Consider the following 144,179-nt stretch of genomic DNA (forward strand, 5'->3'; position numbering starts at 1 on the left):
CCAGACAAGCCTTAACACTATACGATTTATCAAGGGGGTCCCCATAACAACCCCTAACATGTTAGGAGCGCTCAGTTATGGAATAAAACACTGGCAGCCGAATCTAAGGCGACAACAACAGAACAAATTACCCGGCAAAAGGCTAGGCGTTATGTTATTTACCAAGTATATAGGTGCATTAATTAAATAGCAGTTAAACATAATGATATCAAAGTGCCCATGTTATCACATGGACCAGCTGGCACCTGCAACTAGCAAAGCTATCCATTAGTGGTTGAGCAAGCCTACTTAGCCAAAAAATATTTTCTAGGACAGGGAAGTGTTTGGGGTTTCATGGAAAAGACAGGATGGCATATATATCATGTCGTAGGCAACGGGTATGTTACGATGGAAACATGATTCTAAGCATAACAAAGCTGGAAACATGATTTCTCCAGCATGGAACTGCTCTTGTTCTTCCTGCACGAACTCTCCAGAATCCACGTACTCACTCTACGTTCCCGATGCTACCCAAGATTAAATAACATAAAAATAAACACTAGCAAAACATAATGCAACAACCAATATGATGCATGTGCGAACAAGAAAGCATGCACCACTATTCTAGTCACTTTCACATGCATTAGTTGAGTTGTTTATATTCTGGACAGGACCTCATGTTAATTTTTCTTGACATGCATGAACATGGCATAATCACGTGCATCACGAGAAAACGATGCAAAAGCATATGAAGAACATCGTGAACGGAGTCATGGATCAACCAAAAACTACAAAATAAGTTACGAAGGTCTATGGGTTCAAAACTGCCACAAACTCACTTAAATGGGCACTCACTGGTGTAACCAGGATGCCAAGTGATCAAGAATCAAAATATAAGTGGAATGGTGCTTGAGAACAGAACACACCACCAACCATAGCTCACACAAGCTCAAAAACCATCTACACACATAATCTGTTTTTAACAACAACATAGTACTTTGTCTACAAGATCTACTGCAGCTACATCCCTATAAATAATTCAAACATGACATGAAACTGAAGCCATCTAACTGCATTACAACCTCTAGCAAAAATCTAAGGCAAAGGAATCACCCATGAGCAGATATACAGCCTCTAACTTGGACAAAATATCACGGATTGGAACTTAGTGAAAACTACAGATTTTCACCAGCTGCTTATGCTCTGAAGCATTTTGGCAGCCTTCAAAATGATATCTATAGGTGATATCTGGACATGAAATTTGACAGGGAGCTAGACAAACATAATAGGAAACAAACATTAGTTTGTTTCTTGGGCTAATTCCCAACAGAGGAGCAAATATACACAAAACAACAGGGGAAGAAAATAACTCTAGATTCCCAGACTTAGTGAAATTCTCAGGTTTTCACAAATCTGTCATATCAGTCAAGTGCCCACTTTGACAAGGTGTAATAAGCAGATGCAAAATCCTAAGAACAAAATGAATGCCCCATGCTATAGAGGGGTTCTCCCACTACCACTCCATCAAGGAATCATCAACAATGGATCAAAGCTCCACCTGATCTGAAGCTCTAAACAGGGCATGAAAATACACAATGCAACACTTAGGAAACATAAATAAACATGGAGAGGGGTCCACTTGGCAAGGGCTCTCTCTTAGGATGACATGTGGGTCCTGTGGGCCCACTGTCATGCACACACAATAACCTACATCTGCTACAACCACACACACCTACGCACATACACATTCACACATACACATGAAAAAACAAGAAAATGAAGAAAAATAAAAGGGTGCAAGAGGGGGGGGGGGTCGAACCCACCACCTCGTGCTAGCAATTCACATCAGCTACCACTAGGCTAGCATCTCTTTGCTGCTCTAAGGGGAGCAACAAAGGAGGTAAACAACCTCTGCTAATGCTGCACAGGAAAAAAAATCGAACAAATAAAAAGGGGCGCTAGGGGGAATCGAACCCAAGACCATAGGAGAAATAGCACAGTGCTCAACCAGTCGGGCTAGGAGGGGGAACCTGACCCAGGAGGGGGTTTAGCCTCTCTGAACCTGTCGCCACTTCTACCCCAACAGGGCAGCTCGTCGTCGGAACAGGGGACGGCGGCTTCTCACTCTCCAGCGACGAATCAGGCCTCCTATCCTATGCACGAGGGAGATGGAGCCACGGGGGATCCATTCCCGGGGCCAGCTCTCTAGGAGGAGACCCACAACAGCGGCTCGACGACGCGGCTACTTACTACTACGGCGACGACATTAGCAGCTTCTACCGGCGACTACGACGGTGACTAAACGCGGGACACTATGCACGGAGACGAGGGAAGGCTCACTAAAGGAGCCAGAGAGACGATGGGGGCGAGGAGGAGGAAGAATATGGCGCTGCTGCTGGGCTCGGGTGCTTCGGGTGCTCGCCGTAGACGAGGTCGAGGTCGTCGCTGTGGACGCGCTCCGGCCTCACCAGTGACGGGAATGGAATGTCGGAATCTCCGGGGGCGTCGCGGACACCCATGCCCAAGTAGGAGGCATCAACGTTGACGAGGACGACGGCGACGTTGGAGCAACACTTCCTGCTCCCTCTCTGAACTCACCTTTCTCTCCCTCGGATCTAACTTCAGAGAAGAACACGGGAAGAAGGAAAGTTACGGCGGCGAGGAGGGAGGAAGACGGAACCCTAGGAGGCGGAAGGCACGGCTGATGAGGTTAAATAGGGCCCCTCGACGTCCGTGAACTTCACGGCGTCGACGTGGACGATCCCTCTCACGCGCTCTCGCGTCCCTCTGTTGATGGAAAGAAGAAAAAGGAACGGCGTGAGGAGGAGGAAGAAAGGAAAGGAGATGGGCTCCTGCGCGCCAGAGGAGCAATGGGCCAACGCCCATTCAACTGCCTGTTCCTCTCTTTAAAACAAAACAGGGTTCTCTCTTTACAAATAATTCAAATCAGAATTTGGAAAAATAAGAGAGAAGTTAAAAACAGAATAAAATAAGAAAAGGAAAATAATTATAAGTCTCTAAAATGTTGCTCCTATTTATAAAAATAGAGGAGGCATTTTAGAGCAAAGTAAATTAATTGTTTTGTTATAAATCAGCCCCTATTTTAAATAAAACAAAAAAAATTCAAATCAGTAAGGTTTTTCATCCACCAATATTTGAAAGAATTTCCAAAGAAGAGGAACATTTTTAAAACCCCAAAACAACAACATAATTATGCCTCAAAGAAATATAATAAGAGAGGGGGTTTGGGCTATGGTGCAACTTAATGTTTGAGGTCATTGTTGCACCCACACCACACTCCACAATACCACACAAGCCACAAGAAACCACCACACCAAAGTAGATAAGAAGAAGGCTAACACAAACTTAATGATATGATGCATGAGATGCACATGAAATGATAAGCACCTCATCACTCCCATAACATAAGTTCAACAGGGTTCCACAATTGGAAAGGGGTAGAAATAAGGAAAGAAAGCATGTGGGTTGTTACAACTCTCCCACACTACAAGAGGATCTCGACCTGAGATCTAGGACTAGAAGAACTCTAGAAATTCGGAACAGAGGTGATCCTCGCGCTCCCAAGTGGCCTCTTTGTCAGAATGATGTGACCATTGCACTTTGAGAAACTTGATTGACTTATTGCGGGTCTTGCGCTGAGTCACTTCAAGAACTGCAATTGGATGCTCACGGTAGGATAGGTCAGGCTGGAGGTCGATATCCTGGAGATCAACTGTGCGCTCGGGAGTCTTGAAGCATCTTCGGAGCTGAGAGACATGAAACACGTCATGCACATTTGAGAAGTTGGAAGGGAGCTCTAACTGATATGCAAGGTCGCCTCTCTTGCCAACAATTCTGAAAGACCCAACAAAACGAGGAGCAAGCTTTCCTTTGATGCCGAAGTGTCGAGTGCCCTTCATGGGAGACACTTTGAGATACATGAAATCATCGAGCTGAAAAGTCATGTCACGATGCTTGCTATCGTAGTAACTCTTCTAACGGGACTGCGCTGCTGTGAGATTATCCCGAATGACACGACACATTTCTTCAGCTTCAGCAATCATGTCATTCCCAAGAATATGACGCTCACCAGTCTCTCAGCAAATGAGCGGGGTACGTCACTTCTTACCATAAAGAATCTCGAATGGAGCCTTGCCTGAGCTTGCCTCATAGTTGTTGTTGTATGAAAACTCAGCAAAAGGTAGGTAGTCTTCCCACTTCATGGCAAACGAAATCACACATGCTCTTAGCATATCCTCGTGGACCTGACTGACTCTCTCAACTTGCCCACTAGTCTGAGGATGGAAGGCTGTACTGAATCGAATCTTAGTACCCATCGCAGACTGAAAAGAATCCCAGAACTTGGAAGTAAAGATGCTTCCACGATCCTAAGATACCAGCATTGGAACACCATGCAAAGAGACTATCCTTGACGTATACAAATCTGCAAGCTGAGATACCGAGATAGACTCCTTGACTGGAAAGAAATGAGCGACTTTGCTCAACTTGTCGATGACGACGAATATGGCGTCGTTGCCTTTCTTGGACTTCGGAAACCCAGTGACGAAATCCATCTCAACATGATCGAATTTCCACTCGGGAATGGGCAAGGGATGCAAAAGACCTGCTGGACATTGATGCTCTGCTTTCACTCTGCGACAGACATCACATTCATTCACGAAGTGAGCAATTTCACGCTTCATGCGAGTCCACCAGAAGGTCTGCTTCAAATCCTGATACATTTTGGAGCTTCCTGGATGTATCGAGAGAATGGAATTATGGGCTTCTTCCATGATAACCTTCCTGAGATCCCCTTTCGGAACGACAAGGCGATCCTCGAAGAACAAGGTATCTCTACCATCAAAGCTGAAGCACTTATATTTGGGAATGCTCCTTGCCAAGCCAATCTTAACTTTCTTCACGATTGCATCAAGAAGTTGAGCTTGCCGGACTTGATCTTCCAAGGTAGGAGAAATCCGAAGATTAGCAAGAAATCCCTGAGGTACTAACTGAAGGTTGAGCTTTGTGAAAGAATCACAAAGATCAGGCCGGGGACGCTTCAGAATGAGACTATTGTAGTAAGCCTTTCTGCTCAAAGCATCTGCAATGACGAGTCAACGCTCGGATTTTAATCTTGGAGAATTTCCACCCAACGAGTTTGCTGAAGATTGAGGTTAGTCTGGGTGAAGATGTATTTGAGACTCTTGTGATCGGTGTAGACCTCAACTCGTCTGCCCAGCAAGAGATGTCTCCAAGTCATCAGAGCATATACCACTGCCGCCAACTAAAGATCACGAGTGGGGTAATTCTTCTCACTTGGCTTGAACTGCCTCGAGGTATAAGCTACCAATTTCTTCTCTTGCATCAAAACTACACCAAGACCTTGAAGAGAGGCATCACAGAACACTTGATAAGACTTGGAATCATCAGGAGGAATCAAGACTAGAGTAGAAGTGAGCTTCTCTTTGAGTGTGTCGAAGGCCAACTGACACTCTCGAGACCAGACATACTTCACACCCTTCTCAAGAAGACTTGAGAGAGGCTTAGAAATCTTGGAGAAATTCTCAACGAATCTTCTGCAGTAGTTTGCAAGCCCGAGAAAGCTTCGAAGCTGCTTCACATTGTGCGGAGGTTCCCACTCAACAATGGCCGACACCTTTGATGGATCAACTTTGATGCCCTCGGCAAAGATGATGTGCCCAAGATACACAACTTCCTTCAACCAGAACTCGCATTTGGAAAACTTAGCATAGAACTTATGTTATCTTAGCTTATCAAGCACAAGCCTGAGATGTTCTTCATGCTCTTCCTCGGTTTCCAAGAATACCAGAATGTCATCAAGATACAACAAGAAAAATTCATTCTTGAATGGGGAGAAGATATAATTCATCACCCGACAGAAGGTCGGTGGAGCATTGGCCATACCGGAAGACATCACCGTGTACTCATACGAGCCAAAGCTTGTCCTGAAGGCAGTCTTGGGTATGTCCTCTTCACGAATGCGAATCTGATGATAGCCCATCCCGAGATCAAGCTTCGAGAAGATCTTAGCCCCTTTCAATTGCTCGAACAACTCATTGATGTTGGGAAGTGGATACTTGTTTTTGATCGTCTTCTTATTCAATGGATGGTAATCGACACAGAGTCGGTCCATGCCATCCTTCTTCTTGACGAAAAGAACTCCACAACCCCAAGGAGATGAGCTTGGTCTGATCAGACCCAGACGCTCTTGCTCATCAAGTTGTTTCTTCAGCTCCTTCAGCTCTTCTGGACCTAGCTTGTACAGCCGCTTGCATACTGGTTCAGTACCCGGTTCAAGCTCAATTACAAACTCAACTGCCCGGTGCGGAGGCATTCCTGGCAGCTCTTCGGTAAAGACATCTTCATACTCGCAGACCACTGGGACTTGAGAAATTGGAGAGATCTCACCCTTCTCATTCAAGGAAAACAGACGGACCGTGTCATCACGCGCCGCGAAGATAATCACGTCCTCCGAAGGATGAGTTAGCTTCACTTCTTTAGCTTCACAATCAATAGACACCTTGTTCATAGCCAACTAATCCATCCGAAGGATCAAATCAATATCGGAGTTGCCAAGGACAATAGGAGAAGCTAGGAAGGCATAATCACCCATCTTGACAGAGACATCCGGAACCATCATATCATAACTCATTAGCATTCCCGGAGAAACCACACGGAAAGGACTATCCAAGTGAATTGCGGGAATGTCATGCTTAGCAATAGAATGCCTTGAAATGAATGAATGCGATGCACCAGAATCAAATAAAACCTTTACAAGAATATCATTAACTGAGAGATTACCCATTATCACGTTTGAGGAGTTTTCTGCTTCGGCTGCATTCACCATATTGACTCTCGCAGACCTGGGATTGAAATTCACCATAGCATTGCCTCAAGGCTTCCCTGGAGGAGGGGGCGGAAGATCCTGCTGAGAGGTGCACTTGTTGGAGTAGTGCCCCTTCTGTCCACACTTGTGACAAGTGACATCTGACAGTGGACGGAATTGCACTTGAGGATTCCCTTGCTTCTGCTGCCGAAACCTCTGCTGGAAAGCTGGGTTGGGTGGGTGGGAAGAACCATGACCACCTGACTGCTTGAACTATTGAGTCTGCCGAGGAGGAGGAGGAGACACCCAATATTTCTGCTGCTTTTGGACCACCTGAGTTGAGGGCGAGGAGCTGGAGTCTCTGAAACGCTTCCTCGAATTCTCCACTTTGAGCAAAGCTGCTTCAGCCCTGAGAGCCAAGTTATAGAACTTATCAAACTCATCGGTATCGTGCAAGGCAAGGGCCAACTGCAAGTCCTCTCTCAGGGCACCTATGAACTGATAGATCTTGCTCTTCTGATCTAGAATGTCCTGCAAGGCATATCGAGCCAACTCGTGGAACTCGACGTTGTACTTGTACACAGAGGATCCTCCTTGCTTCAAGCATATGAACTTCTCACGCATCTCTTCCACAAAGCTAGACGGGATATAGTGAGACCTGAAATCTTTGCAGAAATCGTCCCAGCTGATCATTCTGCCTCCCCTGGAGTCCTTCAACTGCTGCCACCACACTGCTGCCTACCCCTTGAGCTGAAACGTTGCAAACTTGACGAAGTCCTGTGGACGGACATTGCTGCACTCAAAGTGTTTGTTCATGTCCGGAATCCAGTCCTCAACGTCGAATGGCTGGTCACAAGACGTGAAGGACTTCGGCTGGTTCACCAGGAATTGATTCAGAGAAGTAGATTGATGACCACCATGGTTGAAATTGCCCTACTGCTGATTGTTCCTCTCTTGCAACAACTGAGTTAACATCTGGGTGTTAGCATTTGTTGCAGCCATCACAGCTTGCCATGCCTCTAGAGGAGGAGGCGGCGGTGGTGGAGGAGGCGGTGGCGGAGCATCAACACCCTCGCAACCCGGATTCTGGCGAGTTGGTGGACCCATCCCGAAGACGGACAACACGTTAGACCAGAGAATAATATTCAAGGTAAAGCTGAATCAATAGGCAGAAGTATCTGAACAAGAATACTTAGCAATTGCATTCGAACAAAAATTAGTAAGAATGGTTCCTCAAAGTGACCGTCGACAACATCTAATTAAAGACCACTCACAACCAAGTATGAGCTAGAACTTCTCGGAACAAACGTAAGACAGAGATTCCATCCGTTATCTTCGTGGATATGTTCGCACAGGCTCGAGCTTACAGTAGCCATCCTATGCAAGGCAGTGCACACGACATACGAAGCGTCCCCGAGTCGTAGGAAGCTACCAGGACTCATAAGACACAACGAGAACTGTTGTAAGACGACCGTGAACAAACGGACCCACTGAATGTCGAACCCCAAACTCACATCATGCATCTGTAGGAAGATTGCCCTATAAGTCACTACCTGATATCCCACCTATGAACTCCCGAAATATCTGGTCATGCAATCTGGTCCACGGATACAAGGAGTAATAAATCACTCAACTCCTATACTAACATGTCCAGTGTATCACATCCGTCAACACATAACCAGACTCTCGGAACTTCATCTATCACAGACCCTTGTAATCACAATGATACTAAGTGTGGCGATACATCCGGAACGCTCTGCACCAGTACTAGGGAAGCCGGAATCCTCTCGTCACTAATAGTATTGAAGAAATTACGAACATCCTCCGACCTGAGATACTAAGAAATCCGAATGATAGCGATGTGCTCAAGAATCCCCTGGAGCTCAACTCCCCAGAAGAAATCACGACAAACAGGAGGCACCAAGACAGAACACCGTAAAATAAACATCATATAGATTCCAAAAATATCCGCGTGATCCTAAAATTTTTTCTGAGCGAGAAGAGGAGTAGAATTAAGATTTTCTAAGTCGTGAACCTCACCAGAGCATAGAAGAGGAGAAAAAAGAAACCTACTCTCCAATATAACTAAGACTCAAATAGTTTTACTAGACTCGACTCGGCCAAGTTCGATCACACAAAGGCTCCTATGGTCGTAAGGCTCTGATTACCAACTTGTAACGACTAAGATGCGGCCCTTTCCTTATTTAGGGGCGAGGCCTCAAAAGGGAAAGGGGCGCATCTACACGTTTTGCAAGCGAGACAATCATAACATTACATAGTTGAAAGAGTGACAAGTAGGGCATACACTTGCCATCTGATAAGAACGTAATCATATAGTCATACAAGCACAATTATTCAGAACATGGTTTAGTCCAGCTACGGACAAGATGAAACAAATAAAGCTATGAAATCCCGCATGCTAGCCCCACGATCACGACCACGGCCTCTAATCCTTCGGATAAGTCACGTACAGTCTGCCAGAGTCCGCATCGAACTCCCACTTCAACTGGCTGTCATCAGGATCTCCTGCATCAGGTGTACCTGTACCTGTGGGTGTTTGTAGTAAACCGTGAGCCACGAGGACTCAGCAATCGAATGACCTTGGTATCAAATATAGCTGAGTTAATGGGTGAGGAAGGTTAAGTGTATGGGTTTGCAGCAACCTAAGCATATATGGTGGCTACCTTACGATGATCAGGGTAAATATATGGTGGTCTACGCAAGTCGGTCGAATACTAAATTGATCACTAAGTGATCCTGAACACCTACTTACGTCAGACATAACTCCACCGTGTTCTCGATCAGAGAAGGATATCTGAAAGAGACAGTCACGGTTACACACTCAGTTGGCAGTTTTATTAGAATTACTTTAAGTTGTCTAAAACCGGATGTTAACAAAATATCCATATTTGCCACATAACCGTGGGCACGACTTTCCGAAAGATTAAAACCTACAGGGGTGCTCCAACTAGTCCATTACAAATTCCCACATGCCGCATAGTAATCCTCTATCACGAAACTCGTGATCTCGTCGGATTCCTTGGAGGAAAACCTCAACTTTGAGGAGACCTAAAGTTTCACCGGAATCCTAATGCGCAAGATATATCGCTAAGGTAAGACAAATCTGGCAAGACCTCCCGACGTGTCGACGAACCCGGTAGGAGCCGCGTATCTCGTTCTCAGGACACGACGGATGAGCGATGGTTACCACGCCAAAATACCGAGTTGCCCCGGGGAGCCTTAATAAGCTGCTCTGGGTTGGACCAACACTCATGAGGAGCACTGGCCCGGGTTGTTGATTAAATCCTCGGGGTAGCTATTCCCTATGCATTTTTATTATTAAATGATTAGAAAGTAAACATCAAAGTTGGGTCCTGCCAGACAAGCCTTAACACCATACGATTTATCGAGGGGGTCCCCATAACAACCCCGAACGTGTTAGGAACGCTCAGTTATGGAATAGAACACCGGTAGCTGAATCTAAGGCGGCAACAACGGAACAAATCACCCGGCAAAAGGCTAGGCCTTTCGTTATTTACCAAGTATATAGGTGCATTAATTAAATAGCAGTTAAACATAATGATATCAAAGTGCCCATGTTATCATATGGAAGAGCTGTCACCTGCAACTAGCAAAGCTATCCATCAGTGGTTGAGCAAGCCTACTTAGCCAAACAATATTTGCTAGGACAGGGAAGTGTTTGAGGTTTCATGGCAAAGACAGATGGCATATATATCATGTGGTAGGCAGTGGGTATGTTACGATGGAAACGTGATTCTAAGCATAACAAAGCTAGAAACGGTGTCAAGGTCACGGTCATCTTGCCTGTAATTTCTTCAGCCTGGAACTGCTCTTGTTCTTCCTACACGAACTCTCAAGAATCCACCTACTCGCTCTCTGTTCCCGACGCTACCCAAAATAAAATAACAGCAAATAAACACCAGCAAAACATAATGCAACAACCAATATGATGCATGTGTGAAGAAGAAAGCATGCACCACTATTCTATTCACTTTCACATGCATTAGTTGAGTTGTTTATATTCTGGATATGACCTGATGTTAATTTATCTTGACATGCATGAACATGGCATAATCACGTGCATCACGAGAAAACGATGCAAAAGCATATGAAGAATGTCGTGAACGGAGTCTCGGATCAATCGTAAACTACAAATAAGTTACGAAGGTCTATGGGTTCAAAACAGCCACAAACTCACTTAAATGGGAACTCACTGGTGTAACCAGGATGCCAAGTGATCAAGAATCAAAATATAAGTGGAATGGTTCTTTAGAACACACCACACCACCAACCATAGCTCACACAAGCTCAAAAACCATCTAGACACACAATCTGTTTTTAACAGCAACATGGCACTTTGTCTATAAGATCTACATCAGCTACAACCCTCTAAATAATTCAAACATGACAAGAAACTAAAGCCATCTAACTGCATTAGAATCTCTAGAAAAAATCTAAGGCAAATGAATCACCCATGAGCAGATATACAACCTCTAACTTGGACAAAATATCACATATTCAGACTTAGTGAAAATTACAGATTTTCACCAGCTGCTTATGTTCTGAAGCATTTTGGCAGCCTTCAAAATGATATCTACAGGAGGTATCTGGACATGAAATTTGACAGGGAGCTAGACAAACATAACAGGAAACAAACATTTCTTTGTTGCTTGGGCTAATTCCCAACAGAGGAGCAAATATGCACAAAACAACCGGGGAAGAAAATAACTCCAGATTCCCAGACTTGGTGAAATTCTCAGGTTTTCACAAATCTGTCATATCAGTCAAGATCCCACTTTGACAACATGTAATAAGCACATGCAAAATCCTAAGAACAAAATGAATGCCCCATGCTGTAAAGGGGTTCTCGCACTACCATTCCATCAAGGAATCATCAACAATGGATCAAAGCTCCACCTAATATGAAGCTCTAAACAGGGCATGAAAATACACAATGCAACACTTCAGAAACATAAATAAACATCGAGAGGGGTCCACTTGGCAATGGCTCTCTCTTAGGATGACATGTGGGTCCTCTGGGCCCACTGTCATGCACACACAATAACCTACATCTGCTACAGCCACACACACCTACGCACATACACAATCACACATACACACATACACATGGAAAAACAAGAAGATGAAGAAAAGTAAAAGGGTGCAAGAGGGGGGGTTGAACCCACCACCTCCTGCTAGCAATTCACATCAGCTACCACTAGGCTAGCATCTCTTTGCTGCTCTAAGGGGAGCAACAGAGGAGGTAAACAACCTCTGCTGATGTTGCACATGAAAACAAATCGAACAAATAAAAAGGGGCACTAGGGGGAATCGAACCCGAGACCACAGGCGAAATAGCACAGCGCTCAACCAGTCGGTCTAGGAGGGGGAACCTGACCCATGAGGGGGTTCAACCTCTCTGAACCTATCGCCATTGCTACCCCAACAGGGCAGCTCGTTGCCGGAACAGGGGACGGCGACATCTCACTCTCCGGCGATGAATTGGGCCTCCTATCCTATGCGCGAGGGAGATGGAGCCACGGGGGATCCATTCTCAGGGTCAGCTCTTTGGGAGGAGACCCACGACAGGGGCTCGACAGCGTGTCTACCTACTGCTACGGCGGCGACAACAGCAACTTCTACCGGTGACTACGACGGCGACTAAATGCGGGACACTACGCATGGAGACGGGGGAAGGCTCATCGAAGGAACCGGAGAGACGATCGGGGCGAGGAGGAGGAAGAAGATGGCGTTGCTGCAGGGGCTCGGGTGCTTCGGGTGCTCGTCGAAGACGAGGTCGAGGTCGTCGTTGTGGACGCGCTCCGGCCTCACCAGCGACGGGAATGGAACACCGGAATCTCCGGGGGCGTCGTGGACACCCTTGCCCAAGAGGGAGGCATCGGTGTTGACGAGGACGACCGCGACGTTAGAGCAGCACCTCAAGCTCCCTCTCTGAACTCATCTCTCTCTTCTTTGGATCTAACTTAAGAGAAGAACAGGGGAAGAAGGAAAGTGGCGGCGGCGAGAAGGGAGGAAGACGGAACCCTAGGAGGAGGAAGGCACGACTGACGAGGTTAAATAGGGTCCCTTGACGTCCGTGAACTTCACATCGTCGACGTGGACGAGCCCTCTCACGCGCTCTCGCGTCCCTCTGCTGACGGAAAGAAGAAAAAGGAATGGCGTGAGGAGGAGGAAGAAAGGAAAGGAGATGGGCTCCTGCACACCAGAGGAGCAATGGGCCAAAGCCCATTCAACTGCGTGCTCCTCTCTTTAAAACAAAACAGGGTTTTCTCTTTACAAATAATTCAAATCAGACTTTGGAAAAATAAGAGAGAAGTTAAAAACAGAATAAAAGAAGAAAAGGAAAATAATTATAAGTCTCTAAAATGCTGCTCCTATTTATAAAAATAGAGGAGGCATTTTAGAGCAAAGTAAATTAATTGTTTTGTTATAAATCTGCCCCTGTTTTAAATAAAACAAAAAAGAAAAAATAATTTCAAATCAGTAAGGTTTGTCATCCACCAATATTTGAAAGAATTTCCAAAGAAGAGCAACATTTTTAAAACCCCAAAACAACAACATAATTATGCCTCAAAGAAATATAATAAGAGAGGGGTTTTGGGGTATGGTGCAACTTAATGTTTGAGGTCATTGTTGCACCCACACCACACTCCACAATACCACACAAGCCACATGAAACCACCACACCAAAGTAGACAAGAAGGCTAACACAAACATAATGATATGATGCATGAGATGCACATGAAATGACAACACATGAAATGACAAACACCTCATCACTCCCATAACATAAGTTCAACAGGGTTCCACAATTGGAAAGGGGTACAAATAAGGAAAGAAAGCATCTGGGCTGTTACACGTGGTGACTATATAAATCGGGGGTACTTGTACATGTAGGGAGGTTGTCTCCTCTAGGGTTTAGCTTATACGATATCGAGGTAGATCAACTCTATAATCATCATCCACATAAATATAATCAAGTAGGACATAGGGTTTTACCTCCTCGAGAGGGCCCGCACCTTGGTAAATACTGTCTCTCCCTTCTTCCTGCAACCTCTCGATCCAAGATCCACAATACGGGACCCCCTACCCGAGATCTTCCGGTTTTGACACCGACATTGGTGCTTTCATTGAGAGTTCCATTGATTGGATCACCGGAAGGATCGATGGCACGCTTAGTCATTAGCGAGCAGGTCCTCAACAAGGATATTTACGTCCATGGACAAATCTTTGCATTTGGAAGCATCGTTCTGCATGCCAATTCGGCCAGCCGCCTCGGCCAGGTCGGGAATTTTACCCCCGGTCAGGAAGTCAGGTTCGGGAACCTAGAGTTCACCACTGACCCGTGGGGAGACCTTGTGTTAACAAGACCTTTAGCTCCTTTCAAGGAACTCACAGGTCCCAAGGCTTCGGGTTTCAAAACCATGGATCTTGCCGCTGGAACGACCTTCACCCTTAGTCCGACCTTAGAGCCCGACGTGTTCAACACGACAGAACCCGTCTCAGCCGGTCAAACCTTAGAGGCGATCGTGAGTGCCGCTAGAGCACCAGTGACATGGGTTAACCCCGAACTAATAGACGACACGAACTCTGCCAAAATCCCGATACTACATGGACTACTCGACGAGATCCAGGCCATGGGCATGACAAACAATCCGGCTACGATCTACGATCAGATTAGGCTTAGACCCGATGACAGGGAAATTCGCGTCCCGCCCATCATGCATATGATCAACATTGTCGAGTGCCCGGTCAAGGACTCCCTCTACCGGCTATTGGAATTAAAAACGGTATACATCCCGGTCATTGATCATCCAAACTTACCCGATGATCCATAGTATCTATCTTGCACCGGTAATGCTTTGAGGCGAGTGGTTGACCCTGTGCGCGACCCGACAAGGTACACGACCACCGAGATCTCGAACCTACAACTCACGGAAACCTAAAATATTTTTCTACCCACCACTCTATTCGAGCATAAAGCAAAAGAGTTCGGTTTATCAGTCCCACATGAAGTCACGCAGCGGCGAGGAGAATAAGTACACCACTTCTGGGCTACATTCCTTCTCAATAATAGGGCTGAGGGCCACGATGAACATGATCTTATTAGCACCTTCTAGCATCATTGCCGCGACAAGGGCATCCCCAACGCCCTCTCCCGTCACCGGATTCAAACCCTCGCCGAGTTATCAAGCCTACTGCTCAAATACTGTGCCATGGAAAGTACTTGGCAAATACAATGAATGTGCAATGATCCTTGTGACATCCTCGACTTTTGCTACAGTGATGATTGTAATTAAGCGACATTGATCCCGCGCTAATGATGCAACGTCATCGTGGATTATATCAATGTTGTCATCTTGGTTGAAACCGAATCAAAATTCGAGCTTTGAGATTAAGTCAAACGAGAAAAGAATTCGTTTGTTGAAATAATAACTTGGGGAGTTATAAAAATTCCCTCGCGGATTATAATATCAAATCGGGTACTTTAGGAATTATCGGTAAACGCTATATATTTAAAAGTGGAGCTTTGAATAAAATAAATAAAAGAAATATAGTAAATAGAAAAGAAAGAAATAAAAGAAAGTGTTAAAAAAATATATACAAAATTGTAAAAGAAAGTAAATAAAAAGAATGATGAAAAGAAATGGTAATAATAAAAAAGGAAAGTATTAAAAAAAAGGAACCCCCTGGCCTAACTGGGCCTAGAGGCCCAGCCGGCCAGGCCACAGCCCCGCAGGGCAAACCCTAGCGCACCCCTGCATCCCCCCGCTTCCCAGCGCCGCCGCCAGCCTCATCCCCTCGAGGGGGCCCCTCCCCACGAACTCCTGCCCCCCCACCACGATCCCTTCCCTCTCACCTCTCGGTCCTATCCTCCCCACCGAGAGGCTCCCACCTCCTCCTCTTGTTCTCTCCCTCCACCGACACCTCCTCTCTCTCGTAACCCCCCACCCACCGAGAGGCTTCTCCCACCTCTCGTTCTCTCCCTCCCGTCTCACCTACCCAGCCTGATCCACCCACCCCACTCAGAGACACGTGATCCCCCCTACACCTCCCTCGCCCCGGGTTCCCAGCCCGAGCCCTTCCCCATCCCTCGGCCAGCCCTCCACTCAGCTGCACCAGGAACCCGCCGACCGCCCTACCGGATCCTTCCGCCGGCCGAGCCCTCTCGGATCCCCCCTCGGCCTCCTATGGCGACACTGCTCCCTGGTCGACCGAGCCCAGACCAGGGGCCTTCCCCCCGTCGCGCCGCCCCTTTCCTCCCACTCGGTCCAGGAGGGACCAGGCAGGGAGAACCCTCCTCCTTTGTCACGCCGGTTGACCACCTTCGGGAGGTCTCTCCGGCGACCGTCCTCACCGGCATCACCACCACCGCGCCACCACTGTCACCGCCTCGTCTTCTGCTCGCCGTCACCTCCGCCTCACGAGAACTCCGGCTTCACCGGGCCCTCTCGTCAACGTCGGTGAGCCCCTCCTCGGGCTCCTCCCACCATCGTCTTCCTCGCGCCGTCCCGGTTCCGTTCCGACAGACGGCACTCCGATCCGACGTCGTTAGGTACGCGTAGGTGTTGATGGAGATGCTTCCTTTCTCTGTTGCAAGAGAGTCTCTGTTGTTAGCACACAGAGTTGGGAGATGAGTTGAGAAAAAGGAAATAAAAATAAACGTTGTATTTGCGTATGTATTTTGTATGTATGAGATGCACATATGTATGTATTTCGGTATATGGCGGTATACGTTAAATGTTTGGTTATGTATGTGTGAGTAAAAATGCGTATTTGGCCTAAAGCCACTTACCGGTGGGGCCAACGCACCTCGCTGTCTATGACAGGGAGGCCCCACACCCCCTTTTAAAGAAAAGTGAAATTAAAATATAAAAATAATGTTTTTATTAAATAAATAAATAAATAAATAGATATATCAGTTAATTAGTTAATTGGATAATTAGAATAATTAGAGTATGTCACGTGAGTCCCCCATTAAATTAATCTGATTAATCAATATTTAATCTATATTAAAACTTGTGCCTATGACGTTCGGGACCTCCTAGTCAGTTGACCAGTCAAATGTTGATGTTAGCATGACATCATGCTGATGTCATAATAGCTTTTTATTAAATAATTTAAATCGGTTTTTAATTCCTAATTATTGAATAAAACTTTAAAAATTAATATTAAATAATGCGTAAGTGAGATCAAAATATTTTCAACATGAAAGTTGATCAGCAGAACGAGACGAACCCGGATACACGGTCCTTTCGTCTCTCACACGTCCCTAGCATAGAAAACATGGAACATTTCCATTGTTTCCAGTATGACCGGTAGTAGCCCGAGACCCGGAAAATATCGTCAGATATTCTTCCGACCCGTCTATGACAGATGTTGCTGCCTTAGCTCATGTCTAGCCTACATCTTGCCATGTCATGCTTTGTGTTGCACCGTTGCTATTATTTATTGTTTCTTCCCCTCTTCTTACCGGTAGACCCCGAGACTGACGCTGCTGCCGAGTACATCTACGACCCTGCCGATCAGTCCTTTGCCGCAGAGCATCAAGGCAAGCAAACCCCCCCTTGATCATTCCTATATCGCCTATGTCTTTCTTTCTACTGCTTGCATTAGTATTTTGCTACCGTTGTAGTTAGCTCCTATATCTGATGCATAGCCTATTTTTGATGAACTGCTACTTTCAGTCCTGTACTTTAAATCTGCTTAGTATAGGTGGAGCAGTCATCCCCTCTGACCCCGTAGTCCAGTTGCCCCGCTTGTTTTCAAATCTCGATCTCTGATCGACGAGCCAGACCCGACACATCACATACACCCCCTTCGTTGTACGAGGCAACAGAGATACTATCGCGTACTGAGGGTGACACCTCGCTAAGTACTCCTGATGATATCTCTGTAGTATAGCTAGTCGGTCGTGGTTATCGAGGGTGATTCCTCTTTCACCATTCCCGATGACGCCTCTGTCGTGCAACCCCTCAAGTGTGGGACCCCCGAGGGTGATTCCTCTAAGCCCACCTTGACGGGTACATCGTTCGTAATCCAACGAGGGTGATACCTCGGATTCCCCCCGATGTTACAACCACACAGTTACTCGACCATGTTACTGGGATCTTTGGTGATTAGTTGTAAGACGGGTCGATTCCTGTGAGACTGTGTTGTTGGCCTAATTAAAATGTTAATGGATTTGGGTATTTGATCTGGGTTGGTCGGAGACCTTTTCGCACTAACCGGCTACGTGGGAAGAATTATGGGTACTCGGCGTCGCGGTATCAGCCGAAGCTTTTCAGATGCCAGCAATGTAGCGGCGCGCGCCCGAGTGGTCCCGAGATGCATCGCTCTTGTGATTAAGGGATGCTAGGACTGACGTCAGCCGCCCACGCCATGTGCAGGAGCGCGAAGGGGAACTGGGACCATGAACCCTTTGTGCTTAGGAGTTAGACCGGCGGGCTGGCCCCTCTGATTAGTCTTAGGTGGGGCTGCGACGTGTCGATATTCCGAGGCCGGGCAGGACCCAGAAAAGTATGTCCGGCCAGAGTGTTATCGAGCGTGCCGGGACATGTGGTGCACCCCTGCAAGGATGAAAATTAACTATTCGGATAGCCGTGTCCACGGTTACAGGACGACTTGGAGTTGTGCCCCGATCTTATACAACTACAATTTTCACTTAACTGGAATTAGTTTGCCTCGGGATTGCTTCCTCGCAGGGAGTTGAGGGAGGATCTCTAGGCGTGACCTCACTTCAATATTCCTGCAACAATATGTCTATTAATGTTTTACCCCCTGTTCTACTCTCGTCTATTGCTGCAAGACCCTGAAGATGCTAGTCTTCGATAGGACTAGGCCTTCTCTCTCTATTCTCGCATTGCTGTAGTCAGTCCACATATAACACCCCGTTCTTGATACTGATACATATTTAGCTTAGTTCTGATGTAAGACTTGCGAATACTTTGGATGAGTACTCACCGCTGCTTTGCTCCCCCCTTGTCCCCTTGATCTGTTGCTGCGACCAGATGATGGAGCCCAGGAGTGGAGTTTCCTGCCGATGTCTGTCATCTCGATGGTGTCATCTTCGTGGAAGCCGTTGAAGCTTAGGAGTAGTTAGGAGGTTCCCAGGCAGGAGGCCTCGCCTCGTTCGATCGTGTTTTCTTTTGTGCTAGCCTTCTCTAAGGCACTCCATGTTTTATGTTTGTACTCAGATATTGTTGCTTCCGCTGACTCGTGTGTTTATCGAGCTTCCGTATTCTAGCCCTCGAGGCCCCTGGCTTGTAATATGAAGCTGATGTTATTTTATTTGTGTCTAGAGTTGTGTTGTGATATCTTCCCGTGAGTCCTTGGGTTTGATTGTACGCATTTGCGTGTATGATTAGCGTACGATTAAACCGAGGGTGTCACAATCCTAGCCTTACAAAGCAAATAAGCCAAATCCGGACAAAATGCACACCCCCGCTCACGGGGCCAGTCATGTCCGGACACTCAATGAAGAGAACACAGACGAGGACCAGGTCGGTCCTCGACACACTACTGGACAAGCCATGCCCATACACTCTGCCCTGCCTGAATCAAGCTCCACCCATAGCCTTTGAGCATGCTGGGTCGCCAGGCGGGTCACAAAAAGTGGGGAGAGCATCCTCAAGGCAACACCCGCGAAGGGTCGGTCAGTAGCACTATCGGATTACTGTGTAGAAATATTAACGATCTACGAGCCATTTACCTCAAAGAATCAGAGAAAGAGAGCGTTTCAGGAGCTCCATTAAATCCACCATGTTGTGGCGGCTAACCCATGGTCGAACGCACCCATTACTTTCGACCAGGGCGATGAGTCGAGGACGAGCATAGGTCGGACCCCTGCCGTCTTAGTCCTGAACCCCATAGTCGATGGTTTCAGACTCAACAAGGTGGTAATGGATGGGGGCATCAACCTCAACCTCATCTACGAGGACATACTTGAAAAAATGTAGTTCGACCGGTCTTGAATTAAGCTAAGCACAACAACCTTCCGGGGTATTGTCCCGGGGAAAGAGGCCCACTTCACCGGACGAGTTACGCCCAATGTAGTATTTGGTACGCCCGAGAACTACCAATCTGAGGAGCTCCTCTTTCATATTGTCCCATTTCACAGTGGTTACCACGCCCAGTTGGGACATGAAGCCTTTATAAGATTCCAACCCTTAACACTATGGATACATGAAGCTCAAAATGCTAGGGCTAAATGGCATGATCACGGTGATCCCTCTGAGCTGGAAACAAAATGGTATCCCTTTCCTTGGAGGTACTAGCCGATACCCTCGCTCTAGAGGAACTCACAGCACTAGGCGCCATGGTGGACAAAGACAACGTGATCCTCGGCAAGCGGCCCAAGTCCACATCCTTCAAACCTACGGAGGAGATCTCAAGTTCCAGGTACACCCAATGGACCCTAATAAGACCGCATCCATCAGAGCACAACTGGAGCTCGCTATCGACAAAGCACTACGTACCTTCTTGTGCGAAAATTGGGACATATTTTCCTGGCACCACTCAGAATCCGAGCAATCCCTCTGGGCTAGCGGAGCACAACCTGAACATAAATGAAGGCTTCAAGCCCGTCATGAAGGCCCTGCGTCGATTTTCCGAACGAAAGGGTCAAGCTATGGGTGAAGAACTTGTCAAGCTCCTGGAAGCCGGGTTCATCAGAGACATTAAACATCCTGACTAGTTGGCAAACCTGGTCATGGTACCAAAGAAGGACAAATCTTGGCAGCTATGTGTCGAATTCAAAGACTTAAACAAAGCCTTCCCTAAGGATCCTTTTCCGCTACCTCGGATAGATCAAATCATAGAAGCGACAGCCAGACACGACTCCTTGTGTTTCCTCGACGCCTATTCCGGTACCATCACATCAAAATGAAGGAATCCTATCAGGCCGCAACTGCCTTTATAACACCCTATGGGCCATTCTTCTTCAACACAATGTCGTTCGGGTTAAAAAATGCGAGCGCCACTTACCAGTGCATGATCCAAACATGCTTGTGTAAACCGATCGGCAAAACTATGGAGGCATACATGGACGACATGGTATTTAAGACCAGGCACGTTAGCCAGCTGGTAGACAACCTCAGGGAAACCTTCCCGAACCACCGGGCATATGATATACGGCTTAATCGAGATAAGTGTGTTTTCGGAGTCCCAGCCGGCAAACTCCTCAGATTCATAGTATGCAAAGAGGAATCGAGGCCAATCCGGCCAAAATTTGAGCATTGTCACAACTCGCCATTCCAACAGAGCTACAACACGTCCATAAGCTGGTTGGCTGCATGGCGGCCTTAAGCCAATTTATATCTCGCCTCAGCGAGAAGGCCCTCCCACTCTATAGGTTGCCGAAGAAAATTAAGAACTTCAAATGGACTGATGAGGCCACAATAGCTCTCGAGGACATCAAGGCGATACTGGCAAGCAACCCCATCCTAGCGGCACCCTTCACAGGGTAGCCGATGTTGCTATATATCTCAGCCACCAATCAAGTGGTCATCGTGGTACTCGTCATAGAGCGAGAAGATGAGGGTCAACAACTACGAATACAAAGGCCGGTATATTATGTATCCGAGGTGCTCACCCAATGCAAAACCAGATACCCGCACTACCAAAAGATTGCTTACATAGTGTTCATGGCATCACACACATTTCAACACTATTTCCACGAATGTGCGGTCACTATGACTTCGGAAGTACCATTGAATGATATCATTAACAATAAGGATGCCACCGGCTGAATTGCTAAATGGGCCATCAAGCTCCTACCATTTGAGATTACCTACAAACCACGACGAGCTATCAAACCTCAAGTCTTGGCCGACTTCGTCGCTGAATGGACTGAGGCCGAACTCCCTAGGGAGTATAACACTTGTGCTCATTGGACCATGTATTTCGACGGGTCCAAAACTCTCACCAGTCTAGGGACCAGAGTGATTCTCACATCCCCTACCGGGGATAATGTTTTGTACATGCTACAGATCATGTATGCCCACTCGAATAATGTAGCAGAGTACGAGGCATTGTTACACGGTCTCCGGATGGGCAACCTTAATGGGCATACAACGACTCGAGGTATGAGGAGACTCTAACCTCGCCATCTCACAAATCAATGGTGAATTTAATGCAAAAAAATCCGAAGATGGCAGCATACAGAAATGCCGTCCTCAAGATATCAACACGATTTGAGGGGTTGGAATTCCACCACCTCTCAAGAGACAACAACCAAGTTGCGGACATTCTCGCCCGCCTAGGCGCAAAGCACGACCCCGTCCCCATCAGCATATTCCTAGAACGGATGTTCAAGCCATCCATAGCATGGAAGGACAAAATGGGTAGCACATGAGACGATGGTGAATAGCAGGTTATACCGCCTACAGCAGAGCAGGATGATCAAATCATCGATGGAACTTCAATTGAAGAAACACCCTTGGCCCATGAGGTCATGGCATTAATTGCACCATGGACCAAATCGTTTCTTGCTTATCTCCCGTGCAAGGAACTCCCCAATGACCAGACCGGGGCGCAACATATCATCTATCGATCAAAGGCTTACAAGGTCCACGAGGGAGAACTATATAAAAAGATCACCACATGAGTCCTCGAGCGGTGCATATCTCAGGAGGAGGGAAGGCACCTTCTAGCCGAAGTACACACCGATATGGGTGGTCACCATGCACCAGCTCGGGCCCTAGCCAGCAAGGCTTTCCGAGACGGTTTCTTCTGGTTGACACCCCGAGAGGACAACCACGCGCTTGTTCAGCGTTGTGCGGGGTGCCAGCTCTTTGCGAATCAAGGCTCATGATGAGAAGATCATGATGAGAAGAGCTACCACCACCTGGAACCCACGACATAGAGCAAGGGAAAAGCAGGTGTAAATATAATGCATAAGGCAAAAGGAAAAGGGGTGTAAACCTGTCATTGAATCAAAAAAATACGCGACTTTGCTAGCACATGTGGTAGTACTGCCTAACATAAGTGATAGTACCGCTCAAAAGTGGTAGTACCACTCGAGGAGGAGCGGTAGTACCGCTCGGCGCAAAGGTCTCTTGGGAAACCACCACCACAGATAAGATCCGATACTACCGGTCATGCCAAATGCACATATTTTCGAATAGAACTTTAAAATCTACTCACTAGCATCCTTCACATCCCACTCATGCCTCGATTTGACTAAAAATTGGAGAATGCATCTCACATTTACCTAAATCCTAGATTCTAGAAATAGAACCAAAGGAGAGGAAACCAAAGACAATACCAGCATCCATGGCAAGAGCAGAGGGTGGGGATCAATACCATCGATTGGAATCGTGGAAGAATGGACGGAAACGAAGGTCCGACGATAGCCTCTAGAGCACTTGGGACACCCGGAGAGGGACACCATGAGGGGAGGATATGGATGGGTATGGGGAGTGGGAACTCCCCCTACCTGTCTCATAACCCCCATCGTGGGTTCACATGTGGTAGTACCGCTCATGGAGCGGTAGTACCACCCCGGTACTATAGCACGACAGAGGCATAGGTAGTATCGCTCCAGTGGTAGTGCTGCATGACGTGGTGGTAGTACCGCTTACATAGCAAGCGGTAGTACCACCTAGGATGATAACAAATCCAGTATACCTACAAATGGTGGCCTATGCAATAAAAGAGGTTTGTAGATGAGAGAGGGCTTGGGTTGGAGACACAAAAACCAAAAAAGGGAAGACACTCCAATCAAGATTTCAAATAGAATAAAAGTAAACTTGGAGTGACACAAAACACACACAAGCTCTCAAAAGCAAATAGATCACTAGGAGGGGGATGGTGGCCGAAGCCACCAATGTTTGAGAAATTGGCATGGCATCTTGAAGATTTTAACCTTGGGCCCATGACCAAAACTCGTCTTTGAAGCACAAGTACCATCAAAAATGGATAATGTGAATGACTTGATTGATTTATGCATAATGGGGGGAGGGAGAGTTCATTGAGAGAACAACGCCCCCTATATCCATGCCTACATCAAAACAAGACACAATGATGAGTGTTGTGGGTGTGCAATACTTCAAGCCACATTTCTCGAATCAATGATATTTAGCTCATGCCTTAAACCACAAAATCTTACTTCATCCAATGGATTCGTGAAAATATATGCAAGTTTCTCATGAGTGTTGAGATAAATAAGATCAATCTGCCCATGCTTTGTGTGGTCCTGGATGAAGTGATGGCGAATCTCAATATCCTTCGTCTTGCAATGTTGAACCGGGTTGTGGGAGATCTCGATAGAACTTCCATTGTCACAGTAAAGATGCACTTTGTCACAATTGACATCTTAATCCTTTTAAATTTTGCCTCATTGATAGAAACCGTGCACAACAACTTGCGACGGCAACATACCCGGACTTGGTGATAGAGAGAGATACAGAGATCTGTTTCTTTGAAGACCAACTTACCAAAGAGAAACCAAGTAATTGGCACCCTTTGTAGGTTGACTTCCTATCCACACGGTCTCCCGCCCGATCCGAGTCCGTTTATCCCATGAGACCAAATGAAGCACCTTTGGGGTACCATAAGCCAAAGTTTTGGGTATGAGCCAAATATCGAAAGATTCGCTTGAGAGCCACATAGTGACTTTCCTTATGTGTAGCTTGAAATCTTGCACACATTCCCACACTCAGCATAATATTCGATCTAGATGCACAAAGGTAAAGCAGAGATCCAATCATGGAGCAATATACCTTTTGATCCACAACTTTACCATTGGGATCAATGTCAAGTTGTTACTTGAGAGGCATCGGTGTCTTTGTCAGCTTGGCATCATCCAACTTGAACCTCTTGAGCATGTCTTGAGTGTATTTTGCTTGGTTGATGAAGGTTCCTTCGCTTCGTGTATTGACTTTGAATCCAAGGAAGAACTTCAACTTCCCATCATAGACATCTCAAACTCCTTGGTCATGAGCGCAACAAACTCATCACTGACATATTTGATAGGAGAACCAAAGATAATATCATAAATGCATAGTTGGCATATGAATAGATCCACTTAAACCATCTTAGTAAAAAGAGTAGGATCAATTTCCCCAATTACAAACCCATGATATTCTAGCAACTCGGTGATGTGCTCATACCATGCACGTGGGGCATGTTTAAGTCCATAGAGCGTCTTATCTAGTTTATAGACCTGATTGGGGAACTTGGGATCCTCGAACCCCGTGGGTTCTTTGGCATATACCAACTCATTAAGAAGACCATGTAAAAAGGCACTTTTCACATCCATTTGTTGTAGTTTGAAATTATGATGGGAAGCACATGCAAGCAACATGCGAATAGATTCAAGACGGGCAAGGGGACGAAAGGTTTCACCATAGTCAATACCAAGCATGGGAGTAGCCTTGATCCACCAATCTTGCCTTGTTTCGAATGACAACACCATTTGCATCTTGTTTGTTGTTGAAGATCCATTTGGTCCCAATGACATTATGATTCTCCTTTGGTCTTGGAACTAATTGACACACCTTGTTGTGCTCAAAGTTGTTGACTTCAACATGCATGGCTTCAAGCCAATCTGTGTCATCGAGCCCCTTTTGTACATTTAGGGGTTCAATACAAGAAAAAATGTGTGATGCTCACAAAAGTTTGTGAATTGTTTACGAGTGGTTACTCCTTTACTCAAGATTCCGTAGAAATTCTCCAAAATATGTTGAATATGTTTGAATTTGGAGGCTACTTTGGCGGCACGACTCTCCAAAATCTCCTCCAAGGAAGGTTTGAGAGCCACATGACCTCTTGAGCTTCCTCTTGATCTCGAACTTTTTCTTGATCTTGAGCCTCCTCGGAGTCATGAACTTGATCTTGAGCATCACTTGTCGAGGAATTATCATCGTGAGGTTGATCGTGCCCTTGATCTTGTTCATTAGGTTGAGGGCCTTCACTTTGTTCCTCGGAAGCTTGTGGGTCAAGTTATGGTGAGAATTCCACTTGCGTAGAACATTGTCCTTCTTCTTCGACCACAAGGGGTTCCGCAATGGGTAGGAAATGTCCTACACCCATTCTTATTATGGCTTGGGGCGGAATTTCATCGCCTATATCACAAAGACCACTTTGCTCCACATGGGAGCCATTATTTCCGTCAAACTCCATGTTACATGTCTCCTCAATGAGTCCAGTGAACTTGTTGAGGACACAATAAGCGCAAGAGTTTGTAGCATTACCAACAAATATGCCCTGATGAGATCAAAAATCAAATTTAGCTAAACGAACTCCCTTTTTGAGAATGAAACACTTACACTCGAACAACCAAAAGTACATGAGGTTAGGCTAATTACCAGTAAAAATTTCATATGGAGTTTTGTTAAGGCTTTTGCGGAGGTAGTGCCAATTGGCTGCATGACATGCGGTGTTCATGGCTTTAGCCCAAAATTTGTACGGAGATTTGAATTCCGCCATCATGGTCCTCGCCGCGTCATCAACGTCCGGTTCTTCCTTTCTGCTACACCATTTTGTTGAGGGGTATAAGGTGTGGAGTATTGGTGCTTGATCCCCTCATCACTCAAGAACTTTCTTGAAGTCGGAGCCGTTGTCACTTCTAGTCATCAAAATCTTTGCATCATGTTGGTGTTGAGTTTGATTTGCAAAGTCGATGATGGTTTGTTGGGTCTCACTCTTCCTCTTGAAGAAATATAGCCATGTATATCTTGAATAATCATCCACAATCAGCAAGCAATACTCCCCCTACACTATCAAGAGATGGAGGACCAAAGATATCCCTGTGCAGGATCTCTAGGGGCCTCTTCGAGTAGATAGGAGTCGTGGTGCGGTGAGACATCTAAGGTAGATTTCCTTTGATATAAGCACTGCAAGCATGATTTTTGGCAAAACTAACATTTGTTAGTCCACAAACATGGTCCCCTTTTAGGAGACTATGCAAAGATCTCATAATGACATGGGATAGATGGCGATTCCAAAGCCATCCCACATCAACTTTAACCATTAGACATGTTGCGGTCTTAGTGGGCTTTGATACGTCCATTTTGCATCATGTTTTCATGTTGATATTTATCGCTTCTTGGGCTGTTATTTCACTTCACGGTACACTACTTATGCCTTTTCTCTCTTATTTTGCAAGGTTTACATGAAGAGGGAGAATGCCGACAGCTGGAATTCTGGCCTGAAAGAGGAGCAAAGTTGAGATACCTACTCTGCGCAACTCCAAACGCCGTACAAATCAACGAGCATTTTTTTCCGGATTTTTGAAAAATACTGGGCTGAAGAAGTGCCAGAGGGGCGCCAGCAGGTGGCCACAAGCCTGCTTGGCGCGGCCACCCCCCTGGCCGCACCAAGGGGACTTGTGGGCAGCCTGCTGTCCCACTGTCCCCCCTCTTCTGCTATATGAAGGGTTTTGTCCAGAAAAAAAAATTAGAGATGGGCTTTTTCGTGGATTCGCCGCCGCCACGAGGCGGAACTTGAGCAGAACCAATCTTGAGCTCCGGTAGGATGATCCTGCAGGGGAAACTTCCCTCCCGGAGGGGGAAATCATCGCCATCGTCATCACCAACACTCCTCTCATCGGAGGGGAATCGTCACCATCAATATCTTCATCAGCACCATCTCATCTCCAAACCCTAGTTCATCACTTGTAACCAATCTCCGTCTCGTGACCCCGATTGGTACTTGTAAGGTTGCTAGTAGTGTTGATTACTCTTTGTCGTTGATGCTAGTTGGATTATTTGGTGGAAGAGTTTATGTTCAGATCCTTGATGCTACTCATTACCTCTCTGGTCATGAATATGATTATGCTTTGTGAGTAGTTACTTTTATTCCCGAGGACATGTGATAAGTCATGCTAATAGTAGTCATGTGAATTTGGTATTCGTTCGGTAATTTGATGTGTTGTATGTTGTTTTTCCTCTAGCGGTGTTATGTGAACGTCGACTACATAACACTTCACCATTATTTGGGCCTAGAGGAAGGCATTGGGAAGTAGTAAGTAGAAGATGGGTTGCTAGAGTGACAGAAGCTTAAACCCTAGTTTATGCGTTGCTTCGTAAGGGGCTCATTTGGATCCACTAGTTTAATGCTATGGTTAGACTTTGTCTTAATTCTTCTTTCGTAGTTGCGGATGCTTGCGAGAGGGGTTAAAAATAAGTGGGATGCTTGTCCAGGTAAGGGCAGTACCCAAGCGCCGGTCCACCCACATATCAAACTATCAAAGTAACGAACGCGAATCATATGAACATGACGAAACTAGCATGACAGAAATTCCCGTGTGTCCTCGGGAGCGATTTTCCTCCTATAAGACTTTGTCCAGGCTTGTACCTTGCTACACAAGGGATTGTGCCACCTTGATGCACCATTGCTACTTTTGTTACTTGTTGCTCGCTATGAATCATCTCACCACACAATCACTTGTTACCGATAATTTCAGTGCTTGCAGATATTTCCTTGCCGAAAACCACTTGTCAGATCCTTCTGCTCCTCGTTGGGTTCGACACTCTTACTTATCGAAAGGACTACCATTGATCCCCTATACTTGTGGGTCATCAAGACTCTTTTCTGGCGTCGTTTCCGGGGAGTGAAGCGCCTTCGGTAAGTGGAACTTGGTAAGGAAACATTCATATAGTGAGCTGAAATTTATTGTCACTTGTCACTATGGATACTAATCCTTTGAGGGGCTTGTTCGGGGTGTCTTGACCTCGAACGGAAGCACAAATAGTTGCTCCTCAACCTGCTGCACCTACTGAAAATATTTTCTTTGAATTTCCTTCGGGTATGCTTGAGAAACTGCTGGCTAATCCTTTTACAGGAGATGGAACATCACATGCAGACTTGCATCTAATCTATGTAGATGAAGCTTGTGGTTTATTTAAGCTTGCAAGTTTGCCTGAGGATGAGGTCAAGAAGAAGGTCTTTCCTTTATCTTTGAAGGATAAGGCGTTGACATGGTATAGGCTATGTGATGATACTGGATCATGGGACTACAATCGGTTGAAATTGGAATTTCATCAAAAGTTTTATCCTATGCATTTAGTACATCGTGATCAGAATTATATTTATAATTTTTGGCCTCGTGACAGAGAAAGCATCGCTCAAGCTTGGGGGAGGCTTAAATCAATGTTATATTCATGCCCCAATCATGAGATCTCGAGAGAAATTATCATTCAGAACTTCTATGCTCGGCTTTCTCATGATGATCGCACCATGCTTGACACTTCTTGTACCGGTTCTTTTATGAAGAGAGATATTGACTTCAAATGGAATTTATAGGAGAGAATTAAATGCAACTCTGAAGATTGGGAGCTTGAATAAGGTAAGGAGTCAGGTATGAATTTCCTGTTTGATTGCGTTAAATCCTTTGTTGATTCAAATACTTTTTGTGACTTTAGCGCTAAGTATGGACTTGACTCTGAGATAGTAGCTTCATTGTGTGAATCATTTGCTGCTCATATTGATCTCCCCAAAGAGAAGTGGTTTAAATATCATCCTCCTTCAGAAGTCAATGTAGTTAAACCCAATCCAGTTGAAGAGAAATTCATTGCCTCTAATGATCCTATTGTTCCCAGTGCTTACATTGAGAAACCACCTTTCCCTGCTTGAATAAAGGATCATTCTAAAGCTTCAACTGTGATACGTAGAAGCTACATTAGAACACCTACACCCCGTGAGCAAATTAGAGTTGAACCTAGCATCTCTATTATCAAAGATATTCTGTCCGACGATGTTGAGGGACATAATATTCACTTCTGTGAAGATGCTGCTAGAATTGCTAAACCTCAAGTTAGAGACAAACATAGGCATGTTGTTGGCATGCCTGTTGTTTCTGTTAAGATAGGAGATCATTGTTATCATGGCTTATGTGACGTGGGTGCTAGTGTTAGCACAATACCTCAATCCTTATATGATGAAATCAAAGACGAGATTGCACCTGTTGAGATAGAGCCTATTGATGTCACTATTCAGCTTGCCAATAGAGATACTATCTGCCTTGTGGGAATTGTTAAGGATGTTGAAGTCTTGTGTGGTAAAACGAAGTATCCTGCTGATTTCCTCATTCTTGCTACCGCACAAGATAGCTTTTTTCATATTTGGTAGACCTTTTCTCAATACTGTCAATGCTCATATTGATTGTGAGAAGCAAACTGTCACTATTGGCTTTGAAGGTGTGTCACATGAGTTCAATTTCTCTAAGTTTGGTAGACAACCTCATGAAAAGGAGTTACCTAGTAGGGATGAAACTATTGCCTTAGCCTCTATTGCCGTGCCTCCTACTGATCCCTTAGAGTAATACTTGCTTGAGCATGAAAATGATATGCATATGGATGAAAGGGATGAGATAGATAGAGTTGTCTTAGAACAATATCCTATCCTTAAGAATAACTTCCCTGTTGAACTGCTTGGGGATCCACCCCCACCAAAGGGTGATCCTGTGTTCGAGCTTAAACAGTTGCTAGATACTCTTAAGTATGCTTATCTTGATGAAAAATAGATATATCCTGTTATTATTAGTGCTAGCCTCTCAGAGCATGAAGAAAAGAAGTTACTAAAAACTCCGAGGAAGCACCGTGCTGCTATTGGATATACTCTTGATGATCTTAAGGGCATTAGTCGTACTCTATGCCAACACAAGATTAAAACTGATCCTGACTTCAAACCATTTGTTGATCATCAAAGGAGATTGAATCCTAAGTTGAAAGTGGTAGTAAGAAAAGAAATACTAAAGCTCCTGGAAGCAGGTATTATCTATCCTGTTGCTCATAGCGATTGGGTGAGTCTGGTGCATTGTGTCCCTAAGAAGGGAGGCATTACCGTTGTCCCTAATGATAAGGATGAATTGATCCCTCAGAGGATTATTACTGGCTATAGGATGGTGATCGATTTTAGGAAATTTAATAATGCCACAAGGAAAGATCATTACCCTTTGCCTTTTATTGATCAAATGCTAGAAATACTGTCTAAACACACACACTTCTGCTTTCTAGACGGTTATTCTGGTTTCTCCCAAATACCAGTTGCACAATCTGATCAGGAGAGAACCACTTTCACCTGCCCTTTCGGTACCTTTGTTTATAGACGTATGCCTTTTGGCTTATGTAGTGCACCTGCCACCTTTCAAAGAGGTGTGATGGCTATATTCTCTGACTTCTGTGAGAAGATTGTTGAGGTTTTCATGGATGACTTCTCCGTTTATGAGTCTTCCTTTGATGATTGCCTCAACAACCTTGATCGAGTCTTGCAGAGATGTAAAGCCACCAATCTTGTCTTGAATTGAGAGAAGTGCCACTTCATGGTTAATGAAGGCATCATCTTAGGACATAAAATTTCTGAAAGAGGTATTGAAGTCGATAAGGCTAAGGTTGATGCAATCGAGAAAATGCCATACCCCACAGATATCAAAGGTATAAGAAGTTTCCTTGGTCATGTTGGTTTATATGGAAGGTTCATTAAAGACTTCTCAAAGATTTCTAGGCCTCTTACCAATCTCTTGCAAAAGTATATTCCTTTTGTCTTTGACGATGATTGTGAGGAAGCCTTCGAAATAATTAAGAGGGCTTTGATAACTGCACCTATTGTTCAACCACCTGATTGGAACTTGCCTTTTGAGATCATGTGTGATGCTAGTGATTATCCTATTGGTGTTGTTCTAGGGAAAAGAGTCGATAAGAAGTTGAATGTTATTCACTACGCTAGTAAAACTCTAGACAATGCCCAGAGAAACTATGCTACTACGGAGAAGGAATTTTTACCAGTCTTGTTTGCATGTAAAAATTTCAGGTCTTACATAGTTGATTCCAAAGTCACTATTCACACTGATCATGGTGCTATTAAGTACCTCATGGAGAAGAAAGACGCTAAACCTAGACTTATCAGATGGGTTCTCTTGCTACAAGAATTTGATTTGCACGTTGTTGACATGAAGGGTGCTGATAACCCAGTAGCAGATACCTTGTCTAGGTTGGAGAACGTTCTTGATGACCCACAACCTATTGATGATAGCTTTCCCGATGAGAAATTGAATGTCATCAATGCTTCACGTAGTGCACCGTGGTATGCTGATTGTGCAAACATACGTTGCCAAATATATACCACCAAGTTTCACATACCAGCAAAAGAAGAAATTCTTCTTTGACTTGAGACATTACTTTTGGGATGATCCTCACCTTTATAAGGAAGGAGTAGATGGTGTTATTAGATGTTGTGTACCTGAACATGAACAGGGACAGATCCTACAGAAGTGTCACTCCGAGGCCTACGGAGGACACCATGCGGGAGATAGAACTGCACACAAGGTATTGCAATCAGGTTTCTATTGGCCCACTCTCTTTAAGGATGCCCGTACGTTTGTCTTGTCTTGTGACGAATGTCAAATAGTAGGTAATATCGGTAAACGTCAGGAAATGCCTATGAACTATTCACTTGTCATTGAACCATTTGATGTTTGGGGCTTTGATTATATGGGACCTTTTCCAAAATCCAATGGGTATACTCACATCTTAGTTGCTGTTGATTACGTCACTAAGTGGGTAGAAGCTATCCCCACTAGTAGTGCTGATCACAACACTTCTATCAGGATGCTTAAAGAAGTTATCTTTCCTTGATTTGGAGTCCCTAGATATCTAATGACCGATGGTGGTTCACATTTCATTCATGGTGCTTTCCGTAAAACGCTTGCAAAGTACGATGTCAACCATAGAATTGCGTCTCCCTATCACCCTCAGTCTAGTGGTCAAGTAGAGCTAAGCAATAGAGAGATTAAACTGATTCTGGAAAAGACTGTCAACAGGTCTAGAAAGAATTGGTCTAAGAAGCTCGATGATGCACTGTGGGCTTATAGAACTGCCTATAAGAATCCCATGGGCATGTCTTCGTACAAAATGGTGTACGGTAAAGCCTGCCATTTACCTCTTGAGTTAGAGCATAAAGCTTATTGCGCAATCAAAGAGCTCAACTTTGATTTCAAACTTGCCGGTGAGAAGAGGTTATTTGACATTAGCTCGCTTGATGAATGGAGAACTCAGGCATATGAGAATGCCAAGTTGTTCAAAGAAAAGGTTAAGAGGTGGCATGATAAGAGGATACGAAAGCGTGAGTTCAATGTAGGAGATTATGTCTTGCTATATAACTCTCGTTTAAGATTCTTTGGAGGCAAGCTTCTCTTTAAATGGGAAGGTCCCTATGTTGTCGAGGAAGTATATCGTTCCGGTACTATCAAGATCAACAACACGGAAGGTAATTGTCCGAGAGTTGTAAATGGGCAGAGAATCAAGCATTATATCTCAGGTACTCCCATAAATGTTGAAAGGAATATCATCAATACTATAACTCCGGAAGAATACCTAAGGGACATTTATCAGCGTGTTTCAAACTCTGAAAACGAAGAGGTATGTGATTCGGTAAGAAAAAAGATTCCAAAACTTCTCCAATAGGTATTTTTCTCCGTTTTGGAATATTTGAAAAAATAAAAAAATTGGAAGTAGTCCGGAAAGTGCACGAGGAGGCGACAGGCCTGGCCGGCACGGGCGCACCCCCTGGCTGCGCCGGGAAGGGCTTGTGGCCACCTCATGCGCCTCCCGGACTCCATTTTCGTGCGGAGTACTCCTTATGGTCTGAAAAAAAAATCAATATATATTCCCCCTTTTGGTCTGACCCTCGTATCACGCGGATTTCCTTTGTTTTTCGTTTCGAGCCTATTTTCGGTTGCCGATCTAGATCGCTATGGCTTCCCCAAAAGCTCCGAAGGACAAGATCTTCGAGAAGGTCATCAATCCCTACCTCACGAGAGTGCTGCAACACCCTCAATCTATCGAGATGCGTGAGGGGATGTTGCACATCCGTGATGTTGAGGGGCCCAAGAAGACCGGAAGCATGGAGACGAGGCTCGAAGCAATGGAGCAACAAGTCTTCAAGTGCCAAGGGATGGTGGAGCATGGACTCAATGCCAAGCACATGATGATCACGGAGTTCACCAACAAGCACCAGATTGATGCCAATGACATTGGGAAGCACCTCTCCAGGCTCTATAACAGGATCGATCAACTCCAGGCCTAGATCTATGACCTACAGAACCAAAACTGTGAGTATGAGTATAGATTTAAATCAATATGGTTGGCTGCAGATTTGAGGATTCCGGAGACTCGTTCATCTTTCCATGATGGAGCACCTATGCCTTGGAATACGGAGGATCAAGCCCATGTTGCAACAACTCCACCACCATCACCACCAAAGGAAGACAACTAAACATGGGTATGGGCAATCCCCTTGGCTTGTGCCAAGCTTGGGGGAGTTGCCCCGGTATCGTATCACCATCACATCTTTTGCCTTTACCTTTGTTTTAGTTTGTTCCTTTTCAGTTTTCTTTTTCTCTAGTAGATTAGAAGTCTTAGTGTTTTAGTCTTGAGTATGGATTTGTGTCACCCCCGTTGTATTCGAGCTCGTGAGCCATATAATAAAGAGTGTCTTAGTTGAAGGGCTTTGCCTCTTGCCATGATCAATAGATTGAGAAAAGAACAAAAGCATGAAAGATCATGTAATGATCTTATGGGAAGTGATGGCTTCACATATAAAGGGATGGTGATTGAAACTTGTTGAGGGTAGACAAACGTAGACCTTGGTCATTGTTGCAATTAAAGGAGAGGTTCACATATAAATATATCATCTCTGACACCATCTATGATTGTGAACACTCACTAAACTATTACATGCCTAGAAGTAGATGTTGGACAAGGAAGACAACATAATAAATTGTGTTTGCTTGGTTCCGAACAATGTTATATGACTATAGATCCCTTAGCATGTGACGATTGCTTCCACCTCATATTAGCCAAAACTCCCGCACCAAGTAGAGATACTACTTGTGCATCCATAAACCTTCAACCCAGTTTTGCCATGTGAGTCCATCATACCTACCTATGGATTGAATAAGATCTCTCAAGTAAGTTGTAATCGGTGCAAGCAATAAAAATTTCTCTCTAATATGTATGATCTATTAGTGTGTGGAAAATAAGCTTTGTACGAACCTGTGATGAGGAAGACATAAAAGCGACAGACTACATAATAGAGTTCTTTACCACATGAGGCAATATAAAGTGACGTTCCTCTACACTAAGAGGACACGCATCCAAACCTCAAAAGCGCATAGCAACCTCTGCTTCCCTCTGCGAAGGGCCTATCTTGTACCTTTACTTTTTGCCCTTGAAAGAGTCACGGTGATCTTCACCAATTCCTTATTTCGCCTTTATCTTGGATAACGTCATATGCTTGGGAAAGATCTATATTCATATGTCAACTTGGAAGTAAGTATTCATGAATTATTATTGTTGACATTACCCTTAAGGTAAGCAGTTGGGAGGCAAAACTGTAAGCCCCTATCTTTCTTTGTTTCGAGCTGAAACTTTGATCTCATGAGTAGCACGTGAGTTGTAGCAATTGTAGAGAACGAAAGAATGATTGAGTATGTGGATTTGCATTACAATATCTTATTTGACTCTTTCTGATGTTGTGATAAATTGCAATTGCTTCAATGAGTAAAGGCTATCGATTGTTACTTCTCGGTAAGGTCCTTGATCCATGCTTTACTTTGTGAAGTAATTATTACTTTAGCATGAGAGATTATATGTTGGTATGGCTGTTCTAATCATGATCATGATGCATGCATGTTCGTATCTTGTTTTGTCGACACCTCGCTCCCTAAACATGTGGACATATTTATTGAGCTAGGCTTTCGCTTGAGGACAAGCGAGGTCTAAGCTTGGGGGAGTTGATACGTCCATTTTGCATCATGTTTTCATGTTGATATTTATCGCTTCTTGGGATGTTATTTCACTTCACGGTACAATACTTATGCCTTTTCTCTCTTATTTTGCAAGGTTTACATGAAGAGGGAGAATGCCGGCAGCTGGAATTCTGGCCTGAAAGAGGAGCAAACTTCAGATACCTATTCTGCGCAAGTCCAAACGCCGTAAAAATCAACGAGAATTTTTTTTCCGGATTTATAAAAAATACTGGGCCGAAGAAGCGCCAGAGGGGCGCCAGCAGGTGGCCACAAGCCTGCTTGGCGCGGCCACCCCCTGGCCGTGCCAAGGGGGCTCGTGGGCAGCCTGCTGGCCCACCTCTTCTGCTATATGAAGGGTTTCATCTAGAAAAAAAAAATCAGAGAGGAGCTTTTTCGTGGATTCGCCGCTGCCACGAGGTGGAACTTGAGCAGAACCAATCTAGAGCTCCGGTAGGACGATCCTGCCGAGGAAACTTCCCTCCCGGAGGGGGAAATCGTCGCCATCGTCATCACCAACACTCCTCTCATCGGAGGGGAATCATCATGATCAACATCTTCATCAGCACCATGTCATCTCCAAACCCTAGTTCATCACTTGTAACCAATCTCCGTCTCGAGACTCCAATTGGTACCTGTAAGGTTGCTAGTAGTGTTGATTACTCTTTGTAGTTGATGCTAGTTGGATTATTTGGTGGAAGAGTTTATGTTCAGATCCTTGATGCTACTCATTACCTCTCTGGTCATGAATATGATTATGCTTTGTGAGTAGTTACTTTTGTTCCTGAGGACATGGGATAAGTCATGCTAATAGTAGCCAGGTGAATTTTGTATTCGTTCAGTAATTTGATGTGTTGTATGTTGTTTTTCCTCTAGTGGTGTTATGTGAACATCGACTACATAACACTTCACCATTATTTGGGCCTAGAGGAAGGCATTGGGAAGTAGTAAGTAGATGATGGGTTGCTAGAGTGACAGAAGCTTAAACCCTAGTTTATGCGTTGCTTCGTAAGGGGCTGATTTGGATCCACTAGTTTAATGCTATGGTTAGACTTTGTCTTAATTCTTCTTTCGTAGTTGCAGATGCTTGCAAGAGGGGTTAATCATAAGTGGGATGCTTGTCCAAGTAAGGGCAGTACCCAAGCGTCGGTCCACCCACATATCAAACTATCAAAGTAACGAGCGCGAATCATATGAACATGACGAAACTAGCATGACAGAAATTCCCGTGTGTCCTCGGGAGCGTTTTTCCTCCTATAAGACTTTGTCCAGGCTTGTCCCTTGCTACACAAGGGATTGTGCCACCTTGATGCACCATTGCTACTTTTGTTACTTGTTGCTCGCTATGAATCATCTCACCACACAATCACTTGTTACCGATAATTTCAGTGCTTGCAGATATTTCCTTGCTGAAAACCACTTGTCAAATCCTTCTGCTCCTCGTTGGGTTCGACACTCTTACTTATCGAAAGGACTACGATTGATCCCCTATACTTGTGGGTCATCAGGCTTCCCTGAGAAGTTGACCACATAGAGACCATTCTCAAAATATCCAACAAAGGCTACTTTAAGAGTCTTGCTCCACATCAGGGCCACGGTATCAATATCAAAGAAAGTTGAAAACCCAATGAGTGCAAGTTGATGAATGGAAATTAAATTAAATGCAAGGGACTCAACAAGCATGACTTACTCAATGGTTAAGTCCAAAGAGATCACCACCTTGACAAGACATAATACCTTTGAAATCGACGCATCACCAAAGTGAACTTGAGTGGCCATAGTTGAGTTAGTCTGAATGTCCACCACCAAGTCCTTGCTTTTGGGCATATGATTTGTTACTCCACTATTGAGCAACCATTATCCGCCTCCGGAAGCAAACTCCTACATAAGATTAATGCTTGATTTTAGGTACCCATTCTTGAATGGGTCTTTTGAGGTTAGTAACAAGGGTCTTAGGAACCCAAATAGACCATTCAATGTACTCATAAGGACAACCAACAAATTTAGCATAAACATGCCCATCACTAGCATGACACAAAACATATGAAGGGTTTAAGTCACCGGTCTTGTTGGGATGAGTGGCATTGCCCCTTTTGCCCTTACCACCCATCACCTTTTTCTTCTTATCCTTAGGATCACCCTCTCCCTCTTTGACAAATGTTTCATTAAGAGGGGAGATTGCTTAGTCTTGTCTTTGTTCTTGGATCACTTCTTCTTTGACTTGGGTACAAACCCAAGTCCCTCCTTGGACATAACTTCCTTTTGATTGCTCAAAACATCGTTGAGATTCTTCTTGCTTTGGATGCAAGTCACAAGGCCCTTCTTGAGTTGCTCTTTCAACTTACCATTTTCCTCCACAAGGTGCACCTGCTCACAATAAGTGTTAGAAGTACGAGCATTATCAATTAACACAAAGGGTGGAGATGTAGAAATCTCCTTCACTTGGAGATGATCATAAAAAGCTTTGAGGTTAGAATGAGTACTTTTCAAGTTCTTATGAGCCTTGTCAAGCAACCCAAACTCCTCATTGAGTTTCTCATGGCCAGCTGTGATGCCCCGAGCTTAATCGTACGCTAATCATACACGCAAATGCGTACGATCAAGATTAGGGACTCACGGGAAGATATCACAACACCACTCTAGACACAAATTAAAGTCATGCAAGCTTCATATTACAAGACACGGGCCTCGAGGGCTCAAATACATAAGCTCAGAACACACGAGTCAGCGGAAGCAAATAATATGTGAGTACACACATAAGTCAACAAGTTTTGCCTTAAGAAGGCTAGCACAAGCATAATAGGGATCGAAAGAGGCGAGGCCTCCTGCCTAGGAACCTCCTAACTACTCTTGGTCGTGAGTGACCTCCATGTAATAGTAGGCTCCGTCGGGGTAGTATTCATCGAAGGGATCAAACATCTCCTTGGCTCCATCATATGGCCACGACAATTGTATCAAGTGGAAAAGGGGGAGCAAAGCAACGGTGAGTACTCATCCAAAGTACCCGTAAGACTGACATCGGAACTATGCTAAGTATGCATCAGTATCAAAGGAATGGGGCTATATCTTTGGACTGACTATAGAAATGTCAGAATAGAGAGAAGGCCTAGTCCTATCGAAGACTAACATCTTCAGTGTCTTGCAACATTAGAAGAGTACAGATCAGTAGCACATATGTAGTCATATTGTTGAAGCAAATTTATTAATTCACGCCGAGAGATCCTTTCTTAACTCCGTGTAAGAAATCAATCTTGGAGCCAATCATTCAAGTTAAGTCATAGTTCTAGTTGAATTATATCGGGATACAACTCCAAGTCGTCCAGTTATCATGAACACAACTATTCAGTAGTTAATTCATCCCTGCAGGGCCGCACCACATTTCCCAACACGCTCGAACAACTCTAGTCGGGCACACTTTCCTGGGCCATGCTCGACCTTGGGATATCAACATGTCGTATCCCTACCTAGGCTCAACAAAGAGGCTAGCCCACCGGTCTAAATCCTAAGTGCGTAGGGTTCTTGGGTCCATCGCCCTTTGCACTCCTAAATGTTACATGGGTGGCAGAGATCAGTCTTGGCACTCTTATACAAGATCAATGCTTACACGGACCACTCGGGCGCGCCCTGCTCTAATGCTGATGTCCAAAGAGCTTCGGCTGATACAACAACGTTGAGTGCCCATAACTGTCCCCGCGTGATGGTTAGTGCGAAAAGGTCAATTGACCAACTCAGATCAAATACCCAATCCAATTAATGTTTTGTTAACTGTGGCAACGATCATGATCCACGATACGCGGTCTCGTCGCCCTCTCTCGAGGATGTGTGGCAAGGGCCAAGAATGCCCGACCACGCCTTGTCATAATCACGCGGGAATCCACCCGGACCACACATTTCATCATGGCCCATTAGTAAGTGAAGGTAACACTGTGTCTATAACATCATAGGAATCCGAGGTATCACCCTCGACGGATTCCAATCAATGTAACCGTCAAGGTGATCAGGGAGGAATCACCCTCGATGGTTCATGCTTGAGGGGTTGCATGACAGATTCGTTATCGGATGTGGTGAAGAAATAATCAACCTATGCAATCCACCTCCGATTAACTACACTACAAAGTTAACATCAGGAGTACATAATCAGTTGATCAGGTTTTCGGGTCTCCGAGTCATCGAGTCTTCGATGATGAAGCAGGGGAAACTTGGACTAAGTGGGGTCACTCGAGATCACTAATCCACATATACTAAGCATTTGATATGCATTAGGGTACAACAACAGCTTAACAAACACAGACTATGCATCAGAATAGGAACTGTCTACAACCATAGCAAAATCTAATGCAAGCATGAGGGGGAAAGAACGGGCGATATAGGGAGGATCAAGGGGGGTTTGCTTGCCTTCTTGCTGTGCTGCAAAAGGCTGGTCATCAAGGGGGTAATCGTACCAGGTAGCAACGTCATCTTCGTCTTCTACCAGAGAGAAGAGGGGAAGAAACAATAAATAAAAGCAAGCACGTGCATCATGATGCATGACATGTCAATATGAAGATCTAGGGATGAGCTGACACAGTACTAGTCGTCATGGATGGAGCGGGAAAATATTTGACAATATTTCCCGGGTATGTGGCTACTACATGATAGGTGATCTTGACGCCAAAATGCCCATGTTCATCTTGGTAGGGGCATGTGACAAATGAACAGACAATGTATTTGGATTCGTAGGATTTTTATGATCAACTTTCATATATAAATTGTTTTCATCTGACTTATAGATTATTTTATATGATATTTCAAAGTTTGCACTCACTGTGACATCAGCAGTCAACAGTCTTTGTTGACTCGTCAAACTGATAGCTCGTCCCCATGTGTCATAGACACTAGGGTTAACATGTTTAATTTAATAAAAATATCTAATTAAACTAAAAGGCCCCATGTGTCATTGCCTAACTAATTCAAATTAATTATTTAATTGATCTAAATAGGCAAATTAGGGGCTAATCGCCCTGGGCCCACATGCAGTCGCCCAAGGGGGCGTGGACCACGAGTCACCCACTAGCGTCAGCAGCTGACAGGGGTCAACCCATCCAATCGGGGGCCCAGGGCCCATTGCAGTGACCCAGGGGTGACCCCGGTCCGACCTCGTCGGCGAGCGGCGTTGGAGTTGTTGCGGTGAGCCAAACAACACGATGGAGGCACGTGAGGGGGTAAAAAATCGGCCACTGGGGGCCATTTTGCGCACGCAGGGGCGGGAACGATTGAGGGCGACGAGCCATGTTGATCTGCGATGGTGGCACAAGCTAGGGTGGCCGGAGGAGAGCACAGCGTCAACAACAGCGGCGGTGACACTCGGGCGTCGACCGGTATGGCGCTGCGGCGCGCTAGCGAGCTAGCTAAGCGGCCATGGAGGACCAACACGGTGTGGGGAAGCCAACGACAACGAGCGCAGGATCAATTGGTCATCGGAGCCTCACCGACGTCGAGGTCAAAGAGAGGGGGAAGGAAGTCGAAGCTCACGGGGGTCTTGTAGGTGAGCAAAATGGGCTCGGGGGATTCTTGATGTCACCGGATTTGTAGACGAAGCTCGTCAGAGCCAAAGAGGAAGAAGAGGTTGACAGCGAGATGTGGTGGTGTTGGGCTTGTTCTCGTGGACGAGGAGGAAGTAGCGGATGACGGGGGAGCTTCTAGCACGGTCCTATGCGATGGGGAGACCGGAGAGCGTGCGGCCGGCGGCGGCCATGGCAATGGCGGTGCGGGTCCGAGCGTGGGGAGGAGTAGGGGGCGCAAGGGGATGATTGGAGGGTGGCCTAGGGTTTGGGGGCATCGGGGAGGGCTTTGTAGCCACCGGGGAGCTGCGGGATGCGCGCCACGGCGACAGGGGCGGCTGGTGGCGGCCATCGGGCATGGCCATGTCCCCACACTGAGCAGGAAAAGGGAGAAGGGGGTAGGTGGGATGGGCCTATGGCTCGGCCAACATTGTGGACTTAGGCACAGTCCATAGTGGCCTTTGTTCTTTTTTCTTTTATTTCTTTTGTTTTAGTTTTTCAATTTTATTTGTTTTTGTTTTAATTTATTTTAGTAACATAATTCATTTGCGAAACTATGACACAAGGTCCATAATTCATCTTGCAATTGATGGCATAGCCACCAAAAGTTTGGTGCCCGTTTGGAAGTGTGGGAATTTTCATATTTCAAAAAGGTACTATTCAATTCATTGTTTTGGCCTCTCTTATAATTGTTTTGAGGCACCAAAATACTTGATAAAATGTGGTTTCATATTGTATAATTACCTCAGGAATATTTCAAACCCAAACAAGATTTTTGTTTTCATGTTTGGAAAAATATTTAATCCACTTATTATTTGGATTTTGAATTTCAAAAGGGAATTTGAAATGAGATGTGATCCAAAGGTTGATCAAGCACTATTTAGCGAAAGCATTTATCTTAATCTTGGCCATCACTATAGCATAATTACAATGATCATTGTAGCTTAATCCAGGGGTGTCACAACTCTCCCCTACTAAAAGAAATTCTCGTCCCGAGAATTAAGAGCTAGAAGGAAAGAGCTCGGGGTACTCATCACGAAGATGATCCCCGCGTTACCAAGTGGCTTCATCTTCAGAATGATTTAACCATTGCAATCTGGAGAACCTGGTAACCTTTAGACGAGTCCGACGTTCAGTTTGATCAAGAATATGGACCAGGTGCTCTTTATAAGAAGGTCTTGTTGCAGCTCAAGCATATCATGATCTACTGCTCGAACATGTTCCTTGAAGCAGCGGCGGAGGTGTGACACATGGAAGACATCGTGAACCTACGAAAGGTTCGATGATAGCTCCAATTGATACCACCTTTCCACACCTTTTGAGAATAGAGAATGGACCAATATAGCAAGGAGCTCGCTTGCCCTTGATCCCAAAGTGGTGTGCATCCCTCATTGGTGTGACTCTAAGATAAGCCTTTTTGCTAGGTTGATAGACCATATATTGGTGATGACGGTCATACTAACTCTACTGACGAGACTGAGCAGCCTTCAGATTATCATGAATAACATGGACTTGATCTTCGACATGTTGGATAATATCGGGACCGAAGACTGATCGTTCCCCAGTTTCTGACCAATTCTGAGGAGTTCGACACTTTCGTCCATAAAACACCTAAAAGGGGGACATCTTCAGACTGGCTTGATAGCTATTGTTGTAGGAGAACTCGACATACGGGAGAGATTTCTCCCATTTATTGCTGAAAGAAATGACACAAGCTCAAAGCATGTCTTCGAGAATCTGATTGACTCGTTCAACTTATCCCTGGGATTGAGGATGAAAAGCGGTGCTAAAGGACAGATGAGTTCCCATAGATTTCTAGAAACTTTCCCAAAATCTTGAAGTGAATAAGCTACCACGGTCTAAGCTAATTACCAATGGAATACCGTGGAGTGCAACAAATCTCGACATATATAGATCTGTCAGCTGACTAGCAGTGATTGTTTCCATGACGGCTAGAAGTGTGCAAATTTGGACAGTCGTTCAATGATGACAAGAATAGCATAATTACTATTCTGTGATATGGGAAAACTAGTAACAAAGTACATTTTGACATAATCCCATTTCCATTCAGGAATAGAGATAGATTGCAGAGTTCCAGTAGGCCTTTGATGTTCTTCTTTGATTCGATGACAAATATCACATTCTGCAACATAGCATGCAATGTCTTACTTCATGTTTGACAACCAGAATCTTTGACGGATGTCTTGGTACATCTTGGTAATACCCGGATGATTAGATAGAGGTGTATCATGAGCTTCTTTCATCATCCTTTCATTCATATTCATATTTTTCCTCTGACTTGGAATGAATAGGCGAGCCTTGAAGTACAAGGCACCATCATCAACAAAAGTGAAGAAAGAGGGTTTACGCTCTACAAGATAACCTTTAATCTTTTCAACTTCATTGCCATAGTTTTGAATAGTTTTGATGTTGCCCACGAGATCTTGTTCAACAAACAGGTTATTAAGGGAACCTTGGTTAACAACACGGAGGCTCATCTTCCAGAACTCTTTAGGGGGGAGCAAGATATCCCTGGAGAATAATATGAAGGTTCATCTTGCTGAGTTCTTATTGAAGACGAGCCTGAACCTTATGAACCGGGAGATGGTTGCAGTATGACTCGAGGCTCAAGGCACCATCCATTACATTAGCTTTGCTAGGACTATAAGAAATTCCCAAGTTGAAATCTGCTATACTCTGCATCCATCTCTATTGACGAAGGTTCAGGTCACGCTGAGTAAACATGTACTTCAGACTTTCGTGATCTGTGTAGATCTCACAACGATTACCGAGAAGGTAATTTTGCCATAGAAATAGCTCATACGTAAATGCAACAAGTTCAAGGTTGTGATCTGGATAGTTCTTTTCATGAACACACAATTTTTGTGAGCCATAGGCAATCACTCTGCACTCTTGCATTAGGACACAACCCAATCCTTTACGAGAAGCGTCACAATAAATGACAAAGTCCTTGCCAGTATCCGGAAGAGCAAGCACTGGGGTAGATGTCAGTTTGTCCTTGAGTGCCTGGAAACTTTCTTGACATTTATCCTTCCACTCATATTTAACACCTTTATGAAGCAGATTGGTCAAGGGTTTGGCGATCTTGGAGAAGTTCTCGACAAAAACATGGCAATAGCTCGTGAGTCCAAGAAAAATTCTGACTTGCTTGACATTCTTCGCGGGAGTCCACTCAAGAATAGTATGAACTTGTTCAGATTTGAGCGCAATACCATCCTTGGAGATCACATGACCAAGGTAGGTCACTTCGTCCAACCAGAATACAAACTTGGAATACTTAGCATAAAGTTGATGCTCCTGAAGCTTTTGCAGTACAAGACGAAGATGTTCAGAATACTCTTCTTTATTCTTGTAGTATATCAGGATATCATCTAGATAAACAACGACAAATTTTTCGAGGTAGTACATGAAGATATAGTTCATCAACAGAGAGAAGGTTGTCGGGGCATTGGTGAAGACGAAGGACAAGATGGTGTACTCGTACGGACCATATCGAGTAAGGAAGGTGGTTTTTGGGATATACTCTTCACAAACATGGATCTTGTGCTATCCTAACCTCAAGTTGAGTTTAGAGAAGACCGAGGAACCAGCAAGATAACCATACATATCATTTATCCGAGGAAGAGGATACTTCTTATAAATAGTTGCCTGGTTAATAGGAGAGTAATCTTGAACCAAACAATTTGTTCCATCCTTCTTCTTAACAAAGAGAGAAGGTGCTCCTCAAGCAGAGGAACTTGGACGAATGAATCCACAACAAAGAGATTTGTCGATTTCTTACTTAAGTTCAAGGAGTTCATGTGATGACATTTTTAGGGTCGTTTGGCGATAGGAGTGGTGCCTAGTACTAAGTCATTGAAAAACTCGACATCTCTCATAGGGGGAATTCCAGGGAGTTCGTCTGGAAAGACATCTTGGAATTAATGGACAACTGGAATGCTTTTAATCCCCACAAGAGGTGATGCATTCAATGCATTTAAGGCATACAACCGAGCTTTAGCATAGTGGACAAGATGAGCATGGTAGCTTACTATCTCTTTTGAAGGATCCACGAGATGGACGGTTTTAGTGGCACAAACAATTGAAGCCGCCTGAGCTTTCAACCAGTGCATTCCCACAATGAGGTCAATATTGGAAGACTTCAGCATTACGGGAGCGGCAAGGAATTCCAATCCTTCAATTCCAATAGGAATATTGGGGCTAACCATGGAGGTTTGACATTGGCCCATGGGGGTGTTTACCACTATTTGAACGTTCATCTCTTCAAATTTAATGTCATGCATGTATGCAAAATCTTCTAACGGGAAAGAATGAGATGCTCCTGTATCAAACAACCCAGAAGTTGGTACTGAGTTAACAAGAAGTGTACTCATCACAGTAGAAGGTTGGTCGTGAGCTTGACTCAATTTAATGTTGTTAGCCTGACCACGACCATAAGAAGGCCTAGCATTGTTGTTGCGGTTCTGATTGTTACCACTGCCAGTTGAAGGCAGTGCCAGTGATACGTCTCCAACATATCTATAATTTTTGTGGTTTCACGCTGTTATCTTGTCAACTTTGGATGTTTTGTTTACCTTTTATATCTTTTTTGGGACTAACATATTAACTCAGTGCCAAGTGCCAGTTCCTGTTTTTTGTGTGTTTTTGACTCTTTTCAAATCTGATTTTGGAACGGAGTCCAAACGGAATAAAATCCCCAAAATGAATTTTTCCAGAACGGAAGAAGATTGGGAGGCTTGAGGGCCAAGAAAGTGGGCCCACAGGGGGCCCACAAGCCGTGTTGCCGCGGCCAGGGGAGGCCGCGGCAACCAAGCTTGTGGCCCCCAGGCGCTCCCCTGCCATAGGTCTTTGGCCTATAAATTCCCTAAAAATCCAGAAAATATTAGGGCATCCACGAAATCACTTTTCCGCCGCCGCAAGCTTCCGTTTCCGTGTGGATCTCATGTGGAGACCCTTCCCGGTGCCCTGCCGGAGGGGACTTTGGAGTTGGAGGGCTTCTTCATCAACATCATCGCCCCTCCAATGACTCGTGAGTAGTTCACTTCAGATCTACGGGTCCGTAGTTAGTAGCTAGATGCCTTCTTCTCTCTCTTGGATCTTCAATACAAAGTTCTACATGATCTTCATGGAGATCTATCCGATGTAATCCTCTTTGGCGGTGTGTTTGTCGAGATCCGATGAATTGTGGATTTGTGATCAGATTATCTATGATATATATTTGAGTCTTTGCTGATTTCTTATATGCATGATTTGATATCCTTGTAAGTCTCTCCGAGTCTTGGGTTTTGTTTGGCCAACTAGATCTATGATTCTTGCAATGGGAGAAGTGCTTGGTTTTGGGTTCATACCGTGTGGTGACCTTTCCATGTGACAGAAGGGGCAGCAAGGCACGCATCGTGTTGTTGCGATCAAGGGTAACAAGATGAGATTTTATCGTAGATATGAGATTGTCCATCTACATCATGTCATCTTGCTTAAGGCGTTACTCTGTTCTTTTGGACTTAATACACTAGCTGCATGCTGGATAGCGGTCGACATGTGGAGTAATAGTAGTAGATGCAGAGAGTATCGGTCTACTTGTTTTGGACGTGATGCCTATATATATATAATCATTGCCTTAGATAACTCCACGACTTTGCGCGGTTCTATCAATTGCTCGACAATAATTCGTTCACCCACCGTCTACTTTCTTTCATGAGAGAAGCCACTAGTGAACACTACGGCCCCCGTGTCTATTCACACCTATCGTTTCCACTTTTGCTTTTACTTTGCTTTGTTTATTTGTTGCTTTCAGTTCTCACTTGGCAAACAATCTATAAGGGATTGACAACCCCTTCATAGCATTGGGTGCAAGCTCTTTGTGTTTGTGCAGGTACTTGTGATATTCCTTCACTGGATCGATACCTTGATTCTCAAAACCGAGGGAAATACTTACCGCCGCTGTGCTACATTACCCTTTCCGCTTCGAGGGAACACCAACGCAAGGCTCCAAGGCCACGGGGGAATCCTTTGCATATTTTCGAAGGAAGTCCCTAATGGCGTAGCCGTAGCAGAAGGATTCCCGGTGCCGTTGCTGAGGAGTATCAAGACAAGAATAGTCTCCCGTCAGCACACTTGTTTCTCGCTCCGTTGGAAGGTCTTTTGTTGCAGTAGCAGAAGTATTTCTGGCGCCGCTGCTGGGGAGGAGAGATCTATCCAAGTAGGACTCACAAGCTCATCTCTTGCATTTACCTGTTTTGCGAGTTGCCTCTCGTTTTCCTCTCCCCCACTTCACATTTGCCATTTTCATTTGCCTTTCTCCCTTGCCGTTTTCTTTTGCCTTTTTCCGTTCGCCCTACTTCCGCTCGCTTTCTGTTTGCTTGTGTTACCATGTGCCTTCTTTTAGATTGCATCTTTGCTTGCTAAAAATCCATTGATATGGATCCTCACCCACTTGCTAATCTCTTCAAGAGATCCACTTATGTGGAACCAATTTCTAGTGAGTTGAGTGCACTTGACTTTCTTTATGGAGTTTTGCTTGAGATGCGTGAATCTAAAAATTGTGAGGAAGAAATTTATGAAGTGATTCATGAGGGCTCCTTGGATGAAAAGCATGATTGCAATGGTTTCACTATAAATTCTATTAGTGACAATCATGCCAAAAATATGCAAAACCCTAAGCTTGGGGATGCTAGCTTTGCTATGTCCCCTACTTGTTGCAATGATCATGATTGGGGTAATGATTTTTCTTATGATCTTGAAAATTTGTTTAAGCCTCATGATGAATATGATGTTTGCAATATTATTGAAAGTGGGTTTGGAGACGTCATGACTTCAGTTGATGATAATCCCACTATTTTTGAAGAGCGTCAACTTTGCATGCGTGTGGATCATGAAAGGAATATCCTTTGTGATAACTATTTTGTTGAATTTGATTATGATCCCACATGTAATTGCTATGAGAGAGGAAAATATTGTGGTAGAAACTTTCATGTTACCAAATCACCTGTCGTTATGTTGAGATTGCTCTTGTATCTTTCTTCTTCCTTGCATTTGGTAACTATTGGTTGTCTTGCCAATTTGTTTTCCTATAAAATGCCTATGCATAGGAAGTATGTTAGACTTAGACGTGATCCCATCACCTTATTCCTAGCTAAGGGCGTTAAACAATAGCGCTTGTTGGGAGGCAACCCAACGAATCTATCCTTTTTATTTCTGTTTTGTGTTTTCCACACTTTCATAATTCTGTTATGATTGTGTTTTTTGTGTTTCTTTTTGCGTTTGTGCCTAGCAAAACCGTTATGATTAGTCTTGGGGATGATCGTTTGGTCATGCTGGAAAAGACAGAAACTTCCTTCTCACGAAAAGAATTTTCATTTTTTTTCTGTAAAAGATTTTGAGTTGATTCTTTTTGCTGCTGATCTCTACGCAAATTCTTCAGACTTTATTAATTGTTCAGAATTTTGGAAGTCCCATAAGTATACTAAGTATACAGATTGCTACAGACTGGTCTGCTGTCAACAGATTCTGTTTTTGTTGAGTTGGTTGCTTATGTTGATGAAACTATGGATAGTATCGGGGGGTATTAGCCATGGAAGATTGAAAATACAGTAACCCAACATCAACATAAGTAGAATTTTAGTTTGCTACAGTTCCTAAGGAAGTGGTGGTTTGCTTTCTTATACTAATGTTATCACAAGTTTCTGTTTAAGTTTCCTGTTGTGAAGTTTTCAAGTTTTGGGTGAAGTTCTTATGGGCAAAAAGATAAAGAGTGACAAGAGGTCAAGCTTGGGGATGCCCAAGGCACCGCAAGTTGATTCAAGGATGCCATAAAAGCCTAAGCTTGGGGATGCCCCGGGAAGGCATCCCCTCTTTCGTGTTCAATCCATCGGTAACGTTACTTGGGGCTATATTTTTATTCACCACATGTTATGTGTTTTGCTTGGAGCGTCTTGTATCGTAGAAGTCTTTTATTTTTGTTGTGTCACAATCATCCTGGCTGCACCCCTAGAGAGAGAGACATGCACTCATCGTGATTTTGTCGAGCTTCACTTATATCCTTTGGTTAGACAATTCAGCTCACATGTGCTTCACTTATATCTTTTGAGCTAGTTGATTTTGCTCTATGTGCTTCACTTATATCTTTTAGAGCACAACGGTGCGTGGCTTGGTAGTTGATCTATGCTTTGATAGTAGTATCAAAAAGGGTAGTTATCCAAAGGGATATGAAAACTTCCACCTTCATGTGCATTGAGTAGTTGGAGAAGTTTGATTCATCTTAATTAGTTTTGAGTTGTGGTTATGGTAATATTGAAGTTATATTAGTGAGGTGTTGTGGATCTAGAAGTACTTGTTCTGAAGTTAGTGATCCCCGTAGCATGCACGTATGGTGAACCGCTATGTGATGAAGTCTGAGCATGATTAGTCTATTGATTGTCATCCTTTGTGTGGCGGTCGGGATCGCGCGATGGTTTATACCTACCAACCCTTCCCCTAGGAGTATGCGTTGAATGCTTTGTTTCGATCACTACTAAAACTTTTGCAACAAGTATATGAGTTCTTCATAACTAATGTTGAGTCCATGGTTTAGATGCACTTTCACCTTCCACCATCACTATCTTCTGTAGTACCGTGCAACTTTCGCCGGTGCACAAAACCCACCAATAGCCTCCATCAAAACAGCCACCATACCTACCTACTATGGCTTTTTCAAAGCCATTCCGAGATATATTTCCATACGACTACCACCATGACATGTGCCACCACTTATTCATTTCCATTGCATGATCTTAAGATAGCTAGCATGACGTTTCCATTGATGTCTATGCCATGCTAGATCATTGTCACGGTACACTACCGAAGGCATTCCATATAGAGTCATCGTTGCTCTAAGTTTTGAGTTGTAAGTGTGATGATCATCATTTATGGAGCATTGTCGCATGTGAGGAAATAAAAGAGGCCAAAGATGCCAACCAAAAAAAAGAGGCCAAAGAGCCCATCCAAAAAAATGAGAGAAAAAGAGAGAAGGGACAATGCTACCACCTTTCCACACTTGTGCATATTAAGCACCATGATCTTCATGATTGAGAGTCTCTTGTTTTGTCACCACCATATAGCTAGTGCGAAATTTTCATTATATAACTTGGCTTGTATATTCCAATGATAGGCTTCCTCAAAATTGCATTAGGTCTTCGTGAGCAAGCAAGTTGGATGCACACCCACTAGTTTTCTTTAAGAGCTTTCACATACTCTTAGCTCTAGTGCATCATTTGTATGGCAATCCCTACTCATTCACATTGATATCTATTGATGAGCATCTCCACAGCTCATTGATATGCCTAGTTAATGTGACCATCTTCTCCTTGTTTTTCTTGCAACCTCCACCACACTCCACACCACTTATAGTGCTAAAACCATGACTCACGCTCATGTATTGCGTGAGAGTTGAAAAAGTTTGAGAAAGTAAAGGTGTGAAAACAATTACTTGGCCAATACCGGGGTTGTGCATGATTTAAATTCGTTGTGCAATGATGATAGAGCATAGCCAGACTATATGATTTTGTAGGGATAACTTTCTTTTGGCCTTGTTATTTTGAAAGTTCATGATTACCTTGCTAGTTTTCTTGAATTATTATTGTCTCCACACCAATAGCAAACTATTGTTTTGAATCTAATGGATCTGAACATTCACGTCACATAAGAGGAGTTACAAAGGACATCTATGCTAGGTAGCATGAAAGCATCAAAAATTCATTCTTTATCACTTCCCTACTCGAGGGCGAGCATGAGTTAAGCTTGGGGATGCTTGATACGTCTCCAATGTATCTATAATTTTTGATGGCTTCACGCTATTATCTTGTCAACTTTGGATGTTTTGTTTACCTTTTATATCTTTTTTGTGACTAACTTATTAACTGAGTGCCAAGTGCCAGTTCCCGTTTTTTTCTGTGTTTTTGACTCTTTTCAGATCTGATTTTGGAACGGAATCCAAACGGAATAAAATCCCCGAAATGAATTTTTCCAGAACGGAAGAAGATCGGGAGGTTTGAGGGCCAAGCAAGTGGGCCCACAAGCCGTGTTGCCGCGGCCAGGGGGAGGCCGCGGCAACCAAGCTTGTGGCCGCCCTGGCGCTCCCCTGCCCTAGGTCTTTGGCCTATAAATTCCCTAATAATCCAGAAAAAATAAGGGCATCCACGAAAACACTTTTCCGTCGCCGCAAGCTTCCGTTTCCGCAAGATCTCATGTGGAGACCCTTCCCGGTGCCTTGCCCGATGGGACTTTGGAGTTGGAGGGCTTCTTCATCAACATCATCGCCCCTCCAATGACTCGTGAGTAGTTCACTTCAGACCTACGGGTCCGTAGTTAGTAGCTAGATGCCTTCTTCTCTCTCTTGGATCTTCAATAAAAAATTCTCCATGATCTTCATGGAGATCTATCCGATGTAATCCTCTTTGGCGGTGTGTTTGTCGAGATCCAATGAATTGTGGATTTGTGATCAGATTATCTATGACATATATTTGAGTCTTTACTGATTTCTTATATGCATGATTTTATATCCTTGTAAGTCTCTCCGAGTCTTGGGTTTTGTTTGGCCAACTAGATCTATGATTCTTGCAATGGGAGAAGTGCTTGGTTTTGGGTTCATACCGTGTGGTGACCTTTCCCAGTGACAGAAGGGGCAGCAAGGCACGCATCATGTTGTTGCCATCAAGGGTAACAAGATGGTCCATCTACATCATGTCCTCTTGCTTAAGGTGTTACTCTGTTCTTTTGGACTTAATACACTAGATGCATGCTGGATAGTGGTCGACGTGTGGAGTAATAGTAGTAGATGCAGAAAGTATCGGTCTACTTGTTTTGGACGTGATGCCTATAGATATAATCATTTCCTTAGATAACGTCATGACTTTGCGCGGTTCTATCAATTGCTCGACAGTATTTCGTTCACCCACCGTCTACTTTCTTTCATGAGAGAAGCCACTAGTGAACACTACGGCCCCCGGGTCTATTCACACCTATCATTTCCACTTTCGCTTTAATTTGCTTTTTTTCTTTGTTGCTTTCAGTTCTCACTTGGCAAACAATCTATAAGGGATTGACAACCCCTTCATAGCGTTGGGTGCAAGCTCTTTGTGTTTGTGCACGTACTTGTGATATTCCCTCACTGGATCGATACCTTGGTTCTCAAAACTGAGGGAAGTACTTACCGCCGCTGTGCTACATCACCCTTGCCGCTTCGAGGGAACACCAACGCAAGGCTCCAAGGCCACGGGGGAATCCTTTGCATATCTGCCAAGGAAGTCCCTAAAGGTGTAGCCATAGCAGAAGGATTCTTGGTGCCGTTGCTGAGGAGTATCAAGACAAGAATAGTCTCCCGTCAGCACACTTGTTTCTGGCGTCGTTGGAAGGTCTTTTGTTGCAGTAGCAGCCAACTGATTCTTCTACTGCTTGCAATCTCTAGCTCGGTGACCTGGACGACCACACTTGAAGCATAGGTCGTCCTTAGGATGGGAAGGAGGAACTCAGGGTGGTGGAGCTAGGAGCCTCGGGTGCTTAGGTGGTTGGGGAGGCAGACGAGGTGCATCATAAGACGACCTTGGAGTAGGAGCAGGTGCATGGTACATGTTGTGGGGAATCCAGATTTTCTTCTTCTATGCAGATGAGCCCGAAGATGAGCCCATGCCATTGTTGCACTTGCTACCATCCTTGTAATCTTGCATACCTGTTTCAAGCTGGATGACCTTGTTCACCAAGGTGGCCAAATCAGGATAGTCCTGAACAAGGAGCGCGAGCTTGATGTAAGGGTGAAGGCTGCTACTTCTCAAACAATAGTGCCAGAAATTGACACGTTGACGGAGACTTGCTTGCGTTGGTTTTTCCCTTGAAGAGGAAAGGGTGATGCAGCACAGGAGCAGTAAGTATTTCCCTCAGTTTGAGAACCAAGGTATCAATCCAGTAGGAGAATCTCGTCAAGTCCAGAGTACCTGCGCAAACACAAAAGAGCTTGCACCCAACGTTATAAAGGGGTTGTCAATCCCTTCAAGATTGATTGCAAAGTGAGATTTGAAGGCGTAAAGTGCAACGAAGTAAAAAAGAAGAAGGCTGAAAATATGGTGTGAAGTGACCCGGGGGCCATAGTGTTCACTAGAGGCTTCTCTCAAAATAGCAAATATTACGGTGGATGAACAAATTACTGTCGAGCAATTGATAGAACCGTGCAAAGTCATGACGAGATCTAAGGCAATGACCATACATATAGGCATCACGTCCGAGACAAGTAGAATGATACTTTCTGCATCTACTACTATTACTCCACACATCGACCGCTATCCAGCATGCATCTAGTGTATTGATTTCATGACGAACAGAGTAACACCTTAAGCAAGATGACATGATGTAGAGGGATAAACTCAAACCAATGATGAAAACCCCATCTTTTTACCCTTGATGGAAACAACACAATGCGTGCCTTGCTACCCCTTCTGCCACTGGGTGAGGTCACCGCATGGTATGAACCCAAAACCAAGCACTTCTCCCACTGCAAGAATCATAGATCAAGTCGGCCAAACAAAATCCACAACTCGAAGAGAATTAGAAGGATATGAAATCATGCATATAAGAGATCAGAAGAAACCCAAATAAGATTCATAGATAATCTGATCATAAATCCACAATTCATGGGATCTCGACAAACACACCGCAAAAGAAGATTACATCGGATAGATCTCCATGAAGAACATGGAGAACTTTGTATTGAAGATCCAAGAGAGAGAACAAGTCATCTAGATACTAGCTATGGACCCGTAGGTCTATGGTGAACTACTCAGGGATCATCGGAGAGGTCATGGTGTTGATGAAGAAGCCCTCCGTATCCGAATCCCCCCTCCGGCAGGGCACCAGAACGTGCCCCAGATGGGATCTTGCGGAGACAGAAGCTTGCGGCGGCGAAAAGTACTTTCGATGATCTCCTGATTTTTTTCTGGAATTTTTAGGAATATATAGGCGAAATACCTAGGGTAGAAGAGGCCTAGGGAGCCCACAAGCCTTGGAGGCTCGGCCTCGCTGGCCGCGGCTAGGGGGCTTGTGGGGTCCCTCGTGCCCCCGTGCCTTGGTTCTCAAGTTCCCTGATCGTCTTCTGTTTCGGAAAAAATCTTTTTGGAAGTTTCGTTCCGTTTGGACTTCGTTTATAATCCTCCTCTGAAAAGGGTCAAAAACGCGGAAAAAATAGGAACTGGCACTTGGCACTGAGTTAATAAGTTAGTCCCAAAAAGATATAAAAGACATACAAAACATCCAAAGATTGACAAGATAATAGCATGAAACCATCAAAAATTATAGATATGTTGGAGACGTATAAGCATCCCCAAGCTTAACTCGTGCTCGTTCTCGAGTAGGGAAGTGATAAAGATTGAATTTTTGATGTGGAATGCTACCTAGCATAGTTGTCCTTTGTAACTTCTTTCATGTGACGTGAATGTTCAGATCCGTAAGATTCAAAACAATAGTTTGTTATTGACATGAAAAGAACAATACTTCAAGCAAACTAGCAAGGTAATCATAAACTTTCAAAATAACAAGGCCAAGGAAAGTTATCCCTACAAAATCATATGTTCTGGCCATGCTCCATCATCCTCACACAACTAATTTAAATCATGCACAACCCCTGTATTGGCCAAGTAATTGTTTTCGCACTCTTACTTTCTCAAACCTTTTTCAACTATCACGCAATACATGAGTGTGAGGCATGGATATAGCACTATAGGTGGAATAGAGTGTGGTGGTGGTTGTGAGACAAAAAAGGAGGAGGTGGTCACATTGACTCGGCGTATCAAAGGGTTATGGAGATGCCCATTAATAGATATCAATGTGAATGAGTAGGGATTGCCATACAAAGGATGCATTACAGCTATAAGTATGTGAAAGCTCAAAAGGAGATCTACTGGGTGTGCATCCAACTTGCTTGCTCATGAAGACCTAGGGAAATTTGAGGAGGCCCATCATTGGAATATACAAGCCAAGTTATATAATAAAGATTCCCACTAGCATATGGTGGTGACGAAACGAGAGGCTCTCAATCATGAAGAACATGGTGCTATTATGAAGCACAAGTGTGGAAAAAGTTAGTAGCATTGTCCCTTCTCTCTTTTTCTCTTTTTTTTATTTGGGCTCTTTGGCCTATTTTTTTTATTTGGGCTCTTTGGCCTTTTTTTCCCTCACATGGGACAATGCTCTAATAATGATGATCATCGCACTTTTATTTACTCACAGATCAAAGCTTAGATTGATGATGACTCTATAGGAAATGCCTCCGGCAGTGTACCGGGATGTGCAACGATCTAGCTTGGTGTATGACGTTGAAACATCTCGCTAGCTATCTTACGATCATGCAATGGCAATATGAGAGTGATGGCACAAGTCATGAGACGGAACGGTGGGAGTTGCATGGCAATATATCTGGTAATGGCTATCAAAATGCCATAGTAGGTAGGTATGGTGGCTGTTTTGAGGAAGGCATATGGTGGGTTTGTGTACCGGTGAAAGTTGCGCTGTACTCAAGAAGCTAGCAATAATGGATGGTGAAAGTGCATCTATACCATGGACTCACATTAGTCATGAAGAACTCACATACTTGTTGCGAAAGTTTTTATTAGTAATCGGAACAAAGTACTAAACGCATACTCCTAGGGGAAGGGTTGGTAGGTGTTAACCATCGCGCGATCCCGACCTCAACACAAAGGATGACAATTAATAGATCCATTATGCTCCGAGTTCCTAACATAGCTGTTCACCATACGTGCATGCTACGGGAATCACTAACTTCAACACAAGTATTTCAAGGTTCACAACACCCTACTAACATAACTCTTAATATTACCAAATCCACGTCTCAAAACTAATTGAGAGGAATCAAAACTTCTCTTTCTACTCAATGCACATTAAGATGGAGGTTTTTGTATCATCTTTGGGTACCCACCTTTGGGACTACTTTTCATAGCACAAACCAACTACCAAGTCACGCACTGCCGTGCTCTAAAAGATCTAAGTGAAGCACATAGAGCAAAATTATCTAGCTCAAAAGATATAAGTGAAGCACGATGAGCATTCTAGCAAAATCACGATGAGTGCATGTCTCTCTCAAAAGGTGTGCAGCAAGGATGATTGTGACACAAAAAAATAAAAGACTCCTACGATACAAGACGCTCCAAGCAAAACACATATCATGTGGTGAATAAAAATATAGCTCCAAGTAATGTTACCGATGGATTGAAGACGAAAGAGGGATGCCTTCCCGGGGCATCCCCAAGATTAGGCTTTTTGGTGGCCTTGAATTTTTCTTCGGATGCCTTGGGCATCCCAAACTTGAGCTCTTTCCACTCCTTATCTCTTTGCCCATGAGAACATGACCCAAAAACTTGAAAACTTCACAACACAAAACTTAAATAGAAACTCATGATAACATTAGCACGAGAAAACAAACTACCACCTCTTTAGGTAGTGTAGAAATCTTGATTTCTATTTATATTGGTGTTAGATTACTGTATTCTCACTTTTGCATGGCTAGTACCCCCCGATACTATCCATAGTTTCATCAAAACAAGCAACCAACTCAACAAAAACAGAATCTTTCAAAAACAGACCAGTCTGCAGCAATTTGTATACTTCGTATACTTCTGGTACCTCACAAATTCTAAAAAATTACGACTGCCTGGGCAAAGGTCATATCAACCAGCAGCAAAAAGAATCAACTCAAACGCTCTTTCTGAATAAAAATAAAAAATAATCTCGTGAGCGAAAAGTTTTTGTCTTTTCCAGCAAGATCAAACAACCATCACCAAGACTAGCCATAAAGGTTTTACTTGGCTCAAACACAAAAAAGAAACACAAAAGACACTATCATAACAGAATTACGATGATGTGGATGCAAAAAAACAGAAACAAAAAGATAAATTCATTGGGTTGCCTCCCAACAAGCGCTATTGTTTAACGCCCTTAGCTAGACATAAAGCGATAGAATCACGTATCGTCGTCTTTGGTGCTCAAACCATAAGTAGCCCTCATCATGGACTCATAAGGCAATCTTATTTTCTTTCTAGGAAAATGTTCCATGCCCTTTTTAAAAGTAAATTTAAATCTAATATTCCCTTCCTTCGTATCAATGATAGCACCGATAGTCCTTAGGAAAGGTCTACCAAGAATGATATGGCATGTAGGATTGCAATCAATGTCAAGCACAATGAAATCCACGGGTACATAGTTCCTATTTGCAATAATAAGAACATCATTGATCCTTCCCATGGGTTTCTTGATAGTAGAATCCGCAAGATGCAAATTAAGAGAACATTCCTCAATCTCATTAAAACCCAGAACATCACATAAAGATTTTGGAATCGCAGAAACACTAGCACCCAAATCACACAAAGCATTGCATTCATAGTTTTTGATTTTGATAGTAGGTTCCCACTCATCATGAAGCTTTCTAGGGATAGAGACTTCCAATTCAAGTTTCTCTTCAAGAGATTTTATCATAGCTTTGACGATATGATCGGTAAAGGCCTTGTTTTGGCTATAAGCATGTGGAGAGTTAAGCATGGATTGCATCAAGGAAATGCATTAAATCAAGGAGAAACTATCATAATTGAATTCCTTGAAATCCAAGGTAGTAATTTCATTACTACTCAAAGTTTTAATATATTCTACTCCACTTTCAATGCTTTTGGCATCAAGATAGATGGACTCCGAATCATTGGGGCATTTTTCAACCAAAGTGGATTCATATCCAGCCCCATCATCATTAGGTTTGACACAAGAAAACAAAGATTCAATGGGAGTCACACCAAGCACTTTAAGATCTTCGTGATTCTTATCACGAGAACACACCTTTTTAAGCCATTCATGTCTAGCACGAATATGGGCGGTTCTTTCTTTGCTCTCACTCATGGAAACACGCATAGCTTTCAAAGTTTCATCCATATTGATCTTAGGAGGAGCACATCTAACTTTCAAAGCATCAATATAACTAGACATTCTATCAACTCTCCTAGCCAAATCGTCAATCTTCAGTAGTTTTTCCTCTATGGACGCATTGAAAATCTTTCGTGAGTTGATAAACTCTTTGATATTACTCTCTAGATCACAAGGTAATCTATTGTAATTTCCATGAGTATTTTTGTAGGAGTTGCCAAAGTTATTAGAGGAGTTACTAGGAAAAGGCCTAGGAACATAGTTTCCTCTAAAAGCATTGTTATTGCCAAAATTATTCCTACAAACAAAATTAACGTCCAGGCTAGCGTTGCTACTCTCAATCAAGGAAGAAAAGGGCATATCATTAGGATCTAAAGGAGCACTTCTACTAGCAACCAAATTCATTAACTCATCCATCTTAGCACTTAACGAGTTAATTTCTTCTATAGCGTGTACCTTCTTACTAGTAGGTGACCTTTCAGTGTGCCACTGTGAGTAGTTTGTCGGGACCCCGATCCTAAGCCATAGGAATCCAGCCTGTAACACATCGCATCCCTTTGTGGTCTCACGCACGGTTAACTCCACGGCTGCAGCCTTACCTTAGCCGGGACCGTTTGCGTCTTTTGACTCACGTATGCGATAGTGTCGCTAGCATTCCAATGTCAAAGAACCCGGATCGACATGTCTAGTCATAAACCAAAGTGGCAGTCCCGCACAAGGACAGGCATACATGACCCAACAAAGGAGGTGTCGGGCATCAACGAACGTAGACGAGTCGTAGCAAGCTACAAGGACTCCATTACGTCACGTGACATTTCCCCAAAGGGGACAGACACAGCAGCTAAGAAGGACACATGCCGGTCAACCAATGTGTCCGGAGCAGTAGCGAACTACCAAGGCTCGTTGGATCACAAAGGGGCATTTCCTTGTAAGGGGTGCTACTAAAGTTCACGACTAGGTATTCGAACCCCATACATATCAAGTACGACACACGTATGCATGGCATACCGATATGTATAGATACATCGATGGCATCACAACATAACCATAAACATACAAGCTTTATTTAAGAGGCTCAGGAGAGCCACACACATATTATTACACATTAAGGGTCTCACGACCCATAATATCAGTCACACAATACAAGCCAGCGGAAGAGTTATAAGCTGTCTGGGTACAGACAGAGCAACTAGGAGGCACATGGCCTGACTATACTACAGAGCCGACGTAGGGCCAGATCATAGCTGGGACACCAGCTACTCATCGTCGTCGATGTCTACGAAGAACCCTCCATTAGGGTCATTAGCAACCTCTGCAACAGTTATTAAGAAAACATGAGTACGAAGGTACTCAACAAGACATTAGGATGGCTAACTACTCATGCAAGGTATCAAGAAGGTATTGTGGGGTTTCATGCGGGAAGCCAGCATTTGACTCGTGGCTAGACAACTTGCTTTTTGAAATTAGTTTTGACAACTTGATTTCTCGCACACGAGTCCACTAACACCACAACAATACACTATCGTGGAATCATTCCGTCTCCATACGGAAATGCCGTCCACGACACTCATGCTTACCTTGACAATTTTACGAGTAGTCATTGAAATTATCTATGAACAACCTATGTCTCCAAGTAGGCCATATCCGCGGACGCGGCTATTCGAATAGATCATAACCCTGCAGGGATGTACTTCGTCACACACGCTCCCGCCACTTATCGCCATGTGCACGTCATGCACCTCGGCAACCTTCAAGCGGAAGCCCAGCGAGGGAGTCGGCCACGACCGTTAACCACACTAGTACCTAGTCCAGGTTTATCGCCTATCTGAGAGTAACCCGTACGGAAGTCCGGCCGAGGTTTCCGCCACGGCCTCAAACGATGTGCGCAGGGTTCCCAAGCCCACCATCCGGGTGCCACTTGGTACACCGTGCCACTGCCTACCGCATCACGGTCCACCTCTCAGGTCAGCACCATTCACGGCCTCCAGCATTACTATAAACACCAGAAACTACTTGCAACTCCTGGACCGAGTACTACGCGATTAATAGGCCGAGCGGGGTCATATTTCAGGGCCCAGCATGTGGTAGTATCTAGTCTTGGATTACATACACGGAACTCAGTTCCTAAGGACGGTTCCAATGAAACAACCCGCCATGTACTCCTACATAGCCTTTCACCAGTACCTTTACCAAATCAAGTTCAACACACGACCTTTGCTCACCGAACACATTCCACATTTTTGTTCATCTCCCAGATGACAGACCATACACAACTCTAAGCATAGCATGCATAGCAGGATAAGGCACATCATAGCTCAAGCAACTACCAGGTATGCTAGGTTGCAAGGTTCGGCTATTTACAGTGACAAGGTTAAGTCATGCAAAGGAAGTGGGTCCAACTATCGTGGCAAAAGCAGTTGAAGCATTTGATCCTAATGCATTAAATAGGTGCAGGAGCAAGAACATAGGTGTTATCGGGATGATCAAAAGGGGTTCTTGCCTTGTTGCTCAGAGGAGGAACGATATCCGTCGGACGGATATTCGGTGGAATCCGGGGGTGCGGAGCCTACCGAAATGAACGACAACATTCAATAACAATCATATGCAATCAAAATGATGCATGAGCATGGCATGAGAATGCAAAGTGAGAAGTTATTATAATCAAGATGTTTTGGGTTTAGAGTTGATTTGAATCACATTCGAATAGCAATTCAAACGGGTATTCCCGGATACCGGTTTAATTGATTCGACCTGATGCTCAGATCAACCTAATGTTAACATGCATGAAATGTCATGTTATGGTACTGATTTACCTCTAGGGCAGTGTGTGATCATTGTATTTATAATGAAATTTGGATATTGTTGCAAATTCCATTTATAAAGTGATTAAAAGAATTGAATTATTCCTTATTTCACAATTTAGGGTTCTGTAACTTTTTCAAACATAGTTGAAAATAGCATAATCAGAACCCTTGAATTTTTCTGATACTTTTTCATATATAAATTATTTTCATTGGAGTTACAGATTAATTTCTATGATTTTTGCAATTTTTAGCAATTTCCTGAATTATTTTTATACTGGAAATTCCATTTATTGCATCAGGCTGACGTCAGCAGGTCAGCCGACCTGTGCAGGTCAAACCTGACAGGGGGGCCCCACTGGTCAGCCTCTCTGGGCTAATCCCGCGCTGACCAGCCCCTAATTGGGGTTTTACCAGGTGTGGGGCCCTCTGTCAACGACTCAGAGGAGGGCGATTAGGCCCTACTGGCCGGCCACGTCGACGGCCACCGGAGGGTGGTCGCCGGCGACCAAACCCGCGACGGAGGGCTCGCCGGAGGCGACCTAGACGGCGCTGCACAGCACCAAATCGCACGCGGATGGCAGCTACAGCAAGCTCGCGAAGCGGCCGATCTCGCAGGACCAACTGGGGAGGCTAGGGTCGCCGGAAGAGGCGTCGGCGACGAGCCGGAGCGGCGGCTGAAGCTCGGGCGTCGTCGGGGGGGCTTGAATCCGAGGGATCCACGCTTAGTTCTTAGCTGCTACGGCATCTACACGTCGTCCTGGAGCTTCTGGTGCTCACGGGAGGACGAGCTGGACATCGGAGGGCTACCGGCGACGAGCGGCAGCGGCGGTGCTCGTCGGGCTCCGATGGAACTAGGGCTAGAGGATGGGATCGACGGGGAAAGCTTAGGGAAAACCACCGCATGCTCACAGGGAGTGCAGAGAAGAGCTCAGACGGCTCGGGGAAGGCCTGGGGGCGACGAATCGACGGGAGATGTCCGGCGGCCGGAGGAAGAAGACGACGGCGTTGCGGGCGTTGCAGGGATCGAGAGGACTTCGGCTTCAACAGAGACGACCAGGGCGACGAGGCGGATCTAATGGCGTGCTCGGGGAGGGGTTCCTATGGCCAGGGCAACGGCCAGCTCGAGCTCGAGCTCGGCTCTAATGGCGACAGCAGGGAGGGGGAGGAGATCCGGGCGGAGGGGAAGAACCAAGGCGGGGAATGGATAGGGGAGGCTCTGGGGAGCTTATCCCCGCCGTTGCCAGCGCGAACCGGCGGCCAGGCAGGCACGCAGGTGCGTGGCCGCGCCGGAGGAGGCGGCGGCCACCTCCTGCTGCCTACTGGCGCGGGGAAGGGGACGAGCGGCGAGATGGGTTGGGCCTGGCGTGGGCGTCAGGTAAGTCTTTTCCTTTTTCTTCTTCTTTTGTTTTTCTGTTTTGCTATTTATTGCTTTGCTATTTATTTCAGCTCCAAAACAAAAAGTAAAAACTATTTTAAACCTCCTGAAATATTTGTTATAATGTCCCCACTCATTTCCAAGACTTTCAACATTTTTGGAAAATTATAGCTTCTGTTTTCAAATTTTTAAATTTGAAACCAGTGGCTTTTGCATTTATTTAAAATGCTTGAAGTGCCAAGGAAATAGTTTTCTCCAATGCTCATTTACTTTCATGATTTATCAGAAAGTTTGAACATTTCTTGAGGCCATTTTGGGTTCATTGGTTTTGAACTAGTTTGAAATTTCCTTTAATTGAAATGGTGGCTAGGGTTTTGAGTTTTTCCTTTGCCACTTTGTTGTTTTTGTTGAAACTTCTTAGATGCAAATGCAAAGAAGACATGAGCACAATGCTATCTAGCTTAGGTTTTAGGGATGTGACAACTCACCCCCACTCAAAAGAATCTCGTCCCGAGATTTAGAAGTCGTCGGGAATAACGCAGGATATTCAAGTCGGAGACGATCCTCTCTTTCCCAAGTTGCCTCCTTTTCAGAATGATTTGACCATTGAACTTTAAGAAACTTGAGGTTTCGACGTCGAGTGGTACGCTCAGCTTGATCAAGAATACGCACGGGGTATTCTCGGTAAGAAAGATTATCTTGGAGATCAAGCGTTTCGTGGTCCACTTCACGGATAGGATCCGAAAAGCAACGCCTGAGTTGCGAGACGTGGAAAACATCATGAACTTTGGAAAGATGCAGAGGAAGTTCCAACTGGTAGGCAACTTCTCCTCGTTTGGCAAGAATGCGAAAAGGTCCAATGTAACGAGGAGCCAACTTGCCCTTGATACCGAAACGATGGGTACCCTTCAAAGGTGTAACCCGAAGATAAGCCTTCTCGTCAACTTCAAAGGTCACAGCCTTATGATGACGATCATATTGGCTCTTTTGACGAGACTGGGCTGTTTTCAATTTTTCACAAATAATGCGAACCTGCTCTTCTGCATCCTGGATCATGTCCGAGCCAAAGAGTTGCCTCTCTCCGGTTTCTGACCAATTAAGAGGTGTTCGACATCTTCGTCCATAGAGAACTTCAAAAGGGGCTTTGCCCAAGCTTGATTGATAACTATTGTTATAAGCGAATTCGGCGAATGGAAGGCACTTCTCCCAATTCATACCGAACGAAATAACACAAGCTCGGAGCATATCTTCTAGGATTTGTTTCACTCTTTCTACTTGACCACTTGACTGGGGATGGAAAGCAGTGCTAAAAGATAAGTGAGTCCCCATGGCATTCTGAAAACTTTCCCAGAATCGAGAAGTAAAGATACTTCCACGGTCCGAGTTAATTTCCAGGGGAACACCATGAAGAGACACTATTCGAGAGATATATAACTCTGCTAGCTGGCTAGCTGTTATACTCTCACGAACAGGAAGAAAATGAGCCACTTTGGAAAGACGGTCAATGACCACAAAGATAGCATTGTTTCCTTTCTTGGTCTTGGGAAATCCGGTAATGAAATCCATGCTAACTTTATCCCATTTCCATTCAGGAATAGCTAAAGGTTGAAGGGTGCCAGCAGGCCTTTGATGTTCTGCCTTAACTCGACGACAGACGTCGCAGTTAGCAACGAACTCAGCAATTTCTCTCTTCATCCTAGTCCACCAGAACCTCTGGCGTAGGTCCTGATACATCTTAGTACTACCGGGATGAATGGTGAGAGGGGAATCATGAGCCTCCTTAAGGATTAACTGCCTTAGATGTGGGTTCTTAGGAACCACTAAACGATTCTGGAAGAATACCACACCTTGATCATTTATGGAAAATTCTTTAGCGTTTCCGCTAAAAATATTCTCCTTGATCCGTGATATACCCTTGTCACGCTTTTGGCCAGCTATAATTTGATCCTTAAGAGTAGGCTTCGCCACCAGGGTAGAAAGGAATCCTTGAGGAACAATATGAAGATTCAACTTCCGAAAGTCCTCATGGAGAAGTGGTTGACCTTGTTGTAGCATCAAATTGTTACAATAAGATTTACGACTTAGTGCATCGGCCATAACATTGGCCTTCCCCGGGGTGTAAGTTATCCCTAAGTCGTAATCCGAGATCAACTCAACCCACCGTCATTGCCTGAGATTCAAATCCGGCTAGGTGAAGATATATTTCAGACTTTGGTGATCAGTGAATATTTCGCAACGATTACCCAAAAGGTAATGTCGCCAGGTTTTTAGTGCATGGACCACAGCTGCAAGCTCAAGGTCATGTGTGGGATAATTATCCTCATGTGGACGCAACTGTCGAGATGCGTATGCGATCACATGACGATCTTGCATGAGAATGCAACCTAATCTTTGTCGCGAGGCGTCGCAATAGATAACAAAGTCCTTAGAAAAATCTGGTGGTAGCAACACAGGTGCGGAAGTCAGGCGTCTTTTCAGTTACTGAAAACTATGCTCACACTGTGGTGTCCACTCAAACTTTTTATCCTTCTTGAGGAGTTCAGTTAGAGGCTTTGCAACCTTGGAGAAATTCTCGACGAAGCGGCGACAATAGCTCGCTAGACCAAGAAAACTCCTAACTTGCTTAACCGATTTAGGTTGAGTCCAATCAAGGACAGCTTGAACTCTCTCGGGATTGACAGCAATACCCTTACCAGAGATTACGTGGCCTAGATAGGTCACTTCTGGTAACCAGAATTCACATTTTGAAAATTTGGCATAAAGGCGATGCTCTCGAAGTTTCATCAATACCAGCCTTAGATGCTCGGCATGTTCTTGTTCATTCTTGGAGTAGATGAGAATATCATCGAGGTATACTACGACGAATTTATCCAAATACTCCATGAAGATTGAATTCATCAGCCGAGAGAAGGTGGCTGGGGCATTGGTTAAACCGAAGGACATAACGGTGTACTCATATTGGCCATAACGAGTAACAAAAGCCGTTTTTGGAATGTCCCCGTTCTTAATCTTGATTTGATGGTATCCCAACCTCAAATCCATTTTGGAGAAGACTGAGGATCCAGCGAGCTGATCGTACAGGTCGTTGATCCTGGGAAGCGGATACTTGTTCTTTATGGTGACCAGGTTAACTGGTCGGTAATCTACAACCATCCGATTTGTTCCGTCTTTCTTCTTGACGAAGAGGACGGGGCAAGCCCAAGGGGAAGAGCTAGGACGAATGAAACCTTTACTCAAGGCCTCATCTAGTTGCTTCTTAAGTTCGGCTAGCTCCAGGGGTGCCATCTTATAAGGTCTTCTGGCTATTGGGACAGTTCCCGGAACAAGATCTATCACAAACTCTACATCTCTGTCAGGTGGAATTCCTGGCAGTTCCTCTGGAAAAACATCCGGGAAGTCACGGACTACCGGAATGTCTTCAAGTTCCGGAAGAGGGTTGGCATTTAGGGAATAGAGTTGGCATTTAGGGAATAGAGTTGGCATTTGGCAACTCGAGTAGAGACATTTACTATCTCACCCGAGGGATGGGTAAGCTGGACATTTCTAGAGTGAGTATCAATCTTGGCATAGTGAGCTGACATCCAGTCCATGCCCAAGATGATATTAATATCCGAAGATTTCAATGCTATCAATGAGGCTAGAAAAACTAGCCTGTCTACTAGAATTTCATTGTCATAGGTTATCCTAGAGGTTTGCCATTTGCTACCAGGGGTTTGGACAACCAATGGGATTGGCATATCACAAAATGACATGTTATGCAACTGTGCATAACTTTCTGAAATGAAGGAATGAGAAGACCCAGTGTCAAAGAGAACGGACGCTGGGTGATGATTAACAAGAAGCGTACCCAGCATGACGTCGGGATCCTCTGCAGCTTCTTCTGCTGACACATAGTTCACACGGCCACGTGCAGGAGTTGGCTTCACATAAAACGCTTTGCCCGACTTGGCCTGCCCGACGGACTTTCCGGGTTGCTTGGCACCCACATTCTGAGGACACTCACGGGAATAATGCCCTGGTTCTCCACACTTGTAGCATATCACCTGGTTGGCACGTGGTGCAGCATTGCTAGCTGGACCACCATAAGCTTTTGCTGGAGGGTTGGCCTGATTCGTCTGAGGCGCCACGTAGGATGGCCTCGGAGTGTATCTTGGCAGCAGAGAACTGTTTGGAACCCACAGCCTGCGTTTAGGAAACGCGGAACCAGAAGACGAGCCAAAGTCACGGGAGTGCTTCCTTGTGGCTTCGAAGTCAGTATGACCAGTCTCCGCACTGATCGCTTTGTTGACCAGGGCTTGAAAGCTTGCACACTCATGGAGGCGCATATCTCGACGGAGCTCAGGGCTCAGACCCTTACGGAATCTTGCTTGCTTCTTGGCGTTAGTAGACACCTCCTCTGTTGCATAGCGGGCGAGGTTACCGAACTCGCGGCTATAGGCATCCACAGACAACTTGCCCTGAGTGAAGGCACATAACTCCTCTCTCTTTCTGTCCATCAGGCCCTCTGGAATATGGTGCAGACGAAAAGCTGCACTGAAGTCTGCCCATGTGGCCACTGGTTCAGCGGAACGCATAGCTTCAAAATTCTCCCACCACAGATTGGCGGGTCCCTCCAGGAAATACGTCGCGAAGGTCACCTTGTCGGCTTCAGATACATTTGCCGAGCGAATCTTGCGTGAAATGCTGCATAGCCAGTCATCAGCGTCGAGGGGATCGACGGAATGATGAAACTTTGGAGGATTCAGCTTCACAAAGTCATTGAGGGATACTGCAGCATTCCTAGGCTGTCGAGCTGTATTCCGCTCAATACGCTCTAGCAGTCGGTTGGTCTCCCTTTTGTTTCTCTCTGCCTCAAGCATCACTTCTACCAGAGAGGGTGGGTGAGGCAGGTCTTCCTGCGACGCTTGACTACCCTCACCTTGCTCATGAGCAGGGGCACGGTTCAACCTGGTGAACACCATCCTGACAAACAAACTCATAGCTTAGACCAATAACATATCATTGCTAGCTATGGATTAAGAATGTACTGAACACACGGAATGCGGAAATGAATATCCGAACAACATGGTAACAAGCAACTGCTATATATACACCATGGTTCATACACACCCTTACATAGTTCAGTACAAACTTACTCGAAGAGCAAACTACTGAAATGGTGGAACTACTCATCAGAGGCTTACAAGCTTCCTATACATTGTTTATCTAGGCCTCCGGAATTCGTTTCACACTACTACCATACTCCACAAGTCACACAGGACTGTGAACGTACGGCTACTACCATACTATCCTTCCGCTCACAGCTCAGGCATCCGCATAGAACATCTCATAGAGATTACCTCCATGACCTGGAAGCTCAACCTGCGGATCAGGAAACACTCTAGCCTGAGATCCCTGGGATCCATAAGGACACGGATGTGGCCTTGGTCCCCTGACTGGTGGTAAGAGGGGTCCCCGAAGAGGTGCGACTCCTCCTATAGCTGGCCAGTCAACGTGGGCCGGAAGATGGGTCCTAACAGGGTTCAGCATCTCCATCTCTCCATACCCTGTCTGGACTACCGGTGCCAGCTGCGTCAAAGCTGTCCACAGACGGGCACGGGTAGCGTAAAGCTCCGTGCGGAGAGCACGAGCATCCCTATCTCTGTTCTCTAGCATCTCAACGGTGGACTGCAGAAGTGGGTCCTCCATAGAAGAATCAAAATAGACTCCACTGATGTATCCCTCTTCGCCAGACTAAGAGGCCGGAACATAGCAGAACTCTGAATTCTGCAGCAGTGCATGTCTCGCTCTCATGATAGTCAGCATTGAATAGGCAGCATCATGTACTGCCATGTCAACAGTGACTCCCAACCCATAGGACCAATGGATTGGCTTCTCCGCTCCAGGGTAGTCTGGAAATACCCTAACAGTGCAGATGTACTGGCTCTGGTTGAAGTCTCGGTACTGTTCCTCTACCGTGTACTCGGGGTACCAGCGGTAACCGCACACCGACATCATCCTGACCAGCATGGCTGTATGACCCGGTACATCAATGCACCTGGTCAGACGTACCACCTGACGAGAAGGACGGCCAGGCATCTGTAAATAGAGAGTAATGCAGAAGCATTAGAGCTCTGAATGCAAAATTGGGCAGCAGAACGACTGTAAATGCTCAAAAACAAATTTTGAGACAACCCAAAATGAAATAGCGTCACCACTCAACTATCAAGTTCAACTCTCTGATCATCAAACTTACTTCCTGCTTCCTAGGAATAAAAGAAACCCAATATCTCTCGACCCGCAGTCCTATAATCTACCGATCAAAAATCCGAGCCTAGGAGAAGATGAGTAACCTAGTCCTTAATTCCTGGGGAAAAGACGAGGATGACCAGAATAGAATATCTTGAGAAGAGAACAAGAGTGTTACGTTCCCTTCCACAAACAATTCCCTTATATATAACTAAAGCAATTCTAGACTCAACTTCGACCAGTTTGGCTTAGTAATCCTACAGTCAGTCAAGCTCTGATACCAACGCTGTCGGGACCCCGATCCTAAGCCATAGGAATCCAGCCTGTAACACATCGCATCCCTTTGTGGTCTCACGCACGGTTAACTCCACGGCTGCAGCCTTACCTTAGCCGGGACCGTTTGCGTCTTTTGACTCACGTATGCGATAGTGTCGCTAGCATTCCAATGTCAAAGAACCCGGATCGACATGTCTAGTCATAAACCAAAGTGGCAGTCCCGCACAAGGACAGGCATACATGACCCAACAAAGCAGGTGTCGGTCATCAACGAACGTAGACGAGTCGTAGCAAGCTACAAGGATTCCATTACGTCACGTGACATTTCCCCAAAGGGGACAGACACAACAGCTAAGAAGGACACATGCCGGTCAACCAATGTGTCCGGAGCAGTAGCGAACTACCAAGGCTCGTTGGATCACAAAGGGGCATTTCCTTGTAAGGGGTGCTACTAAAGTTCACGACTAGGTATTCGAACCCCATACATATCAAGTACGACACACGTACGCATGGCATACCGATATGTATAGATACATCGATGGCATCACAACATAACCATAAACATACAAGCTTTATTTAAGAGGCTCAGAAGAGCCACACACATATTATTACACATTAAGGGTCTCACGACCCATAATATCAGTCACACAATACAAGCCAGCGGAAGAGTTATAAGCTGTCTGGGTACAGACATAGCAACTAGGAGGCACATGGCCTGACTATACTATAGAGCCGATGTAGGGCCAGATCGTAGCTGGGACACCAGCTACTCGTCGTCGTCGATGTCTACGAAGAACCCTCCATTAGGGTCATTAGCAACCTCTGCAACATTTATTAAGCAAACATTAGTACGAAGGTACTCAGCAAGACTTTAGGATGGCTAACTACTCATGCAAGGTATCAAGAAGGTATTGTGGGGTTTCATGCGGGAAGCCAGCAGTTGACTCGTGGCTAGACAACTTGCTTTTTGAAATTAGTTTTGACAACTTGATTTCTCGCACACGAGTCCACTAACACCACAACAATACACTATCGTGGAATCATTCCGTCTCCATACGGAAATGTCGTCCACGACACTCATGCTTACCTTGACAATTTTACGAGTAGTCATTGAAATTATCTATGAACAACATATGTCTCCAAGTAGTCCATATCCGCGGATGCGGCTATTCGAATAGATCATAACCCTGCAGGGATGTACTTCGTCACACACGCTCCCACCACTTATCGCCATGTGCACGTCATGCACCTCGGCAACCTTCAAGCGGAAGCCCAGCGAGGGAGTCGGCCACGACCGTTAACCACACTAGTACCTAGTCCAGGTTTATCGCCTATCTGAGAGTAATCCGTACGGAAGTCCGGCCGAGGTTTCTGCCACGGCCTCAAACGATGTGCGCAGGGTTCCCAAGCCCACCATCCGGGTGCCACTTGGTACACCGTGCCACTGCCTACCGCATCACGGTCCACCTCTCAGGTCAGCACCATGCACGGCCTCCAGCATTACTATAAACACCAGAAACTACTTGCAACTCCTGGACCGAGTACTACGCGATTAATAGGCCGAGCGGGGTCATATTTCAGGGCCCAGCATGTGGTAGTATCTAGTCTTGGATTACATACACGGAACTCAGTTCCTAAGGACGGTTCCAATGAAACAACCCGCCATGTACTCCTACATAGCCTTTCACCGGTACCTTTACCAAATCAAGTTCAACACACGACCTTTGCTCACCGAACACATTCCACATTTCTGTTCATCTCCCAGATGACAGACCATACACAACTCTAAGCATAGCATGCATAGCAGGATAAGGCACATCATAGCTCAATCAACTACCAGGTATGCTAGGTTTCAAGGTTCGGCTATTTACTGTGACAAGGTTAAGTCATGAAAAGGAAGTGGGTCCAACTATCGTGGCAAAAGAAGTTGAAGCATTTGATCCTAATGCATTAAATAGGTGCAGGAGCAAGAACATAGGTGTTATCGGGATGATCAAAAGGGGTGCTTGCCTTGTTGCTCAGAGGAGGAACGATATCCGTCGGACGGATATTCGGTGGAATCCGGGGGTGCGGAGCCTACCGAAATGAACGGCAACATTCAATAACAATCATATGCAATCAAAATGATGCATGAGCATGGCATGAGAATGCAAAGTGAGAAGTTATTATAACCAAGATGTTTTGGGTTTAGAGTTGATTTGAATCACATTCGAATAGCAATTCAAACGGGTATTCCCGGATACCGGTTTAATTGATTCGACCTGATGCTCAGATCAACCTAATGTTAACATGCATGAAATGTCATGTTATGGTACTGATTTACCTCTAGGGCAGTGTGTGATCATTGTATTTATAATGAAATTTGGATATTGTTGCAAATTCCATTTATAAAGTGATTAAAAGAATTGAATTATTCCTTATTTCACAATTTAGGGTTCTGTAACTTTTTCAAACATAGTTGAAAATAGCATAATCAGAACCCTTGAATTTTTCTGATACTTTTTCATATATAAATTATTTTCATTGGAGTTACAGATTAATTTCTATGATTTTTGCAATTTTTAGCAATTTCCTGAATTATTTTTATACTGGAAATTCCATTTATTGCATCAGGCTGACATCAGCAGGTCAGCCGACCTGTGCAGGTCAAACCTGACAGGGGGGCCCCACTGGTCAGCCTCTCTGGGCTAATCCCGCGCTGACCAGCCCCTAATTGGGGTTTGACCAGGCGTGGGGCCCTCTGTCAGCGACTCAGAGGAGGGCGATTAGGCCCTAATGGCCGGCCACGTCAACGGCCACCGGAGGGTGGTCGCCGGCGACCAAACCCGCGGCGGAGGGCTCGCCGGAGGCGACCTAGACGGCACTGCACAGCACCAAATCGCACGCGGATGGCAGCTACAGCAAGCTCGCGAAGCGGCCGATCTCGCAGGACCAACTGGGGAGGCTAGGGTCGCCGGAAGAGGCTTCGGCGACGAGCCGGAGCGGCGGCCGAAGCTCGGGCATCGTCGGGGGGGCTTGAATCCGAGGGATCCACGCTTAGTTCTTACCTGCTACGGCATCTACGCGTCGTCCTGGAGCTTCTGGTGCTCACGGGAGGACGAGCTGGACATCGGAGGGCTACCGGCGACGAGCGGCAGCGGCGGTGCTCGTCGGGCTCCGGTGGAACTAGGGCTAGAGGATGGGATCGACGGGGAAAGCTTAGGGAAAATCACCGCATGCTCACAGGGAGTGCAGAGAAGAGCTCAGACGGCTCGGGGAAGGCCTGGGGGCGACGAATCGACGGGAGATGTCCGGCGGCCGGAGGAAGAAGACGATGGCGTTGCGGGCGTTGCAGGGCTCGAGAGGACTTCGGCTTCTGCAGAGACGACCAGGGCGACGAGGCGGATCTAATGGCGTGCTCGGGGAGGGGTTCCTATGGCCAGGGCAACGGCCAGCTCGAGCTCGAGCTCGGCTCTAATGGCGACAGCAGGGAGGGGGAGGAGATCCGGGCGGAGGGGAAGAACCGAGGCGGGGAATGGATAGGGGAGGCTCTGGGGAGCTTATCCCCGCCGTTGCCAGCGCGAACCGGCGGCCAGGCAGGCACGCAGGTGCGTGGCCGCGCCGGAGGAGGCGGCGGCCACCTCCTGCTGCCTACTGGCGCGGGGAAGGGGACGAGCGGCGAGATGGGCTGGGCCTGGCGTGGGCGTCAGGTAAGTCTTTTCCTTTTTCTTCTGCTTTTGTTTTTCTGTTTTGCTATTTATTGCTTTGCTATTTATTTCAGCTCCAAAACAAAAAGTAAAAACTATTTTAAACCTCCTGAAATATTTGTTATAATGTCCCCACTCATTTCCAAGACTTTCAACATTTTTGGAAAATTATAGCTTCTGTTTTCAAATTTTTAAATTTGAAACCAGTGGCTTTTGCATTTATTTAAAATGCTTGAAGTGCCAAGGAAATAGTTTTCTCCAATGCTCATTTACTTTCATGATTTATCAGAAAGTTTGAACATTTCTTGAGGCCATTTTGGGTTCATTGATTTTGAACTAGTTTGAAATTTCCTTTAGTTGAAATGGTGGCTAGGGTTTTGAGTTTTTCCTTTGCCACATTGTTGTTTTTGTTGAAACTTCTTAGATGCAAATGCAAAGAAGACATGAGCACAATGCTATCTATCTTAGGTTTTAGGGATGTGACAACTCACCCCCACTCAAAAGAATCTCGTCCCGAGATTTAGAAGTCGTCGGGAATAACGCAGGATATTCAAGTCGGAGACGATCCTCTCTTTCCCAAGTTGCCTCCTTTTCAGAATGATTTGACCATTGAACTTTAAGAAACTTGAGGTTTCGACGTCGAGAAGTCACAAAGTTTGGTATTTTCAGTCATGGTGACTTCAGCAAGCAAGCAAGCACACAAGCGAACAAAGAGCAAGCGAGAGAAAAGGGCGAATGAAAAAGGCAAACGAAAAAGGCAAACGAAGAAAAGGGCAAATATTTTTTTGTAATTTTTTGTTTTTCAGAAGTGGGGGAGAGGAAAACGAGAGGCAAAAAAGTAAATGCATGAGATGAGTTTGCGACACTTACTTGGATGAGTTCTTGACTTGATCCTCCCCGGCAACGGCGCCAGAAATCCTTCTGCTACTTCTCAAACAATAGTGCCAGAAATTGACACGTTGACTGAGACTTGCCTGCGTTGGTTTTTCCCTTGAAGAGGAAAGGGTGATGCAGCACAGAAGCAGTAAGTATTTCCCTCAGTTTGAGAACCAAGGTATCAATCCAGTAGGAATATCTCGTCAAGTCCAGACTACCTGCGCAAACACAAAAGAGCTTGCACCCAACGCTATAAAGGGGTTGTCAATCCCTTCAAGATTGATTGCAAAGTGAGATCTGAAGGCGGAAAGTGCAACGATGTAAAAAGAGTAAGGCTGAAAATATGGTGTGAAGTAGACCCGGGGGCCATAGTGTTCACTAGATGTTTCTCTCAAAATAGCAAATATTACGGTGGGTGAACAAATTACTGTCAAGCAATTGATAGAACCATGCAAAGTCATGACGATATCTAAGGCAATGATCATACATATAGGCATCACGTCCGAGACAAGTAGACTGATACTTTCTGCATCTACTACTATTAATCCACACATCGACTGCTATCCAGCATGCATCTAGTCTATTGAGTTCATGACGAATAGAGTAACGCCTCAAGCAAGATGACATGATGTAGAGGGATAAACTCAAACCAATGATGAAAACCCCATCTTTTTACCCTTGATGGCAACAACACGATGCGTGACTCGCTACCCCTTCTGTCACTGGGTGAGATCACCGGACGGTATGAACCCAAAACCAAGCACTTGTCCCATTGCAAGAATCATAGATCAAGTTGGCCAAACAAAACCGACAACTCGAAGAGAATTACAAGGATATGAAATCATGCATATAAGAGATCAGAAGAAACCCAAATAAGATTCATTGATAATCTGATCATAAATCCACAATTCATCGGATCTTGACAAATACACCGCAAAAGAAGATTGCATCGGATAGATCTCCCTGAAGATCATGGAGAACTTTGTATTGAAGATTCAAGAGAGAGAAGAAGCCATCTAGCTACTAGCTATGGACCCGTAGGTCTATGGTGAACTATTCACGCATCATCGGAGAGGTCATGGTGTTGATGAAGAAGCCCTCCGTATCCGAATCCCCCCTCCGGCAGGGCACCAGAATGTGGCCCAGATGGGATCTTGTGGAGATAGAAGCTTGCGAGCGGCGGAAAAGTACTTTCGATGATCTCCTGATTTTTTTCTGGAATTTTTGGGAATATATAGGCCCCGTGGCCCAGGGAGGTGCGGCCCCCTGGCCACGGCTAGGGGGATTGTGGGTCCCTGGTGGCCCCGTGCCTTGGTTCTCAAGTTCCCCGATCGTCTTATTTTTCGGAAAAATCTTTTTGGAAGTTTCGTTCCGTTTGGATTCCGTTTAAAATCCTCCTCTGAAAAGGGTGAAAAACACGGGAAAAACTGGAACTGGCACTGGGCACTGAGTTAATAAGTTAGTCCCAAAAAAGATATAAAAGGCATACAAAACATCCAAAGATTGAGAAGATAATAGCATCAAACCATAAAAAATTATGGATATGTTGGAGACGTATCAAAGGCCATCACGGAACTTCTCCTGTCTACGAGCATCAGTTGCAATATCTTCTTCAGCATAGCGGGATAAGTCCAGAAATTTCCACTGATAAGCATCCACTGTCTTGTTGCCCTGGGCGATTTTGTGGAACTTACACTTCTTCCGGTTCATGATTCACTAAGAAATGTAGCAGGCACGAAAAGCAGCTTGGAACTCCGGCCAGGTGAGGATGGTCCTAGCAGACTGAGAATGCATGTGACTGTCCCATCATTGAGCAGCAGGAACCTCCAGATGTATGCCGCAAAGGTGACATAGCTTTCCAGGCGAACATTGGCAGACTCCAGCTCATAGGTGATGTCACGGAGCGAGTCATTAGCATCAAGAGGTTGAGTTGAGATGTGGTAAATTGTAGGGTTGAGACGACAGAAGTCCTATAGTATCACGCCTTGCTGCTGGGTCATGTTCGGACGTGGGATCTGGTCCATGAGACCTTGTATGAACTTACGATTTAGCTCAAACTATTGGATCATCTCAGCCATATATTCACGGGGTGGTGGGTTCGCGGCACCACGACCATGGCCAGCTGGTCTACCATCCTGCTAAAATTTAGCAAGGATAATTCAGCATAATGTAATTGGAGGGGCATTGAATCATTCACGAAGTAATAAGTCGAAAGGGACATGTGATAGATACTACTTAGTAGCCAAATACGACATACGAATCCATACATAAGTTCATTTACAAACCAACAGTTACAAGTTCAAAATTTGACGATAGCATAGACCAACTAGGCGGCTATTACGTCCCAAACTTATCTATAATTTCTGCTTGTTCCATGATCTTTTGGGTGACATTGTTATATATTTTGCTACAATTTCATATCATTTTACACATATTTGGACTAACCTACTAACTCAGTGCACCCAGTGCCAGTTTCTGTCTACTGATGTCTATTTTGCAGGGGTTTTTACCCAATTTTCCAAAGCCCAAAAAATTCTAGAAAAAATATAAAAAAATCAGCGAAACAGAAGCTTCCGAATCACCAAAGATGGGCCAGAGGGGGGGCAGGGGCCTCCCAGGTGACCTACTCGCGTGACCAGGCCCTAGGTCGCGCCAGGAGGCCACCTGGGTGGGTCCCACCTCCTCCGGCGCCCTCCTTTGGCCTATATTTAGTGTCCCGAGAGGAAACCCTTACAGAACTTATGGAATCGTTAATTTCTCCATCGTTCCGCCGCCGCAGCGCTTCCGAGATCGGGAGCGTCAGGAGACCTCTTCCCGGCACCCTGCTGGAGGGAGGATTGACCTCCGGGAACTTCTCCACCGCCATGGACGCTTCCTGGAGGTGTCGTGAGTAGTCCTCCTTGGACCATGAGTCGATGACCAGTATCTATGTGATGTCTTCTCTCCAATCTCGTGTTTCAATGGTTAGTCCTTGTGAGCTACCCTACATGATCAAGGCATCTATGTAATTCTCTTGCTATTGCTATGCTCGGTTTGTTAGGATCCGATGGATTATGAGATTATTTTCAGATTGTTATGAGTTATATATTTGATTATCCTTTTATATTATGTTCCTTAGTGATTCATGCATTTTCTCCATTGCTATTTATTGCTTTGGCCGGCTAGTAGATTGTAACTCCAAGAGGGAGCGTTATTCATGATTTTGGGTTCATGCCCCTCGATGTCTAGCTTGAATGATAGAAACATGAGACTAGGGGATGTGCTTGTTTTCACCAAGGAGAAAACAACGGTGCTTGTGACCACGGTTGCAAGGATTGTTTACCTTATGCATAGTTCGTTAATGTAGTTGTCCGTTGCTTTGAGTTTACACTTTGGGTGGGGATCGCAACTTAATACTCGAGAGATGTTCTAGATAGATATCTAAAGGTGGATGACTAATAAGTAGATGCTGATGAATAAACAGTCTACTTGTCTTGGCGTACCGGCCATTACTATTGATCCTCTAACTATCAAGTAGCGTAATTAGCATTGCGGTGCGATCATAATTCTGTCAATTGCCCAACTATGATTTGTTTACCCAACCATAGTTGTTTATCGTCTTTTGGGAGAGAGACATCACTAGTGAACATCATGTGACTCCGGTCCATATTACCATCATTGTTTACACCTCCATCATTTACCGCTTTCATTTACTTTTTCGTTGCAATCACTATTACTTTCCCGCTTGTGTTTTGATCCTTTGCAAACTACAAGGCCGGAGAGATTGACAACCTCTCTGTACTCGTTGAGAGAAAAGTTATTTGTTGTGTGTGTAGGTCCACGTCTTCTACTAGCGGCAGGGTGGAAGACACCTACTTGTTGAGCCTAGGAGTCTTCCTAGTTCGGTAAACCTTACAGTCTCCGTGTAAGGGAAATCTGCTGCTAACTACATCTCCACCTTCCACTTAGGGTAACCAACAAGAGGCAAGAATTATATCCATCAACTCATCATCAATGACACGCAGGCACATGGTGGAGGGATACAACAACGGTGCATAGAGACAATGCTACATCAACGTCGGGGACAACCATTGAAGCCAGGTAACTGACAATAACCCTGAACGAAAAAGTCGCAGGCAGGATTCTGCATCCCATGAAGACTCTGATGTAGATACTAGTCCGGAACAGGAAGTAGAGGTCAAAATGAAGGAGTACGAACTCCAACAATAGGCACTCAGGGCCTGGTGGTAGCTCCATCCTGCGCGGGTAAAGGATGTACTCAGGATGTATCCTCGCGCTGACTGCTGGTAGCAACTCCTTCATAGCGTCGTAAAGATGAGTACGAGTGTTGTACAACTCAACAGTCACAACTCGAACGACACGATCTAGCACCTCAGTGTATCGAACCAGAACATGTGGGTCGTAACGACGACTCATGTAGGGGGTAGATACAGTGGTGTAGGATTTGTGGTTACGCTGCCGTACGTAAGGACTATAGGCAGCGATGTCAGATCCAGTCTCATCCCGAGTAGGGCCATACAAGATGTATCTGAATCCAGTCTCCTCCAAGCGAGGGTACTCTCCGGGGAGGTGGGTGATAGCAGTATAGGCAGCATCATGGACCGCCATATCAACAATCATCCCAACACTGCAAAAGGTGTGCAGCTCAGTGATGGAGATGTTCTGCCGATCGAAGATACGAACCACAACCTGGTACTGCTCCTGGATGAACTCGTGGTAGTCCTCTAAACAATGTACTCGGGGTACCAGCAGTATCCTAACCTGGTCAAGAAGTCGACCAGAATGGTCGGGAACCCAATCACATCTACACCCATAGTTAGGCATACAGGCTGTCTTGCGGGACACATGCAAAACAAGGAGGTTCAAAAGATGTCAAATGACAGTGTGTGCAACATACTTTCAAAATATTACCAGTAGATAATCTCGCTCTCTAAGTTGATGTGATCACGAGAACCTAATATTAGAGTTAGCAAAATCTTTAATCCGAAAGAGAAGAGAGATCAGAACCCAGAGTATAGAAAAGGAGTAAAAGATCCTAATCCCACCCGATTGAGATGTGGGCCCATAAGCCACACAACAATGTTAGTAAAAGTTTTTCAAGTACTAGACTCAACTTCAGCAAAGGTGTTGGAAAGGGCACTACCAACATGCAGTCGGCTCTGATACCAAGTTGTGATGCCCCTAGCTTAGTCATACGCTAATCATACACACAAATGTGTATGATCAAGATTAGGGACCCAAGGGAAGATATCACAACACAACTCTAGACACAAATTAAAGTCATACAAGCTTCATATTACAAGACAAGTGCCTCGAGGGCTCGAATATATAAGCTCGGAACACATGAGTCAGGGGAAAATAATAATATCTGAGTACATGCATAAGCCAACAAGTTTTGCCTTAATAAGGCTAGCACAAACATAACATGGATCGAAAGATGTGAGGCCTCGTGCTTCGGAACCTCCTAACTACTCCTGGTCATCAGCTCCCCCCATGTATTAGTAGGCTACATCGGGGTAGTAGTCGTCAACGAAATCAGCCATCTCCTCGGCTCCGTCATCTGGTCGTGGCAAACGTATCAAGAGGAAAAGGGGGAGCAAAGCAACGATGAGTACTCATCAAAAGTACTCGCCACACTGACATCAGAACTATGCTAAGAACGCATGACTATCAAAGGAATGGGGCTATATCTTTGGCGTGATTGCAGAAATGCCAGAATAGAGAGAAGGCCAAGTCCTATCAAAGACTACCATCTTGAGTGTCTTGCAGAAATAGAAGAGTACATATCAGTAACACATATGCATTCATATTTTGCAGCAAATTTATTGAGTCATGCCCAGAGATCCTTTCTTGACTCCCTACGAGAAAGCAATCTCAGAGCCAATCATTCAAGTTAAGTCAGAATTCTAGTTGTATTAGACCGGGATACAACCACAAGTCATCATGTTACCGTGGACACGACTATTCGAATAGTTAATTCATACCTGTAGGAGTGCCCCACATTTCCCAACACGCTCGATCAACTCCGGCCGGGCACACTTTCCTCGGTCATGCCCGGCCTCGAGAGATCAACATGTTGTAGCCCTACCTAGGCTCAACAGAGAGGCCAGCCCGCCAGTCTAAATTCTAAGCGCGCAGGGTTCTTGGGCCCATCGCCATTACCACTCCTCCATGTTGCGAGGGAGGCCGAGATTAAGTCCTGGCACCTCTTATACAAGATCAATGCTTACGAGGACCACTCGGGCGCCCTCCACTCCAATGCCGACGTTCGAAGAGCATCGGTTGATACAACGACGCTGAGTGCCCATAACTTTACCTACATGAAGGTTAGCGTGAAAAGCTCAATCGACCAAGTCAAATCAAATACCCAATCCCATTAATGTTTTGTTAACTGAGGCCACGATCAGCGATCTATGATATGTGGTCCCGTCGACCCGTCTCGAGGATGTGTGGCAAGGGCAAAGAATGCCCGGCCACGCTGATACGTCCATTTTGCATCATGTTTTCATGTTGACATTTATCGCTTTTTGGGTTGTTATTTCACTTCACGGTGCAATACTTATGCCTTTTCTCTCTTATTTTGCAAGGTTTACATGAAGCGGGAGAATGCCGGCAGCTGGAATTCTGGCCTGAAAAAGGAGCAAGTTTGAGATACCTATTCTGCGCAACTCCAAAAGCCGTGAAAATCAACGGGGAATTATTTTGGATTTTATGAAAAATACTGGGCGGAAGAAGTACCACAGGGGCGCCACTAGGAGGCCACAAGCCTGCCAGACCCGGCCTAACCCCCTGGTCGGTCCTGGGTGGCTTGTGGGCCCCATGTTGCCCCTCCGGCGCTCATCTTTTGCTATATGAAGGGTTTCGTTCCAGAAAAAATCAAAAGAAAACTTTCGGGAGGAGGAGCCGCCGCCACGAGGCGGAACTTGAGCAGAACCAATCTAGAGCTCCGGCAGGACGATCCTGTCGGGGAAACTTCCCTCCCGGAGGGGGAAATCGTCACCATCGTCATCACCAACGCTCCTCTCATCGGAGGGGACTCATCACCATCAACATCTTCATCAGCACCATCTCATCTCCAAACCCTAGTTAATCACTTGTAACCAATCTCCGTCTCGCGACTCCGATAGGTACCTGTAAGGTTGCTAGTAGTTTTAATTACTCTTTGTAGTTGATGCTAGTTGGATTACTTGGTGGAAGAGTTTATGTTCAGATCTTTGATGCTACTCATTACCTCTCTGGTCATGAATATGATTATGCTTTGTGAGTAGTTACTTTTGTTCCCGAGGACATGGGATAAGTCATGCTAATAGTAGTCATGTGAATTTGGTATTCGTTCGATATTTTGATGTGTTGTATGTTGTTTTTCCTCTAGTGGTGTTATGTGAACGTCGACTACATAACACTTCACCATTATTTGGGCCTAGAGGAAAGCATTGGGAAGTATTAAGTAGATGATGGGTTGCTAGAGTGACAGAAGCTTAAACCCTAGTTTATGTGTTGCTTCGTAAGGGGCTGATTTGGATCCACTAGTTTAATGCTATGGTTAGACCTTGTCTTAATTCTTCTTTCGTAGTTGCAGATGCTTGCGAGGGGGGTTAATCAAAAGTGGGATGCTTGTCCAAGTAAGGGTAGTACCCAAGTGCCGGTCCACCCACATATCAAACTATCAAAGTAACCAACGCGGATCATATGAACATGATGAAAACTAGCATGACAGAAATTCCTGTGTGTCCTCGGGAGCGTTTTTCCTCCTATAAGACTTTGTCCAGGCTTGTCCCTTGCTACAAAAGGGATTCGGCCACTTTGCTGCACCGTTGCTACTTTTGTTACTTGCTACTTGCTACGAATTATCTCACCACACAACTACTTGTTACCGATAATGTCAGTGCTTGCACATATTACCTTGCTGAAAACCACTCGTCAGATCCTTCTGCTCCTCATTGGGTTCGACACTCTTAATTATCTAAAGGACTACGATAGATCCCCTATATTTGTGGGTCATCAAGACTCTTTTCTGGCGCCGTTGCCGGCGAGTGAAGCGCCTTTGGTAAGTGGAACTTGGTAAGGAAACATTCATATAGTGTGCTGAAATTTATTGTCACTTGTCACTATGGAAACTAATCCTTTGAGGGGCTTGTTCGGGGTATCTTCACCAAGAACGGAAGCGCAAAGAGTTGCTCCTCAACCTGCTGCACCTACTAAAAATATTTGCTTTGAATTTCCTTCGGGTATGCTTGAGAAACTGCTGGCTAATCCTTTTAGAGGAGATGGAACATCACATCCAGACTTGCATCTAATCTATGTAGATGAAGTTTGTGGTTTATTTAATCTTGCAGGTTTTCCCGAGGATGAAGTCAAGAAGAAGGTATTTCCTTTATCTTTGAAGGATAAGGCGTTGACATGGCATAGGCTATGTGATGATACTCGATCATGGAACTACAATCAGTTGAAATTGGAATTTCATCAAAAAATTTATCCTATGCATTTAGTACATCGTGATTGGAATTATATTTATAATTTTTGGCCTCGTGATAGAGAAAGCATCGCTCAAGCTTGGGGGAGGCTTAAATCAATGTTATACTCATGCCCCAACCATGAGCTATCGAGAGAAATTATCATTCCAAACTTCTATGCTCGACTTTCTCATGATGATCGCACCATGCTTGACACTTCTTGTACCGATTCTTTTATGAAGAGAGATATTGACTTCAAATGGAATTGATTGGAGAGAATTAAATGCAACTCTGAAGATTGGGAGCTTGAAGAAGGTAAGGAGTCAGGTATGAATTTCAAGTTTGATTGCGTTAAATCCTTTGTTGAAACAAATACTTTTTGTGACTTTAGCGCTAAGTATGGACTTGACTCTGAGATAGTAGCTTCATTGTGTGAATCATTTGCTGCTCATATTGATCTCCCCAAAGAGAAGTGGTTTAAATATCATCCTCCTTTAGAAGTCAATGTAGTTAAATCCAATCCAGTTGAAGAGAGAGTCATTGCCTATAATGATCCGGTTGTTCCCAGTGCTTACATTGAGAAACCACCTTTCCTTGTTAGGATAAAGGATCATTCTAAAGCTTCAATTGTGATACGTAGAGGTTACATTAGAACACCTACACCCCCTGAGCAAATTAGAGTTGAACCTAGCATTGCTATTATCAAAGATCTTCTGTCCGGCGATGTTGAGGGACATAATATTCACTTCTGTGAAGATGCTGCTAGAATTGCCAAACCTCACGCTTGAGACAAACATAGGCCTGTTGTTGGCACACCTGTTGTTTCTGTTAAGATAGGAGATCATTGCTATCATGGTTTATGTGACGTGGGTGCTAGTGTTAGTGCAATACCTCAATCCTTATATGATGAAATCAAAGATGAGATTGCACCTATTGAGATAGAGCCTATTGATGTCACTATTCAGCTTGCCAATAGAGGTACTATCTGCCCTGTGGGAATTGTTAGGGATGTTGAAGTCTTGTGTGGTAAAACGAAGTATCCTGCTGATTTCCTCGTTCTTGCTACCACCCAAGATAGCTTTTGTCCCATCATATTTGGCAGACCCTTCCTCAATACCGCCAATGCTCATATTGACTGTGAGAACCAAACTGTCACTGTTGGTTTTGAAGGTGTGTCACATGAGTTCAATTTCTCCAAGTTTGATAGACAACCTCATGAAAATTAGTTGCCTAGTAAGGATGAAACTATTGCCTTAGCTTCTATTATCGTGCCTCCTACTGATCCCTTAGAGCAATACTTGCTTGAGCATGAAAATGATATGCATAAGGATGAAAGGGATGAGATAGATAGAGTTGTCTTAGATCAATATCCTATCCTTAAGAATAATCTGCCTGTTGAACTGCTTGGCGATCCACCCCCACCAAAGGTTGATCCTGTGTTCGAGCTTAAACAGTTTCCTGATACTCTTAAGTATGCTTATCTTGATGAAAAAGAGATATGCCATGTCCTAATTAGTGCTAGCCTCTCAGAGCATGAAGAAAAGAAATTACTAAAAACTCTCAGGAAGCACTGTGCTGCTATTGGATATACTCTTGATGATCTTAAGGGCATTAGTCCCACTCTATGCCAGCACAAGATTAAAACTGATCCTGATTCCAAACCAGTTGCTGATCATCAAAGGAGATTAAATCCTATGATGAAAGAGGTAGTAAGAAAAGAAATACTAAAGCTCCTGGAAGCATGTATTATCTATCCTGTTGCTCATAGTGATTGGGTGACTCCGGTGCATTGCGTCCCTAAGAAGGGAGGTATTACCGTTGTCCCTAATGATAATGATGAATTGATCCCACAGAGGATTATTACTGGCTATAGGATGGTGATCGATTTTAGGAAATTGAATAAAGCCACTAGAAAAGATCATTACCCTCTGCCTTTCATCGACCAAATGCTAGAAATACTGTCTAAACACACACACTTCTGCTTTCTAGACGGTTATTCTGGTTTCTCCCAAATACCAGTCGCACAATCTGATCACGAGAAAACCACTTTCACCTGCCCTTTCGGTACCTTTGCTTATAGACGTATGCCTTTTGTCTTATGTAATGCACCTGCCACCTTTCAAAGATGTATGATGGCTATATTCTCCGACTTTTGTGAAAAGATTGTCGAGGTTTTCATGGATAACTTCTCCGTTTACGGGTTTTCTTTTGATGATTGCCTCAGCAACCTTGATCGGGTCTTGTAGAGATGTAAAGACACCAATCTTGTCTTGAATTGGGAAAAGTGCCACTTTATGGTTAATGAAGGCATCGTCTTAGGACATAAAATTTCTCAAAGAGGTATTGAAGTCGATAAGGCTAAGGTTGATGCAATCGAGAAAATGCCATACCCCACAGATATCAAAGGTGTAAGAAGTTTCCTTGGTCATGCTGGTTTTTATAGAAGGTTTATTAAAGACTTCTCTAAGATTTCTAGGCCCCTTACCAATCTCTTGCAAAAGGATATTCCTTTTGTTTTTGACGATGATTTTGAGGAAGCCTTTGAAATACTTAAGAAGGCTTTGATAACTGCACCTATTGGTCAACCACCTGATTGGAATTTACCTTTTGAAATTATGTCTTATGCTAGTGAGTATTCTATTGGTGTTGTCCTAGGGTAAAGAGTTCATAAGAAGTTGAATGTTATTCACTATGCTAGTAAAACTGTAGACAGTGCCCAGAGAAACTATGCTACTACAGAAAAGGAATTTTTAGCAGTCGTGTTTGCATGTGAAAAGTTCAGGTCTTACATAGTTGATTCCAAAGTCACTATTCACACTGATCATGCTGCTATTAATTACCTCATGGAGAAGAAAGACGCTAAACCTAGACTTATCAGATGGGTTCTCTTGCTACAAGAATTTGATTTGCACGTTGTCGACAGGAAGGGTGCTGATAACCCTGTAGCAGATAACATTTCTAGGTTGGAGAACATTCTTGATGACCCACAACCTATTGATGATAGCTTTCCTGATGAGCAATTGAATGTCATCAATGCTTCACGTAGTGCACGGTAGTATGCTAATTATGCAAACTATATTGTTGCCAAATATATACCACCTAGTTTCTCATACCAGCAAAAGAAGAAATTCTTCTTTGACTTGAGACATTACTTTTGGGATGATCCTCACCTTTATAAGGAAGGAGTAGATAGTGTTATTAGACGTTGTGTACCTGAACATGAACAGGGACAGATCCTACAGAAGTGTCACTCCGAGGCCTATGGAAGACACCATGCGGGAGATAGAACTGCACACAAGGTATTGCAATCAAGTTTCTATTGGCCCACTCTCTTCAAGGATGCCCGTAAGTTTGTCTTGTCTTGTGACGAATGTCAACGAATAGGTAATATTAGTAAACATCAGGAAATGCCTATGAACTATTCACTTGTCATTGAACCATTTTATGTCTGGGACTTTGATTATATGGGACCTTTTCCAAAATCCAACGGGTATACTCATATCCTAGTTGATGTTGATTATGTCACTAAGTGGGTAGAAGCTATCCCCACTAGTAGTGCTGATCACAACACCTCTATCAGGATGCTTAAAGAAGTTATTTTCCCTAGATTTGGAGTCCCTAGATATCTAATGACCGACGGTGGTTCACATTTCATTCATGGTGCTTTCCGTAAAACACTTGCTAAGTACGATGTCAACCATAGAATTGCGTCTCCCTATCACCCTCAGTCCAGTGGTCCAGTAGAGCTAAGCAATAGATAGATTAAACAAATTCTGCAAAAGACTGTCAACATGTCTAGAAAGAATTGGTCTAAGAAGCTCGATGATGCACTGTGGGCTTATAGAACTGCCTATAAGAATCCCATGGGCATGTCCCCGTACAAAATGGTGTACGGTAAAGCATGTCATTTACCTCTTGAGCTAGAGCATAAAGCTTATTGGGCAATCAAAGAGCTCAACTTTCATTTCAAACTTGCCGGCGAAAACAGGTTATTTGATATTAGCTCGCTTGATGAATGGAGAACTCAGGCTTATGAGAATGCCAAGTTGTTCAAAGAAAAGGTTAAGAGGTGGCATGATAAGAGGATTCAAAAGCGTGAGTTCAATGTAGGTGATTATCTCTTGCTATATAATTCTCGTTTAAGATTCTTTGCCGGCAAGCTTCTCTCTAAATGGGAAGGTCCCTATATTGTTGAGGAAGTATATCGTTCCGGTGCTATCAAGATCAACAACACGGAAGGTAATTGTCCGAGAGTGGTAAATGGGCAGAGAATCAAGCATTATATCTTAGGTACTCGCATAAATGTTGAAAGCAATATTATCAATACCATAACTCCGGAGGAGTACATAAGGGATATTTATCAGGCTGTTTCAGACTCTGAAAATGAAGAGGTATTTGATTCGGTAAGTAATCCGACTCCAAAACTTTTCCCGTAGCAATTTTCCTCCGTTTTGGAATTTTTGAAAAATAGAAAAATTTAAAGTAGTCCGGCAAGTGCACGAGGAGGCGACATGCCTGCTAGGCCCGGCCTACCCCCCTGGCCAAGCCTGGGTGGCTTGTGGGCACCTCGTGTCCCTCCCGGACTTCGTTTTCGTGCGGAGTACTCCTTCTCGTATGCAAAAAATCATTATATATTCTCTCGAAAGTTCTAACCTTTGTATCACGCAGATTTCCTCTGTTTTCGTTTCGAGCTTGTTTCTGCTGCAGATCTAGATCACTATGACATCCCCAAAAGCTCCGAAGGACAAGATCTTCGAGAAGGTCATCAATCCCTACCTTGCGGGAGTGCTGCAACACCCTCAATTTATCGAGATGCGTGAGGGGATGTTGCACATCCATGATGTTGAGGGGCCCAAGAAGACCGGAAGCATGGAGGCGAGGCTCGAAGCAATGGAACAACAAGTCTTCAAGTGCCAAGGGATGGTGGAAGGTGGACTTAACGCCAACCACATGATGATCACGGAGTTCACCAACAAGCACAAGATTGATGCCAATGACATTGGGAAGCACCTCTCCAGGCTCTATGACATGATTGATCATCTCCAAGCCTAGATCTATGACCTGCAGAACCAAAACTGTGAGTATGAGTATAGATTTAAATCAATACGGTTGGCTGCAGATTTGAGGATTCCGGAGACTCGTTCATCTTTCCATGATGGAGCACCTATGCCTTGGAAGACGGAGGATCAAACCCATGTTCCAACAACTCCACCACCATCACCTCCAAAGTAAGACAACTAAGCATGGGTATGGGCAATCCCCTTGGCTTGTGCCAAGCTTGGGGGAGTTGCCCCGGTATCGTATCACCATCACATCTTTTGCCTTTACATTTGTTTTAGTTTGTTCCTTTTCAGTTTTCTCTTTCTTTAGTAGAATAAAAGTCTTAGTGTTTTAGGCTTGAGTTTTGCTTTGTGTCACCCCCGATGTATTCGAGCTCGTGAGCCATATAATAAAGAGTGTCTTAGTTTAAGGGCTTTGCCTCATGCCACGATCGAAAGAGTGAGAAAAGAACAAAAGCATGAAATATCATGTACTGATCTTATCGGAAGTAATGGCTTCACATATAAAAAGAATGATGATTGAAACTTGTTGAGGGTAGACAAACGTAGACCTTGGTCATTGTTTCAATTAATAGGAAGTAATAAAGAAGGAGAGGTTCACATATAAATATATCATCTTTGACACCATCTATGATTGTGAACACTCACTACCCTATTACATGCTTAAAAGTAGATGTTGGACAAGGAAGACAACATAATGAATTGTGTTTGCTTGGTTCCGAACAATGTTATATGATTAGAGATCCCTTAGCGTGTGACGATTGCTTCCACCTCATATTATCCAAAACTCCCGCACCAAGTAGAGATACTACTTGTGCATCCATAAACCTTCAACCCAGTTTTTCCATAAGAGTCCACCATACCTACCTATGGATTGAATAGGATCCCTCAAGTAAGTTGTCATCGGTGCAAGCAATAAAAATTGCTCCCTAATATGTATGATCTATTAGTGTGTGGAAAATAAGCTTTGTACGAACCTGTGATGAGGAAGACATAAAAGCGACAGACTGCATAATAAAGTTCTTTATCCAGGAGGCAATATAAAGTGACGTTCCTCCGCACTAAGAGGGCACATATCCAAACCTCAAAAGCGCATGACAACCTCTGCTTCCCTCTGCGAAGGGCCTTTCGTGTACCTTTACTTTTTGTCCTTGAAAGAGTCATGGTGATCTTCACCAATTCCTTATTTCGCCTTTATCTTAGCTAACGTCATATGATAGGGAAAGATCTATATTCATATGTCAACTTGGACGTAAATGTTCATGAATTACTATTGTTGACATTACCCTTGAGGTAAATGGTCGGGAGGCAAAACTATAAGCCCCTATCTTTCTCTGTGTCCAGCTGAAACTTTGATCTCATAAGTACCATGTGAGTTGTAGCAATTGGGGAGAACGAAAGGATGATTGAGTATGTGGATTTGCTTTACGAGATCTTATTTGACTCTTTCCGATGTTGTGATAAATTGCAATTGCTTCAATGACTAAAGGCTATCGGTTGGTCCTTCTCGGTAAGGTTCTTGATCCATAGCTTACTTTATGAAGGAATTGTCACTTTAGCATGAGAGTTTATATGTTGGTTTTGCTGTTCTGATCATGATCATGATGCCTGCATGTTCGTATCTTGTTTTGTCGACACCTCTCTCCCTAAATATGTGGTCATGTTTATTGATCTAGGCTTTCGATTGAGGACAAGCGAGGTCTAAGCTTGGGGGAGTTGATACGTCCATTTTGCATCATGTTTTCATGTTGACATTTATCGCTTTTTGGGCTGTTATTTCACTTCACGGTGGAATACTTATGCTTTTCTCTCTTATTTTGCAAGGTTTACATGAAGAGGGAGAATGCCGGCAGCTGGGATTCTGGCCTGAAAAATGAGCAAGTTTGAGATACGCATTATGCGCAAATCCAAAAGCCGTGAAAATCAACGGGGAATTATTTTGGATTTCATGAAAAATACTGGGCAGAAGAAGTACCAGAGGGGCGCCGCCAGGAGGCCACAATCCTGCTAGGCCCCGCCTACCCCCAGGCCGGGCCTGGGTGGCTTGTGGGCCCCCTATTGCCCCTCTAGCACTCATCTTTTCCTATATGAAGGGCTTAGTTCCACCAAAAATTAGAAGGAAGCTTTCGGGAGGAGCCGCCGCCGCCACGAGGCGGAACTTGAGCAGAACCAATCTAGAGCTCCGGTAGGACGATCCTGCTAGGAAAACTTCCTTCCCGGAGGGGGAAATCGTCGCCATCATCATCACCAACACTCCTCTCATTGGAGGGGACTCATCACCATCAACATCTTCATCAGCACCATCTCATCTCCAAACCCTAGTTCATCACTTGTAACCAATCTCCATCTCGTGACTCCGATTGGTACCTGTAAGGTTGCTAGTAGTGTTAATTACTCTTTGTAGTTGATGGTAGTTGGATTACTTGGTGGAAGAGTTTATGTTCAGATCTTTGATGCTACTCATTACCTCTCTGGTCATGAATATGATTATGCTTTCTGAGTAGTTACTTTTGTTCCTGAGGACATGGGATAAGTCATGCTAATAGTAGTCATGTGAATTTGGTACTCGTTCGATATTTTGATGTGTTGTATGTTGTTTTTCCTCTAGTGGTGTTATGTGAACGTCGACTACATAACACTTTACCATTATTTGGGCCTAGAGGAAAGCATTGGGAAGTAGTAAGTAGATGATGGGTTGCTAGAGTGATAGAAGCTTAAACCCTAGTTTATGCGTTGCTTCATAAGGGGCTGATTTGGATCCACTAGTTTAATGCTATGGTTAGAATTTGTCTTAATTCTTCTTTCGTAGTTGCGGATGCTTGCGAGAGGGGTTAATCATAAGTTGTATGCTTGTCCAAGTAAGGGCAGTACCCAAGCGCCGGTCCACACACATATCAAACTATCAAAGTAACGAACGCGAATCATATGAACCTGATGAAAACTAGCATGACATAAATTCCCGTGTGTCCTCGCGAGCGTTTCTCCTGCTATAAGACTTTGTCAAGGCTTGTCCCTTGCTACAAAAGGGATTGGGCCACTTTGCTGCACCATTGCTACTTTTGTTATTTGCTACTTGCTACGAATCGTCTCACCACTCAACTACTTGTTACCGATAATTTCAGTGCTTGCAGATATTACCTTGCTGAAAACCACTTGTCAGATCCTTCTGCACCTCGTTGGGCTCGACACTCTTACTTATTGAAAGGAGTACACACCTCATCAAAATCACGCAGGAATCCACCCACACCACATATTTCATCATGTCCCATTAGTAAGTGAAAGTAACACTCTTTCTATAACGTCAAAGGAATCTGAGGTGTCACCCTCGACGTTTTCCAGTCGATGTAACCGTCAAGGTGACCAGGGAGGAATTACCCTCGATGGTTCATGCTTGAGGGGTTGCATGACACAGTCATTATCGGAGGTGGTGAAGTAGGAAGCACCCTCCATAATCCACTTCCGGTTAACTACACTACAGATTTAACATCAAGAGTACATAATGATGTGTCACCCTTGGTACTCAATAGTAGCTCTGTAGAGTCGCACAACTAAGGGGGTGTGAAGTGATGTGATGGGTCATGTCTTGTCGATCAATTGATCGATTCTTCAGGTCGCCGAGTCGTCAAGTCTTCGATGATAAAGCAGGGGCAATTGGGACTAAGTGGGGTCACTGGGATCACTAATCCACCTATACTAAGCATTTGATATGTAGTAGGGTACAACAAGAGTTTAACAAAAACAGGCTATGCATCAGAATAGGAACTACCTACAACAGTAGCAAAATCTAATGCAAGCATGAGGGCGAAAGAATGGGCGGTGTAGGGATTATCAAGGGGGTTTGCTTGCCTTGTTGCTTTGTTGCAAAAGGCTGGTCCTCACGAGGGTAGTTGCACCCAGTAGGAGCGTCAGCTTCGGTGTCTACCAGAGAGAAGACAGGGAAGAAAGAATAAATAAAAGCAAGCACATGCATCATGGAGCATGACATGGAAATATGTAGAGCTCGGGATGAGATAATGCGGTACTACATGTCATGGACAGAGCGGGAAAATATGTGACGATATTTGTCGGGGAATGTCGCATGGGAAACAAAAAAAATCCTATGCACACGAAGACCTATCATGGTGATGCTCATCTACAGAGGGGAGATCGGATCCACATACCCTTGTAGATCGCTAGGAGGGAAGCGTTAAGAAACACGGTTGATGTAGTCAAACGTCTTCGCGATCCAATCACGATCCGTCCCACGAACTCCGTCCCGATTTAGTACCGAATGGACGACACCTGTTACATCCCTATTTTTAGCATGCACTAGGACCCATGTCTATGTTTGCATCATGTTTAATCTTTTCCTTAACCTGAACTGGGGTTGATCAAAGCCCTAGCATTATAAAATTTAAATAGGACCAACTGAGAATATTTTTCGATGAACTAGAAGGGCTCTTTAAAAATGTTTATCATATCCGGAAAAATGTGGCAACATCAACGAGAGGTGACTTATGTTTTTACATGCCATTTTTGCTTATTGAATTAAATCAATAACTGTTTGATTTGAATTTATAAAATAATAAAAATAAGGTTATAGCTCCAATAAATATGAAACTAGGTGAGGGCTTTTGGATTAATTCTATTAGTGCCGAGAAAAAGTCTCATATTTTATTTAAATGTTTTAGTGCCTAAACTAAACAAAACCTATTGCAAATAATAGAAAACAAAACAAAAAAAGAAAAGAAAGGAATCTAACCTCGGGCCCAGGAGGAGCAGGCCCAGCAGCCCAGCTACCAGTCACCCCAACCTCTTGCCACGAGGGCAAGGCCGTGTGGTTGCTGCACGTCGGCACGCTCCCGTCCAACTCCTCCTTGCCGTCGAGCCACTCGACGCGTGGATGCGCCCTGGCGCTTCCCCTTCTACTTCTCCTCCCTCTGGTTCCTTCCCCCTATCTCTTTCCTCCTCTTTTCCTCTCTTTTCCTCTCTGCTCTCTCTCTCCCAGAAGCTGAGCCGTTGTTGATTCGCCGACCACAGGTCGTCCCCAAGCCAGCCGTCTATTCCCCTGGATCTGCCGTGACCCCTCGTTCGGTTCCCCTCTTCCCCATCGAGCTCCCCCTCCTCTATCTCCCTCTTGCCGCTGGAGCCCGAGCTACCTGCCGGCGACAATGGCCGCCATGGCCAGGGCCTCTCCCTCGCCCGGCTGGGCACACCAGCATCCTCCTGGGGGCCCGTAGGTTCCACCCCAGCCCCCAGCTCCTCCTCCTGCAGCTCCTGCCGACGAGCCCGAGCTGGCCAAGCTCCGGCCGCCGCCCCGTCGTTGCTGCCGCCGTCTCCGGTGACCCCCTCGCCCTCAAAACCACCAGAATGTTAAATTTAAATACAAAAACATTAGCAAGCTGAGTCAATGACAGGTGGGTCACAGCCACCAGGTTTGACCTGGGCTTGCGCCTTTGACCTGCCGATGTCACTATGACGTCAGGCTGATGCAATAACTCATTTTCTGGATTTTAAATAATTCCAGAAAATTGTTAAAACTTGTAAAAAATTAAAGAAATTCAATAACTCCAAATGAAATAAATAATATATATGAAAAACTATTAGAAAAATCCAAAGAATCCATTGGTACTAATTTCATGCATGATAGAGCAACCTAAATAGGATGATTTGGACATTTTGTTCAAATTACATTATGTAACCTCATATATGGAGTTGAATTTGAACCTAGAGTTCAAACCTACTTCATTTAAATATGTTGCTAGGTGCATTAGGCCAAACCACATCATATAGTCATGTCATATTCATGCATCATACTGTCGCATTTGATGTGTATTGATTTGTTTCCTTTCGCTGGTTGTTCTTCGTGTTAGGCACTATTCCGGAGGGTACGGTCGAGTATCCTTCTGAGGAGCAGTAACATATTTTTTAGACTTATCAGGCAAGCAAAACCCCTTGAACATTCTGATAAAAGCCCATGTTGTCACTCCTGCTCTCATTTATTGCATTTGGACACATCGCTTCAAATGTTTTGCTTCGGTAGTTGACCCATTCCTTTGCATGGCATGTCCTTGTCACAGTAAATAGCTAAACCTTGCAACCTAGCATACCTGGTAGTTGCTTGTGCCATGATGTGCTTTACCCTGCTATGCTTAGTGTTCTCTCGGGCCTGTTTCATCTGGGTGATAAACTGGAGTGGATGAATGTGTTCTAGTGACAAAATGATAAGTGTTGAATCTGATTTGGTAAAGGTACCGACGAGAGGCTATGTAGGGGTACATGGCGGGTTGTCTCATTGGGATCGTCCTTAAGAACCGAGTCATGTGTATGTTATCCAAGACTAGCTACTACCTCACATTCGGATCCTTAATTGACAATCTCGACTTATTAATCACCTAGATCTCTCTCCAAGAGTTGAACTAGTTTCTAGTGTTTGTAGGACATGCTAGTAGTCTACTGAGTAGCACCCGTACATGTGGGCTTGGGACAGACTAAGCATCGTGGCCCGGTGTACCAAGCATAGTACCATCCGTCGAGGTAGGCTTGGGAACCCTGTACACATCATTTGAGACCGTAGAGGAAACTTCGGCCGGACTTCCTTGCGGGTTCAATCTCAAATAGGCGATAAACCTGGACTAGAGTCTTGTGTGGTTAGTTAGGTCATGGCTGACGCCCACGCCAGTGCTTCCGCTTGAAGGTTGCCGAGATGCATGACGTGCATATGGTGATAAGTGGTGAGGCCGTGTGTGAAGAATTACACCCCTGCAGGGTAATCTAATCTATTCGAATAGCCACATCTGCGGATATGGACTACTTGGAAACTTATATGGTCATAGACAACTTGAATGGATACTATAAAATGTTCAAGACAAGTGTGAGTGCTATGGATGGCTCTCTCGTAGGGAGATGGGAGTCGACCCATAGTGGTGTATTGTTGTGGAGACTAGCTAGTGGACTCGTGTGCGCTTCTCACATTGTTAAACTACTCATAGTCGTAGTACATGATAGCCACAGAGTCAAAGCTGGCTTGCTGCATTAAACTCCACATTCCTTTTGACACTGATGCATATGTAGTTAGTTCTGATGTAAGTCTTGCTAAGTACCTCTGTACTCAGTGTTGCTTAATTTATGTTTTTGCAGAGGAGACTCTAGTCTCGGTAGTGGTTTCCATGATAAGATCGATGTTGACTAAGTAGATTGGAAATCCCAGACAGAGGTCTGGTTCCTATGGAGGGTCTTATAGATAGACAGGCTTTCTCAGCCTTTTTACTTTCTAGATGTCCGTACCCACACATGTTGCGCTTCCTCTTGTTTTCTTGTATGACTTGAGTGTTGGGGCTTGTGAACCCTGTTTGTAATATCACACTATGTAGATTCTTATGACTCTATAATAAATACTTGAGTTGTAGAGTTATGTTGTGATGCCATGTTGTATCTACACATACCGTGCATATTGTGTGAATGCTTTGAAATGCATTTTATGTGTGGGATTCGACACCTAGTTATGTGCCTTTAGTAGTACTCTTTACAGGGAAATGCCTTTTTGTGCTTCCATCGAGCCTTGGTAGCTTGCTACTTCTCCAAAAACATTTATTGACTGGCATGTATCCTTCTTTGCTGATGTGTGTGTACCCTCGGGGAAATGTCACACGGTGTAATGGAGTCCATGTAGCTTATTACGACTCGTCTACACACGTTGTTGACTGACACCTGCCTTGCTGGGTTATGTATGCCTGTCCCTATACAGACGTGCCACTTGGGTTTATAACTAGTCATGTCGACCCTGGTTCTTGTCATTTGACTGCTAGTAACACATTCACATACGTGAGCCAAAATACGCAAACGGTCCCGGCCAAGGTAAGGTGGCAGCCATGGAGTTTACCGTGCGTGAGGCCGCAAAGTGATGTAATGTGTTATAGGCTCGGTTCTTATGACTTAAGATCAGGGTCCCGACAGCGTTGGAATCAGAGCTTTACTTCTTGTAGGATAACCAAGCCAAACTAGTCGATGTTGAGTCTAGCAACTCTTTAGTTAATTAAGGGAATTGTTTGTGGAAGGGAACGTAAGGCTCATTTTACTCCTTTCCTCGTGTTATTCTTATTTTGGGTTACCCTCATTTCTATGCTACGGGGTTTAAGAATTAAGCTTTCTAATCTATCTATTAGGATGACGAGTTACTATGCTGGAGACTTTATAGGAAAGTTGTTGTCCTCCTGGATCGATGTCGCCATCGGAATTCATTGTTATGATGTCAGTTTTCATGCAGGTTGCCTCATATTTCATGCCTGTACAGCCGTTATGCTGTCCAATTTTCCCAAGGATTTCTTTGGATATCTAATGCTTTTGCATTCTTTCAATCTATTTGGAATGTCACCCTGATCAATCCTAGTTTCTGATCATCAGGATGCCACGTAGTGTCCAAGCTACCATTGGTCGCAAGAAGGGCCGGAGACTTGGAACCAAAGATGATGAAGTACTGTCTGATTCACTCTCGTTGGCATAGTTCATGCTAGACGCTGAGAGGAACAAGCGTGAGTCCAACCGCGTGTTGACAAGTATTCAGGAGAACACCGCACATCAACGTAATGAGTCGGTGACCATCCGTGACTTCATCAAGTTTTGTCCACCAACCTACCATCACTCCACTGAGCCAATTGATGCAGACGACTGGCTCTGTAGTATCACACGTAAGCTATGTTCTGCTAGCGTAGCCGAAGCTGACAAGGTCACCGACTGGATACCATCTGGAAGGCCCTGCTAGCTTATGGTGGGAAAATTATGAGGCTATGCGTCCAATTGGACCGGTCACCTCTTGGAAAGATTTTTGAGAGGCTTTTCGGGAGCACCACATTCCCTAGGGTCTTATTGATCGCAAGACGGAAGAGTTCTGTAATCTCATCCAGGGCACAATGACTGTTGATGCTTACAGTCGAGAGTTTGGGAACCTTGCTCGTTACGCCACGGAAGAAGTGTCCACGGATGCCAAAAAGCAGGCTAGGTTCAGGAAGGGCCTCAACCAAAGTTGCATGTTGAGCTTCACTTACACGATTGCGCTACCTTCCAAGTTTTGGTGAACAAGGCCATCAATGCAGAGACAGCTCAGACAACTTATGAAAAGTCTCGTAAGTACACCTGTGACAATGGTTCTTCTTCTCGTTCTGGATCTCAAAAGCGTCGGATTTGGGTTCCTAACTCAGCACTTCCACCTGGATATGTATTGAAGCCCTCTTGTGTGGCGTCTCGCCGAGCTTCATTGTATGTTCCATCCAAGCCTAATGGTGGACCGACTGTCAATACAGTTCCACGTTCAACCCAAGTGATTTGTTACAAGTGTGGAGAGCTAGGACATGTTGCTCAAAACTGCATCAGTCTCGGAAGTCTGTTGGTCATGGCAAGCCATCAGTCAAGACAACCCATGTCAAGCAAGCCATCAGTAAATATGGATGCGTGAATCACGTCTCAACCAAAGAAGCACATGATGACCCAGATGTCGTCCTTGGAACGCTTCTTGTCAATTGTCATCCAACATCAGTTCTGTTTGATACTGGGTCATCACATTCTTTCATCTCGGAAAACTATGCCCAGTTGCATGACATGTCATTTTGTGATATGCCAACTCCTCTTCAAATTCAGACTCCAGGGTCTAGATGGCAAACCACAAGAATAATCCATGGAAATTAAATCCTTGTTGATAGACTAGTATTCCTTGCCTTGTTGATATCTCTCAAGCCTTCAAATATTAACATCATCTTGGGTATGGATTGGATGACAGCTCACCATGCCAAGATTGATTGTTCCACCAGGTCAGCTCAGCTTACGCACCCGTTTGGCAAGATAGTCAATGTTTCAACACGAGTTGCAGAGCATCATCTTTATTCACTCAATGCCAACCCTCTTCCTGAGCTTGAAGATATTGCGGTAGTCCGGGATTTTCCGGATGTCTTTCCATAAGAACTACCAGGCATTCCTTCCGATAGGGATGTAGAGTTTGTGATAGACCTCATCCCAAGAATTGTTCCAATTTCAAGAAGACCTTATAAGATGGCACCCTTGGAGTTAGCCAAGCTTAAGAAACAACTTGATAAGTCCTTGCAAAATGGTTTCATCCGTCCCAGCTCCTCTCCTTTGGCTTGTCCTCTTCTCTTTGTCAAGAAGAAGGATGGAACAAATTGGATGCTTGTAGATTACCGACCTGTCAATCTGGTCACAATAAAGAATAAGTATCCACTTCCGAGGATCAACGACCTGTATGATCAACTTGCTGGATCCTCGGCCTTTTCCAAAATGGACCTGAGGTTAGGCTACCATCAAATCAAAATCAAGAATGGAGACATTCCCAAGACAGCTTTTGTTACTCGGCTCCTCTCCTTTGGCTTGTCCTCTTCTCTTTGTCAAGAAGAAGGATGGAACAAATTGGATGCTTGTAGATTACCGACCTGTCAATCTGGTCACAATAAAGAATAAGTATCCACTTCCGAGGATCAACGACCTGTATGATCAACTTGCTGGATCCTCGGCCTTTTCCAAAATGGACCTGAGGTTAGGCTACCATCAAATCAAAATCAAGAATGGAGACATTCCCAAGACATTCCGAATGGACGACACCTGTTACATCCCTATTTTTAGCATGCACTAGGATCCATGTCTATGTTTGCATCATGTTTAATCTTTTCCTTAACCTGAATTGGGGTTGATCAAAGCCCTAGCATCATAAAATTCAAATAGGACACGTGAGAATATTTTTCGATGAACAAGAAGGGCTCTTTAAGAATGTTCATCATCTCTGGAAAAATGTGGCAACATCAACCAGAGGTGACTTATGTTTTTACATGCCATTTTTGCTTATTGAATTAAATCAATAACTATTTGATTTGAATTTCCAAAATAATAAAAATAAGCTTATAGCTCCAATAAATATGAAACTTGGCCAGGGCTTTTGGATTAATTCTGTTAGTGCCCACAAAAAGTCTCATATTTTGTTTAAATGTTTTAGTGCCTAAACTAAACAAAAACTATTACAAATAATAGAAAACAAACAAAAAAAGAAAAGAAAGGAATCTAATCTGAGGCCCAGGGGGAGCTGGCCCAGTAGCCCAGCTGCCAGTCACCCCCAACCTCTCGCCAGGAGGTCAGGGGCGTGTGGCTGCTGCACGCCGGCACGCTCCCGACCACCTCCTGCTTGCCGCCGAGCCGTTGGACGCGTGGATGTGCCCTGGCGCTTCCCCCTTCTTCTCCTCCTCCCTCTGGTTCTTCCCCCCATCTCTTTCCTCCTCTCTTCCTCTCTTTTCCTCTCTGCTCTCTCTCTCCCACGAGCAGAGCCGTCGTCGATTCACGAGCCACATGTCATCCCCGAGCCAGCTGTCTAGTCCCCTGGATCCGCCGTGAGCCCCTCGTTCGATTCCCCTCTTGCCCATCGAGCTCCCCCTCCTCTAACTCCCTCCTGCCGCTGGAGCCCAAGCTCCCTGCCATCGGCAATGGCTGCCGCGGCTAGGGCCTCTCCGTCGCCCGGCTGGGCACACCAGCGTCCCCCTGGGGCCTCTAGGTTCTGCCCTGCCCCCCAGCTCCTCCTCTTGCAGCTCCTGGCGACGAGCCCGAGCTGGCCGAGCTCCGGCCGCCGCCCCGTCGTTGCTGTCGCTGTCTCCGGCGACCCCCTCGCCCTCAAAACCACCGGAATGGATGCGGGCGAGCTCGAGCTACGCCCTAGTGGCCTCATCCGCTGCTACCGTGGCCGGAGTCGTGGACTCCGCCGCATGCTGTGGTCGCCGGCGTTGAGCCTCGCCGGTGAGCCACTGACCGGTGGGTCCCCGTCGTCAGGTGATTAGCTTAGAGCTAATCACCCAATTAGTTAGCCCTGAGCCACGGATATGTGGGCCATGTTCTGTTAATTAAATGTTAGATTTAAATAAAAAATCATCAGCAAGCTGAGTCAATGACAGGTGGGTCCCAACCACTACGTTTCACCTGGGCTAGCACCTTTGACCAGCTGATGTCACTATGACGTCAGGCTGATGCAATAACACATTTTCTGGATTTTAAATAATTCCAGAAAATTCCTAAAACTTGTAAAAAATCATAGAAATTCAATAATAACTCCAAATAAAATAAATTATATATGAAAAATTATCAGAAAAATACAAAGAATCCATTGGTACTAATTTCATGCATGATAGAGCAACCTAAATAGGATGATTTGGACATTTTGTTCAAATTACATTATGTAACCTCATATATGGAGTTGAATTTGAACCTAGAGTTCAAACCTACTTCATTTAAATATGTTGCTAGGTGCATTAGGCCAAACCACATCATATTGCCGTGTCATATTCATGCATCATACTATCGCATTTGATGTGTATTGATTTGTTTCCTTTCGCTGGTTGTTCTTCGTGTTAGGCACTATTCTGGAGGGTACGGTCGAGTATCCATCTAAGGAGTAGTAACATATTTTCGTCTTATCAGGCAAGCAAAACCCCTTGAACATTCCGATAAAAGCCCATGTTCTCACTCCTGCTCTCATTTATTTCATTAGGACACATCGCTTCAAATGTTTTGCTTTGGTAGTTGAACCTATTCCTTTGCATGGCATGTCCTTGTCACGGTAAATAGCTAAACCTTGCAACCTAGCATACCTGGTAGTTGCTTGTGCCATGATGTGATTTACCCTGCTATGCTTGCTATGCTTAGAGTTTTGTTGGGCCTGTTTCATCTGGGTGATGAACTGGAGTGGATGAATGTGATCTAGTGACAAAAGGATAAGTGTTGAATCTGACTTGGTAAAGGTACCGATGAGAGGCTATGTAGGAGTACATGGCGGGTTGTCTCATTGGGATCGTCCTTAAGAACCGAGTCCTGTGTATGTAATCCAACACGAGCTACTACCGCAAATTGGGATCCTTAATTGACTCTCTCGACTTATTAATCACCTAGATCTCTGTCCAGGAGTTGCAACTAGTTTCTTGTGTTTGTAGGACATGCTAGTAGTCTACCGAGTGGCACCCCGTACAGGTGGGCTTGGGACAGACTAGGCATCGTGGCCTGGTGTACCAAGCGTAGTACCATCCATCGAGGTAGGCTTTGGAACCCTGTACACATCGTTTGGGACCATAGAGGAAACTTCGGCCGGACTTCCTTGTGGGTTCAGTCTCAAATAGGTGATAAACCAGGACTAGAGTCTCGTGTGGTTAGTTAGGTCGTGGCCAACACCCATGCCAGTGCTTCTGCTTAAAGGTTGCTTAGATGCATGACGTGCATATGGTGATAAGTGGTGAGAGAGTGTGGGAAGAAGTACACCCCTGCAGGGTAATCTAATCTATTCGAATAGCCGTGTCCGCGGATATGGATTACTTGGAAACTTATATGGTCATAGACAACTTGAATGGATACTATAAAATGTTCAAGACAAGTGTGAGTGCTATGGATGGCTCTCTCGTAGGGAGACGGGAGTGGACCCATAGTGGTGTTGTTGTGGGGACTAGCTAGTGGACTCGTGTGCGCTTCTCACATTGTTAAACTACTCATAGTCGTAGTACATGATAGCCATAGAGTCAAAGTTGGCTTGCTGCATTAAACTCCACATTCCTTTTGACACTGATGCATATGTAGTTAGTTCTGATGTAAGTCTTGTTGAGTACCTCTATACTCAGTGTTGGTTAATTTATGTTTTTGCAGAGGAGACTCCAGCCTCGCTAGTGGTTTCAACGATAAGATCGATGTTGACTGTGTAGCTTGGAAATCCCAGACAGAGGTCTGGTTCCTATGGAGGGTCTTGTAGATAGACAAGCTTTCTCAGGCTTTTTACTTTCTAGATGTCTGTACCCAGACATGTTGTGCTTCCGCTTGTTTTCTTGTATGACTTGAGTGTTGGGGCTTGTGACCCCTGTTTGTAATATCACACTATAATAAATACTTGAGTTGTAGAGTTACGTTGTGATGCCATGTTGTATCTACACATACCATGCATATTGTGTGAATGCTTTGAAATGCATTGTATGTGTGGGATTCGAAACCTAGTTATGTGCCTTTAGTAGTACTCTTTACAGGGAAATGCCTCTTTGTGCTTCCGTCGAGCCTTGGTAGCTTGCTACTACTCCGGACACATTGATTGAGCGACATGTATCCTTCTTTGTTGTTGTGTCTGTCCCCTTGGGGAAATGTCACGCGGTGTAATGGAGTCCATGTAGCTTGCTACGACTCGTGTACACACGCTGTTGACCAACACCTGCTTTGCTGGGTTATGTATGTCTGTACCTATACGGACGTGCCACTTGGGTTTATAACTAGTCATGTTGACCCAGGTTCTTGTCATTTGAATGCTAGCGACACATTCACATACGTGAGCCAAAAGACGCAAACGGTCCCGGCCAAGGTAAGGTGGCAGCCGCGGAGATTACCGTGCGTGAGGCCGCAAAGTGATGTAATGTGTTACAGGCTGGGTTCTTATGACTTAGGATCGGGGTCCCGAAAACACCTTTGCGTTCAACACACGTACAACTTGGTGAAGATCTCCGCCTTCTTGATCCAGCAAGAGAGGCGAAGAGGTAGCTGAATTCTCCGGCAGCGCGATGGTGTGACGGTGATGGTGGTGGAGGTTACTCCGGTAGGGCTTCGCCGTGTCGGACGTATCTAGCTATGGGTTGTCGAAGTTGTGGAGGGGAGGAGGGCTGCACTTTGTCTTGAGTGCCAAAAGCCTCTCTCCCCTCCGCTATATATAGGAGGGAGGGAGGGGCGGCACCTTAGGGAAACCCTAGGGTTTCGACGACACAAGAGAGAGGAGGGAGAAGTCGTCCTCCAACTCCACTTGTAAGGAGGAGTCCTCCTTCGCTAAATCGGATTGGCCTCCTTTCCCTGCCTTTTCTCCTTCTTCTGTCGACCAAGCCCTCTTGGGCTGGCCACCAGCCCACTAGGGGCTCGTGCGCCACCCTTGGGCCCCTTTTGGTCTTCTATCGGGTGAGTGGCCCCTCCCGGTAGAACTTCGGAACCCATTCTTCATTCTTGGTACTTTACGAGTAATGCCTGAAAACCTTCCGAAATCCAAAGGGATACTTCCTATATATCAATATTTGTCTCTGGGCCATTCCGGAAACCCTCGTGACGTTCGGGATCTCATCCAGGACTCCGAAAAACCTTCGGTTTCCAACATCAATAATTCAACTATACCGAAACATCACCGAACCTTAAGTGTGCACACCGTGTGGGTTCGAGAACTATGTAGACATGACTGAGACACTCTCCGGTGAATATCCAATAGCGGGACCTGGATGCCCATATTGGATCCTACATATTCTACAAAGATCTTATTGTTGGAAATATACCCTAGAGGCAATAATAAATTGGTTATTCTCATATTTCTTTATTCATGATAATCTTTATTATCCATGCTAGAAATGTATTGATTGTAAACTCAAATACATGTGTGGATACATAGACAACACACTATCCCCAGTGAGCCTCTAGTTGACTAGCTTGTTGATCAAAGATGGTCAAGGTTTCCTGGCCATAGGCAAGTGTTGTCACTTGATAACGGGATCACATCATTAGGAGAATGATATGATGGACAAGAGCCAAAGTATGAACGTAGCATATGATCGTGTGAGTTTATTGCTACTGTTTTCTCCATCTCAATATATCTGTTCCTATGACCATGAGATCATGCAACTTCCGGACACCGGAGGAATACCTTGTGTGTATCAAATGTCGCAACGTAACTGGGTGACTATAAAGGTGCTCTACAGGTATCTCCGAAGGTGTCTGTTGGGTTGGCATGGATCAAGACTGGGATTTGTCACTCCCTATGACAGAGAGGTATCTCGGGGCCCACTTGGTAATACAACATCACAGCAAGCCTTGCAAGCAATGTGACTAAAGATTTAGTTACGGGATCTTGTATTACGAAACAAGTAAAGAGACTTGCCGATAACGAGATTGAACTAGGTATGGAGATACTGACGATCGAATCTCGGGCAAGTAACATACCGAAGCACAAAGGGAACAACATACGAGATTAACTGAATCCTTGACATAGAGGTTCAACCTATAGAGATCTTCCTAGAATATGTGGGAGCCAATATGGACTTCTAGGTCCCGCTATTGGTTATTGGCTAGAGAGTGTCTCATGTCATGTGTGCATAGTTCTCGAACCCGTAGGGTCTGCACACTTAAGGTTCAGTGACGCTTCGGTATAGTTGAGTTATATGTGTTTGTGACCGAAGTTTTGTTAGGAGTCCCTGATGAGATCCCAAACATCACGAGGAGTTCCGGAATGGTCCGAAAACGAATATTGATATATAGGAAGTTGGTATTAGGATTCCGGAAGGTTTTCGGGCATTGCCGGCAGTGTACCGGGAGTGACGAATGGGTTCCGGGGGCCCACTGGGTGGGCCCACCATGCCCCAAGGGGTCCACATGGTTTTATTGGATGCGCAATAAGGCATAATGGGGTGACAAAGTCATTCAAGGAAAGCCCATGAGGAAAACGTGGAAAATCCAAAAAAGGTGGGAAATTTAGGAAGGAGTCCTAATCCAATTGGGATTAGAGGAGGACTCCTCCCTCCTCCACGTCGGCCGACCCAAGGGAGTCTCCCTTTTGGCGCAAGACTGCCTCCTCCCTCCTCCTATATATACTAGAGGTTTAGTGTTTTTTGAGACACAACTTTGCCACGTGCTGCCCTCTCCCCTAGATCGTAGTTCTTCCTCTAGATCTGTTTTCTGCGGAGCTCGGACGGTGCCCTGCAGGAACAGATCACCACCACCTCTGGAGCGTCGTCACGCTGCCGGGGAACTCATCTACATCCTCGTCTCTCTTGCTGGATCAAGAAGGCGGAGATCTTCATCGAGCTGTACGTGTGCGGAACACGGAGGTGCCGTCCGTTCGGCACTTGATCGGGACGGATCGTGAGACGGTTCATGCGACCGATCGTGGGACGGTTCGTGGGACGCATCATGAAGACGTACCACTAAATCAACCGTGTTTATTAACGCTTCCGCTTACCGATCTACAAGGGTACGTGGATCCGATCTCCCTCTCATAGATGATCATCACCATGATAGGTCTTCGTGTGCGTAGGAAAATTTATGTTTCCCACGCAACGTTCCCCAACAGTGGCATCATGAGCTAGGTTCATGCGTAGATGTAATCTCGAGTAGAACACAAAAGTTTTTTTGGGCGTTGATGTTTGATTTGCTGCCCTCCTTAGTCTTTTCTTGATTCAGCGGTATTGTTGGATTGAAGCAGCCCGGACCAACCTTACTCGTACGCTTACGAGAGACCAATTTCATCGACTAACATGCAACTTGTTGCATAAAGATGACTGGCGGGTGTCTGTTTCTTCAACTTTAGTTGAATCAGATTTGATTGAGGCGGTCCTTGGAGAGAGGTTAAATAGCAATATGCACATCACCATTGTGGTTTTGCGTAAGTAAGATGTGATCATACTAGATACCGATAGCAGCCACGTAAAATATGCAACAACAAATTAGAGGACGTCTAACTTGTTTTTGCAGAGTATGCATGTGATGTCATATGGCCAAAGACATGATATGATATATTGGATGTATGAGATGATCATGTTGTAATAGTTAAATATCAACTTGCACGTCGATGCTACAGCAACCGACAGGAGCCATAGGGTTGTGTTTAAACTAATTTTTGTGCTTGAAGATGTGTTTACTGTATTGCTAGGTAGTAGCTTTAGTAGTAATAGCATAGAGAGCACGACAACCTCGATGGCGGCACAATGATGGAGATCATGATGATGGAGATCATGGTGTGGTGCCGGTGACGATGAAGATCATGCTGGTGCTTTGGTGATGGAGATCAAGAAGCACAAGATCATGTCCATATCATGTCACTTATGATTTGCGTGTGATGTTAATCCTTTTATGCACCTTATTTTGCTTAGAACAATGGTAGCATTATAAGGTGATCCCTCACTAAATTTCAAGATAAAATTGTGTTCTCCCCGACTATGCACCATTGCGACGGTCCGTCGTTTCGAGACACCACGTGATGATCGGGTGTGATAGACTCAATGATCACATACAACGGGTGCAAAATAGTTGCACACGTGGAACACTCGAGTTAAACTTGACGAGCCTAGCATGTACAAACATGGCCTCGGAACACAAGAGACCGAAAGGTCGAGCATGATTCATATCGTTGATATGATCAACATGGAGATGTTCACCATTGAAGCTAAACTCAACTCACGTGATGATCGGACTTGAGTTAGTCGATTTGGATCATGTGCCACTCGAATGACTAGATGGATGTCTATTTGAGTGGGAGTTCTTAAGTAATATGATTAATTGAACTAATTATCATGAACATAGTCAAAAAGGTCTTTGCAAATTGTGTTGTAGCTTGCGTTGTTGCTCTACAGTTTTAGAAATGTTCCTAGAGAAAATTTAGTTGAAAGTTGATAGTAGCAATTATGCGGACTGGGTCCGTAAACCGAGGATTGTCCTCATTGTTGCACAAACGGCTTATGTCCTTAATGCACCACTCGGTGTGATGAACCTCGAGCGTCGTGTGTGGATGTTGGAAACATCTGACATACACGTTCTTTGATGACTACGTGATAGTTCAGTGCATAATGCTTAAACGTGTTAGAATTAAGGCACCGAAGATGTTTTGAACGTCACAGAACATATGAGATGTTCCTAGAGATGAAATTGGGATTTCATGCTTTTGCCCTTGTTGAGAGGTATGAAACCTCCGACAAGATTCTTTGTCTACAAAGTAAAGGAGAAAATCTCAATCATTGAGCATGTGCTCAGATTGTCTCAGTGCAACAGTCGCTTGAATCAAGTGGGAATTAATCTTCCAGATGAGATAGTGATGGTTCTCCAAAGTCACTGCCACCAAGCTACTAGAGCTTCGTGATGAACTATAACATATCAAGGATAGATATGATGATCCTTGAGCTATTCGCAATGTTTGACACTACGAAAGTAGAAATCAAGTAGGAGCATCAATTGTTGATGGTTAGTAAAACAACTAGTTTCAAGAAGGGCAAGGGCAAGAAGGGATACTTCATGAAATGACAAACTAGTTGCTGCTCTAATGAAGAAACCCAAGGTTGAACCCAAACCCGAGACTAAGTGCTTCTATTATGAGGGGAACGGTCACTGAGCCGGAACTACCCTAGATACTTGGTAGATGAGAAGGCTAGCAGAGTCGAGAGAAGTATATTTGACATACATGATATTGATGTGTACTTTACTAGTACTCCTAGTAGCATGAGGGTATTATATACCAGTTCGGTTGCTGAGCGTTAGTAACTCGAAATAAAAGCTACGGAATAAACGGAGACTAGCTAAAGGCGAGGTGACGATATGTGTTGGAAGTGTTTCCAAGGTTAATGTGATCAAACATTGCACACTCCCTCTACCATCGGGATTAGTGTTAAACCTAAATAATTGTTATTTGGTGTTTGCATTGAGCATGAACATGATTAGATCGTGTATATTCCAATACAATTATTCATTTAAAGAGAATAATGGTTATTCTATTTGCTTGAATAAATACCTACAATGGTTTATTGAATCTCGATTGTAGTGATACACATGTTCATAATATTGATGCCAAAAGATACAAAGTAGTAATGATAGCACCACTTACTTGTGGCATTGCCGCTTGAGTCATGTTGGTATAAAATGCATGAAGAAGCTCCATGCAGATGGATCTTGGTGCTCACTCATTTTTGAAATGTTTGAGACATGCAAACCATACCTATTGGTATAAACGCATGAAGAAACTCCATGTAGATGGATCGTTTGGAATCACTTGATTTTGAATCACTTGAGACATGCAAATCATACCACATGGGCAAGATGACTGAAGGCCTCATTTTCCAAAGAGATGGAACTAGAAAGTAACTTATTGGAAGTAATACATTCAGATGTATGCAGTCCAACAAGTGCTGAGGCACGCGATGGATATCGTTATGTTCTTACTTCACAGATGATTTGAGTAGATACTAGTGTATTTGCTTGATGAAACACACGTCTGAATTATTAAAAGGTTCAAGAAGTTTCAGAGTGAAGTTGAAGATCGTTGTGAAAAGAGGGTAAAATGTCTACGATATGATCACAGAGATGAATATGTGAGTTGCGAGTTTGGTACACAATTAAGACAAATGTGAAAAATGTTTCACATCTCATGCCACCTAGAACACCATAGTATGATGGTGTGTCCGAACATCATAGCCCCGCCCTATTTGATATGGTGCATGCTATGATATCTCTTATCGAATTACCACTATCGTTTATGGGTTATGCATTAGAGACAACCGCAATCACTATAAATAGGGCACCACGTATTTTCGTTGAGATGACACCGTATGAACTATGGCTTGGAGAAACCTAAGCTGTCATTTCTTAAAAATTTGAGGCTGCGATGCTTATATGGAAAGGTTTTAGCATGATAAGCTCGAACCCAAACCGGATAAATGCATCTTCATAGGACACCCAAAACAGTTGGGTATACCTCCTATCTCAGATCCGGAAGCAAAGTGTTTGTTTCTAGAAACGGGTTCTTCTCGAGGAAAAGTTTCTCACGAAAGATTTGAGTGGGAGGGTGGTGGAAATTGATGATGTTATTGAACCGTCACTTCAACCAGTGTGTAGCAGGGCGCAGGAAGTTGTTCATGTGGAGACTACGCCAATTGAAGTGGAAATTGATGATAGTGATCATTAAGCTTCGGATCAAGTTACTACAAACCTCATAGGTCGACAAGGTCACGTACTGCTATAGAGTGGTACGGTAACCCTGTCTTGGAGGTCATGTTGTTGAACAATAATGAACCTACAAGCTATGGAGAAATAATGGTGGGACTGGATTCTGGCAAATGGCTGGAGGCCATGAAATCTGAGAGAGGATCCATGTATGAAAACAAAGTGTAGACTTTGGAAGAACTACTTGATGGTCGTAAGACTACCAAGAAAAGATGGATCTTTAAAAGGAAGACAGACGATGATGGTGAAAAGTCACCATTAAGAAAAGCTTGACTTGTCGCAAAGATGTTTCTGACAAGTTCAAAGAGTTGACTAGGATGAGACTTTCTCACTCATAGCGATGCTAAAAGTTTGTTGGAATTATGTTAGCAGTTGATGCATTATTTACGAAATATTGCACATCGGATGTCAAAACATTGTTTCATCGACGGTTTCCTTGAGGAAAGGTTGTATGTGATACAACGAGAAGGTTTTGTCGATCCTAAGGATGCTAACAAGTATGCAAGCTCCAGCGATCCTTCTATGGACTGGTGCGAGCATCTCGGAGTTGGAATATACACTTTGATGAGATGATCAAATCTTTTGGGTTTATACAAAGTTTATGAGAAACTCATATTTCCAAAGAAGTGAGTGGGGGCACTATAGAATTTCTGATAAGTATATGTGGTTGACATATTGTTGATCGGAAGTAATGTAGAATTTCTGGAAAGCATAAAGGGTTATTTGAAAGGAGTTTTTCAAAGGAAAACCTGGATAGAGCTACTTGACAATTGAGCATCAAGATCTATAGAGATAGATCAAAATGCTAAACAGAACTTTCAATGAAATGCATGCCTTGACAAGTTTTTGAAGGAGTTCAAAACAGATCAGCAAAGAAGGAGTTCTTGGTTGTGTTGTAAGGTGTGAATTTGAGTAGGACTCAAAGCCTGACCACGGCAGAATAATGAGAAAGGACGAAGGTCGCCCCCTATGCTTTAGCCGTAGGCTCTATAGTATGATATACTGTGTACCGCACCTGATGTGTGCCTTGCCATGAATCTGTCAAGGGGTACAGAAGTGATCCAGGAATGGATTAGTGGATTGCGGTCAATAGCTATCCTTAGTAACTAGTGGACTAAGGAATTTCTCTCAATTATGGAGGTGATTAAAGAGTTCGCCGTAAAGAGTTACATCGATGGAAGCTTTGACACTAATCCGAATAACTATGAGTAGTAAACCGTATTCATATAGTGGAGCAGTCATTTGGAATAGTTCCAAATGGTGCATGGTAGCAGCATCTATAGGATGACATAGAGATTTGTAAAGCACACATGGATCTAAAAGGTTCAGACCCATTGACTAAAACCTCTCTCACAAGCAAGATATGATCAAACCCCATAACTGTATGGGTGTTAGGTTCATTACAATCACATAGTGATGTGAACTAGATTATTGACTCTAGTGCAAGTGGGAGACTGTTGGAAATATGCCCTAGAGGCAATAATAAATTGGTTATTATTATATTTCTTTATTCATGATAATCGTTTATTATCCATGCTAGAATTGTATTGATTGGAAACTCAAATACATGTGTGGATACATAGACAACACACTATCCCTAGTGAGCCTCTAGTTGACTAGCTCATTGATCAAACATGGTCAAGGTTTCCTGGCCATGGGCAGGTGTTGTCACTTGATAATGGGATCACATCATTAGGAGAATAATGTGATGGAGAAGACCCAAACTATGAACGTAGCATATGATCGTGTGAGTTTATTGCTACTGTTTTCTGCATGTCAATGTATCTGTTCCTATGACCATGAGATCATGCAACTCCCGGACACAAGAGGAATACCTTGTGTGTATCAAACGTCGCAACATAACTGGGTGACTATAAAGGTGCTCTACAGGTATCTGCAAAGGTGTATATTGGGTTGGCATGGATCAAGACTGGGATTTGTCACTCCGTGTGATGGAGAGGTATCTCGGGGCCCACTCGGTAATACAACATCACAACAAGCCTTGCAAGAAATGTGAATAAGGAGTTAGTTACGGGATCTTGTATTACAGAACGAGTAAAGAGACTTTCCGGTAACGAGATTGAACTAGTTGTGGAGATACCGATGATCGAATCTCGGGCAAGTAACATACCGAAGGACAAAGGGACAACATACGAGATTAACTGAATCCTTGACATAGAGGTTCAACAGATAGAGATCTTCGTAGAATATGTGGGAGACAATATGGACATCCAGGTCCCGCTATTGGTTATTGGCCAGCGAGTGTCGCAGGTCATGTCTGCATAGTTCTCGAACCCGCAGGGTTTGCACACTTAAGGTTCGGTGACGTTTCGGTATAGTTAAGTTATATGTGTTGATGACCGAAGTTTTGTTCGGAGTCCCGGATAAGATCCCGGACGTCACGAGGAGTTCCGGAATGGTCCGGAAATGAATATTGATATATAGGAGGTTAGTATTTGGATTCCGGAAGGTTTTCGGGCGTTGCCGGTAGTGTAACGGGAGTGACGAATGGGTTCGGGGGGGGCCACTAGGTGGGCCCACCATGCCCTGCTACGGCAAGAGACAACAGCGCCAGAAATTGACACGTTGACAGAGACTAGGCTTGCGTTGGTTTTTCCCTTGAAGAGGAAAGGGTGATGCAGCACAGGAGCAGTAAGTATTTCCCTCAATTTGACAACCAAGGTATCATTCCAGTAGGAGAATCTCGTCAAGTCCAGAGTACTTGCGCAAACACAAAAGAGCTTCCACCCAATGCTTTAAAGGGGTTGTCAATCCCTTCAAGATTGATTGCAAAGTGATATCTTAAGGCGGAAAGTGCAACGAAGTAAAAAGTGTAAGGATGGAAATATGGTGTGGAGTACACCCGGGGGCCATAGTGTTCACTATAGGCTTCTCTCAAAATAGCAAGTATTACGGTGGGTGAAAAATTACTACCGAGCAATTGATAGAACCGCGCAAATTCATGACGATACCTAAGGCAATGATCATACATATAGGCATCATGTCCGAGAAAAGTAGACCGATACTTTCTGCATCTAGTACTATTACTCCACACATCAACCACTATACATCATGCATCTAGTGTATTGAGTTCATGACGAACAGAGTAACGCCTTAAGCAAGATGACATGATGTAGAGGGATAATCTCAAACCAATGATGAAAACCGCATCTTTTTACCCTTGATGGCAACATCACGATGCGTGCCTCGCTACCCCTTCTTTCACTGTGTGAGGTCCCCGCACGGTATGAACCCAAAACCAAGCACTTCTCGCATTGCAAGAATCATAGATCTAGTTGGCCAGACGAAACCCACAACTCGAAGAGAATTACAAGGATATGAAATCATGCATAAAAGAGAACAGAAGAAACTCAAATAAGTTTCATAGATAATCTGATCATAAATCCAGAATTCATCGGATCTCAACAAACACACCGCAAAACAAGATTACATCGGATAGATCTCCATGAAGATCATGGAGAACTTTGCATTGAAGATCCAAGAGAGAGAAGAAGCCATCTAGCTACTAGCTATGGACCCGTAGGTCTATGGTGAACTACTCACGCATCATCGGAGAGGTCATGGTGTTGATGAAGAAGCCCTCCATATCCGAATCCCTCCTCCGGCATGGCACTAGAACGTGCCCCAGATGGGATCTTGCGGAGACAGAAGCTTGCGGCGGCGGAAAAGTACTTTCGATTATCTCCTGGCTTTTTCTGGGATTTTAGGGAATATATAGGCGCAAAACCTAGGGCAGAGGTGGCCCAGGGAGCCCACAAGCGAGGGTGGCACGGGCCCCCCTGGCCGCGCCATGAGGGCTTGTGGCGTCCCTGCAGGCCCCCTGCCGTGATTCTCCGGGTTCCCGATCTTTTTCAGTTTCGGGAAAAATCTTTTTGGCAGTTTCATTCCGTTTGGACTCCGTTCAAAATCCACCTCTGAAAGGGGTCAAAAACATGGAAAAAACAGGAACTAGCACTTGGCACTGAGTTAATGGGTTAGTCCCAAAAATTATATAAAAGGTATACAAAACATCCAAAGTTTGACAAGATAATAGCATGAAACCATCAAAAATCCCCAAGCTTAACTCCTGCTCGTCCTCGAGTAGGGAAGTGATAAATAATGATTTTTTGAGGTGGAATGCTACCTAGCATAGTTGTCCTTTGCAACTTCTTTCACGTGACATGAATGTTCAGATCCGTAAGATTCAAAACAATAGTTTGCTATTGACATAAAAACAATAATACCTCAAGCAAACTAGCAAGGTAATCATGAACTTTCAACATAACAAGCCAAGGAAAGTTATCCCTACAAAATCATATAGTCTGGCTATGCTCCATCATCCTCACACAACTAATGTAAATCATGCACAACCCCGGTATTCGCCAAGTAATTGTTTTCACACTCTTACTTTCTCAAACTTTTTATAACTATCACGCAATACATGAGCGTGAGCCATGGATATAACACTATAGGTGGAATAGAGTGTGGTGGTGGTTGTGAGACAAAAAAGGAGGAGATGGTCACATTGACTCAGCGTATCAAAGGGCTATGGAGATGCACATTAATAGATATCAATGTGAATGAGTAGGGATTGCCATACAAGGGATGCACTAGAGCTATAAGTATGTGAAAGCTCAAAAGGGGAACTAGTGGGTGTGCATCCAACTTGCTTGCTCACGAAGACCTAGGGAAATTTTGAGGAAGCCCATCATTGGAATATACAAGCCAAGTTATATAATAAATATTCCCACTAGCATATGGTAGTGACAAAGCAAGAAGCTCTCAATCATGAAGAACATGGTGCTATTATAAAGCACGAGTCTGGAAAAAGATAGTAGCATTGTCCCTTCTCTCCTTTTCTCTCTCTTTTCTCTTTTTTTATTTGGGCTCTTGGGCCTCTTTTTTCTCTTTTCTCCCTGTAAGTGCATCTAGTACCCCTTAGTGATTTTGGTGGTTTGAAGACTTATAGGTTAAGTATCTAATGTGTTTATGAGTATACACAGAATCTATAAGTTATTGAGGAGTTTGAGATATTTGAAGAATATCGACCCCTAAAAATGTATATCTTCAGTTGAAGAAATTGGCCTGAAGCTGAAGAAATGAATCGCGAGGAATCTGCGATGAAATTGATATTCCTCATGAAGATACTGATATTGAGAAGACCGGTGGTTCCTGAAGAAAATCATTCTGAAGAAATTGAAGCGTGAAGATTTACGTTTTCTGTTTTACTTTCTTTGCATTTGATGAATAGGAACACCGTACTGTTAAAGGGGGTTAAAGTAACACTATGGAATGGATTTCCTCATGATGCTAAACCCAAGCCTAATCCTACCAAAAAACTCAAGTGAGGAATATGAGTGACATGAGGACTCTCACAGTTGAGGGTTCCGACCGTTTCAATAGCCACGCCAAGTCACTGGTCGTATCCACTCCAACGGTCATATTATTTAAGGGCATTTGTGTCAAATCATGTCGGGATACTCCCAGGCTATAAATAGCCACCCCGACAACCACTAGTAGGTTGGATGCTCCGTTAGAAACTGACACTTGTCATAAGAGCAACCCAAATTCCTCAGAGCTTTCGAGAGTAATTCATCAGTGAGGAAATACCCCATACACCGAAACCACAAACCAAACCTAGTGATTGAGCAACACTGAAGAAGTTGTTCATGTGTGGGACTGAAGCCTTTTACCTTTGTGGACTGTGCATCCTCCAGACGGTTAGGCGTCATGGTCTAGAGCAATCCAGCAGTCAATTGTGGATCGCCGGGTGACCAAGTTTGTGAGGGTTTGGAAGTTTGCCCTGAAGACTTACCACGAGTGTTGGGCGAGGACTGTGTGTCCTTAGCTCAAGGAGAATACGGTAGGGACTGTGTGTCCTGGGACTGGGTGTCCTTTGGTTTCAATACCAACCGCTCCAAACTAGATGTACAACTGTCACAGCAGCTGGAACTGGGTCATCAACAACTGTCTTCACTGAGAAACGGGTTCTAATTCCTCAACTCTTTACTTTCCTTGTATTGTGTTGATGACTTTCACTGTGACTGTTTGAAGAATTTGTTGAAGACTTTCTATGAATTTCCTCAACCTCAAATTCTTCACGATAGTTAACCATCATCTGTATTCTGCGTGCCTGCTTACTGTGAAACCACTTTTCACATTCTTCACTTTGAAATACTGCTGTTGTGAACGTTTGCACGTATGATCCTTTACTGTTTCCGTTGTAAGTTAGTCATTAGTGAGGAACTTCCTCAAAAGGAATTTCCTCAGTGATGAAATGCTAAAAATCTCCTATTTACCCCCCTCTAGTCGATATAACGCACTTTCAATTGGTATCAGAGCAAGGTATTCCCTTGTTCTGTGTGATTTTGGTTTTACCACCTAGAGTTTTAGTTATGTCGACTGTAGGCATGTTTAAGGTGACTGCAGCATGTCCTACCTACGAAGGAAAGAACTTTCCCTTCTGGAAGAACAAAATCCAAATGCATTTACAAGCTATTGATAATGATCTCTGGTATATTGTGGAAAATGGTGTCCCCATTATCTCTGCCAGTGTCACTGCCGCTGATGTGAAGAAATTCAAGAAACTCGATTCTCAAGCGAAGAACATCATCTGTGGTCATCTGAGCCCAGGCCAGTTTGGAAGAGTAAGTGCTTTGGGCTCTGCAACACTGATCTCGGAGAGACTGTGCAAGGTAAATGAACGAGTATCAACCCAGCGTGACTCTCGTGTTGATATTCTTCGCAATCTCTTCAATCGCTTCAAGAGACATGACAATGAAAGCTGCCAAGACACCTTTGATCGCCTCACTGACATATCAAATGAACTGCAAGCACTGGGAGCTCGAGACATCACTGATCACGAAGTTGTGAAGAAACTGCTGAGATCTCTGGATTCTTCATTTGATACTTTAGTTCTGATGATTCAAGAAAGACCGGACTACAAGATGCTGGATCCAGCTGATATCCTTGAAAGGCTAAATACTCATGAATTCCAGCTGGAAGAAAAGAGAGATCTATATGGACAAAGCTATTCCAGACCACGTGCACTGAAGGCTAGAGCAATTTCCTCATCTGAAGAAGAAGACACAGATGACAACAGTTGTGACCCTGAAGAATTTGGACAGGAGCTTGCAATGCTTGTGAGGAAATTCCAGAGATTTACACGACGAGGCCAGTTCGGTAAATCATCAAGAAGAGATATGAGGAAATTAGAATCTGCATCTGAGGACTACAAGAAACGAACCTGTCAGAAGTGCAAGAAATCAGGTCATTACATTGCTGATTGTCCCCGCTGGGGAAGGAATCAAAGAAGAAGAAATACAAGGATGACAGTTCTGATGACTTGAGGAAGAAGAGGAAATCTTCAAAATCCTCATCTTCAAAGCCCTCATCGCACAAGAAGACTAGTTTCAGAAAGGCTCGGGCACTTATTGGCAAGGAAATGGACTCCGATGCAGAATCAGAAGAATGTGATGAAGAAGAGGGTTCTGATGAAGACTCGGAATCCGGACAAGCTAGTCTTGCACTAGCAACCACTTTCGTCAGCAAGTCAATCTTCAATCTTGAAGAAAATGATTGCACCATCCATACTGATGACTATGCTGATGACATCGCTCCAACCTATTGCTTCATGGCAAAAGGTTCAAAGGTATCAAATAATGCCTCCTCCTCTGATTCAAGTGACTGTGACCATAATGATTATAAGAAACCCAGTTACAGTAAACTTGCTATCATTGCCACTAAACAACAAACTGCTCTGGAAAAGCTTCAGAAACTGTTAGACAAAAGTGATGATCTATTGAATGATGAAATGAACCTGAACCAAATCCTCACTGATGACATGAAAAGTCTTCAGTCTAGATTTGATAATCTTCAGGATCGTTATGATACACTCCTCACTGATCATGAGAAGCTTTCCTACGAATTTCTTCAAAGGAAGCTTGATCTTGAGAAGCTGAGAATGTCTCATGATGATCTTCGTATGGAAAATGATTCATTGCTAGCTCAACAGATCAGTGCTAGTCAAGTTGAATTTATTCCTCCATGTCTTAAATGCATTGAACGCGAAACTGCTAATTCCTCACCAGAATCATCAAATGCTACCATTGCTACAAATTCTTCAACTGCACCTGTTGTGTCTATTTCCTCACTTGAGGAAAACACAAATGTTACTGATGAAAATGCAGGGTTGAAGGAATTGTACGTGACAGGCATGTACAAAAGCCACAAAGGACATCAAACCCTTTGTGATGTGCTCAAAAAGCATATCTTGAACAGGAACCCGAGGAAAGAAGGAATTGCCTTTGAGAGGAAATTAAATGCTGATGGATCTTATTGGAAACCTGAGCAGTATCCCAAAACCTCATGGCTTGCTGCTATTGGGCCTCCTTTTGATCCATCTAATCTAACTGGCTTCTCATGTGAATTATCCTATTCCTCAGATGAATCATTTGATTCCAACTATAAACTGTTCAAAAATCAATCTGGTGAAGTATTTGCTCGATATGTTGGAACTAACTGCAGGAATGGGCCTCCTCTGAGGAAAATCTGGGTTCCCAAAAGTTGTCTTGAAAATCTTCAGGTGAATGTCCTCATGACACCACCACTGAAGAATCTGAACCCCAGATCAAATTCCCCAGGAGGACCAAAGTCTACAAGAGGATCAAAGTCCTCAACTGGTCAAAACGATGCTCGTACCCATGCTTATGCGTCTAACATGCAGGGAAACTACAAGGAATATGAATATGAGCGTTACTCCTCAAATCATTATGTTCATAAATTCTCAAACCAGTTCTCTGCATATTCATATGATTACTTTAATCCCCCTACTGTTAAGAGAAGTGCATTAGCTTCAATGCCACCTTTCTCTTATGGTGCTCGCAGGATGATGAACGCTTTACCACCCCTTCAGATGTGGGTGGTGAAGAAATCGAACTAATCACTTTTGCAGGTCTGGTCTCCAGATGAAAATCATCATCTAAAGAATTTGCTGGAGACCTGAGGAAATGCTTGATAGGACGCAAGCTAATAATTCATGAAATAGAAATATTTCACACGTCCTTACATTTCTGTTATGATGAAATTACTGATGAAATTAGTATCATATTCTTCAAATCTGAAGCATATGAGATGGTAAGCTGTACTAATTCATCTGCAGGATGACAAACCCAAAAATACCGAGTGGGTTCTCGATAGTGGCTACACACATCACATGACCGGTGATAAAAGCTTACTGATGAATATGCCACTAACTCCATCACCTCTGAAGCAAATCACATATGCTGACAAAGGTAAAAGCAAGGTATTAGGACTTGGGAAAGTAGCTATTTCCAAGGATAGGCATATGGACAAAGTGATGCTTGTTGAATCCCTTGGTTTTAACCTCATGTCAGTCTGATGCTTTGTGATCTTGATATGATTGTTATCTTTGGTAGATATAGATGTGTAGTCATCATGGAATCTGACAGATCCAAAGTCTTCGAAAATGACCAGATCCAAGCATCCCTCTAAAACCATCATGACCACTACACGTCCATTCGAATTGCTTCATATGGATTTATTTGGACCTACTCACTATGCCACACTAACCAATGCAGCATCTCTATATGGCTTCGTCATAGTTGATGATTATTCCAGATATACTTGGGTGCATATCATAGTGTATAAAACTGAATTGCAGGAAATCTTCAAACGATTTTCTTCAAGGGCCTCGACGAACTTTGGCATCAAGATCAAATACATCAGGAGTGATAATGGAACCGAGTTCAAAAACACTGGTCTTGATGATCATCTTGATGAACTTGGTATTACTTACGAATTGTCTGCTCCTTATACTCCTTAGCAGAATGGTGTCGTCGAAAGGAAGAACAAGACTCTGGTTGAAATGGCAAGAACTATGCTTGAAGAATATCAGACTCCTCGTCGCTTCTGGCCTGAAGCAATCAACATTGCATGTCATATCATCAACAGGGTATATCTTCACAAATTCCTCAAGAAAACCTCATATGAACTCCTCACTAACAAGAAACCCAATGTAAGTTATTTCAAAGTCTTCGGTGCAAAATGCTGGATTAGAGATCCTCACCATAGCTCAAAATTTGCACCTAAGGCACATGAAGGTTTTATGCTCGGTTATGGAAAGGACTCGCACACTTACAGAGTCTTCAACAACTATCACAACAAAGTTGTTGAGACTGTAGATGTGCAGTTCGATGAAACTAATGGCCCGCAAAGAGAGCAATTGCCTTCTGATCGAGATAAGTTGTCTCCTGAGGAGGCGATAAAGCTTAAGCCTACTGAAGACATTGTCCCTACTGAGGAAGTTGGTGAAGAAACGATCCCCATCGCTGATAAAAACCAAGAAGATGCTCCTGAGGAAATTGCAACAGTACCACTTCCTCAGCCCAGACAAAATCCTCAACCAGCTCATCCGAGGATTGCAAAAGAAGTAGAACTTGACAAAATCCTCAACGACATCAACGCGCCAGGTCCTCTCACTCGCTCAAAAGCTTCACACTTGGTTAACTTTTGTGGGCATTTTTCCTTTGTATCCATCACAGAACCCTCAAAATTTGTTGAGGCTTTTCTGGAACCGGAGTGGATCCAAGCTATGCAAGACGAACTTCTTCAATTCAAGCTGAATCACGTATGGGAGCTCGTCAAACGACCAGATCCTCGCAAGCACAACATCATCGGCACCAAATGGATTTTCCGAAACAAGCAAGATGAGGACGGTCAAGTGGTGAGGAACAAGGCACGATTTGTAGCCCAAGGCTACACCCAGGTTGAAGGAATAGATTTCGATGAAACTTTTGCACCTGTTGCTAGACTTGAAGCTATTCGAATACTACTTGCTTATGCTAATCATCATAATATCACCTTGTATCAAATGGATGTGAAAAGTGCATTCCTCAATGGTAAGCTTGAGGAAGAAGTATATGTTGCTCAGCCCCCAGGTTTTGAGGATCCAAAGAATCCAGAAAAAGTCTTCAGACTCAAAAAGGCTCTGTATGGTCTCAAGCAAGCCCCTCGGGCATGGTATGATACATTGAAGGAATTCCTCATGAAGAAAGGCTTCAAACCTGGTTCACTCGATCCAACTCTTTTCACAAAATCCTATGATAATGAGCTGTTTGTATGTCAAATATATGTTGATGATATCATATTTGGCTGTACTGGCAAAAGATACAGTGAAGAATTTGCCTACATGATGAGTGAAGAATATCAGATGTCCATGATGGGAGAGCTGAAATTCTTCTTAGGTCTTCAAATTCGTCAACAAAGCAATGGAATCTTCATATCACAGGAGAAATACCTCAAGGATGTTCTGAGGAAATTCGACATGCACGAATGCAAAGGTGCCAAGACTCCAATGCCTACCAACGGCCACCTCGGCACTGATGAAAATGGTAAAGATTTCGATCAGCAGGTATACTGTTCTATGATTGGCTCTTTATTGTATTTATGTGCATCTAGGCCAGATATAATGCTTAGTGTTTGCATGTGTGCAAGTTTTCAAGCAAAACCGAAGGAATCACACCATAAGGCTGTGAAACATATTCTTCGATACTTAGCTCACACACCAACACTAGGTTTATGGTATCCCAAGGGATCCAATCTTCATCTGGTAGGGTATTCTGATTCAGACTATGCTGGTGACCGTGTGGATCGCATGTCAACTTCTGGCACATGCCATTTCCTCGAAAGATCACTAGTTTGCTAGCCCTCAAAGAAGCAGAACTGCGTATCACTCTCCACTGCCGAAGCTGAGTACATTGCTGCTGGTTCTTTCTGTGCTCAATTGCTGTGGATGAAGCCAACCCTCAAGGACTACGGCATCAACATGAAGAATGTGCCTCTCTACTGTGACAATGAGAGTGCTATCAAGATTGCATACAACCCAGTACAGCACTGGAAGACCAAGCACATCCAGATTCGTCATCATTTTCTTCGGGACCATGTCCTCAAGGGCAATATCCTCATCGACCATGTGAAGACTGTTGATCAACTGGCAGATATCTTCACTAAGCCCTTGGATGAGAAAAGGTTTTGCAAGTTGCAGTGTGAGCTAAATATCTTAGAGTCTTCAAATGTTTTGTAAAAAAAACATGCACACATCCTAACACTTATGCAAAGTTGATGAATTAGATGTGCAACACATGATGAAACGATTTTCTTCAACTAATGAAGAAAGTCACTCTGAATGTGAAGAAATTAACGAAGAAATTGATTCTCAGGGCCCTACGACAATTGTACGCGGCGTCTGTAATCAACATTCTTATATGGTGGGTAACGCCACCGCCCAATGTGAAATTCCTCAAGTTGATTTTCTTCAAATGATCAATTTCCTCACAATGCATTTTTCTTCAAAATAGTTGTTCTTCATTGTGATGATCTATTACAAAATCTTCAAAAACACTTGATGACTTTCATTTGCCTAGGTAGACTATGATTTCTAGTCCTCAACAGCATTCAGTTATTGCTATTTCTTCAAGTTGATGTTTCTGCTAAGTGAATGTGATCGGACCATACTTTCCCTCTATGCTATACTTATCCAGTCTATTCAATTCTTCATATGCGTTCTGCTTGAAACTTAGTTCAAAATCCTCACTGCATCCTTGCCAGCTGATGATTTTGTAACGAAAATCCTCAAATCTTCAAAAATTGTTTTCTTTAAAGGCATAGTAACTGAACCCCCACTTCCCACGATCGGATAACCACGATCTCCACTATCTCCACCGCATCGTACGGGAGCTACACGTGTCCTGCGGAGACGTAGAGGCAGGGGCTATTTGGTCCGAAAATTTCGCGCCAAACAGTAACTTTTGGGCTATAAATATGTCCTTATCCCCCTCGGTATCCTCTTCTTCGCCTCATCGCTCTCCTGCCACGGCACACTCCACCGAACCCTAGCGCCACCGCTGGTAGTCTTGTCGCCGGAGAGGAAGAGCTTCACTGCCTTGACCTTTTTGTCGCCAGAATCACGCCGGAGTCGGACCATCTTCGTCCGCCGCCGCCGTAGACGTCCTCTGCCGCCAAGTTAGGGTGCATTGGACACTCGAACGAAGAGCCTATCCAAAACTACTTTCTGTGTTCCTCGTACGCACCTTCCAGGGTAAATATAACCCATTTTTACAGCAGATTAGATCTGAAATTTTACATCTTCTATGTGAAATCTGCTTTTCCTCAAGATACGATGCGCACATGATTCCTCAAACACTACCTATCACCACAATCATTGATGAACTAGCTAAGTGTCTAAGATTTTCACGAGATTCCTCAGTTGTGCGAATTTTCGGATTTGTACAACTCTGGAACCCAAGAACAGTATGCTTAGGCAAATTCCTCAACCACTGGTTATATTCCTCAAACTGTCAAACTTTTTCATTTTCTTCAAATCTGAGAATGCATATGACCTCTCCAAATTCCTCGCAACTATACTCTGTTCACGGGTACACACATGTCAGCTGATGAATCTCTCGGTTCTCATCACATTAACTCATTTGCAGCGTTTCTGGAAGAAACTCTACAAGGCTCTTCAGAATCCTCAAGAGTTCAAAATCATCAGCAAAGTCCTCAACTGAAGAAAATGGAGGAAGAGGGAAAACCGAAGGGAGGAAAGAAACTAGAGCAGAACACAGCTGCTGATATTCCTGAGGACATATACATGGACTATTGTACGCCTGATGAACATGAGACAATGTCCAAGAGAAAGATAAGGATGCAGAAGATTGAACGCCGATGGGCGAAGGAATGGAAGGAGTATAGGTTTGTGACTCCCAAATATGCGAAGAAATTCGCTTTGAAGCCTCCTGGCAGAAGGCCCCACTTGAGGATCATCAAGTAGCTCATCCATCAAGCCTCGAGACCATTGATGACTATCCAGATGAAAAGGAAAAGCATCTGGCCAAGCTCAAGAAGCAAGCAGAAGCTGAAGTGAGGAAATTTAATGAATCCTCAGCTGCTGCCTCCGGTGCTGCTAATTCCTCAACGACAGAAACCTCAGGCTCAGAAATTCCTCACACGCAGTCTGTGCCATCAAAGCAAAGGGCTCCAAAGCCTCAAGAGAAGTCTGTTCAGGCTTCTGTCACAAAACCCTCAGCTCCAAAACCCTCAGTTCTAAAACCCTCATTACCAAAACCTTCAACACCAAAACCGTCAGCGCCAAAACCCTATGCACCAATCTCCTCAGCACCAAAATCCTCAGCTCCACCTCCAAAGCCTCAAGAAAAACCAGTACAGAAGCATGTCGTGAAACCTACAACCGCCAGCTCCAGCTCCTCACTCCCAGCTGCAACTAGCTCGGAGACAAAGTCTTCAACACTACTTATGAAGACTTTGGCAGCTACTGAACGTGCACCTCTGCCCAGCCCCAGCAAAATCATCGCAGTCCCGTCTGCATCAGAGGGGAGTGATGAATATGATGATGAAACCCTGCAAGCCATCATCAGAAACAAGCAAGAAAGGGTTGCTCAAGCATCAGGCAGTGCTATTCCTCTGGCCATGGACCCCAAGGTCCTCCTTGACTACATCAATATCTGGTATGAGGATCCAAACACTACCATTGATGATTTGAAACTTCCTCCTGGCATCATCCACATGGTGGCCACCTTCATAAATGAAGCCAAGTGGAAAGAACAGCAGGCCCGACAGGCAAAGGTTGCAAAGGCCAAAAAGGAGAAATTCCTCAGGCAGAATCTCCTCAAGCTGACTCTTGATGCACTGGTGTCAACCCAGGCAGAGCTGCAAGTATTGACTGACAAGTATGACAAGCTGTCAGATCGCAAAAGCATCAAGCGCAATTTCATCAAGCTAGCCACTAGTGCCGTTGATGACTACAACAAGAGAAAAGCACCACCAGCACCAACTCCTCAGCCCCTGGTTGAGCAGCCAGCAGATGCATCTCCTGATGAGGAGGAAACTCCTCAAGCTGAGGAAGAACACCAAGAGCGCCGTGTTGATGAACCGGCCATTGAAGAAACCATCACGGAAACTGCAACTGATGAAATTGCAACCACTGATGAGACTGCTCCTGATCCAGCTGCTTCATTAAAGCAGGCTGATGACTCTGTTCCAGCTGGTTCCTCACTACCAGCTGAAGAATCTGCAGAAAGAACACCTTCACCAAAAGCTTCAAAGGTGAAGAAGATAACTCCGTCTGCATCAGACGTGAAGAAAACAAGGGCTGCTGAAAAGGAAGCAAAGAAGAGAAAAGCCTCCTCAGCAGTGGAAGAGACAGAGGCAAAGCGCCACAAAGAAACTGAAGAATCTGCCCCTCTGGACCCGGTGCCTCTAAATGTAGCACCTTCATATGAAATGGTCGTCATTGATGACCCAGCTACAAGGGCAGATGAGGAAATGAAGGATGTCGCCTCTGAGGAACACACTGATGAGGAAATCCAGATTGATGACAGTCCTCAACCTCTTATTCCTCAGACCGAGACTGCTCAAGCATCAGCTACACCAGCTGATGAAACTGCTTCTGCCACAAAGCCAGCTGAAGAAAAACAAGCTGAGGAAAATGTACATTCTGAGCAGACTCCTCAAGATGAGGAACAGGCTGACCCAACTCCTCAAAATGAGAAAGAAGCAGAAATTCCTCAGCCTGAAGCTCAACCAGAGCAAGCATCATCTCCCCAGCAAGAAGTACCAGCTGATGAAATTCCTCAACTTGAGGAAAATGCTGAAGAAAATGTACCCTCCCAAGACAATGAATTCATTGTGCTCAACCCAGAGACTGCCATGGTTGTCTCCTCCCCCATTCCTCAGCAAAATCTCAAGCCATTTCAGCGCCAGCCATTCTCCAAGCGTCCAAAGTTTCAGAAAGAAGATTTCTTTGAAGAATGCATGTATTTCATCAGCGAGAACCCTTATGACAAGCCTCAAATGAGGCATCTGAAGTTTTGGACAAGGACTCAGATGAACTACTATGCCTCTGTGCTCTGTGGATGAAACAAGATATTCCAGCACAGGCATATTCCTCATGTTGAGCTTGAAGCAATACCCTGCCTGGAACCAGTCCTCCATGTACTACACGATGCAGGTTTGCTCCCTATGCGCTCAGACATATCAGACTGGAATAGTGAGCTTATTCTTCAGTTCTATGCCACTCTGCACATATCTGGAAACGCTGATGACATCAACACTTGGGTGTTTGACTGGATGTCCCAAAATACTCACTACAAAGCTCCTGCTTCCGAACTCCTCAGAGAACTGCCCGTACCAATTCCCTCAGATGGGGCAGTGAAGCTTTATGGTGAGCGTGAGCTGCCAAATGGAATGATGGAAGTCCTCATGAAGCCTTTGGCTGCAGGAAAACCCTCAAGAACCACATTCTTCGTCCATGAGCTCAAGTACACACCCCGGTCTGTCTACAGAATCCTCTGCAGTGTGCTCGCGCCAATCAAAGGCCATGACGATGAAGAAGATGTTGTAGGCATCATGAAGAATATCCTGTTCAACATTATTCACGGTATTCCTATCAATATCCATGATTTCTTATTGAGGACTTTGGCCGACAATGCAATGTGCCCCTATGATCACAAGATTTATGCCCCGTGGATCATGAGATTCATCAGGACAAGGACACGCATCAACTTCCATGCTGATTTCCAAAACCACATGCGTTATATGCCTCCTATCCGGGTCAACAAGAAGACTTTCGAGCCCATCGAAGGAAAAGGAAAATCTATGATTGAAGAAGGCAGCAGGCCCCTTGATGGCCAGTTCAAAGAGCCAGAAGCATATTCTTCATGGGACGATACTGAGACTCGTCGAGCAAGCCCTGTTCCTCCTCGCGTGCTGAACACCAGAGAGCTACTCCTCAGTCTTCACCAGAAGGTGGATCACAACCACAAATGGGTCAAACGCCAGTTTGGTGCCATTGTGAAAACCATCAATGAAACTCAGAACGCTGTGAAGCTTAATCATCACTATCTGCATGAGGTTTTCGATCGCACCTGGGCTACACTTGCACATCTGAAGACCCAGACTGAGCTTGAAGAAATGAACATTGAGCAGGACTTTGACTGGTCGTGGCCTCCCAAGAGAAAGTTCAGGCCCATTCCAGTGCCAGACCTTGAAGACAGCTCCTTTTCTTCATTCCGCACTGCTGAATCTGATGAGGAACAACTCGACACAGCAACCGGCCCAAGGAAGAAGACTACCCCCAAGAAGCGTCATGGCTCTTCATCAACCGCCAAGAAATGAAGTCTTCACGGGCGTTAGTCCTCAGTTTGTCCCTTTTTGTCACTTGATGAAAAAGGGGGAGAAACTCGAGAGTTAGTCTTCAAGCGGGATATTTTTGGGGCTTATGAACTATATTTAAGTTACAAACTCTTGGCTCTTCTGAAGTTTTTATGTAATGAGTTGTAACTAAAGCCCGATGGTACTCTGACGCTTTTGAACGTTTTTCTTTGCATGCTTATTCCTCAAGTTTTAATGCACGCATGCTGGAATTCGTCAGATACCATTTGCCATCATGCATCTTCATTTTCTTCATATGATATGTTATATGTATGCATGATTTACAAGACTCAGGGGGAGATCTCCATGATATAAATCATCAATGTGCATCTGCTATAAAAGCAAAATCCTCAAGGTATGCACATCTTCAGGGGGAGTCTCTCTGAATCTTGTTTTCAAATTCCTCAAATGAGTATTTACACTTCATATTTTTGATCCCTCTTGAAGACTTAACCTAATTGTCATCAACCACCAAAAAGGGGGAGATTGTAAGTGCATCTAGTACCCCTTAGTGATTTTGGTGGTTTGAAGACTTATAGGTTAAGTATCTAATGTGTTTATGAGTATACACAAGATCTATAAGTCAATGAGGAGTTTGAGATATTTGAAGAATATCGACCTCTAAAAATGTATATCTTCAGTTGAAGAAATTGGTCTGAAGTTCAAGAAATGAATCGCGAGGAATCTGCGATGAAATTGATATTCCTCATGAAGATACTGATATTGAGAAGACCGGTGGTTCCTGAAGAAAATCATTCTGAAGAAATTGAAGCGTGAAGATTTACGTTTTCTGTTTTACTTTCTTTGCATTTGATGAATAGGAACACTGTACTGTTAAAGGGGGTTAAAGTAACACTATGGAATGGATTTCCTCATGATGCTAAACCCAAGCCTAATCCTACCAAAAAACTCATGTGAGGAATATGAGTGACATGAGGACTCTCACAGTTGAGGGTTCCGACCGTTTCGATAGCCACGCTAAGTCACTAGTCTTATCCACTCCAACGGTAATATTATTTAAGGGCATTAGTGTCAAATCATGTCGAGATGCTCCCAGGCTATAAATAGCCACCCCCACAACCACTAGTAGGTTGGCTGCTCCGTTAGAAACTGACACTTGTCATAAGAGCAACCCAAATTCCTCAGAGCTTTCGAGAGTAATTCATCAGTGAGGAAATACCCCATACACCGAAACCACAAACCAAACCTAGTGATTGAGCATCACTGAAGAAGTTGTTCCTATGTGGGACTGAAGCCTTTTACCTTTGAGGACTGTGCATCCTCCAGACGGTTAGGCGTCATGGTCTAGAGCAATCCAGCAGTCAATTGTGGATCGCCGGGTGACCAAGTTTGTGAGGGTTTGGAAGTTTGCCCTGAAGACTTACCACGAGTGTTGGGCGAGGACTGTGTGTCCTTAGCTCAAGGAGAATACGGTAGGGACTGTGTGTCCCGGGACTGGGTGTCATTTGGTTTCAATACCAAGCCGCTCCAAACCAGATGTACAACTGTCACAGGAGTTGGAACTGGGTCATCAACAACTGTCTTCACTGAGAAACGGGTTCTAATTCCTCAACTCTTTACTTTCCTTGTATTGTGTGTTGATGACTTTAACTGTGACTGTTTGAAGAATTTGCTGAAGACTTTCTCTGAATTTCCTCAACCTCAAATTCTTCACGATAGTTAATCATCATCTGTATTCTGCGTGCCTGCTTACTGTGCAATCTGTTTTCACATTCTTCATCTCTGAAATACTGCTGTTGTGAACGTTTGCACGTCTGATCCTTTACTATTTCCGCTGTAAGTTAGTCATCAGTGAGGAACTTCCTCAAAACGAATTTCCTCAGTGATGAAATTCTAAAAACTCTCCTATTCACCCGCCCTCTAGTCGATATAACGCACTTTCACTACCCTTTTTTTATTTGGGCACTTTGGCCTCTTATTATTATTATTTTCATACATGGGACAATGCTCTAATAATGATGATCATCACACTTTTATTTACTCACAGTTCAAAGCTTAGAAATGACTATAGGAAATGCCTCCGGCAGTGTACCGGGATCTACAACGATCTAGCTTGGCGTATGACATTGAAACATCTCGCTAGCTATCTTACGATCATGCAATGGCAATATGAGAGTGACGGCACAAGTCATGAGACAGGACGGTGGGAGTTGCACAGCAATATATCTCTGAATGGCTATGAAAATGCCATAGTAGGTAGGTATGGTGGCTGTTTTGATGAAGGCATATGGTGGGTTTGTGTACCGGCGAGAATTGCGCGACACTAGAGAGGTTAGAAATGGTGGAAGGTGAAAGTGCATCTATACCATGGACTCACATTAGTCATGAAGAACTCACATACTTGTTGCGAAAGTTTTTATTAGTAATCAGAACAAAGTGCTAAATGCATACTCCTAGGGGAAGGGTTGGTAGATGTTAACCATCGCGCGATCCCGACCTCAACACAGAGGATGACAATCAATAGATCAATTATGCTCCGACTTCCTAACATAGCGGTTCACCATACGTGCATGCGGGAATCACTAACTTCAACACAAGTATTTCTAGATTCACAACACCTTACTAACATAACTCTCAATATTACCAAATCCACGTCTCAAAACTAATTGAGAGGAATCAAAACTTCTCTTTCTACTCAATGAACATGAAGATGGAGGTTTTTGTATCCTCTTTGGGTACTTATCACCTTTGGGACTACTTTCATAGCATAAGCCGAATACCAAGTCACGTACCGTCGTGCTCTAAAATATATAAGTGAAGCACATAGAGCAAAAATATCTAGCTCAAAAGATATAAGTGAAGCACTATGAGCATTCTAGCAAAATCAAGATGAGTGCATGTCTGTCTCTCTCAAAAAGGTGTGCAGCAAGGATGATTGTGACACAACAAAAAGAAAAGACTCCTACGATACAAGACGCTCCAAGAAAAACACATATCATGTGGTGAATAAAAATATAGCTCCAAGTAATGTTACCGATGGATTAAAGACAAAAGAGGGGATGCCTTCCCGGGGCATCCCCAAGCTTAGGCTTTTTGGTGTACTTAAATTTGGCTTGGGATGCCTTGGGAATCCCCAAGCTTGAGCTCTTTCCACTCCTTATCTCTTTGTCCATGAGAACATCACCCAAAACTTGAAAACTTCACAACACAAAACTTAAACAGAAACTCGTGATATCATTAGCACAAGAAAACAAACTACCACCTCTTTTGGTACTGTAGTGTGACAACCCGAGACCGACGCCCCAGAAGATTCCCCTTTTCTTTCCGTTTTCGTCGTGTGGGCTTATATGTCTCTGGAATTCATCATTGCATCATCAGCATTACATCGGCGTTCCGTTGCCGCCCGTTTTCAAACTTGCATCCGTTGTTAGTTGCCGGTTCACGTCGTTGTCTGTTATGAGTCCGACCGCACACGCACGTGCCCGCGGCATCGTCGAAACCCTGTTTTAAAAGTGTGTGTGGAACTTTCTCCGATCGAGGTGAAACTTGGCATGCGGTCGAGATTAGTTATAGCTAGGCCGTCTGTCGAATTTCGTCGCGATCGGAGACCGTCTGGTACCCGAACGGTCGACCGTAGTGGCACCGTATTCGGTCTATCGTCGGACGTTTGTCGGTGTTTTAAAATGTGTTGCCACGTCGCCCGTTCCCCCTCTCGTCTCCGGATATCTACACTACACGGCCTCGTAACCATTCCCGCGTTCGGAATCGTCCGAATCCAACCGCACGGTTGGATCCGGAACGAAATTCTGGCTAACCTAGCCCCCCCCCTTTGCCTATAAATAGACCCCGGGTATTTTTTTTTCGACACCCATCCCCTCTCTCCTCGAAATCTGTGCCCCCTCAAACCCTAGCCGCCATCTCCTCCCACAGCCTCTCTCCTCCCCTCCTCCCGCGGGCCTGCCAGGCCCAGGTCGGGCCCGCCCGAGCCCATCGCGACGCCGCCGCCCCGCGCAGCCTGCCCGATCTCCTGTCCCATGCGCCGCCGAAGCCGCCTCGCCTCCGGCCTTAGATCGCGCCGCCGCCGGCGGCCCTTGCCCTGCCAGGCCCGCACCCGCCGCCGCCTAGCCCGAGGGGCACTCAGCCAGCCCCGAGCGGCGCCCTCCTCCCGAGGTTCGTTGCCTCCGCAGCCAGCTGCCATGCCACACCGCCGCGTCCTCTCCGTCCGGCCGCCGCCTTGCGCCACCACCGTCGGGAACGGACTCGCCACGGCCAGATCCGGCGGATCCCGCCGGTTACCCCGCCGCGAGCGCCTCCCTTCACCGGTCCAACGGCCGCGGCGGAGGTCAACTACCGCCGCCGGTTCTGTGGCCGTGCGGGAGGAGCACGACAGCTCCACCTTGGCCGCGCCCCCGCGTGGGCCTGCCTCCTCCTCGCGGCCCAGGATGGCTCCCCTTCGGCCCGGCTTCTCCACCTCCCTCCAGGCCAGCTCCAGATCCAACCGGCCCAAGGTAATCCCCCGCATGCGTGCATTCTAGTAATGTTGCGCCCCTGACCGGCCCGTTAGATATTAGGTTGATTTCGGAATTTAATTAAAATTCCAGAAAATAGAGGTATTTTAGAACGCCCGTAGTTTAATATCCGTAAGTCGGATCGGAACGTATTACATATGTTTTTCATGTAGTTTCTCGCATAGCATCCGATTATAAAACTTGCATAATTGTTTGACGTTGTTTGGGCCGCCATATGCCTAGATTAACGTCTTGTTTCTATAGGATATGCCCCGTATTTAATTTTCGCGCAAGACCGTATAGCCCGAATGCCGTATTAGAAATGCCCATGTTTTAGGCACCGATTTTCCATGTATTTGAGAGCGGTCATTTGTATTTTTGCGTGTAGGGAATTGCGCTAGTTGATATTCCCGTGCATTTATGTGTGGCTTTATTTTTGTTGTGCAACCCCACATATTTTATATGTTTTTGGGGTTGAAAAATCCATGGGATTTTTCTGTGCAATTAGTTTTAGCTTTTGAATAAATTAGGTCGCGCGATATTTGGCCATGTTGCCCTTTTGTTTAATTCGTAGGATTTATTCCGTGCTTCGTTTGGAGGAGTTGTCAACTAGAGAATTTATCTTGGATGTCTTGTCTAGCACCTGGTATTTTTGGTTGCAATAGAAATGCATGTTTAGGTGTGGTTTGCTTGCTGTCAAGTTGCTAGAAATAGTGCTGATTTGGAGGAGCTGAAATATTTCTAAGTCTGGAATCTGTTATATTTTGTTGTTGTCTTATCTTGCTTGTATCTTGTGATCTGTAGCTCTTTTGAGGTTGGTCCAATGGAGTTAGTTGTAGCCCTTGTGTTTCTATAGCATGCTGTACATTTTCATGAAATTTGGAGTCCTGTAGCTATATGTTTTGCTGCTGTCAATATTCCTTCAGATCGAAAACTGCAGCTTCAAAAACTGCTATTTTCAGTAAGTCTGAAATAGTGTGTGAGGTGCCATTTTGTGTCTTCTTTCCCTAGTGATCCATGATGCAATGCTAGTTTTTGTTAGTTGTTTGTAGTAGTGCTTCTTGACCTCTCTTGTGCCATGGCTTGCTTGAGTTTATCGAAGTTTTGTAGCCCGTAGTTGCGGGGTGTAGAAAATGCTATGTGGCTGATTTTGGCAGATTGTAGTGATTTCTTGTTTAGCTCGTAGTTTTTGATCCATCACTCCGATTTGATCGTGTCCTATATGAAACTTGCTTAGAATCTTGTGTAGTTTCATTTTCTCTTGCTGGTTGTATGTTTTGAGGTGCTCGTGACCGCCGTTGCACACATATTGCATTCCTTCCATCATATCTTGCGGTGCTTGTAACTTTTGATCCGTAGCTCCGTTGGAGATGTTCTTTATGTGTAGATTGCTTGTAATGACGCGTAGAATCACGTGAACCTATTTGTTTTTCTGTTTAACAACTAATTAAACGTGTTAATTGAGATCTGGACAGAATTGTAAATTAACATGTGAGGTCGTCTCGGAGATGCTATATGTCATTTCCGACCTCATTTAAAATGTCTAGATATGTAGTTTAATTTCCGCTTCACCTCTTGCATGTTTGATAACATTAATATTGCTGCGTAAATAACTGGGAGTGAACTAAATAATTCATATGTGGAGTTTCGTCAATATGCAACTCGTTGCATATTGAACTTCACTTAATATGTAGTGTTTGTTTGTGTGATTTGCCATGCCGTGACTTGCATGTATTCAGCTGCTCATGCATCATTTGTGTTGTTGCACCGTGTGGTGAATTCCGTGCGTTGATTTGTGTTTCTGGTTTTCCCCGTCTTGATAGAGTTCCGCAAGCGTGTCGGATGTGAGGACCCGTTCGACTACGTCGGTTCGTCTGCTTCACGGAGTCATTCTTCTTCCAAGCGGGATCTCAGGCAAGATGACCATTTCCCCAGATACCATTACTATCATTGCCATGCTAGTTTTACCGTTTCTACCGGTTATGTCTCGTTGCCTACCACCTGTTAAATATCAGCCTCTCAACAATGCCATGAAAACCTTCGACCTGTTCAACCTAGCAAACCACTGATTGGCCATGTTACTGCTTGCTTAACCCTATTGTTAGCGTTGCTAGTTGCAGGTGCAGTTGCTTCCATGGAAAACATGGGTTCCTTGTTATATCACCATCTTAAATGCTATTTAATTTAATGCACCTATATACTTGGTAAAAGGTGGAAGGCTCGACCTTTCTAGCCTGGTGTTTTGTTCCACCTTTGCCCCCTTAGTTTCGGCTACCGGTGTTATGTTCCATAATTGAGCGCTCCTAACACGATCGGGGTTGTTATGGGGACCCCATTGATAATTCGTTTTAGATTAAAGCTGGTCTGGCAAGGCCCAACATTGGTTTTACATTTGCCCAACATAATATTTTTGATAACACTAAAATGCATAGGGAGTTAGCGCTACCCGAGGAATAATTTTACAGAAACAGGGGGGCAGTGCTGATGGTGTTGGTCTCAAACGGTCTGCCTGCGGGGCCACTGTGAGGAAACTCGAGGTTTGGCACCCGTAGCTAGTTCCATCCGTCATGTCCTGAGAACGAGATACGCGGCTCCTATCGGGTACGTCGACACGTCGGGCGGCCTTGCTGGATTTGTTTTACCTTTGACGAGATATCTTGTGCATCGGGATTCCGGTGATGCTTTTTGTAATCTCGGAGTTGAGGTTTTCCACTAAGGAATCCGACGAGATCGCGAGTGTCGTGATCGAGGATTTCTATGCGGCTTGTGGTAATTTGTGATGGACTAGTTCGAGCACCCCTGTAGGGTTAAATCTTTCGGAAAGCCGTGCCCGTGGTTATGTGGCAACGTGGAAACTTTGTTTAACACTAGTTCTAGATAACTTGAAGTTAACGTAATTAAAATATGTCAACTATGTGCGTAACCGTGACTGTCTCTTTCGTGAGTTCTTTCTCCGATCGAGGACACGGTGGGGTTATGTCTGACGTAGGTAGGTGTTCAGGATCATTCATTCGATCATCCGTAGTTCACATCCTCTATGCGTAGATCTTCCCCCTCTTATTTCTTGTACTCGTAAGTTTAGCCACCAATATATGCCTAGCCGCTGCTGCAACCTCACCAATTAACCATACCTCACCCATTAAGCTTTGCTAGTATTGATACCTTTGGAAATGAGATTGTTGAGTCCCTTGTGGCTCACAGATTACCACAACACCAGTTGCAGGTACAAGTAAAGGTTACTTGATGCGAGCGCGTAGATTGTTCATTTGGAGTTGCTTCTTCTTCTTCTTCTTCATCGATCTAGGATGGGTTCTAGGCCGGCAGCCTGGGATAGCAAGGATGGACGTCGTTCTTCTTTTCTCGTTTGTTTTTCGTCCTTAGTCGAACCATGCTCTTATTCATGATGATTATGTATTGTACTGTTGTGACTCTAATGTAGCTAGTGGCGAGTGTAAGCTAATTCTATTTATATCTCATCTTTTCAGTACATGTACTTGTAACGATATCCATTCTTGTGACACGACGAGATGCGTTTCTATCCCTGATGAGGCCTTCGTGCCAAATTGAGGATAGGGTCGCATCTTGGGTGTGACAAGTTGGTATCAGAGCAGTACCAACCTAGGAGCCCCCTTGATTGATCGAACTTGGCCGAGCCGAGTCTAGTGGAAAACTGCTTTGAGTCTAGTTATATATCGGAGAGTAGGATTCTTTTTTCTCCTCTTCTTTGCTCTGGTGAGGAATCTTGACACAATAATTTAATTCTACTCCTCTTCTCACTCAAAAAAATTTAGGATCTCCCGGATATTTTTGGAATCTATATGATGCCGATGTAACGGAGTTCTGTCTTGGTGCCTCCTATCTGCTTTGAGTTTCAGGGGAGTTGAGCTCCAGGGGATTCTTGAGCACATCGTCTGTAGGAATTATGCCCTAGAGGCAATAATAGATATAGTTATTATTATAATTCATGTATCAAGATAATCGTTTATTATCCATGCTATAATTGTATTGAATGAAGACTTATATACATGTGTGGATACATAGACAAAACACTGTCCCTAGCAAGCCTCTAGTTGGCTAGTCAGTTGATCAAAGATAGTCAGTGTCTTCTGATTATGAACAAGGTGTTGTTGCTTGATAACTGGATCACGTCATTAGGAGAATCACGTGATGGACTAGACCCAAACTAATAGACGTAGCATGTTGATCGTGTCATTTTGTTGCTACTGTTTTCTGCGTGTCAAGTATTTCTTCCTATGACCATGAGATCATATAACTCACTGACACCGGAGGAATACTTTGTGTGTATCAAACGTCGCAACGTAACTGGGTGACTATAAAGATGCTCTAGAGGTATCTCCGAAGGTGTTCCTTGAGTTAGTATGGATCGAGACTGGGATTAGTCACTCCGTGTGACGGAGAGGTATCTCGGGCCCCACTCGGTAATACAACATCACACACAAGCCTTGCAAGCAATGTGACTTAGTGTAAGTTGCGGGATCTTGTATTACGGAACGAGTAAAGAGACTTGCCGGTAAACGAGATTGAAATAGGTATGCGGATACTGACGATCGAAACTTGGGCAAGTAACATACCGAAGGACAAAGGGAATGACATACGGGATTATATGAATCCTTGGCTCTGAGGTTCAAACGATAAGATCTTCATAGAATATGTAGGATCCAATATGGGCATCCAGGTCCCGCTATTGGATACTGACCGAGGAGTCTCTCGGGTCATGTCTACATAGTTCTCCAACCCGCAGGGTCTGCACACTTAAGGTTCGACGTTGTTTTATGCGTATTTGAGTTATATGGTTGGTTACCGAATGTTGTTCGGAGTCCCGGATGAGATCACGGACATCACGAGGGTTTTCGGAATGGTCCGGAAACGAAGATTTATATATAGGATGACCTCATTTGATTACCGGAAGGTTTTCGGAGTTACCGGGAATGTACCGGGAATGACGAATGGGTTCCGGGTGTTCACTGGGGGGGGGGGGTCAACCCACCCCGGGGAAGCCCATAGGCCTTGGGGGTGGCGCACCAGCCCTTAGTGGGCTGGTGGGACAGCCCAAGAAGGCCCTATGCGCCATAGGAAGAAAATCAAAGAGAAAAGAAAAAAAAGAGGAGGTGGGAAAAGGGGGAAGGACTCCTCCTTCCAAACCTAGTTGGACTCGGTTTGGAAGGGGAGGGTTGCCCCCCTTGGCTCGGCCGACCCCCTTGGGAGTCCTTGGACCCCCAAGGCAGGGCTCCCCCTCCTCCCCCTATATATACGGAGGTTTTAGGGCTGATTTGAGACAACTTTGCCACGGCAGCCCGACCACATATCTCCACGGTTTCACCTCTAGATCGCGTTTCTGCGGAGCTCGGGTGGAGCCCTGCCGAGATAAGATCATCACCAACCTCCGGAGCGTCGTCACGCTGCCGGAGAACTCTTCTACCTCTCCGTCTCTCTTGTTGTATCAAGAAGGCCGAGATCATCATCGAGCTGTACGTGTGCTGAACGCGGAGGTGCCGTCCGTTCGACACTAGATCGTGGGACTGATCGCGGGACGGTTCGCAGGGCGGATCAAGGGACGTGAGGACGTTCCACTACATCAACCGCGTTCACTAACGCTTATGCTGTACGGTCTACAAGGGTACGTAGATCACACATCCCCTCTCGTAGAAGGACATCACCATGATAGGTCTTCGTGCGTGTAGGAATTTTTTTGTTTCCTATGCGACGTTCCCCAACATCGTTATCATTCAGATTTCTTAGTATCTCAGAACGAAGGATGTTCGTAATTGCTTCAATACTAGTACTGGCGAGATAACCCCGATGTCCCCAGTACTGGTGCAGATTGTTCAGGAGTACTGCCATACTTTGTATCGTTGTGATCACGAGGGTCTGTAGTAGATGAAGGTCCCAGATTCTGGTTGTGTTGACGGATGTGATACAGGTGACGGGTTAGTATAGGAGTTGTGTGATATTACTCCTTGTATTCGTGTACCAGATTGCATGACCAGATACTTCGGGAATTCTTAGGTGGGAATTCAATTAGTTTCTTATAGGACTATCTTCCAACAAACGCATGATGTTAGGTTGGGGTTCGACATCTAGTGCATTCCTGTCCACGAAAATATCGGACGAAATCTCTCTCATGAGTTTGTTCTGGCTTGTTTCATAAGCCTCATCCCTTTGTTTTGCTGAATATGGTAATTCAAGTTGCTTCGATGTCAAGTGGTGTTTTAGATCTTTTCTAAGAGGTGTTCTCATATTTTTATGTGAGAGTGCAAATTCTTTTGCTAAATAAGTTGTCTTATCAATTCTTGTCAACAGGAGTCGTCGTATCAATTCCATTTTACCGGTGTGCTTCTCTTCAAGTGAATTCCATCCGCTCCAAAAAAAAATTGCAAGATTATTCTCTCATTTTATTCCGGAGTTCATCTCATCTAGCCCAAGTTGTATTTATTTTTCCCCACCCTCCCGCCCTTTTTCTCAGTGATTCAATTTTCATCCAAGAGTTTTATTTTCATTGTGCTTCTGCTATCTGTTCTTTTCTCTCTTACCCGGTGATTTGTTGTGAAGATTCTCAGGAGATTCGTGTCATATTTGTTCATTCTATCATTCTTACCGGTGAATTTAATTCAGTTATCCGTGTTAATAATATCCTTTTCATCATTAAATTCTTTCCCATGTGAAAATTCTTGTGAGAATATCTTGTTTATTTATTCCTCTCTTTTCGATCCGGAGCGTTGAAGTTATCTCAGTAGTTCTTGTTTCCAATCTTTTTAATTATTTCGAGGTGCTAAGCTCATCTAGTTCTCTTCATACCGGTGCAATATCTCTCGTTCTAGCAATCTTTTCAACGGTGGTTTTTTTGATTGGGCCCATAACCCACAAGTTTTTCGCAGGATCTGTTATAGCTCTTGTAATCTTCCGGAGATCATTAATTCTTTTCAACTATGATGTAAGTATGATTTCCATCAGTCATATCCCTTCGTCAAAATCAATTTGAATTAATTCTCATATTGGTTCAACCTTTCATTCTTCTTTATCCCGGAGTGTCTCATTAATTTTTGTTGGTGTTGTTCCTCGTCATCATTCTCAGCTTGCCAATTCGAAGGAGTGTTTCTCTCAATCTTGGTCTATTCTCTTGGATATTCGTCATTTCAGCTTCACGTTATCATCTTGAATTTGTTCCAATCATGAGAATCCATTTCTCGCTATCCGGTGGTTTTCTGAGTTGTTTTCATTCTCGTTCCTCCGAAGGCCATCATTTCAGAAGATTCTTCGTTCTCAGCGTTCAGCTTCATCCTCAATTCTTCTCAATTGTTGCCTCTTCGCTCGTCTCTCAATTATTCTGGTGCCTGTTCTAGTTTTCTCTCAGGTGGCTCATGATCTCTTCATTCTCATGTATCTCCATTCATTCATGGTTGCCTGATTATTTCAATTCTCACCGGTGTCTCCTTCAAGAATTCTTCTAGTTTGTGCTCATATCTCTCCTCATTCTTTTCAGAAGAATAAGATGTATGCTAAATCCGTTGCTTGTCATCAATTTAATTTGATGAAGGACGAGCATAACATAATTCTTCTTCTTATTCATAGTAATCTGAAGTCTTCTTCCAGAGTGGCTCATGGTTTCAATTCTTTTCTCATGTGCTTATATTTTTCTTTTTCGGAGTTCCAAGTTCTTGTGAGGCTTCATCTAAATCCTAGAAAGGTCATAATCTTATTCATTTCTACCTTGATATCTTTGCATCATTCTTTTGTATACGGAGGTCCTTCATGGTGGTTCATCAAGGTATCAATTCATTCTCAAAGTGTTCTTCAAGAGTCTTGTTGGAGTACCTCAAGTATCCTTTCTCCTGCATTTCTAAGTGCATTTGTTCTTCCTTATCCTTTGAGGTGGTATTATAGCATTCTTGTTAGTGTAGGAGCCTCGAAGAGATTTCCATTAAAGAATGACATAATTAAATCCACCAATTCTATGATCATGAGATATTTCAACCCATGATTTCTTCATTGAGCTATCTTGGTTTGGATTTCGCCTAAAGCTTTTCCTATGGATTGTTGCTATCATGGTGCTTATCATTAATCCAAGTTCTCAATGTATCCTCTTGGTGTACGAAATTGTTCATATCTTGTTTCTCCCAATCAACCCTTGTTTCTGTAAGTGGCTGGTTGTCACTTCATTAGTTTGAAAGATTTCCATAAGCCCACTACTATCTTGTTCTTTTTGTTGTTATTTTTTCCAACAAATTCGTTCAATTCTTCTTGCAAGGATACTTGACAAGTTCATTGGAGTTAGTAGTTGTCATTCTTTTCTCCATTTCTCTCTTCCGTATGAGCTAGTTCCTATTATCTTGTTCCGGAGGCATTGTGAAGTTGCTCTTTTGGGTCTATTATGTTGTTCGATCAAGATCATGGTGTTCCCTTGTTCTAATTAGTTGTTTGTTATGAATATTGTCTATTTCTTCCATCTTATCGATTTTTTTATCCCATTTTCCTACCGGAGTGCTGCCGAAATTTTCCGTGAATTCTTGCTTGTTTCTCATATCATTCCTCATCTCTTTGCAACCATCAAAGATCATTGGTTTCACTCGTTTGTCAAGAAGCGACTAAATTTTACCTCTTCTTCTTTCTCATCCTCTCCCCCATTTCATTCTTGGATCTCGGGGCGAGATCCTCTTGTAGTATAGGAGAGTTGTGACAGCCCGAGACCGACGCCCCAGAAGATTCCCCTTTTCTTTCCGTTTTCGTCGTGTGGGCTTATATGTCTGTGGCATTCATCATCGCATCATGCGCATCATCAGCATTGCATCGGCGTTCCGTTGCTGCCCGTTTTCAAACTTGCATCCGTTGTTAGTTGCCGGTTCACGTCGTTGTCTGTTCTGAGTCCGACCGCACACGCACGCGCCCGCGGCATCGTCGAAACCCTGTTTTAAAAGTGTGCGTAAAACTTTCTCTTATCGAGGTGAACCTTCGCATGCGGTCGAGATTAGTTATAGCTAGGCCGCCTGTCGAATTTCGTCGCGATCGGAGACCGTCTGGTACCCGAACGGTCGACCGTAGCGGCACCTTATTCGGTCTATCGTCGGACGTTTGTCGGTGTTTTAAAATGCATTGCCGCGTCGCCCGTTCCCCCTCTCGTCTCCGGATATCTACACTACATGGCCTCATAACTGTTCCCGCCTTCGAATCGTCTGAATCCGACCGCACGGTTGGATCCGGAACGAAATTCCGGCTAACCTAGCCCCCCCCCCCCCCCCCGTTGCCTATAAATAGACCCCGGGTATTTTTTTTGACAGCCATCCCCTCTCTCCTCAAAATTTGTGCCCCCTCAAACCCTAGCCGCCATCTCCTCCCGCAGCCTCTCTCCTCCCCTCCTCCCGCGGGCCCGTCAGGCCCAGATCGGGCCCGGCCGAGCCCATCGCTGCGGTGCCGCCCCGCGCAGCGTGCCCGATCTCCTGTCCCGTGCGCCGCCGAAGCAGCCTCGCCTCCGGCCTCAGATCGCGCCGCCGCCGCCGGCCCTTGCCCTGCCAGGCCCATAGCCGCCGCCGCCTAGCCCGAGGGGCACTCAGTAAGCCCCGAGCGACGCCCTCCTCCCGAGGTCCGTTACCTCCGCAGCCAGCTGCCATGCCACACCGCCGCGTCCTCTCCGTCCGGCCGCCGCCTTGCGCCGCCACTGCCGGGAACGGACTCGCCACGGCCAGATCCGGCGGATCCCGCCGGTTACCCCGCCGCCAGCGCCTCCCTTCGCCGGTCTAACGGCCGCCGTGGAGGTCAACTGCCGCCGCCGGTTCTGTGGCCGTGCGGGAGGAGCACGACACCTCCACCTGGGCCGCGCCCCCGTGTGGGCCAGCCTCCTCCTCGCGGCCCAGGGTGGCTCCCCTTCGGCCCGGCTTCTCCACCTCCCTCTAGGCCAGCTCCAGATCCAACCGGCCCAAGGTAATCCCCCGCATCCGTGCATTCTAATAATGTTGCGCCCCCTGACCGGCCCGTTAGATATTAGGTTGATTTCGGAATTTAATTAAAATTCCAGAAAATAGACGTATTTTAGAACGCCCGTAGTTTAATATCCGTAAGTCGGATCGGAACGTATTAGATATGTTTTTCATGTAGTTTTTCGCATAGAATCCGATTATAAAACTGGCATAATTGTTTGACGTCGTTTGAGCCGCCATATGCCTAGATTAACATGTTGTTTCTATAGGATACGCCCCGTATTTAATTTTCGCGCAAGACCATATTGCCCGAATGCCGTATTAGAAATGCCCATGTTTTAGGAACCTATTTTCCATGTATTTTAGAGCGGTCATTTGTATTTTTGCGTGTAGGGAATTGCACTAGTTTATTTTCCCGTGTATAGGTTATTATCTTGCATTTATGTGTGGCTTTATTTTTGTTGTGCAACCCCATATATTTTATATGTTTTCGGGGTAGAAAAATCCATGGGATTTTTCTGTGCAATTAGTTTTAGCTTTTGAGTAAATTAGATCACGCGATATTTGGCCATGTTGCCCTTTTGTTTAATTCGTAGGATTTATTCCGTGCTTCGTTTGGAGGAGTTGTCAACTAGAGATTTGATCTTGGATGTTTTGTCTATCCCCTGGTATTTTTGGTTGCAATAGAAATGTATGTTTAGGTGTGGTTTGCTTGCTCTCAAGTTGCTAGAAATAGTGCTGATTTGGAGGAGCTGAAATATTTCCAAGTCTGGAATCTGTTATATTTTGTTGTTGTCTTGTCTTGCTTGTATCTTGTGATCTGTAGCTCTTTTGAGGTTGGTACAATGGAGTTAGTTGTAGCCCTTGTGTTTCTCTAGCATGCTGTACATTTTCATGACATTTGGAGTCCTGTAGCTATAGGTTTTTCTGCTATCAATATGCCTTCAGATCGAAAACTGCAGCTTCAAAAACTGCTATTTTCACTAAGTCTGAAATAGTGTGTGAGGTGCCATTTTGTGTCTTCTTTCCCTAGTGATCCATGATGCCATGCTAGTTGTTGTTAGTTGTTTGTAGTAGTGCTTCTTGACCTCTTTCGTGCCATGGCTTGCTTGAGTTTATCGGAGTTGTGTAGCCCGTAGTTGCGGGGTGTAGAAAATGCTATGTGGCTGATTTTGGCAGATTGTAGTGATTTCTTGTTTAGCTCGTAGTTTTTGATCCGTAGCTCCGATTTGATTGTGTCCTATATGAAACTTGCTTAGAATCTAGTGTAGCTTCATTTTCTCTTGCTGGTTGTATGTTTTGAGGTCCTCGTGACCGCCGTTGCACACATATTGCATTCATGCCATCATATCTTGCGGTGCTTGTAACTTTTGATCCATAGCTCCGTTGGAGATGTTCTTTATGTGTAGATTGCTTGTAATGACGCGTAGAATCACGTGAACCTGTTTGTTTTGCTGTTTAACAACTAATTAAATGTGTTAATTCATATCTGGACAGAATTGTAAATTAACATGTGAGGTCGTCTCGGAGATGCTATATGTCATTTCCGACCTCATTTAAAATTTCTAGATAGGTAGTTTAATTTCCGCTTCACCTCTTGAATGTTTGATAACATTAATATTGCCGTGTAAATAACCAGGAGTGAACTAAATAATTCATATGTGGAGTTTCGTCAATATGCAACTCGTTGCATATTGAACTTCACTTAATGTGTAGTGTTTGTTTGTGTGATTTGCCATGCCGTGACTTGCATGTATTCAGCTGCTCATGCATCATTTGTGTTGTTGCACCGTGTGGTGAATTCCGTGTGTTGTTTTGTGTTTCCGGTTTTCCCCGTCTCGATAGAGTTCGGCAAGCGTGTCGGATGTGAGGACCCGTTCGACTACGTTGGTTCGTGAGCTTCACGGAGTCATTCTTCTTCCAAGGGGATCTCAGGCAAGATGACCATTTCCCCCAGATACCATTACTATCATTGCCATGCTAGTATTACCGTTTCTAACGTTTATGTCTCGTTGCCTACCACCTGTTAAATATCAGCCTCTCAACAATGCCATGAAAACCTTCGACCTGTTCAACCTAGCAAACCACTGATTGGCCAAGTTACTGCTTGCTTAACCCTGTTGTTAGCGTTGCTAGTTGCAGGTGCAGTTGCTTCCATGGAAAACATGGGTTCCTTGTTATATCACCGTATTAAATGCTATTTAATTTAATGCACCTATATACTTGGTAAAAGGTGGAAGGCTCGGCCTTTCTACCCTGGTGTTTTGTTCCACCTTTGCCCCCTTAGTTTCGGCTACCGTTGTTATGTTCCATAATTGAGCGCTCCTAACATGATCGGGGTTGTTATGGGGACCCCCTTGATAATTCGTTTTAGATTAAAGCTGGTCTGGCAAAGCGCAACATTGGTTTTACATTTGCCCAACATAATTATTTTGATAACACTGAAATGCATAGGGAGTTAGCGCTACCCGAGGAGTAATTTTACATAAACAGGGGGGGCAGTGCTGATGGTGTTGGTCTCAAACGGTCTTCCTGCGGGGCCACCGCGAGGAAACTCGAGATTTGGCACCCGTAGCTAGTTCCATCCGTCGTGTCCTGAGAACGAGATACACGGCTCCTATCGGGTACGTCGACACGTCGGGCAGCCTTGCTGGATTAGTTTTACCTTTGACGAGATATCTTGTGCATCGGGATTCCGGTGATGCTTTGGGTAATCTCAGAGTTGAGGTTTTCCACTAAGGAATCCGACGAGATCGCGAGTGTCGTGATCGAGGATTTCTATGCGGCTTGTGGTAATTTGTGATGGACTAGTTGGAGCACCTCTGCAGGGTTAAATCTTTCGGAAAGCCGTGCCCGCGATTATGTGGCAACGTGGAAACTTTGTTTAACACTGGTTCTAGATAACTTGAAGTTAACGTAATTAAAATATGCCAACTGTGTGCGTAACCGTGACTGTCTCTTTCGTGAGTTCTTTCTCCGATCGAGGACACGGTGGGGTTATGTCTGACGTAGGTAGGTGTTCAGGATCATTCATTTGATCATCTGTAGTTCACGTCCGCTATGCGTAGATCTTCCCCCTCTTATTTCTTGTACTCGTAAGTTTAGCCACCAATATATGCCTAGCCGCTCCTGCAACCTCACCAATTAACCGTACCTCACCCATTAAGCTTTGCTAGTCTTGATACCTTTGGAAATGAGATTGTTGAGTCCCCTGTGGCTCACAGATTACTACAACACTAGTTGCAGGTACAGGTAAAGGTTACTTGACGCGAGCACGTTGATTGTTCATTTGGAGTTGCTTCTTCTTCTTCTTCATCGATCTAGGATGGGTTCCAGGCCGGCAGGCTGGGATAGAAAGGATGGACATCGTTCTTCTTTTCTCGTTTGTTTTTCGTCCGTAGTCGGACCCTGCTCTTCTTCATGATGATTATGTATTGTACTGCTGTGACACTGATGTAGCTTGTGGCGAGTGTAAGCCAATTCTATTTATATCTCATCTTTTCAGTACATGTACTTGTAATGATATCCATTCTTGCGACACAACGAGATGCGTTTTTATCCCTGACGAGGCCTTCGTGCCAAAATGAGGATAGGGTCGCATCTTGGGCGTGACAGGTAGTAATGTTGATTTCTATTTCTATTGGTGTTGGGCTACTCTATTCTCACTTTTCCATGGCTAGTACCCCCCGATAATATCCATAGTTTCATCAAAACAAGCAATCAACTCAACAAAAACAGAATCTATTGAAAACAGACCAGTCTATAGCAATCAGTATACTTCGTATACTTTTGGTACCTCAAAAATTCTGACAAATTACGACTGCCTGTGAAAAGGCATATCAACCATCAGCAAAAAGAATCAACTCAAAAGCTCTTTCTGAATAAAAATGAAAAATCATCTCGTGAGCGAAAAGTTTCTGTCTTTTTCCAGCAGGATCAAACAACCATCGGCAAGACTAGCCATAAAGGTTTTGCTTGGCTCAAACACAAAAAAACACAAAAAACACAATCACAACAGAATTATGATGGTGTGGACGCAACAAACATAAATAAAAAGATAAATTCATTGGGTTGCCTCCCAACAAGCGCTATTGTTTAACGCCCTTAGCTAGGCATTGATAATTCAATGTTGCTCACACAAAAGACAAGAATTGAAGCACAACGAGAGCATCATAAAGCATGTGAAAATCACATCTAAGTCTAACATACTTCCTATCCATATGCATTTTATAGGAAAACAGATTGTCAAGACAACCAATAGTTACCATATGCAAGGAAGAAGAAAGAGACAATAGCAATCTCAACATAACGAGAGGTGATTTAGTGATATGAAACTTTCTACCACCATATTTTCCTCTCTCATAATAATTACATGTGGGATCATATTCGAATTCAACAATGTAACTATCACATAGGATATTCTTTTCATGATCCACATGCATGCAAAGTTGACGCTCTTCAAAAATAGTGGGATTATCATGAACTAAAGTCATGACTCCTCCAAACCCACTTTCAATAATATTGCAAATATCATATTCATCATGAGGCTTAAATAAATTTTCAAGATCATAAGAAAAATCATTGCTCCACTCATGATCATTGCAACAAGTAGTGGACATAGAAAAACTAGCATCCCCAAGCTTAGGGTTTTGCATATTTTTAGCATGATTGTCGCTAATAGAATTTATAGCGAAACCATTGCAATCATGCTTTTCATCCAAGGAGCCCTCATGAATCACTTCATAAATTTCTTCCTCACAATTTTCAGATTCACGCATCTCAAGCAAAACTCTATAAAGATAGTCAAGTGCACTCAACTCACTAGCAATTGGATCAACATAATTGGATCTCTTAAAGAGATTAGCAAGTGGATGAGGATCCATATCACTAGATTTTCAGCAAGCGAAGATGCAAGCATATTGAAGGCACATGGCACACAAGCGAACA

The sequence above is a fragment of the Hordeum vulgare genome, chromosome 7H, assembly GCF_904849725.1.
Source record: "Hordeum vulgare subsp. vulgare chromosome 7H, MorexV3_pseudomolecules_assembly, whole genome shotgun sequence".
Taxonomy (NCBI): domain Eukaryota; kingdom Viridiplantae; phylum Streptophyta; class Magnoliopsida; order Poales; family Poaceae; genus Hordeum; species Hordeum vulgare.